Source organism: Argopecten irradians, chromosome 9, assembly GCF_041381155.1.
Source record: "Argopecten irradians isolate NY chromosome 9, Ai_NY, whole genome shotgun sequence".
In the NCBI taxonomy this organism is placed as follows: domain Eukaryota; kingdom Metazoa; phylum Mollusca; class Bivalvia; order Pectinida; family Pectinidae; genus Argopecten; species Argopecten irradians.
In genome coordinates this window covers 11,389,551-11,503,421 of record NC_091142.1, presented here as the reverse complement: position 1 = coordinate 11,503,421, position 113,871 = coordinate 11,389,551, and the positions used below count along the sequence as shown (strand labels likewise).

The 113,871-nt window shown below is 34.4% G+C and overlaps 10 protein-coding genes across 12 annotated transcripts; 4 read left to right on the top strand and 6 right to left on the bottom strand.

Moving 5' to 3' along the window:
* Positions 1 to 1,093: 1,093 nt before the first annotated feature.
* On the top strand, positions 1,094 to 9,027 carry LOC138331451 (putative universal stress protein SAUSA300_1656). Its single transcript, XM_069279095.1, has 4 exons — positions 1,094 to 1,425; positions 3,766 to 3,861; positions 6,042 to 6,139; positions 8,098 to 9,027. Exons 1-4 carry the CDS (start codon positions 1,359 to 1,361, stop codon positions 8,323 to 8,325), a joined length of 489 nt encoding a protein of 162 aa, XP_069135196.1. The 5' UTR covers positions 1,094 to 1,358; the 3' UTR covers positions 8,326 to 9,027.
* A 426-nt stretch (positions 9,028 to 9,453) lies between these two features.
* Positions 9,454 to 10,660, bottom strand: LOC138331449 (kelch-like protein 29). The gene has a single exon (XM_069279093.1). The coding sequence runs from the start codon at positions 10,657 to 10,659 to the stop codon at positions 9,454 to 9,456; it is 1,206 nt and encodes a 401-aa protein (XP_069135194.1). The 5' UTR covers position 10,660.
* On the bottom strand, positions 10,656 to 12,157 carry LOC138331450 (kelch-like protein 2). The gene is made up of 2 exons (XM_069279094.1): positions 12,032 to 12,157; positions 10,656 to 11,457 (listed from the first exon to the last, which is right to left on the bottom strand). Exon 2 carries the CDS (start codon positions 11,424 to 11,426, stop codon positions 10,656 to 10,658), a length of 771 nt encoding a protein of 256 aa, XP_069135195.1. The 5' UTR covers positions 11,427 to 11,457; positions 12,032 to 12,157.
* A 229-nt stretch (positions 12,158 to 12,386) lies between these two features.
* LOC138331447 (Golgi SNAP receptor complex member 1-like) lies at positions 12,387 to 30,990 on the top strand. 2 transcript variants are annotated; one of them, XM_069279089.1, is made up of 8 exons: positions 12,388 to 12,447; positions 14,737 to 14,839; positions 16,232 to 16,267; positions 19,395 to 19,479; positions 19,913 to 20,112; positions 24,017 to 24,088; positions 25,579 to 25,691; positions 26,650 to 30,990. In XM_069279089.1, the coding sequence occupies exons 1-8, from the start codon at positions 12,420 to 12,422 to the stop codon at positions 26,772 to 26,774; spliced, it is 762 nt and encodes a 253-aa protein (XP_069135190.1). In that variant the 5' UTR covers positions 12,388 to 12,419; the 3' UTR covers positions 26,775 to 30,990. The 2 variants fall into 2 exon arrangements, with proteins under 2 accessions (XP_069135191.1, XP_069135190.1); XM_069279090.1 differs by lacking the exon at positions 16,232 to 16,267 and having other exon boundaries at positions 12,387 to 12,447.
* On the bottom strand, positions 25,246 to 36,308 carry LOC138331448 (centromere protein V-like). 2 transcript variants are annotated; one of them, XM_069279092.1, is made up of 6 exons: positions 36,301 to 36,308; positions 35,005 to 35,103; positions 34,428 to 34,497; positions 33,265 to 33,379; positions 32,334 to 32,466; positions 25,246 to 25,379 (listed from the first exon to the last, which is right to left on the bottom strand). In XM_069279092.1, the coding sequence occupies exons 2-5, from the start codon at positions 35,097 to 35,099 to the stop codon at positions 32,336 to 32,338; spliced, it is 411 nt and encodes a 136-aa protein (XP_069135193.1). In that variant the 5' UTR covers positions 35,100 to 35,103; positions 36,301 to 36,308; the 3' UTR covers positions 25,246 to 25,379; positions 32,334 to 32,335. The 2 variants fall into 2 exon arrangements, with proteins under 2 accessions (XP_069135193.1, XP_069135192.1); XM_069279091.1 differs by lacking the exon at positions 25,246 to 25,379 and having other exon boundaries at positions 32,234 to 32,466.
* Positions 36,309 to 62,664: 26,356 nt separating this feature from the next.
* LOC138330830 (uncharacterized) lies at positions 62,665 to 63,621 on the top strand. Its single transcript, XM_069278337.1, has one exon. The coding sequence runs from the start codon at positions 62,668 to 62,670 to the stop codon at positions 63,604 to 63,606; it is 939 nt and encodes a 312-aa protein (XP_069134438.1). The 5' UTR covers positions 62,665 to 62,667; the 3' UTR covers positions 63,607 to 63,621.
* Positions 63,622 to 70,850: 7,229 nt separating this feature from the next.
* Positions 70,851 to 96,243, bottom strand: LOC138330522 (uncharacterized). The gene is made up of 13 exons (XM_069278091.1): positions 96,137 to 96,243; positions 94,676 to 94,788; positions 93,949 to 94,078; positions 92,664 to 92,769; positions 83,073 to 83,297; positions 82,072 to 82,184; positions 81,115 to 81,241; positions 80,225 to 80,315; positions 79,018 to 79,144; positions 77,733 to 78,187; positions 77,042 to 77,584; positions 75,751 to 75,855; positions 70,851 to 75,483 (listed from the first exon to the last, which is right to left on the bottom strand). The coding sequence occupies exons 1-13, from the start codon at positions 96,220 to 96,222 to the stop codon at positions 75,296 to 75,298; spliced, it is 2,409 nt and encodes an 802-aa protein (XP_069134192.1). The 5' UTR covers positions 96,223 to 96,243; the 3' UTR covers positions 70,851 to 75,295.
* A 427-nt stretch (positions 96,244 to 96,670) lies between these two features.
* Positions 96,671 to 102,633, top strand: LOC138331445 (uncharacterized). The gene is made up of 3 exons (XM_069279086.1): positions 96,671 to 97,079; positions 99,586 to 99,786; positions 101,208 to 102,633. Exons 1-3 carry the CDS (start codon positions 96,695 to 96,697, stop codon positions 101,846 to 101,848), a joined length of 1,227 nt encoding a protein of 408 aa, XP_069135187.1. The 5' UTR covers positions 96,671 to 96,694; the 3' UTR covers positions 101,849 to 102,633.
* A 965-nt stretch (positions 102,634 to 103,598) lies between these two features.
* LOC138331446 (uncharacterized) lies at positions 103,599 to 106,268 on the bottom strand. Its single transcript, XM_069279087.1, has 3 exons — positions 106,016 to 106,268; positions 105,249 to 105,323; positions 103,599 to 104,136 (listed from the first exon to the last, which is right to left on the bottom strand). The coding sequence occupies exons 1-3, from the start codon at positions 106,266 to 106,268 to the stop codon at positions 103,649 to 103,651; spliced, it is 816 nt and encodes a 271-aa protein (XP_069135188.1). The 3' UTR covers positions 103,599 to 103,648.
* Positions 106,269 to 107,661: 1,393 nt separating this feature from the next.
* On the bottom strand, positions 107,662 to 112,846 carry LOC138330829 (uncharacterized). The gene is made up of 3 exons (XM_069278336.1): positions 112,394 to 112,846; positions 108,612 to 108,660; positions 107,662 to 108,149 (listed from the first exon to the last, which is right to left on the bottom strand). The coding sequence occupies exons 1-3, from the start codon at positions 112,760 to 112,762 to the stop codon at positions 107,662 to 107,664; spliced, it is 906 nt and encodes a 301-aa protein (XP_069134437.1). The 5' UTR covers positions 112,763 to 112,846.
* Positions 112,847 to 113,871: the final 1,025 nt, after the last annotated feature.

Genomic DNA, 113,871 nt, shown 5'->3' with positions numbered 1-113,871 from the left:
CTATTTTAAATGGTGGTCTGAATCATAGCTTCTAATGCTGTTTTGAACAAAACATTATAAAAAACACCATATATAGAAGAAAAAAAAACATGGATTAAAGGAATAAAATGGATCCTTCCATATAATCGGTGCTTATGTTGGATATTAAACATTGAATTAAAGAAAGGAAATCTCTTCATGTTTGCCTGTACTATACCGTTCATTATGTATTGATATAAACGCCGGGATCAGAATTCGCACTTTGAAAATCCCGTGAAATAAAAGCACTTAGTAACAGTATTATGCTGTTGCCAAGAACATATATGCTATCGAGGAGAAAAACAACGTGATTCAGCTGTCCTCTGTACCATCTCCTTTGCTTTACCTAACACACGCATATGAGCTGACAATTGTGAAACGAATGGCAACCAAATGTTCCTCCATAAGTTTCCATAGTAACCGTTATTGAAACATTTGATGTGTCAAATTATAGACATCAATATTGTACGATAATTATCATTGAATTATATTGGTATAAAAGATGATGTGCTATTGGCCATTTTATAGGAAATATAAAGTGACCTGGTTATTATGCCAACCCACCTGTTCGAAAATTCAAGGTTTTATACACATCTACACATGGTCCTCAACATTGCCAAGTTTCATTGAAATTGATCCAGTAGTTTAGGAGGGGTTGTCCGGATATATTTCATGTTGATAGAGAGACCGACGACCGATAGACAGACACACAGATAGACATATACAGACAGACAGGCTGATTCAAGTATACCCATCTAACTTTGTTGTGGTGGTGGTGGGTATGGCAATAAGCAGTCATTTCTGTCCAATGGCTTTACATGCGACATGTCATAGGACAATTTACAAACTTCTGTTTGATAATGAGCAACAGCAATGTATTAAAATGTCATATACATGCTCTAGACACATATCAATTTACACACCAGTATTCCCCAAAGTGACATCTAGGTATACACATGTACCTGTACCATCACTATTACATCCCTAAACTGCTCTTGGCCTGACACCAGGCCTTGACATTGCTAACAATATAGAGATTAAATTACTATATACAATAATAGTGTGCAGGTAAACATCCATTTGTCTGAATGTCTAATCCAGGTGGGTCGGACCAGAGGGAAACTATATACAAAAACATCTCCCAGACACAAGCAGTGCAGACGAAAGTATACTAATGTACTAACAGTCTCGTGTACATGGGTTTATAGTAGTGGAACAACGATAACAGTCTGGGTTACTTATCTAGCTAAGGTTTGAGTGGTACACATCCAGTCATCCAGTCGACGGTGGAGGAGAAACGTTTCACCGCAGTCAACTAATTACATCTAAGTGTTAACATCATGGAGGATACACAGAATGTTGTTATAGCTATGGACGGAAGTGAACATGCTAAATTCGCATTCAAATGTAAGTTATTATTTATGTGGAAAAGTTAAATAGTTAATTATGCATATACAATAGTTAACTTTAGATGGAAATGTAGTTTATTATGCTTATACAATATGTAACTTTAGATGGAAATGTAGTTTATTATGCATATACAATATGTAACTTTAGATGGAAATGTAGTTTATTATGCTTATACAATATGTAACTTTAGATGGAAATGTAGTTTATTATGCTTATACAATATGTAACTTTAGATGGAAATGTAGTTTATTATGCTTATACAATATGTAACTTTAGATGGAAATGTAGTTTATTATGCATATACAATATGTAACTTTCGATGGAAATGTTATAATTTCCATTGTTGTAACACATCTTGATTTATCATATGATATGTCCACGCATTTGAACCAGATTTAGACATTTTGAAAGGGATATTTTCTCATGTACCAGACCTGCATTATATACATGTATACATGTTAAAAACACCTAACCGCTCTCGGGTAAATAAGGACTGAGTTTAAATGTGTATATATATACTTTCATAAATTCATTTTACAGCTCTGAAAGTTTATTGATAGAATCATAAATTGTTTCTGTCATGAAAACTAGTATATCAGAATTCACCACTGTACAGAAAGCTAGAGAACGCAAATGCTATTTGTCTTTAGTGCAACACATATTTATAGACGAGTGCAATAGATAATATTATACTTGTGTCACAGACAGTCTGCTTTGGTACCAATATCGATGAGTTATATGGTCCACAAAACATAAATAATAAAACGACCTTTTACGCTATATATACCAAGCTAGAGAGCAAGACTAGCTTTATAGATCATTCTCACATTGCACTGATATTCAATGCTGTGCAATCTGAAGGCATTTGATATGCATCCCAGCACATATTGCTTATTGTCATTAGTCAGTAACCCTATAGTTACACGTATTCTGGGTTATTTTTTCAATTCCCTGAGAATGTCCCAATCCGACTAGTTTTTTTCTCATTTTAAGGTCAAAAGTGTCTATAAAGGACATCAAACTGGCATAGCAAATCCGTCCTTCATATACAGCTGTCCTTTACAGAGGTAAATTTTATAGTAATTTACACCGAATGGTGTTGTCGAGTCTGTCCTTTATAGAGAGGTGTCCTTTATATAGAGGTCAGTTATATAATAACTTGAACCAAATGGAATTGCTGATTCTGTCCTTTCTATACAGGTGTCCTTTATAAAGAGGAGTCCTTTCTAGAAGCTTTGACTGTATATCTATAGATATGTCACAATGCCAAGGTATTTCAAAGGATTCCTGTACGTGAATAATTAGATTAAGGTCCTTTAGACTCCGGATGCTATCAATCTCAAACATGAAAATTGTGGTATGCGTCGAGAACATATATGCACAACAACATGTTTAATTATTTGAACCTCGTTTACTAAATGCTAACGTGTCAGCAAGATAATTGCCACATACGAGCATGCTTCAGTAATTACATACAATATATATATATGTCATGGTTATCGCATCATTTCAAATATGTGCACAGCAGTACAATATAACATGGCGGAAAGTGTTATAATTAATTCTCTTATCAAGTGCCTGCCACGCATATTGAAAACCTTGATATTATTACAAAGTACCATATACTATTAACTTGTGATATGATTAATAACATAAATCACATTATCTCCTTATATGGCCATATATCCTTATCACGAGACTAAAAGGTAACCTATATTAAATTTTGTAATCAACTTTAAACAATGGCGAATATATCATTCTCTCTCAATATCCCTTATAGATCGGTAGTATGGTCATATCGAACGCAAACATCTACCAGGCTCGCAAATCTTAAACAATGGTGAATATATCATTCTCTCTCAATACCCCTTATAGTTCGGTAGTATGGTCATATTGACCTTAAACATCTACCAGGCTCGTAAACCTTAAACAATGATGAATATACTATTCTAGCTAAATATCTCTTATAGATCGGTAGTATGGTCATATTAAACGCAAACATCTACCAGGCTCGTAAACCTTAAACAATGATGAATATACTATTCTAGCTGAATATCTCTTATAGATCGGTAGTATGGTCATATTAAACGCAAACATCTACCAGGCTCGCAAATCAGCTTTACTGCTATACATTACACAAGAAAACACATATCATGGATACTTCATAAATGAAACCCACGTGCAAAAAAACATTTACTAACAGAAATATGCAGAGGTTCTAAAGCAATATGAATTAACATACTTGTGCTTCGTAAAAAACTACCCATTAAAGACAATGCTATAACATAACAATGCCACTAATATAATGCAGATGGTTCTAATTATTTTTTATTATAGATTATGTAAAGGAAATCCACAACCCTAAGTTTCATATAGTGATGGTTCATGTGGTGGGTCCGCCAGAGTCTTTACACAAGACGGAATGGTACAAAGGTAAGTCGGTATTGCATAAATGATATTTAGCTAAATACTTACCTATAAAGTTAAATAAATTTGTACTAAAATGCCTATACTTATTATAGGTATTGTTGTGACATCTTATGAATGATTTCATGTTAATTATTAGCTCAAGGTTTTTATATTTAAAGTTAATTATACTATTCTAGCAACGTAAGAATGGTTTTATGGCGATATTCAGCCCTAACGTTTATAATAAAGTTGCATACACTCGCAGAATAAGTTACCTACTAATATGCTAGGATGTATTAGCTATGTGCATAACTGTCAGAAATTTCTGAACTTATGCAAGCTATTTTAAAATATACAAAACATGCATTTTAAGTGGTTTATAATTGACCTTTAACTAGTGTCGGTGGTCTAAATTTAGTACAACTGACTACTACAACAACAACGAATAGATATGACTGCTGCAACGTTGATCCTACGAGAATTGAGACGCGGCCATTCATTATTCATAACATAGAAAGAGTCGTACTGTCAACATAATGTTATCTGGACACGGATATTTAGAATGTAATTCTAAGTCGTTTGTTGCAAGGCTAGAAAGTACTGGTTAACTTGTTATTGTTACCAGCATAAGAAGAGCGAGTGAGTAAGTTTCGCAGCAACTTGTTTTTCACGTTTTCATGCCTTTCAAAATCTTTTTCATGACCATTTAATTTCGCGATTTATCTATCAACTTCGCGACGATTTATTTTCGCGATGTCCCATTGCCGGCGAAATACGTGAGATTAAATCGAACGCGAAAAGAAGTTAATTTTCAGTATATGGTTAATAGGAGAGCGTTACGGGAAGAAAATTACCGCGAACGAATCTACAGGATGATAAAGGCGATAGAGTTGGACAATTACATACAAAACATAAAGGAAATTAATTACATTTACGTAAATTGAATTCGCACTAACTAGTTTCCAAAGTGACAACAGAGAAAAAACAAGTACATTGGGGACATTAATAAGGAAATCCACACAATCTAGTGCACATTCAGAAGGCAATTACCAAATTAGCCACTCGAAATACAATGACTGATGATGTAGGGGAGACATTAACAAACGAATCGGCGCGAGTAATTAGTCCGGATTGAGAGTGGTCCCGCGAAATTTAACGGCACTCAGTATCGAAGGGACATCGATTAGGAAAATCCGTGCAAACTAGTAGATATGAAGACGACCATTAGGAAATAAACCCCATGAAATGTAACAGATTGCAGTATAGGGAGACATCAATTCGGATTTCACCCCTGGCATAATGAGTAGAGTAATGATATGGTAGTAATTACCTATGTACAACAGAGGATCGTACGTGTACGTGATATTGATCAACAAGTTCCCACCCAGAGAACCCGCATTACACGTGTATCAGTGCCCGGATACGCCAGAAATTGTTGACACAACCCAGTCAACAGAATACAGAACAAAAATATTCATCAACAACATTGTTGTGATTCTGCAGCGTCCTTGGTATATTTGTAGGGAAAGCGATATACACAGAAATCTACGACATGCATTTTCCATTGATCTGAACGAAAGAAAAAGTGATACGGTTACCGTTTATTCATAGGCTGATAATGATACAAAATGGCCTACGTGCTGTCTTAGACAACAGTTCTGACTGATATTTGGGAACCATGATATTTGATAATGTCTTTTCACATATTCCATATATTATTATCCGTGGTCTGTTCCCAATTGCGTTTTAGTTGAATCATTTGATACGTATTCGGCGGAAAATGTGTATCATTATATATCTTATTTTCATTGATTTCACTTTGCTTTCAGATAAATTGAAAATATCAAGTAGATGGGTTCATATTTCTTTTAAATCTGAAACTCAATAAGGTCCGTTTTTATCAGAATTCCTACTAATATATTGTGTTACAAAATTGTCTAAAGGAAAAAAACCCATTACATATATCATGGAGGGTTTACACCTTAACGTATTAAGCTTTTCCCTTAAATTCTGCAACGATTTCCTTTGTGGAAGATAACTTTAGGAATTATCTAAGTAAAGGATGTTGATAAAACTGATGCGAGGCAATATAAAATAAAAAAAAAAATGAAATAAAATAAAACGTACATAGAATTTCAATAATCGACATTTTCCTGAGCTGGTATAAACTGTATATTAATTTGTTGTCATTATTATTTTTAAAGCCCACGATTCCGAAACCATTCACAAAATTCTGGAAGAAGAGAAAGCTCGACTTAAAGAAACGTTGGAAGGGTACAGTCAGCTTCTTAAAGAAGCGGAAGTAAGTTAAGAATGATTTTCAATTATTATCATAATCATTATCATAGAGGGGTATATACTTGTAGGTATACATGTTATGTCTACGTACTGTCATCCTCGATAATCCAGGGGTTCCGATCACTTACGATCTCTACACCCTTGAACTATCTCAAGGTCAAAGCTCAGAGGAAAAATTCTGAACCAATCACAGGCCAGTAAATATCTATTTTAAAGACTACAGAGAGAGCGACCCTCAACATCAAAGCCACACAGTCAACCATAGTGTACAGTTATATGGCTCTTTTGGTGTGCATCAAACTAAAGTACCTGCATCAATGTTTCAATCACATGTGTATTTGAGTCTAGATCGCGCAGTTAAATTTCGTTAAAAATCATTTCGAATGAAACTTCAAAGTCGACCCAGAAATAAATTGTTTTACAGTATCGATGACTGTATCGACCTACCTGTACCAAATTACCATATCATTGCTACATATCCTCTATGTTGTAATCAATGATTAATGTTGTTTTATCTACAATGCGGTATTAAAGTCAATGTACAATTAATGTATAATTAATGCTTCATTACCATTTAGATATGCGTGTTTGGATCAGTGTTTAGTTTCCGTATCATCTTTCAATGATAGTCATCAACCTGCGCGTCAGCTCGAATATTTGTTTGTGTTTGGCAGATAAAAATTTGTTATATATGATTACATACTTTATGAATTTTTCACAAGTCGCGTTGTTTTCATGCAGCATTAACATCAATGTGATTTCAAAACTTCAACTTGCATCCATTGGCCCTGATAGCTATGTTTACTTTAATTTTGGTCAGCTTCTCTGTCGTATAAAATCTTGCATATAAATAACGTGTATATGTCAACTCAAATGAAACATCTCGGTCATGGCAAAAATCTTCTGCTAACACTATTCTATTAATTGACGAATTCCTTCTAACAGTGACCGTACATTTGTATATAAAATGTAGTAGTTATATTGATTATTTTATCTTCATCATTCATATCTCAAAAGCATGGGACTAAACGACGGTTATATTTATATGTTTCATAAAGAATTACAGTTTCATTATACATGATATTCATTCTGGGATGTTCAATTGCATTATATTAATGAAAGGTTTTTATCTGTTAAAACATGAGCAGACGAATTAGAAGTTTTCGTCACTAACAAAATTTACTAAGTTATACTAATACCAACATAGAACAGTTTGAGCTTTTTATTTTACTTCAGAATTAAATTATAAGAAGAATAAATTGCATTCTCCATGCACCATGCATTATGCCCTATGTGGAATGAGGTACTGACTACATGTACGTAGACAATGAAGACAAAACAAATATGTTATATGTGTTTTTGTGTTAATTAGACATATACACACACGATTAAAAATTTATTTCCAAATGATATATAGTGTTTATGCCTTGTTGGCAGTGGAGCATCTTTGAATTATGCAGCTGTCAGATTACTAAGTCGTTAGTGGAAAGATTGGTGACAAATATCTTGCTTAACGTGTAAAAATTATCATCAAATTCCCAGACCTGTCAGATATTACATGAAATTTCGCTATGAGTATTTATCATTTTTTCAATGGTTTCTTGATCTTTCGCATAATTATTTCCGAGATTACCAGATATTTAAATGATGATATATATCTTTGAGATTACTGAGCTAGATTTGCAGGTAGCTATAATACTGATATGGTAATGAGTCAAAATCGCTTGTATAAAACATTACGGAAAAACTTGGCATTTGAATACGAAATGAAGTAAACTGAAACCATTTCTATCAGTAGTATACTTTTGTTGTATTTGATAAAAAGCGTTGCTCCAAGATTACATTGCGTAATTATCCTTTTCATATGCGGTGTAACTCGAAAGATGCCTTGCATTCATTCAAAACCATGCTTGATAATTTGCCAAAACTTAATTACGATGCAATTTAATTTCTGGTCAACAGGTACAAGGTACAGTGCAAAGTATCCATGCATCCCAACCTGGCCGTGGGATTATCCAAGCAGCGGAAGACTGCAATGCGCAGATGATTGTGACTGGATGTCGAGGACTTGGCAAAGTACGCAGGACAATCATGGGCAGCGTCAGTGACTATGTGGTCCATCATGCAACAATGCCCACCCTAGTGTGTCGTCATCCTCGTGATCACCATGGCCACGGTCATCACAAATAAGTGACATGACATATATATGGTGATGACATTAGAAAGTGTCTTGGGACATCAAATGGCCGTTTTGAAATATTTTTGGCGTAAGGATACTACGATCGATGTTCGACACGTATATAATCAACATGAAACATCAAATATTCCATATTTATCAAAATATCTGTTGTTTATGAACATTTATATATAGGCATGTGTATTATATTGTTTTACATATACATCAAATAGTATAACAAAGACTTAGGAAGTTTTTTTTATGGATTTTTGTTATAAAACATGTGGACGAACACTGGGATTTCGCCTATTTGCTTGTTTCACAATGAATTTATGTTGCTTTTTTGTTGTGCGTAGCCTTTGTGGGTTATAAGGTGAATACTCGTTATTTATTTGTACATTTTTGTACGTTCCTCTCGGTTTTGCAAAATAAGAAACAATATAACCCATGAATATAGTGTATTTAAGTGATAAACCAACACCCTCTCACATCGCTAGACTCTTCAAACTATAATCGAATATATTAAATCATTAATTATTATGTCGTATACTGTTTATTTTAAAAATTTGCACATTACAGAATTCACCAAACATCAAATCATTCGCACTGATTAAAACTGAGTTGAATACAATAACTACAATATATTGTACACAATTTACTAAGGTGGAACCATACTGCTATTTCTTTATTAACATAATAAACTTATAATTCGGAAACTATTGTTTGCGTGTTTTTATTATCAGCACAAACAGTTACGATTCAGTAGAATGAACACTCCAAATTTTGAATTACTCTAGATATCTAATACTGTAAATCATCTTATTTTCACGGCGACCTAAGTTCGCGATTTCATATCCCATATCCATCGACATTAATTTTTCACGGAGACCTAAGTTCGCGTTTTCATACCCCCATAATTTTCACTAGATATAAATTCGCAATTTACAGGTAAAACCATCTACTGTACATGAATTTGAATCTTTTTCACAACGACTTATTTTGCTAACTTTAAATAGCCCGCGAAATAGCGAAATACGCAGAAATAAATCGCACGCGAAACTACGTTGGTTTTCAGTATATAGATTATTTTCTATGTCTCCATTTCACAAATAGAACAGATTTTTCTAATATCTTATAACAAATCATTTGGAATTTAATTGAACAACAGATTTGTCCTGCAATACAGATTTCCCTACAACCAACGTATACATGGAAACGCTTGACTTTAAAAACTGGATATTCTCAGAGGCATTTTCTATCTCTCTGGTTTCGATATCGTATCTACGAAGATCCCAAGAGGTCTCGTCATACATTGCAATTCGAGTAGAGAAACATTCCTTCAAGAAGAAAAGATAATTGCCATCACTCGCCATTGCGGAAGAAAGACTTCGGTAGTTTTGACAATCAAACTTATCCTTTAGAGTCTGTACATAGTTATATCCCGATTCGTCTTTGCAATTACTTTGAAATAGTTCACTGTTGGTTAGGATGTAGGTAACACCCTTGACACTGACAGACTTAAGATTTCCATACCTGAATGGCAGATGATTTGCAAGGTATCCACACGTGTTTGTTTTTGTATCGAAAAATTGTGCCGTGTCTGACGGTTCCTTGTCATTTTTGTCGATATATCCTCCGTAAATGAGAATCAAACTTCCAGAAGCACAAGCCGTAGCTCCAGACACAGCGGACATGATGTGACCGCATTGTTGCCACTGGGATTCAAATGACCTCCATTGTTCAACACTTTCAAATCTGTCTTCCACAAGACATGCCTGTTCTTTATCATACTGGAAGCCAGTGCCACCAAGAACATATATTGCATCACCAACACATACCATACAGTGGCTCATTCGGGCTGCAGGCATTTGTGTACACGGCAATATCGTATCTGTCAATCCGTCGAATTTCAGAAAAGTTCTCTTACCCTGACCTCCACAGAAGAACACTTCACTCTTCCCGTATCGACATGTGGCATACCCATCCCCCAACTTGGCTGGAGATGAATTCAGTGTGTACCACTGCCCAAGACCAAAACGCCAGACCCACATGCATGGATCAGTACAAGTAATTCGTTGTTTATATCCGATGACTAAAATCACCTTTTCCATATCGTAATGTTGACGAAGTCTTGTTCTCGATGATAATTCTTCCATTTGGCAGCTTGGATAATTTTTATAACTTTCCGCTTCTTCAACGAATGGCTTAACATCGGGTTCTTCGTGGAAGTCACAGCGATCCATAAATTCAGAGTATATGTTTTTTGATACATATGGAAGCCTAACGTGTTGGAATATCTCGGCAAGATACTGATATCGTTTCTGCGTGTCGTGTTTAAACCATATCATTGCGGCCTGAAAAATTTATCTTCATTTGATACCTTCAATGCTTTATTAGACAATAGAAACACCATCTCATTTTTGCTTAAGTTGCATATTTCCTTTTCCGGAAGAGTATCAAAATGCAGTAGCATGTAGTCTTCACATGATTTGCGTAGAATATTACATTCTGGAAAACGTTTGGTAGTCCTCCAAAACACATTCACGTTTATGACATCTAGCACCAAAGACAATACCTTTTCGCACATGTGCCTCAAGGATTCGACTTTGAAAAATATTGAAGCCTCTAACAATTCTCTTGCATCAGCTGCAGTAAATCCAGCATAGCCTTCGTACATTAAAGTGATCATCTTTTGAATAGTTTTACATTCAAATTCTGTCAACTGGATTTCGTTCTGATCCGTCTCTTCCATTTCCCTTGTGAACATTGCACGGAAATATTCCGAAAATATCGCTAGAATCACTTTATGGCATTTAATTTTCACACCATCTACAACTAAATTGACGTCACACAATGCGTCTTCTTTCTTAAGAATGTTCAACCCTCCTAGTGTCGCATCTAGGTATGTTTTATCCGATTCTTTCTCGTCAATGGTAACGCCAAGTCTCTCCTTCTGTATTGGGACGTTGAGAATTTTGGACACTTCAGTGTTCGTATCCTGTTGTGGACTGGTGGAAAAGTCATCCCGAATCAATGTCGAAGTGGCTTTTGTCTCCAGGTCCTGACTTGAATTCCCCGATTCCAGAGCAGGGTCACTATCGCCATCCTTATCCATCTTGGACCGAGGATGGTTCTTCAATCCATGACTTGTTAGGTTCAAACATAAAAAAGATACAATTTACATTTGACTAGCTTTTCACTTAGAACGACCAAAACTGACAAGAAACAGTAACAGTAACCAGTTATGTTCAAATGATTTTATAAAAGCATGTGTAAGACATCGATCAACTTTGTATCATGTCAGTTGTGAAAGTTAGTTCTTTGATATAAATGTTACAAATGTAAGTCTAACGTAAATATTTCACGAAGATACTGTTTCTGACTCTGAATGAACTTTTTAAATAATAAAGATGGTAAAATGCATCAAGGAGGAAACTTCCAAGACAATATACAGTAACATACAAATATACAAGACAAGATGACCACCAGTCAGATTTGTTGCTTGTCCTTAACTTCTTATCGTACAAAAGATTACCAAAGCTATCATGGAGTTTTAAATTTCAACATGTAATTCTCAATATAAGCATTATACAAGTGCAACTACGGATTAAATGCTCCGATTTTTATCAGCCTTTTTTGCTTTATTTTTCTCCAATAGCTAACATATATACAGTCTGTAACATTAATTAAGTTAGGCCTATAATCCGGTGCATAACTTACGTCAAATCGATTCCTGACTGCTGTAAGACTTCCGTGTGTAGACATTACCAAATATTTCAACGTGTGCATTAAACCTGAAATTTGTTTACATTCCTGGTGCAATAAACAAACATTTAATCCCCTTGATCCCAGTTACCATAAGCCTTAAGGGGGATAACTCTTTCGTGCTGCCGAGTAGACTGTTAAACGAGTCTATCGAACGCACCTCTAGTTTTTTACAAGTTGAATTTTTCAAAATAAGTACAAATTAATATATTCATTGATAAATACTTTGTTTTTAAATATCATTTCATGAAACATTGTCATAAATTGATTTGTTCAAATCAATTGTATTTATTTTCCGTAATGGATAAATGTTCTCGCGAGAGTCCGACACCGTGGAACTAACATGGCCGACATGGGGAACTTTTGGGAAGGTACGCACTTATGTCACAAAGTTTATTTTGATTTACACATTGGTTAGGCTCTCGACAAGCTTAACAGCGATTTATTAGACAAAGTATAGGTCCATTGTCATGTTTCTCCATATATTTAATAGATTTTTTAACGTTAAAGTAAGTAAAACACAATTATCTCACCAATGACACATCGGGGCGATTTGACGCAGGAAACTGGCTAGTCCAAAACAAAAAGAACGTGATGTCATTTCTGTATATTTTCCGGAGTAATGTATTTCATATCCCTTAAATAATTTGATAACTTGAGATTGATTTTTTATTTCTGCTAATAATTACACATCCATACGCGATGAGACCATCCGAATTTAAACAAATGAGCCAGATGAATGCAGGCCGATAAAAAACATGTGCCAATACACAAACACAATTCACAGTGTTAAGGAGATCTTCGTGATATGGTCAGATGGGGCCGCGATTGCCGAGTGGTTACTGTATCTCGACACATTACCATAACCCCTACACAACTTGGTCACGAGTTCAAATCCCATGTGTTACTGACTGCTGGTCGGTGGTTCTTTACCAGAGGTACTCCAGCTTTCCTCCATTAACAAATTAAACCTGGCACATCCTAACATGACCCTGGCTGTTAATAGGACGTTCAACTAACAAAACTCAATCATATATGATGAGGCCGTCTATATATACAGGTCCGGTAGCACGCTAAATCTGGCTATATAGCTAGATTTGACTATATAGCCAAATCTGACAACACGTAAAGTGGACAAATATAAACAAAAGTGACATACCTGGTCACTAAATCAGCGAGCACATCGAAAATTGAATGACGAATCTTGAGAATCGGCAAAACAAAATATTTTTGTCATCCAAAATAATTTCTGGTGAATTTTTAAAAATCCGTCGTTTGCATTTTTTGGTACTCGCATCCATTCATCCTCATGTTCTGATGAAAAAGATATAAAATCCAAATTTCCCATTTGAAATATGCAACATATCTTTTTGTTTACGAGCTGACTATGGCACTTAATTTTTGCACATGGTCAATTTGCACGGGATCTGCATACTCCAAGTGCACCTGTGGCCCGAATCTTCATCGGATGGATGCTTATCTGCAGACGACACAATGACGCCATATTGGTTCGCCTCGCTATAGTATAGTTTTGTTACCGGGGAATAGTGATAATGGATACTAAATAATTGCGACGATGGAATTTTAAAAAGTTGCCTGCAAATGAACAAGTAGTCAAACATTATTCATATCACCGACTTACATGTTTCGTCATCCATGCTTTCATACTCCACGAGAAAAATGTGACCAGACCTCACCTGTTAGTTTACGTTTGTTCAATATAATGTGTTGTCAGATTTGGCTATATAGTCAAATCTAGCTATATAGCCAGATTTAGCGTGCTACCACACCTGATATATATATATTTATGTAGGATTAAAACCTGCTACTCTACTCCCTCCTTTAAAATGTGTCCTCCCTCGAACACAAACCAACCCATTTTCTATCTCCAACAAAGCCTGTCAGTCTCCTATAGCTTTCACTTGGAGTGGTCTACAGCACTAAATGTACCAGGGTGAGAGTATAGTGTACATGTGCTGCCAGCTGGACTCGAACCTGTGACCCAGGACTTACTGGCCTGGTCAGTTGCTCTAGATCTACTGAGTTAAAGGGAAATTGACCCTAGCCTGACCTGTTTTCACTGTGCATGACTTGATACGACATTTGTATTATTTGTGAAAAAGCAGTCAGTCTGTGTGTGTGGCCTGTATATATATACTGACAAATTTGGTCTCGGTCTCTTAGTCTTCGCTGATGTATGTCTATGAACCATGTCACTTTGGCTCATGTTATAGACATTGGTTTATCACATACTTGAAGCATAGCATGAGAGCCACTGGTCGTCATTTTGTTGAATGTCATTATGGAGACACAATGTGTCCTGTTTTGCTATACTTCTAACATTATTGGAGTAATCACATACTGGAGCTTGAGATCCTTATTCAATTCTTGGTCATGAAACGTAACCAAATGTATAAAGGGGAGGAAAATAATTAACCAGACCACTGAGTTTGAATCTGTAACCTTGATTGAAATATATACTAGCTAGATGCTGTACTAGTGTACCTGATTGACCTGTTGCTGGCATGCATCCAGAACAGTTATAAAGTAGCAGTGTCTGAAGTTGAACATGCATTATACTGTAGCATTTACACTGTAGCATTTACTCTCAAAGTACAATTTGAATATTTTTTTATATATTTCTTCTGTTTTCATTGCAGATCTTCGTAAGCAGGCCCGGCAGTTGGAAAATGAAATTGATTTGAAGTTGGTTTCATTCAGTAAATTAGGAACAAACTATTCTTCTCACAAAGAATTTGGAAGGTAATTCACTTGGCCATGTTGATCTCTATTCACATTTAACTGATCTGCATATTAAGATAATAATGTTTGTTAGGTAATTATAAACATTGTGTTCAGAACCTCCCAACTTTATGCATGTTCTACTAGCTATAGTTATAACAACAAAATAATATATATCAAACCAGTATATATAGATTCCCATCAATCTCTATTGGTTCAGAAAAAATGTGCCAGATTCTGCTACTGATTTGAAATTTGGTCCAAATTAAAGATTATAATCGATCATCTGGACAACACTAATAATTACACATTGTTGGTCAAAGTAAAGATATGTTTACAATTATAAAATCAAAGGACTATTGAAAAAGAGATCATTATTTCAGTATTTAAAGTAAACCAGGGAGATTTGGAATCTCTCTGGTTTCCTTATTCTCACTTTATAAACCTTTTAATTTTAAAAACTTACACCAGGTATATAGAGTGAACCAACAAATCAGTGATACATATGCATGTAATACAAACACCGATGGTCTAGAAAAAAAAATCCAGATAGAAATCCCAGGGAATAGATTTGATTATTGACTATCAATTAAATAATTATCAATTAAGTTAACCGTAATCCGTCTGTCTGCAAAATTCAAAATCTGGATAGATTGAGGCTGAGCTGGGGACTGAAAGTATTTGCCAAATTATCATGCAATCTCATTCTGATGTCCTATGAATATAAAATGTATATACCTTAAACATCCTGGTCTGTCCCGTCCTGTCCTAGCTGTTACGTTAATTGTGCCTCACCCTGTTCTGATTTCTGATGGCAGTTTATAATTAATTTCTATTTGTTTTCATACCAAATCCGACTTTCCGATTGGCAGATTCTTTTACTTCATATACTATGAAGAAAAACTCCGAGACTGGCGGGAAAACCCGACGTTATCATGACGTAACAATAGATACGTCAAAGTTGCGTAGTGATTTAGAAAAAATAATCCATTGGAAAATCAATGAAATCGTAATTTTAAACGTATTTCATGTTATCAAGCGGACTCACACAGTTTGCAAACAAAATTTCTTTCATACCCTAATGAAGTTAAAAAATATTGACATCAATGCTAAAATGAATTGGTTATTTTTGTCTTACAGGCACATATACATTTCAATTAACAAACATTATTATTTAGGATAATAAAACTTAAACAAAATCCCTGTACTTCTATTTGACTTTTTTCTAACAGCATGTTATTTTACTAATCCAACTTTTTTTTTGATTGCTATGAACAAGTAATTTGGTTGTTACATCCAGCTTACTCATTAATATGTGCAATTTGATGATTTGCTAAACTGTAAGAATGTGTAAGATTAGAAAACGTTAAATACAGGATCATGAAGTTTGATTTGTTGTTTGATAATTGCAAGCGTGCCTGGTGAAGGAGGTCAGAGTCCGAGCTCGAGGTAGGCTGGATTTCTATAACTATGAGGAATGCTAACGAGGTCATCTCATATAGAATATTTGAGCTTGTATCCCTGCTTGCAATTGCATTGTCTCCCCTGCGGTTATGTTACATTTTCATGAAAAAATTTGGTGATGGTCTGATGGATAATCTATAAAGTGTATTTATGTGTGACAAAAGTCAATGAACGCCAAATTCAAAGAGAATCAAGTAGAATTTGAAAGAGATATAAGGATATTTAAGAAAATAATCATTTAGTAGTAATGATAATTATATACATGTATGATACACATGTGAAGTTTTTTAAAAAGAAAAAGGAAAAATATGAAATGCTTGTTTAAATAATGAATTGCAATAAGTTGATTTATAGAATGCATTTCAATTGTAAATATGTACATTGTATACTTATTTGCTTCTGCAACATTTTAGATAGATATATTTATACTTTTAAAAACATGTTAGATAATAAAAATTCATTATATACTTTTATGAAGATTATATATTGTGAAACTACATGAAATTCCAGAAATTCCTAAAAGAATGAGTTGATAGATAACTGATTTAATTTATGAAAAAGATGAAATAATTCAAAAGTCTGTGTAAATAATACATTTCACTGACACCACACTATACCATTACAAGCAACAATATCCTCCTTCTCCTTTGGTCACATGATGTGCATGTGTTACAAACTTTCTTTACACAATTAAGATGTTTCGAACTATTTTGATGAAACATACTTACCAAACATATCCTCCACATATCACATGCACATGTAAACCTACATGTAGTTGTATTAGTGTTGGCAGCTATGATAATGCATGTATAGCTTCAATATTGAAATAAAAAAAAAAATTAAAAAAAAAAAGTTTCATGACATGTAAATTTGTCAACTGCTGCATTTATAATACAGGGGTTTTGAGATATCAAAACAATTTAGGAAATGCTTATTAGTTCCACCATCTGATGATTTTGACTTGATAAAAATTACTTCAAAATGTAACGTCACAATAACAGGAAGGTGGGACTAATCGACGGTACATCATACTTCACACAAAACGTAGTTGTATCTCGTAATTGACTTATTACATAAAAGTGGCCAATATCTGCAACATATTCTTTTAAAAAGTTCTAGTAATATATAACTTAAATGGTGAATATTTTAGAGGTTTTTGATAGCAGTTCATTTACTGTTACAGTATAAAAAAGCTTGTATGTTTCTAGTAAAATTGTTCAAATAAATTTAAACGGCTCACTGTGAATAAAATATAATCAATGACATAGAAATATAAGCTAAAAAGCTACTAATTACAGAATTTTGTGTATTGATGAACAATAATTTTGTTCTAGCTGACTGCATGCATGTTTGGTGTAGCGACAGTACCGCATGTTTGGAATTTTTCTGGTTCTATATAATTATGTTTGATAAAGAATTATGTTTGGGTGTAGTGTAGGAGGAAATGTTTAATTTAGGATGGTTGTTGTCTTGCAATATTGCATATTTTATTAACAATATAATGGGAAACGTAGTAACATAATTTTGTTTATTTGACTTAGAAATCTGTTCTCAATATCTAATTAAACTGGCTGTTTTGTCATAATTTATGGAGGTAATAAAACTCTTGTTTATTTTGGATATTTTGTAGCCTAAGACATTTTGATTTCCAGTTGTATTCTTTATTGCATTACCTATATAGTTCAAGTGAATAGTCGGGCAAAGAAAACCAGTCTAAATGCGTTCATTGGCCTTTCAAAAGTTCTCACATATTAATACGACGGTCAAGTTCTGCTTAGTTTCCCAGTTCTGACCGTTAAAGTAAAGAAAAGTTGAAAACATTGAAAGCGAGGCTGCGTGGAAATGTAACCACGGACATAGTGAGCCGGGAGGACGTTTTAGAATTTCCATACTTCAAATTAATTTCTTTGTACGCAGACAGATTTTGACGAGAGATTTTATTTTTCCATTTCATAAGAAATTATACTGGATACATTCACACCATTTTTACCGACTTTAGCCATCCTTGCCCGACTGTTCACTTTAACTCTAATTCAGATTACAGTCCAGGAATCCTGTAAATCGCCCTCATTCATTACCGTTTGTTTCCTTGAAGACTGACAAAAAATGTTCTCAAACAGTCTGTAACTTTTTCATTTTACAATATGGTTGATGATATAGGAATGAATCATTTAAGAAATATTGCAACTTTTATAGTAAAATATATTTATACTGAACACGCTTACAACAAATTTAATATTATAACGTACCATAATATTTTCATTCCACTTCAAGGTTCCTATAAGATGTCTGTAACATATAATGAACTATGCTTTAATTATATGAAGTGATTTCGTTGGTCACCAAGTATTCATTTTTGTAACTCTGTTTACGGTATACATATAATTTTTTATATTCCCTTGTTATTTGAGTGTGAGATTCTGGTTCAAGAGTTTAAAAAAAATGTAATTGTTGAATTTTACTCTACATCAGGTTCATATAAGACCAAAAAAACCATGTCTGTTAAAGATGCTCCATCGCTCACAGAGCATAAATGATATTCATCCCTTGAACAATAATTGGTGTTTAGTAATCGTGTATATATATGTCTAATTAACACAAAAAATTGCATAAAATAATATATTTTGCCTCTGGTGCATGCACAATCAGTACTTCATTCCATATAGGATACAGTGCCACGGATTTTTTTCAGGATGCAATTAATTATTTTTTGTAATTTTAACTTAAAGTAAAATTAGAAGCTCAAACTTTTCAATGGTGGTAATGGTGTAAAGTAAGTAACTTTTGTAACTGAATGAAAATACTAAATCGTCTTCTCCTGTTTTTGATAGTGAAAAAATACCATTTGTCAGCGGTGGAGCATCTTTAAGGGTTACATTGGCAAAAAAAATAGGGTTGGTAGGTTGGGAGGATTTTTTTTAGTGTCTTTCACTCTAAAGATCGAAATCCTGACTTTAAAAATTTCTCGTAGAAAAGTGGGAAAAAAATAGGGTCTGGGATAAAAAATTAGGGTCTGTCGGGTAACCCTAAACAGACATATTATTTTTTTTTGCCTAATAAGATTTTAGATATTTCCATCAAGATTATAATTTCAATGTGTTCTTACTTCCAGTGAGTCAGCACCCCTCCTCAATAAGACGAGTAGTGAACATATGTTTGAAACGATGGCAATGGAGATTGAACAACTGGTATCTAAGGTAGGTTGTGTTCATTTACGTATGGCTGCAGTATCAAAGAATTTACAAGACTGTAAAGTAGCAGCTAGGCTGTCATAAGTTTGTGGACTGCGGTTGCCAATCGGTCAACATTTGGTGTAAGATACATAAGCCACAGACTTTTAGACATCATACTTGCACCACCTTGGAACTATCGCATAGTTGGCTATTAGTGTTGGTCAATATGTTCCCGATTTTAGCTAAAAGAAAATTGAATTTCAGCTGTGTTAAATTTACGAGCCAACTTATCTCAATATTTTACAGATGACATATTTTCTGATCATAGTAAGACAAGTGAAATCATGAAAATATCATTTCTGTGAAAATATAGGATTTACCTAAACTTATCAGTACTTAGTGCTCAAACAATTTGTTCAAGTATCATTTTTGTTTTCAATATCATCCTTTTTTAAAGCTTCAAGAAGTGAATGACAGAATGGCAGACTATACCCAGAACATCAGCGTGAGTTCACCGAGTGCAGCTCTGTTACATACACTACAGAGACATAGGGACATATTACAGGACTACACTCACGAATTCCAGAAAACAAAGGCCAACATTACCGCCATACGGGAGCGAGAAGACCTCATGGGGTCTGTACAGAGGGATATCAGGTATTGTTATATATAGTCAAACTTTGTGAATTCAATGTCGGTGGGATCATGCATGTTGACACATTCAGTTACTGTAAACTTATTTTAGTGGTACTAGTTAGATGTTAAATTTCACAGATGTAAAGGTTGAAGACTTTTGTAATACCGTTTGGAACTTATTCACAGGGGTTTATTTCCGCAAATCACCCTGTAGCCTGTGTGACAGCATGTGCTACGTAAATCCCTGACTGTAGACAAAATGTGCGACTTATTACCTTTCGCAAATATATTCAAACTACACAATATATTCATATTTTAGCGCTCTTAATTTTTTGCGCTGAAATAAATACCGTATTCAACCCGTGCTCTAAAATAAGTACCATATTCAACCCGAGCTCTGAAATAAGTACCGTTTTCGATCCAATAAGTGCCTATATATATGCATATGGTACTTAAAAATTAAAACAAATAAGAGGGCAGAAAATAGAACCAAGGATGGAATAACCTTTCATAAAGTTATTGTACATTGTAAATTATATATAAAGTTATTGTATAATGTAAATTACATGTGAAGTTATTGTTGAATGTAAATTACATGTAAAGTTATTGTATAATGTAAATTACATGTAAAGTTATTGTATAATGTAAATTACATGTAAAGTTATTGTACAATGTAAATTACATGTAAAGTTATTGTACAATGTAAATTACATGTAAAGTTATTGTACAATGTAAATTACATGTAAAGTTATTGTACAATGTAAATTACATGTAAAGTTATTGTACAATGTAAATTACATGTAAAGTTATTGTACAATGTAAATTACATGTAAAGTTATTGTACAATGTAAATTACATGTAAAGTTATTGTACAATGTAAATTACATGTAAAGTTATTGTACAATGTAAATTACATGTAAAGTTATTGTACAATGTAAATTACATGTAAGTTATTGTACAATGTAAATTACACGTAAAGTTATTGTACAATGTAAATTACATGTAAAGTTATTGTACAATGTAAATTACATGTAAAGTTATTGTACAGTGTAAATTACATGTAAAGTTATTGTACAATGTAAATTACATGTAAAGTTATTGTACAATGTAAATTACATGTAAAGTTATTGTACAATGTAAATTACATGTAAAGTTATTGTACAATGTAAATTACATGTAAAGTATTGTACAATGTAAATTACATGTAAAGTTATTGTACAATGTAAATTACATGTAAAGTTATTGTACAATGTAAATTACATGTAAAGTTATTGTACAATGTAAATTACATGTAAAGTTATTGTACAATGTAAATTACATGTAAAGTTATTGTACAATGTAAATTACATGTAAAGTTATTGTACAATGTAAATTACATGTAAAGTTATTGTACAATGTAAATTACATGTAAAGTTATTGTACAATGTAAATTACATGTAAAGTTATTGTACAATGTAAATTACATGTAAAGTTATTGTACAATGTAAATTACATGTAAAGTTATTGTACAATGTAAATTACATGTAAAGTTATTGTACAATGTAAATTACATGTAAAGTTATTGTACAATGTAAATTACATGTAAATTATTGTACAATGTAAATTACATGTAAAGTTATTGTACAATGTAAATTACATGTAAAGTTATTGTACAATGTAAATTACATGTAATTGTAGTTATTTACAGTAAAGTATTGTAAATGTAAATTACATGTAAAGTTATTGTACAATGTAAATTACATGTAAAGTTATTGTACAATGTAAATTACATGTAAAGTTATTGTACAATGTAAATTACATGTAAAAGTTATTATTGTACAATGTAAATTACATGTAAAGTTATTGTACAATGTAAATTACATGTAAAGTTATTGTACAATGTAAATTACATGTAAAGTTATTGTACAATGTAAATTACATGTAATATTGTACAATGTAAATTACATGTAAAGTTATTGTACAATGTAAATTACATGTAAAGTTATTGTACAATGTAAATTACATGTAAAGTTATTGTACAATGTAAATTACATGTAAAGTTATTGTACAATGTAAATTACATGTAAAGTTATTGTACAATGTAAATTACATGTAAAGTTATTGTACAATGTAAATTACATGTAAAGTTATTGTACAATGTAAATTACATGTAAAGTTATTGTACAATGTAAATTACATGTACAAGTAATTATTGTACAATGTAAATTACATGTAAAGTTATTGTACAATGTAAATTACATGTAAAGTTATTGTACAATGTAAATTACATGTAAAGTTATTGTACAATGTAAATTACATGTAAAGTTAATGTAATGTAAAGTTATTGTACAATGTAAATTACATGTAAAGTAAATGTAAATTACATGAAAGTTATTGTACAATGTAAATTACATGTAAAGTTATTGTACAATGTAAATTACATGTAAAGTTATTGTACAATGTAAATTACATGTAAAGTTATTGTACAATGTAAATTACATGTAAAGTTATTGTACAATGTAAATTACATGTAAAGTTATTGTACAATGTAAATTACATGTAAAGTTATTGTACAATGTAAATTACATGTAAAGTTATTGTACAATGTAAATTACATGTAAAGTTATTGTACAATATAAATTACACGTAAAGTTATTGTACAATGTAAATTACACGTAAAGTTATCGTAAAGTTATTGTACAATGTAAATTACATGTAAAGTTATTGTACAATGTAAATTACATGTAAAGTTATTGTACAATGTAAATTACACGTAAAGTTATTGTACAATGTAAATTACATGTAAAGTTATTGTACAATGTAAATTACATGTAAAGTTAATATTGTACAATGTAAATTACATGTAAAGTTATTGTACAATGTAAATTACATTGTTATGTCAATGTAAATTACATGTAAAGTTATTGTACAATGTAAATTACATGTAAAGTTATTGTACAATGTAAATTACATGTAAAGTTATTGTACAATGTAAATTACAGAAAGTTATTGTACATGTAAATTATGTAAGTTATTGTACAATGTAAATTACATGTAAAGTTATTGTACAATGTAAATTACATGTAAAGTTATTTACATATGTAAATTACATGTAAAGTTATTGTACAATGTAAATTACATGTAAAGTTATGTACATGTATTAGTATTGTACAATGTAAATTACAGTAAAGTTATTGTACAATGTAAATTACATGTAAAGTTATTGTACAATGTAAAGTTACATGTAAAGTTATTGTACAATGTAAATTACATGTAAAGTTATTGTACAATGTAAATTACATGTAAAGTTATTGTACAATGTAAATTACACGTAAAGTTATTGTACACAATGTAAATTACATGTAAAGTTATTGTACAATGTAAATTACATGTAAAGTTATTGTACAATGTAAATTACATGTAAAGTTATTGTACAATGTAAATTACATGTAAAGTTATTGTACAATGTAAATTACATGTAAAGTTATTGTACAATGTAAATTACATGTAAAGTTATTGTACAATGTAAATTACATGTATGTAAACCATAAATCACCCACATAGTTTTCTTAGTAGTGAATGTGAGGCCTCAAAAAGGGGGAGGGGAACTTACAGGTAGGAAGGGCACTTATTGGGTTAAATACGGTAAGTTTAAAGTATTCGAGTTTAATCGTATTTCAGATCTTAAATGAGTGTTTGTTTTATATTAAGATTTCATGAAAGATTAAAGTTTTAGAAGATTTTATTTTGATGAGCTTTGAAAGACAATTTTATAAAACCTTGTATTATAAATGGACTCAAATAGAAATTCTCAAGGATTTCAAAGTCAAAATATATAGAGAAAATTCCATTGGAAGCTGCAGCTAATTTGAATTTTATGTTTGTATGGATGGTGTTACATTTTATATATTTCATATTGTGAATTCTTGTAATTCTTCATTTACAGTGCATACAAAAATTCATCCGGTTTAAATAGAAGGTCAGAACTATATCTTAAAGAACATGACCACATACGCAAGTAAGTAAATAACACAGCTTTAGTTGTAATGAGTTGATTATTGCCAATGTAGTCAGTATATCAGTAACTGTTATAGACACACATTGGCAGACCTATTACTTCTTTAATTATTTATTAGAGTCACTTAAAGTTGTATAGTCTATGACTTGTACTTTTGGCATAGAAAAAGTATTTAAAGTGTTCTACATATTTTTCTCTGCACCTTTAAGTTTTAAACTTTCGATACTTACCGACTTTTGTAAAGTTCGTATTCGCAAAGTTATTAGATAATTAAATTAAGATATTGATTTTTAAAGTGTACATGTTTAAAGTAGATTGGATCTGAACTCTGCCGATCTATTAAGATCTGTACGGATATTGTCGATATTTACCACATGATACGGCTCGTGAGGTTCCGATATATATCGCTGATATCGGTCACGCGATGTTACTAGATGTTACTCGGTTTTCCGATATTATCCAAAAGTTTGAAACATGGCGTTGACTGTGGCGGTTCTTTCAAAACGTGTGATATTTCATGCGACATTTACCGCTATGTCAATAGTATGTTGGTGCTTTCATGGATCTGAACCATCATATATAAGCATCCATATTCACACACTGTATGTTTTATGACAGTTTGTGATGGTGGAAATTACAAGAAATACAACTTTAACTTTGGCATGCGTCATACATGTAACACATGCATGTCGTTGAATTCTTCATATTTTGCAATTTATATCTATACTATGGATTACAAATGTCTACATTATAATGTGATCTTAATTACTGATTTGTTTAAAAGTATGGTTAAAATCAACCATGTATACAAACTAGCTACCATCCAATTATGGTCTAAGGGAAGTAACTCCTATCTAGATCACCAAGATGACCTCGGACCATCAATGTAACTATTCCTAGTGCTGACCGTATTTATGAGTGTACAACAAATTAGCTCATTTTTGTTAGTGGAAAATTTCAACTCTATGTTATCTCATTGAGATTTTAGAAAGTGACCTTTATAACATAAATTGCTTTTTTCTTTGTATGTGTTTGTACTAAGAGTACATCAACTTATTTGATTGAATTGAAAACTCTTTCAACAAAGGAATCAATTATGCACTTTAAGTTTAATATAGATAGAAGAACTTATTGTACTAAATCTATAGTGTATTCAGTCTCCTGTATCATGCTTGTATAAGCCCTCCACCTCTGGGGTACTAGTTTGAACCCTATGTGGACAGTTGCCAGGTATTTGACCACTGGTCGGTGGTTGTTCTCCTGGTACTCAGACTTTCCTCCACCAACAAACCTAAAAAAAATTCTGGCTGTTAATAGGACTTTTAACTTATAAAACCAAAGTATTATGCGAGTGTCTAAGTATGAAAATTCTCTCACTTTAAGATTTTTGCTTCATAAAAGCATAACCGGCGTATTCCAAACAGTGTATTTTGTAGAATTACTGGTATTTCATTAATGATTTGAACGTGATGTTTGTTTTTCATTAACAGCTCAGAAAGGATGATTGATGAACAAATCAGTGTAGCCATGATGACTAAAGATAATATGGAATCACAGAAGAAAATGTTGTCAACTATTTCACAAAAAATGAATTCAGTAGCAAGTATCCTTTTTGATAAAATATCCATGTAATGAAGGTATGAGTTCGGTCTCATAGTGGGGACACATCAGTGTTTGGCTGTGTAAAATTGATTGTGTTAGCTCTATCATGTAATCTAATTAAAACTAGACTTGTAATTCTGCTGCACTACAATAGACTCCAGTACAAGATCTAACAACATCCCATTCGGGGTCACCTCAGCGTGACCTCTGACCTAGAATCAGAACATCTTGGCATTAACTGTTAGCTCTTTACACTTCCTAGAGAATCAACAACACCAGAAACTCTGTAGACAACTTTCTGATTGCAATTGGCTAACCGGAGGGGTCATGGTGAGGTGACTCTAAACAGGGTGTTGTTAGATCTTGTATTGGATAGGAATTATAAGTATAATTTTAATTAAATTGCCCTTCTATGGTATTTATAGTTATAGCTTTTGTCTATGAGAGAAGGATAAAAAGGGAGCACCTTTCAAAGTCTTAGAGATAGAATTACATGATATAGAAATTAAAATTTTAGCCAACATAAAGGTACAAAAGAAAGAAAGAAAGAAAGAAAGAGCAATATACATCATGCATTCAAGCCCATTCAAACTTTACTGGTTTGCAAAAAATACTGTTCTGTCATGGTGTAACACTGGCCACCTGTCTCTAGAAATTTGAAAAAATCACCAACATTTGGCTTGATTATTTTTATCTCTACTGCGTTCATGTCTGATTCTAGATTTTAAGTTTCAAACTAGGGGAAGATACTCTACAGCTGAGAAAGACTTTAATATCAACAACTTAGATCTGGTAGCAAGTCTCTCATTGTATTTTATGAATTTAATCTAATTTTAAAATTATTCATCTCTCATACATATATACAATGTATCTGTTATCAAGATAATAATGTTATCTTGAAAAATAGATTTGAGCTTTAATTTCTCATTGACAATTGTTTTACCTTAACCATTGATCAGATCGTTTTCCACTGATTAATTCACTGATGCAGAAAGTAAACCTACGTAAGAGGAGAGATACAATAATCATAGCAAGTGTGATAGCCACATGTACAATTATATTATTGTTGTATGCTTTTCACTGATTCATATTTAATAATTCTTATTGTAAATTCCATAGAAGACTTTAAACATGTGTTGTGGAGTCCTTGTGGTGGTGATGTACAAGGAAACGCCAAAGGATTTCGGATGTGATATACAGCGCAGGACGGAGACATTCTTATCATACATGATGAGACATTGAATTAATGAGCTTAAGTTACAAAAAGTATAATGAAGTTTAATTCACTATTTGCAATATTCTTTTACTAGGAAGTATTCGATTATTAGATTGACTTTTAACTATTTAATTCATCCCTATATTTTCAGAATGAAGTGCTCCAGATCTACATGTAGAAGAGTTCAAATGTATATTTAGGGGTGAATTGGGTTAAGGAAGTGCTAGTAATATCAAATATTCATGGGAGTTAGATGAATGTTTATTAAATAGTTTGGATTCTTTCAATCAAATCAAAGATTTTGTTTAGATTTAGTTTTAGATATGGAGATTGTTTGCATAAAATTCACATTCATAATTGAATTAGCTTAGTTTATATCTGGTCATCTTGAATACTTTGTGGTGTTATGAAGTCAATATCTGTTCCTTAAATAGACAAAATTCAATAAATCAATATCATATTAAAGTGAATAGTCGGGCAAAGAAAACCAGTCTAAATGCGTTAATTGGCCTTCCAAAAGTTCTCACATATTAATACGACGGTCAAGGTCTACTCACGTTTCCCAGTTCTGACCATCGAAATAAAGAAAAGTTGAAAGCATTGAAAGCGAGGCTGCTTGGAAATGTAACCACAGACATAGTCAGCCGGGAGGACGTTTTAGGATTCCTATACTTTAAATCAATTTCTACATACGCAGACAGATATTGACGAGAAAGTTTATTTTTCTATTCCATAAGAAATTATACTGGATACATTCACATCATTTTTACAGACTTTAGCCATCCTTGCCCGACTGTTCACTTTAACGTCCATATTTGACCAAGTTTTAGCAGATAGGAAATGAGAAAGCAAAATGTTTTCTTTTGAAATAATTTGACCTTCAATGTTAGCTTGCTGATGTTTATCAGAAATAGATATTCATGCAGTTCTTAAAAATGAATTATAAACCTCACAACTACCAGGTACATTTAAAATGTGATTATTTGTCTCATTGTTATAATTGTAAAAGAGTAGAAAGGAATACATCATTATCTTTTAGTATGAAAAAGGACTATATTTTTGCATTAATGCTTGTAAAATAAGGCTTATGACTATTTATAAATATAGTATGAAACTAACCTCTTTACAAATATATAATAGTTCTGTGTAATCCAACAGATTCCACAAAGCTTGTAAAATATGGCTTATGAATGTAAATATCAATGTGAAACAGACTATTCCGTACAAATGGCAAACATTACTGAAGCTTTGTTCTTTTTTAAAAACATTTAAATGACCTTTGATCTTTGTCAGATTCAAACAATATCTCCAGTGATGAGTTTGATTAAACAGGTTTGATAGTCAGGTTTGGGAAGGCAAAAAATTGGTGAAAATATCCAATAACTTGTGAAAAATTGTTCAAAGTTTTTAATATCAATTTTATGATTACTCTTCTGGTTGAACCAAGAATCTGTGTGACTGATTTTATTTTCTGTATATATTGTATGGTTGTTAACAAGGGTATCTGTTTATGTCTTTGTTATTCATTTTTTTGTTTATAGATAATTCATGTACAGTACATATATTGAATAATATATTAACTTAAAGAAATCTAGTAGGAACATTTGAGTACCGTTGGACATATTTACGGTATGCTTTCTACATGTACATATGGATGTGAAATTTTTCATGCCTTATGTGTACTTCTGTTTGACAGAAGTTCAATTAATTTTCACGATCGTTTTAAAATTGGTGGAGAAGGGACGCCAGAAACGTTAACAGTGTTTATTCATAACTGTATTAATTTGTAGATTAATATAAGTGATGCACGGGATCTTTTTTCATCAAATACACTTATTAATATTTATCGATGCCCATTGTGAGAGACTAAAACATGTGATTCGGGCTACAATTGTTGCTTTAATTATTAATGATTATCCTCTTTTAATTAGTTCAGCATTCTGATCTCTGAGAGTTACTTCCCTTAAGCTTGTTTTTCCTCAACACTGATAAATCATTAAAAATATGAGTTCTCAGTGTAATAGTGCTATCTTGGCCCAGGACTGGTAATATTCTTGGGGAGTTATCTACCTTAGTCTTGGTAACTAACTTAGCTGTACATTATTAATGTTTGTTTTTGTGTCTTTAATTTTGATAATAATGTACCACAGAGGTTTTGGTGCAATTTTAAATACATCCATCTATATGTACTTTGTGCCAATCCCTGTGATATTGTGCATGTTTTGTTGTTTCATAAGAATTTTGTTTTCTTTTATTTTACTTGTATCTGATCGAAACTTCCATTCAATAGCACTAGGCATTCTCAGTATTCCAGGGGTTTCTATCACTGCCATTATCACTGATAATTATCCCTGGAGTATAGATGATACCGCTCTGGGTTAACAAAGCTTGAATGGAAATGAAATTAATTGTGTTTGATATTGTGATATTAAGTAAGACTTTGTAAAGTGTCATAATTAGCTTCTTTAGACAGAATCTAAATTAATCTGTTATCTAAAAACAAAACACGGGGTCTTGAAACATTTCTGTGTGTTGTACAAAATACATTAAAAATTAGAAGGAAAAGCATTAAATGAATCTGCTCAAACTGCCGTTGATTCAAACTATTCAGTAAAGCTCAGATGTTGGTGATAGAAGAAAACTATTAAAAACAAGCTTCCGAATTGCTCAGTGAGATTTCTGAGTCATAAAAAGTGTCAATGTCCTGTGACATCATTTACCAGAGTTACCTCCCTTAGTACTGACAGAGTGAAGGAAGGGAAGTAACTCTTGATATAAGATAACACTCATCTGTCTTCCTTTTAGGATTTGTCCATCAAGTAATACTACATGAGAAAGTGACTAAACTCTGTAGGAAAATAGAGGAATATAATTATATTAAATGACATATATTCCTAGGTGATTTTATTGCAAGCTTCATGTAACATTATTCTTGTGACATTTTTTTTTTGTTTCTTTCATTTTTGTGTCTGTGTTGCTGTTAAGAGAATAGTTGCAAGCTATACAGGTGTCCATCATTCATTGGTATCGTTATCCTTACCATAGTAGGTTTGGAAACATGCCAGCCTCCTTTAACTATTTGACTGTGTATATTTTTAAGTACATATCGTGTGTGTAATTAGCCTTATATTAGTGGTTCTGATGTTCAATCATCCACATAAATAAGAATCTGATTTGGGACAAAGACCCAATACCAGAGTTTGTACAAAGGCTGATTCAGCACTAGAACTGTTTAGATTATCTTAGGATTAGTTCATTGAGGGTAGAAAATATGTGAGAAATGCAAAAGCTAAGAAACTGGTTATTGAGAAGATGGAAGTGAGAGGAAATTAGAAAAAGGTTATCAAGATCATATAATGAAAAATTCATTTATGCCAGATGCTTGTATTAAATTGTGGTTAGGAGATGATGTCTTGAGAATGTAGACCAGTTTGCTCTCATAGATGTGTGTAACTGAGATTGATATTGATATTTATTTAGTTCATTATTTCTAGCATATGTGTATGGTTATTGTCAATATATTGAAGAAGCAATCCATGTGTTGAAGGCATGCTAGGCTATTATATCCCTAATTTAACAATTGTTTCTTGGGTTTGAATGTGCATACACATAGAAGATTGTGATGACTTACCGGTATTTTACACATGAAGACTAGATATGTATGTGTGTAATGTATGTCTGTATGTGACATATATGTGTGTCTGTTTTGTGTAATGTATGTGTGTAGATTGATTCATGATCATGTCTTCAGAACATTCCTTATGCTTTATCAGTTGCTTATAATTATAAGTATTAATATTTACTGGGAATTTTCCTAATGACATAATTTGCTGGAGTGGAAAAAAAACCACCAAAAAATCAGCAAGCATCTCTATAATAAAGGTATGTACTTGGGCCTCTTATTCGAACTAAATGTGTCCTTTTGTAATACCCATGATGAAGTTTTTAAAAAAAATCATCTTTAAAATCGGTAATCATGATTGTTTTATGGGTTTTGTGTTGTCACCATATAAGGGCATATCATATAGTTACCCTATATAAATGAATGATATGCTTTAAATTTGCGGTTCAGTTTTTCGGTGACTTTTGTCATTATGATAGCAAGGTCTATATATATATATCTTATTATAGGACATGGAGAACTTATAAAAAATGCACAATTACCTATTTACTTTAATTAAAAAGGCTAGGACAGTGTTGTTTTCTCAAAAAAATAGATATTTATAAAGAAAGTATATAAATTATCTGAGAGGAAAAGTCCAAGATTTGTACCTTACTGTCACAACATGATTGTAGATAATATTATTATCAATCAAACCGCACGTGACTTTGTATTTTGTATTGTGTGTGCTACGATGTTTGCTCCGACATTGAATAGAAACACGTGCGTTTGTGAGCACGAGGCGTGGCTATATTACACCTGGCGATCGGTTACTGTCACAACATGATTGTAGATAATATTATTATAATTTATTGGATTGATTATTTTGTTTCCTTTAGTCATTTGTATTTCTTGAAATAATCTATGCTATTAAGCACCGTGCAGTAAACTGAAATGGGGGAGGGAGAGTCTGGCCTAGTGTTATTCAAATGGAAGCGGGCTGGGACATTATTTAAGGTTCAGTCCATTGTTTCAAATTAAATGTCTGTTTAAATGAGTTTGTGTAAAAACGAATATGTGTTGAGCACACTGTACATGTACATCATTGTGTGAAAGTAAGTTATATGAAAAGTGTTTAGTAGGAAACTACTAATTTAAAGGAGAAAAATATGTTTGTTTCCCCCCCAAAAATGTCTATGGAAGTGAGTGTAGACGAGTATGATAAATTTTAAATAAATGATTGTAAATAGTGTGTACATGACTACAAAGTAGCTGTAAATAATATGTACAAAAAGGGATATATATGATAATTGTAAAATAAATAAAATGTGAAGTACACTAATGCGAGTTGTCTTCGTTTTGTTTATGCTTCTGTTCACAGGGACTTGGCACGGATTTCCAACCAAAGTTCAATACCTATGCATACATACATGTACACTAACCGTTGGTTGGAAATTCGTACCAAGTCCCTGTGCTTCCATTCTGAAGTTTCTAAATTGATGCATGGAGTTTGATATGTACATGTAAATCACATTTTTTAAATTTAGAGATTTCTTCTTTGATAGAATTGGCGGCGAGAAATGCATTTCCATTTCCCCTTGTTTTCTTAAGAAAAAGTGAAAACTTCATTTTTTTGCTGCAATTCCTCTCATATTTCAAAGTGTACTAGTTTGTCTTCAATGGCCACTGGTGATAAATGTCATAATAAATGTAATCAAAGTGAAACATATTAAATCACCTTTATTGTATATTAGATATACATGTACAGGCACTATACTGACTATATAAACGTTTTTTTTTATACATTTGAAGTGAAATACAATCACTTTTATTTAGGCGCGTCTTCAGACCATTTATGGATGTCAGTAGTCCCAATGTGTGATTCCCAGTTCTGTCCATCAAATGTCTCTTCAGTCGAGCTCTCAATCGTCCCGGCGTCTATACAGTGTGGGCAGACTCCTGATAATAAATAGGGGGAAAAAACAAACGTAAAATTTAAAACTTCAAATTATCTCGTATCGTTACGTAGTTTCAACCGATATACAGTTAAATCGATTTGTCACTGTGATCATGCCAGTTATATATGCATTGACATTGGGTATTCAGTCCCATAATACTTCACCTGCAGAAACAATACCCTTTGCTAGCGAAGTAAATGCACTGAAAGGGCTTGGGTATGTTTGTCATTATCGTTAGCGTGGTCGAGCTGATGCCAATCCTCACTTAGGCAGAGAACCATTGGCACGATTTTTTTCAATTTATACTATAATATATATACATGTATACTGTTGGTTAAAAATTTCGTGGGTCCTGTGGTTGTGGATAGTCCACAAATACGGCGAAGACGGCGACTCATTGATGAGGTCACGTCTATATAAGTGACCCGTTTATAAGAGACACAAAGTGGTGCACGGGGTAAGAGAAAAAGAATCATTCACCTTCTTTGGGGTGAGACAGGAGATCTCAACCCTCGGGATAAGATTCTTAAGCTGTCAAACACTCGACAAAGCCTCTTGTTTGACAACTTAAAAATCTTACCCCTTCGGATGAGATTCTCCTGTGTCACCCCAATGGGGTGAAAGATTCCATTAATCTCCCACTATGCGCAAATTGTGCGACAATATTATTTGAAATGCTGCATAACACAAAGAAGAAGAAAAGACTGGTCTGTTTATATTTAGTCTGCCTCGGGGTGTGAATGCCTGAATCCATGACTGTTGAAGTCTGGTGTGATGGTCAAAGGAAACTCGGACTCACCGTATCCGTCTGGATTAGACCTTGGTTTGTAGAAGCTTTGGACTCCACATACCCTACAGAACATGTGTTTGGCCTGGTGTGTGTTAAACGTGTACGTTGTTATACAGTCGGCACCCTGTTAACAACATTAATAAGTCGTTGTATTTCACACTAGATATACCAAGAAAACACATCCTCGATACTCCAGGGGTTTCGATCACTTACAATCTCTACACCCCTGGACTACCTTATAGTGAAACTGAAGGCAGCTCCGAAGAAAACTCTGAATCAATCACAGAGCAGTAAAAATTTCCCTGGAAGACTACAAAGAGGTCACGCCCAACTTCAAAGCCACACAGTCAACCACAGTGTACCTTTATACAGCTCTTTTGATGTCCATCAAAGAACTAAATTACCTGTTCTGTTATCTTGCCTCCAGTTTTACTATAAGCTAGTCGAAGGTTGTAGAGATCGTAAGTGATCGGAGCCCCTGGAGTATCGAAGATGGACGACCACTAAACCGTTGGGTTAACAGTCATCTTCGATATTTCAGGGGTTACTATCACTGTCGTAATATCCACTCCTGGAATATATCACAACAAAATCGAAGGCTTTGTGTGCAACAATTTAAAGATGAGACAGGTAGATTGGTCCTTTGATGTACATCGGAAGATTAAATAACGGCACACTTTAAGGCTTCGACGTAGGGTCGCCCCGTCTGTCATCTTCAAAAGAAGTCTCTGCAGACCTTTGATTGGTCATTTATTTCTCCTGAACTTCCTACAGTTTTACTACAATATAGTCCAGGGGTGGATGACGTCAGTGATTGTAACCCCTAGGATACCACGAATGCCAGTTGACCATATCCTGATAGTATTGTACAAAGGTTCTGTTTTTTGTCAACGTCTCTCATATTCTTCAATAAATGATATAATAAGTCGTAAGTTACTTTTACGTTACATCAGAAATTAATTCCTTTCTCTTATCTATAAGCACATCCGATGTTGTCTCAAGAATAAATCCCTCCAGTCTTTTATTTTTAAATTAACTACTTTGTAACTGGAAAAGACGTTTTACCTTGACCATACAAAATTAGGTCGCACAATCTTAAATTTAAGAAATTATCGGAATTAAACAAAGTACGAAGTTTTTATGTAAAGTAAAATTGCAAAAGTAAATTTTACCTGCAGAAGCTTGAACTTTGACTCGGGAACGATAAAATGTTTGTTCTGCTTCTTAAAGCAAATGGAACAGCTGTAAATTACATGAAATACAGTTTATACAGACATATACGTAAAACGCTAATTCGTGAATATTTTAAATAACACCAAATTAACATATTTTCGTTCACAGAATGAAATTTAATTGGAACATGCATCAAGCTTAAACAGTTACAGTTTGCATTGTTATTGACTCAAAAACCATACTGGCAGGCGACCAGTTCTCGCCGAGTACAAGTTCTCGCCATCGCATCTGTATCTATACGATTTCCACGCAAATCTAGTCAATAAAAGCCTTCTTCTTAAAGTTTGCACTGACATTGACTTAAAAACCATACTTTTGAAAACTACATATGTATCATTTGGCGGATGATACAAATGACGCCACGTCGATATTGGTGTATTAGTGTTTGGTTCGACTTACAGTGATCAAAACACCTCGATCTTCTTGAGCCATTAGAATTTGACAATGAAGAAAAGCAATGAAGAACAAAATATTTTGCGGAAAAAAAAAAAAAAAAAAAAAAATCACGATATTTACTTGCAGTCATACACGTGGACTTTCCTTGGCGCCATGACCTCAAACCTGATGGCCCCACAATGGCACCCGCCGGTATGTTTAATGTAGTCTGTCATGTCACTATAAATAAAAACTCAAGATGACAGTCACATCCTTTACGATAGAAATAATTTACAATTGAAATTTTAACATCAAAATAATCAGAATTTATCATTAAAGAGCCAAATACTTTACCCAGATTAAGATTATTAGTTAAGCATAATTACTGTATGTGTTCAGAAGAACACAAATTAACGGAGATCTTGTCATAAGGTCTTTTTCGATAGTTCTTGTTTTATTATTTCTGCTAAATCTTTGCTTTAGTTTCCTGATCCAAAACTATTTATAGCTATTATATATGCGAGAGGAAAGGGCCCGGGGCGGGGAATGATGATATTGGGGTGGGGGAATTTTTTGGTTTTCATGATAAAGTGATACGTACAGTTTTGGCATGAGGATGTTAAGTGTTAAAATAAATGAAAAAAAAATATGCAAACACTAATTTAATGCTAATATGGAACGGGATAAATGCATGTAGAGTCCAATTAGAAAATGCATATAATCAGGTAAAAAAAGCGGACACATAACGTGGGATCAACGTTGATTATTAGCTGAATTTATATTACGACGTCAATTACCATACAAACATCTAAAATCTTACGTCGTGATTCTGAGTAGCATAAAACTTCTATCAGATGTAAAAAAAAAATCTCGTAAACGTTGAATTTAAGTTGGATTCTGACAAAAACAACTCCATATCTATGTTCCAGTTTAAATAAATACATGTTCACATAATATTTAATTTATATATACTGTAATCTTCATTTTTTTGCATGCAAGTGCATTTGTTTTATCGAGTCACAGAGCCTTTAAGTTCTGACTGTGAACTACTTTTTTTTACAAGTTTATTACATTGTATCGATAAAACAAAATAAAAAAGAAAGAAGATTGAATCCTATGATATATATAATCTATATCATAGAGGTTGACACTATTATTTCATGCATTCCATTTCGACGGACTTCAGGTTTAAAATGTTGTATTTTAACAAGAAGTTTAGTGCTTCATTTGTGTTGTCGCTAAATATAGCTACAGTTGTAGGTGACATGTATGTGCTATTTTTAACCTGTATATACGATACCTCTCAACCGTGATCATACACATTTATTCTCCACGAACTTCATTTTATACAAGTGTAATTACCATGTACAAAATCAGTGTGAATTTCAAATGTTAATGTAAGGTATTTGTAAAATAAACTGTCACGAACTACTTTACCTTGTAATACGGTTGATATATTTGTACTAGGTACCTACAATCAATCGTCCCTCGTTTCCGGATATTCGGAAATATATTTAGAAGATTCAAAATAGGACATGGCCTACAATGTACACATGTAGTTAGTTGATCGTCTTAGAGGGAGACCACTCTATGTATCATACATGGTGTCCAACCTACAATTGCCTCAGTTACAATTGGGCATCGCTCTCTGTAATCTTCAAAGACAGTCTCTGTAAGTCTGTAATTGACCAGGATCACATACGCTATGTAGTTGTCATACTTCGTCCGTCGTGGTACGTTAACATTCCATTCAAACGACTCCTCAATAACCAAAAGGGCAATGATACTGAAATTGGACCTAAAGTTGTATACTGAAAATCGATGAATGGCTAACAAATTTGTTCAAATGAACGACCTTAACCACCATTCAAGGTCACATGAGTCAAACAGGCTAAAACCTTTATAATACGACTTCTTAGCGATAGCTGAGAGGCCTATTACAGTATAAGAAGTCGACTTCTTGGTGTCTTCGGCGGCATGCTTCAGTGATATAGCACTATAAAAAGGACAAAAGTGGGAGGCCGTCCTTACATGACCATAGCTGTTAATAGGACGTTAATTAATCAAACAAACAAACAAACAAATTGAAGACTCAAGACGGCTTCCCTACATTCATGGTCACAAAGAAAAATGCACTCTCGGAAAGTACAGTGTAGGATTTCAGACCGACAGTAACCTGTAGGCTGATTATGAAAAAACCTTCACACAACTTAAAGAACTCAGATATTGGGCCTATAGCATGATGGATAAAGACGTTTAAAGTTTGTTTACTAGAATGACTTACTTTGAAGGTCACAGTGGTCAAATATATCACAAACTAACAATATCTTCTGAAGAGTTATTATTAGTGTGCAGTTTAGAAAAGGTGATTTAATTCTTTAATTTTGTGTTTTTGTACCTTTATTTGTACCAAAATTTGTTTTACTATTGTAAACCATTGAGTGATAGTAACCCCTGGAGTATCGAGGATGCCGCACCTTGTAATTGCATGATACCACGATGTGCGAGTGGTTAATATGTTTTGCAAGTCATAGGCCCTTCCCCTCTGGGTCGCCAGTTCGAATCCCATGTGAAAGAGTTGCCATGAACTGAACGCTGTTTTTTTTTTTTTTTTTTTTTTTTTTTAGATATTCTGGCTTTCTCCAATCTTGGCATGTCCTTACACGACCATAGCTGTTGGTATGACGTGAAGTCAAACAAGCAAAATAGATTCTTATTAAAGGTGACATCCTTTCCACAAGCCTTTTATATAAACATATAATAACAACAAAGAAAATAGGTCTACATTCACTGTTTTATTGGTTGCCCCTATTAACAATTGTTTAGATTTGAAGCTGTGTATAATAAAAACATTTCAAGCCGTGTATGATAAATACAAAGAAAATTTACATTTCCTTTCTTTAATAAAAATTATCTATATTCCATAACTGGATCTAAAATGGACATTATACATATATATGCTTATTGCAGATTGTACTATGATCAATACAAAAAAAAAGTATATATAAATCATTTTCATTTTATTTTAACTATAATTACAAATGTTGACTTTACCCTTACTGCAAGCAGCGCTAATACAATTACAAGAAAACAGCTAGCGTAGTACAACATGAGTTTATGATAATAGGGGTTTCGTTCCCTGGTATATTTTACATTAAATATTGCACTTATTGAATATTAAATCAAGATGGTTCTAACATTTCACTGCGACAAAATGACAAAAAGAGCATCTCATTTGACAAAAGCAATAATTACGCTTCCTACTAGAAAAAAATTCTTAATTTAATCTTAATTATCATATGTCACATACAAATATATACACTACACGAGATGTGGCTTTCATAAAATGATTGAATTGACGAGAAGGAAAATTAGAAAATGATAGTAAGTGTTAGAAAATAAACATTTAAGGTTACCTATTGACATGATAGATATTTTGTATGTTATCCCAAAACATTTTTAGGGGAGCAAACACCAATAAATGCATATCAAGGTATCAAAAAAATTAAAGAAACATTCCATTATACTTTAAAATACATTTATATATATAAAAAACGATAATATTTAAAATGTTACCAGATAGGTTCTTAGAATTATCCTTATCGTTATAAGCTATTTTACACAGTAAGAAGGTGCAAGTACTCATAAAACAAAAAGAAAAGAATTGTAAACATAATAATGAAAAGAATTAAGTTTGACTGTCATAATCCGCTTCATGTTTTCGTGATTGACAATTTTATCCCGTAAATTTACAAACAATGATTAGCTTTAATCCGGTTACATGTGAACCAAAATCACAATTTCCAATTTATAAGAAATATGTTCCAAAATTTAAAAGACATCTCATTTTAATGAATTCATTTTTCGTTGAATTCATTTTTCGACATTTAACGTAACAAAATTTCACAATATTAATTACAGATGTACTAGTAACTTTATAAAAAATATCTACATAACTTTAAATTATTCTTCGAAAGGAAAAACATTACAGCAAACTTCCGATATGAGAACTTTTTTTTAGATTCTAAAGATACAGAGTGAAGGCAGCTCTTCTTTCACAGTGTGATACATATTTTCAAAAAATGAATATAGCCAAAATCGAACATTTCTGTTCTTGAGATTTTTTTATAACTTATAAAGCAAAAAGTGAAGGCAGTTCTTCTTTCACAGAAACGATTGATCTGTATGATCAGTGATATACCATGAACAACAATTAAAGCATTAATTCCATCCAAACGTGAGCTACAAATAACATTCAAAGTTGAAGTAGTCTGGAGGCCAAATCCAATAATGTTCAAGGAATTTTCCAATGTTACCAAATAACAAGAGATTCCAGAGGGATCTCGGCGCCCACCAAAGATCGATCTACGTTTAATAATAGAAAGAGGGATCTTTTCTCTGCTTTTAAAACTTTGACTACATACTGCAAATTAACTTTGAGACAGATCGCTTCAGTACTTTCTGAGATATTGCAGTAACAAACTTCAACTATCAAAAATAAGATGGCGGCCTGTCGACCATCTTGTTCACCGATCGATCCCAAAATGCAATATGCACAACTGCGTTCCTAGGGAAACCTGCACATGCAATTTGAGACAAATCACTTCAGTAATTTCTGAGATATAGCAGTAACAAACTCCAACTATCAAAATCACAGATGGCTGCCTTTCGGCCACCTTGTTGACCGGTTAGTCTCAAAATGCAATATGAACAACTATGATCTTTAGGGAGCCTACATATGCAATTTTAGATAAATCCCTTATTTACTTTCTAAGAAATAGCGGTAACAAACTTCAATTATCAAAATTAAAGATTGCTCTTGTATGCTGATTGGTCATATAATACAATATGCACAACTAAGGTTCTAGAGGAACCTACATTTAAAATTTGAGATAGAAACCTTCAGTACTTTCTAAGATATAGCGGTAACAAACTTCAATAATCAAAAATGGCAGCCTGTAGCCATCTTGTTTACCGATCGGTCCCAAAATGCAATATGCACAACTAGGGCCCTAGGGGAACTTGCACAAGCAATTTTTAGATATACACCTTCAGTACTTTCTGAGAAATAGCGGTAACAAACTTCAATTATCAAAATCAAAGATGGCCTCCTGTCAGCCATTTTGTTCACCGGTCGGTCTCAAAATGCAATATGCACAAAAAGTTACCTAAGGGAACCTACATAAAAAATTTGAGACAGATAGTTTCAGTCCTTTCAGATATAGCGGTAACAAACTGCAATGATCAAAATCAAAGAGCAAAGAGTCTGGAGCCATCTTGTTCACCGATCGGTCCCAAAATACAATATACACAACTAGGGGGACCTGCATGTAAAATTGGAGACAGATCCCTTAAGTGTTTTCTGAGAAATAGTGGCAACAAGCATTGTTATCGAACGGAAGGACGGACGAAAGGCGATTTGATGATGGAGGACTAAAAATAAACGTTCCTCCTCCACTATAGCATTGCATGATTTACTTATCTAATGCTAGAACGGTTTCTCACAATATTAGTGTGTGTTTCTCTTTGTTTCATTCTTGTTCCTTTTTTGTGTTTTTTTTTTTTCTATTTTGCTTTTTTTTTTTTTTTTGCTTTTTTTTTTTTTTTTTTTTTTTCTTTTTCTTTCTTTTTCTCCCCTTGTAACAACAATATATGACCTACCCGATCTGAAATATACATTTTCTGTTGTTAGGTTCGCTTCAAATATAACTAGATGAAAATGATCAATTATTCACTATTAAGCTGTACAAAATTTTACATTTAATTCTTATGGTTCAAACAAATATTTTAAATTCGATTTAAAAGTTAATCAGACTGGTCGATGTTAACATTTTGGATATAGCTTTTTGATAAGAAGTTTTCATAAAAAATAGAACCATGATTTCATATTATCTTTTGAAAAATAATAATTTTACACAAATTTAAAATAATTCCCTTTTATGAATTTATTATACGAAATTAAGCTTAACACAATTTTACATTTTATTTTTAAGGTTCATATGAATTTTTTTAAAGGTTCATATCAGTATTTTAGATTACATTCAAGAGTTTACCAGACTGGTCGATATTAACATTTTGGATATTTTTATTATTTTGAAATAAAATTTCCATCCAAACCTGAGATGCAAATAACATTCAAAGTTGTAGTAGTCTGGAGGCCAAATCCAATAGTGTTCAAGGATTTAGCATGTGCTCAAATCTAAGGACATATTTTCCAATGTTACCAAATAACAAGAGATCCCAGAGGGATTTTGGCACCCACGAAATCATGATCTACGTGTGACAATAGAAAGAGGGATCTTTTCTCTGCATTTCTGAGTTAATGCAGTAACAAACTTTAATTATCAAAATTATAGATGGCGGCCTGTCGACCATCTTGTTCACCGATCGGCCCCAAATTGCAATATGCACAACTACGTTCCTAGGGAAACCTGCACACGAAATTTGAGACAGATCACTTCAGTAATTTCTGAGATATAGCAGTAACAAACTTCAAATATCAAAATCCGAGATGGCTGTCTTTCGGTCACCTTGTTGACCGGTTCATCTCAAAATGCAATATGAACAACAAAGATCTATGGGGAGCCTACGTATACAATTTGAGATAGATTCCTTAATTACTTTCTAAGAAATAGCGGTAACAAACTTCAATTATCAAAATCAAAGATTGCTCTTGTAGATTGATCGGTCATATAATACAATATGCACAACTAGGGTTCTAGGGGAACATACATATAAAATCTGAGATAGAAACCTTCAGTACTTTCTAAGATATAGCGGTAACAAACTTCAATTATCAAAATCAAAGATGGCGGCCTGTAGCCATCTTGTTTACCGATCGGTCCCAAAATGCAATATGCAGAACTAGGGCCCTAGGGGAACTTGCACAAGAAATTTGAGACATATACCTTCAGTACTTTCTGAGAAATAGCGGTAACAAACTTCAATTATCATAATCAAAGAGGGCCTCCTGTCGGCCATCTTGTTCACCGGTCGGTCCCAACATGCAATAAGCACAAACAGTTTCCTAGGGGAACCTACATACAAAATTTGAGACAGATAACTTCAGTCCTTTCTAAGATATAGCTGTAACAAACTTCAATGATCAAAATCAAAGATGGCGGCCTGGAGCCATCTTGTTCAACGATCGGCCCCAAAATATTATATATATACAACTAGGGGGACCTGTATGTAAAATTTGAAACAGAGCCCTTAAGTGCTTTCTGAGAAATAGTGGTAACAAGCATTGTTATCGAACGGAAGGACGGACGAAAGGCGATTTGATGATGGAGGACTAAAAATAAACGTTCCTCCTCCACTATAGCATTGCATGATTTACTTATCTAATGCTAGAACGATTTCTCACAATATTAGTGTGTGTTTCTCTTTGTTTCATTCTTGTTCCTTTTTTGTGTTTTTTTTCTTCTATTTTGCTTTTTTTTTGCTTTTTTTTCTTTTTCTTTCTTTTTCTCCCCTTGTAACAACAATATATGACCTACCCGATCTGAAATATACATTTTCTGTTGTTAGGTTTGCTTCAAATATAACTAGATGAAAATGATCAATTATTCACTATTAAGCTGTACAAAATTTTACATTTAATTCTTATGGTTCAAACAAATATTTTAAATTCGATTTAAAAGTTTATCAGACTGGTCGATGTTAACATTTTGGATATAGCTTTTTGATAAGAAGTTTTCATAAAAAATAGAACCATGATTTCACGTTATCTTTTGAAAGATAATAATTTTACACAAATTTAAGATACATTCCCTTTTATAAATTTATCATACGAAATTAAGCTTAACGCAATTTTACATTTTATTTTTAAGGTTCATATGAATTTTTTTTAAAGGTTCATATAAATATTTTAGATTACATTCAAGAGTTTACCAGACTGGTCGATGTTAACATTTTGGATATATTTATTATTTTGAAATTATATTTCCATCCAAACCTGAGATACAAATAACATTCAAAGTTGTAGTAGCCTGGAGGCCAAATCCAATAGTGTTCAAGGATTTAGCATGTGCTAAAATCTAAGGACATATTTTCCAATGTTACCAAATAAAAAGAGATCCCAGAGGGATTTTGGCACCCACCAAAGAATGATCTACGTGTGACAATAGAAAGAGGGATCTTTTCTCTGCATTTCTGAGATAATGCAGTAACAAACTTTAATTATCAAAATTAAAGATGGCGGCCTGTCGACCATCTTGTTCACCGATCGGCCCCAAATTGCAATATGCACAACTACGTTCCTAGGGAAACCTGCACACGAAATTTGAGACAGATCACTTCAGTAATTTCTGAGATATAGCAGTAACAAACTTCAAATATCAAAATTCGAGATGGCTGTCTTTCGGTCACCTTGTTGACCGGTTCATCTCAAAATGCAATATGAACAACAAAGATCTATGGGGAGCCTACGTATACAATTTGAGATAGATTCCTTAATTACTTTCTAAGAAATAGCGGTAACAAACTTCAATTATCAAAATCAAAGATTGCTCTTGTAGATTGATCGGTCATATAATACAATATGCACAACTAGGGTTCTAGGGGAACATACATATAAAATCTGAGATAGAAACCTTCAGTACTTTCTAAGATATAGCGGTAACAAACTTCAATTATCAAAATCAAAGATGGCGGCCTGTAGCCATCTTGTTTACCGATCGGTCCCAAAATGCAATATGCAGAACTAGGGCCCTAAGGGAACTTGCACAAGAAATTTGAGACATATTTGAGGCACATTTCTCAGTACTTTCTGAGAAATAGCGGTAACAAACTTCAATTATCATAATCAAAGAGGGCCTCCTGTCGGCCATCTTGTTCACCGGTCGGTCCCAACATGCAATAAGCACAAACAGTTTCCTAGGGGAACCTACATACAAAATTTGAGACAGATAACTTCAGTCCTTTCAAAGATATAGCTGTAACAAACTTCAATGATCAAAATCAAAGATGGCGGCCTGGAGCCATCTTGTTCAACGATCGGTCCCAAAATATAATATATACAACTAGGGGGACATGTATGTAAAATTTGAGACAGAGCCCTTAAGTGCTTTCTGAGAAATAGTGGTAAAAAGCATTGTTATCGAACGGAAGGACGGACGAAAGGCGATTTGATGATGGAGGACTAAAAATAAACGTTCCTCCTCCACTATAGCATTGCATGATTTACTTATCTAATGCTAGAACGGTTTCTCACAATATTAGTGTGTGTTTCTCTTTGTTTCATTCTTGTTCCTTTTTTGTGTTTTTTTTTTCCATTTTGCTTTTTTTTTTTTTTTTTTTTTTTTTGCTTTTTTTTTCTTTTTCTTTCTTTTTCTCCCCTTGTAACAACAATATATGACCTACCCGATCTGAAATATACATTTTCTGTTGTTAGGTTCGCTTCAAATATAACTAGATGAAAATGATCAATTATTCACTATTAAGCTGTACAAAATTTTACATTTAATTCTTATGGTTCAAACAAATATTTTAAATTCGATTTAAAAGTTTATCAGACTGGTCGATGTTAACATTTTGGATATAGCTTTTTGATAAGAAGTTTTCATAAAAAATAGAACCATGATTTCATGTTTTCTTTTGAAAGATAATAATTTTACACAAATTTAAAATACATTCCCTTTTATAAATTTATCATACGAAATTAAGCTTAACGCAATTTTACATTTTATTTTTAAGGTTCATATGAATTTTTTTAAAGGTTCATATAAATATTTTAGATTACATTCAAGAGTTTACCAGACTGGTCGATGTTAACATTTTGGATATATTTATTATTTTGAAATTATATTTCCATCCAAACCTGAGATACAAATAACATTCAAAGTTGTAGTAGCCTGGAGGCCAAATCCAATAGTGTTCAAGAATTTAGCATGTGCTAAAATCTAAGGACATATTTTCCAATGTTACCAAATAAAAAGAGATCCCAGAGGGATTTTGGCACCCACCAAAGAATGATCTACGTGTGACAATAGAAAGAGGGATCTTTTCTCTGCATTTCTGAGATAATGCAGTAACAAACTTTAATTATCAAAATTAAAGATGGCGGCCTGTCGACCATCTTGTTCACCGATCGGCCCCAAATTGCAATATGCACAACTACGTTCCTAGGGAAACCTGCACACGAAATTTGAGACAGATCACTTCAGTAATTTCTGAGATATAGCAGTAACAAACTTCAAATATCAAAATCCGAGATGGCTGTCTTTCGGTCACCTTGTTGACCGGTTCATCTCAAAATGCAATATGAACAACAAAGATCTATGGGGAGCCTACGTATACAATTTGAGATAGATTCCTTAATTACTTTCTAAGAAATAGCGGTAACAAACTTCAATTATCAAAATCAAAGATTGCTCTTGTAGATTGATCGGTCATATAATACAATATGCACAACTAGGGTTCTAGGGGAACATACATATAAAATCTGAGATATAAACCTTCAGTACTTTCAAAGATATAGCGGTAACAAACTTCAATTATCAAAATCAAAGATGGCGGCCTGTAGCCATCTTGTTTACCGATCGGTCTCAAAATGCAATATGCAGAACTAGGGCCCTAGGGGAACTTGCACAAGAAATTTGAGACATATACCTTCAGTACTTTCTGAGAAATAGCGGTAACAAACTTCAATTATCATAATCAAAGAGGGCCTCCTGTCGGCCATCATGTTCACCGGTCGGTCCCAACATGCAATATGCACAAACAGTTTCCTAGGGGAACCTACATACAAAATTTGAGACAGATAACTTCAGATCTTTCAAAGATTTAGCGGTAACAAATTTCAATGATCAAAATCAAAGATGGCGGCCTGGAGACATCTTGTTCAACGATCGGTCCCAAAATACAATATACACAACTAGGGGGACCTGTATGTAAAATTTGAGACAGATCCCTTAAGTGTTTTCTGAGAAATAGCGGCAACAAGCATTGTTATCGAACGGAAGGACGGACGAAAGGCGATTTGATGATGGAGGACTAAAAATAAACGTTCCTCCTCCACTATAGCATTGCATGATTTACTTATCTAATGCTAGAACGATTTCTCACAATATTAGTGTGTGTTTCTCTTTGTTTCATTCTTGTTCCTTTTTTTGTGTTTTTGTTTCTATTTTGCTTTTTTTTTTTTTTTTTTTTTTTGTTTTTTTTTTTTTTTTTTGCTTTTTTTTTTTTCTTTTTCTTTCTTTTTCTCCCCTTGTAACAACAACATATGACCTACCCGATCTGAAATATACATTTTCTGTTGTTAGGTTCGCTTTAAATATAAATATAACTAGATCGTAAAATGATTTAATTATTCACTATAAAGCTGTACACAATTTTACATTTTTATGGTTCAAACAAATATTTTAAATTCGATTCAAAAGTTTACCTCGATATTAACATTTTGGATATAGCTTTTTGATAGGAAATTTTCATAAAATATAGAACCATGATTTCACGTTATCTTTTGAAAGATAATAATTTTACACAAATTTAAATTACATTCCCTTTTATGAATTTATTATTCGCAATTAAGCTTAACACAATTTTACGTTTAATTTTTAAGGTTCATATGAATGGTTTTTTTTTATTTTAAAGGTTCATATAAATGTTTAAGATTACATTCAAGAGTTTACCAGACTGGTCGATGTTAACATTTTGGATATCTTTATTATTTTGAAATTATTAAATTAGATTTGAAAATACGTTCTAATTTCAATTTCTTATTGATGGTAATCGAATTATTCTATTACTTATTACAAAAATATATTTTGATCTAAGAACTTGTTTTTCAATGCAACCAAATGAAATTAAAGTTCCTCCCTCACTAAATCTTATATTATAAGACAAACGAAAATATTTTGTTTACAAAATGTGTTCAAATCTAAATTTAAAGGGAGTTAGATTTCTCACAATATTACAATGATGGTTTTCTTTTGTTTCATACATGTTCCCTTTTTTTGTTTTTGTTTTTATTGTTTTTCCTTTTTTTTTCTTCTTTTTTTTCTTTCTATGTTCTTTTTTTCTCTTGTAATAACTACCACGATATATATATATATAACATGCCCGATCCTAAATTTACATTTTCTCTTATTTTTTCAAAAATAAGTAGATCGCAAAATCTAAAATGCTAAAATTTAACAATTGTTTTTAAATCTGAATCCCAAAAATGTTAACCCACAACATTACCATCTATACTGTACCAAAAGTGCTACACCGCCCACAAATATATTTTTTTTATCAATTTTAACATCAAAAACAAGAAACCACTAAAAATATTTTTTTTAAATGTAATTATTTACATTTTTTTCCGTCATACAAAAAGCTCCTTACTTTTTTAGGACCACAGGTGTAAATGCTTCCTGAAAAAAATCTTGGAGGCATTGTTCAAAATGGAACAAATTACTTCGTGTATTTGAGACGAAACAAAGACAGTTAAATTACGTATTTGTAGGTGTTAATTAAGACTAAGCAATTAGCCAATGACAATTATTTCACAAACGGTAATTATCGATTAAGCTTCTATGTCGGCGGTGTAGCATATTTAAATTAATGATAATTTGATCATCAAAATTATTCGAATTAAGAAAGAATAACTATCCCACAGTTTGAAGTATTAACAATTTGGTGAATGCGATTTTGATAAAACTTCCTTAAAATGATGTGATTAATTTTGCTCTTTTCCCCTTCAATTACATCTTGATTCTTCCTTTATCCTCTTTCTTTTCACCCTTTTCTCCAATTTTCAGATGAAATTGGGTTTTTTTTCCATACATTTGAAAAATAACAAGTTAAATACAACTTTACACAAATGTTGTGTTTTCCCTTACAACATATTTAAATCAAAGATAATGCAGCCATCAAAATCACAGAAATTTACGAACAATGATAGCTTTGATCCGGTTATATGTGAACCAAGTTCAAATTTTTTTTAATTCCAAAATTTTAAAAACACCCCTTTTTAATTAATTTATTATTCGCTTTAAAGCTTAACAAATTTAATTTTCATGGTTCATACGAACATTTTAAATTAGATTCAAGAGTTTAACAGACTGGTTTATGTTAACATTTTGGATATAGATCTAGTTGTTAATTTATAAATATCGTTTACAAAGTGAACTAAAATTCTTGTTTATTATTAAACAAATGAATTTATATATATATATACATCTTGTTTACCAATTGTGGCCAAATCTAATGCTGGAAAGATTTCTTACAAGTGTAGTTTCTGTTTTTTAGTTTCATTCATGTTCCTTTTTTTTTTTTCTTAAATTCTATTTTTCTTTTTTTTTGTCTTTTTTTCTGTGTGTTTGTTTTATTCTTGTAACAATAATATGTCAAATATCCCATCCTAAAGTTATTTTTTTAAAATCCAATCATATCGCAAAATCTTAAATTTAACCGTTCTTTTTAAACCTTAATCTCGAAAATGTTGACACTTAAATACTGCATCAAAAGTGCTACACCGCCGACAAATAGAAATTTTTATACATCTAACACCAAAAACAATATACCAATATATTTTCATCGCTATTAAAAGCTACTTTCTTGTTTTACGTAAATATGTAAACGTGTCCCGAAGAATTTCTTTGGAGTTTTGTCCAAAATGAAACAAACTACTCAATGCATTGAAGACGAAACACGGACAAGTAAATTGTGTATTTGTAGGTGTAGATTAAGCCAAAATAAAAATCAGCCTATGATTGGCTGATAACTATTTTTCAAATGATTGTTATTGATTATGCTGTGTCGGCGGGGTAGCACATTTAAATTATAATGATTATTCAACTATCTTCTAGTTTTAAATATACCCATTTAATTAATACGTTTTTGCAAATTTTCCTTAAAAACATATATCTAATTTTGCTCTTTTTTTCCATTAATTCATTCTTGGGTTTTTTTTCTGCCTTTCTTTCCCCCATTTATTTCTTTTGATATAACTCATTTTGTTGCCTTCTTTACTTTTGACAAATAACGAGTTAAAGAATAAATACTTAACTTTATACAAATATTGTGTATTTCTTTACAGCTAATTTGATTTAATAATAATTCAATCATCAAAATACATTCGATAAATGATTGTATATATTTTGCTTATTTTTTTTCATGAATTATTTTTTTATTTTCTCTCTTTCTATTTTTCTCTTTTGATTTCATTTATCGAAGTTTTAGATATAACTGGTTTTGATGACTTTCTCTTTACCTTTGGCAAGTAACGAGTAATTATTAAACTTTACACAAATATTGTGTATTTTCTTACAACACATGTAAATCAATTATAATTCAATCACCAAAAAACTTTCGATTAAAAAAGAAAAACTTTCTTCCAATTTAGATATAACTCCTTTTGATGAATAATATGTTCTTGGAAAGAAATTTTCAGAAGGATTTGTTTTTTCTCATTAAATAATTCTCATTTTTATCTCTTTTGTTCTTCTTTTTCCCGTTTCTAACCATTTGTTCTCTTATCAAGAAACCGTTCCCCCCAATATGAATTTACATTTTTTATGTATATGAATAAGTACAATTATTCAGTACAAGAGGAACTGCCTTCATTTAGTTGCCTTTTATGAATACTCTTTTGCATAAAGTTTTCGTGAAAAAAATAATAGTTTAACCAACTTCATCGAGACATTCCTTCATTTTGGCTTATGACAAGTGTTGAAAGTGAAGCAAGAAAATTTAATAATAGAAATGGAACGTTATTGATAGTTACTGACTTGTACATCTAATAATAGTTAAAGTTATAGAATAATTCCAGATGGATGTAGCAAAAAAACAAACTTTCTCATTTTTGATATTTCGGAGCTAATTAATATTTATCAATATGTATTAAATTGTTATCTATGAAATGAATATACTTTTCACTGATCCGAATAAATACGTATTTCACATTCAATCGCACTTGCAATCCAAAGTTGTTTCAATTGAAGGAATGTACCGTACAGTATATATTAATCCTAAAAATGGTTATTCACAATAAAAGTATGAAAAATAATGTAAATTACTTACCTTCCAATGTATCTTATATATAAATTGGCTAGAAAAGGCTAAAATTTTGTTATATGCATATCTGAATATTGTGATTGATTTAATATTTGTCCGGATCAAAATGATCAAATTTCGTAATTTACAGAATAATTATCAATCTCAACTACATTATGCACACTGATAATGACAGCAAAACTTATTTTTTCGTAAATATTATTCTTGTACACTTAAAAAAATGTTTTGAGAACCTTTGCGTTTTTGTGCTATTCAATTGAAATTAATATGATTTCAAATGAAGCATCAAATTACCTTAAAAATTCTGCAATCAATAACGATCATATGTTAAACTATAAGAAAAAACTACAAAGAATATCACGCTAGATATGCGCAAGTTTAAACTTTCCATATTTTTTCTCCGCCTTTTCAAATAACATCTATCGTGTTGTGTAATGGTTTTATCAATTACACGCAAAATAGTTTATCACCTGAGACGTTTTGAATATTATCTTATTTTACAATTAGTTTTAACACTTTTAGCTAAAAAAATACCACATGTGTTTTTTTAATTTTTAAGCATTATCAATGGTATAGATTTTCTCTCTCACAATTCCTAAAGAGGTTTTCAATCATTTTATGAATACCAATTCTACCTCGGGTATATTTTATCAAATATTTACCCTAATTTTTATAAGATATATGTCCTTAAATTCCCTGATAAATAGAAATATACAAATAGCTCCACAACCGTTCTCCCTTAACAGTTCCATTAGTTTTCATGCTTCGGATGTTTTTGAAGCAATGAAAATTGCAATCAAGACGTTTTAGCGCTTTTTGAAAAATCCGTTGATGTTTTTGCGGATGCTTCTGTGGCGTTCTTCGATTTTGCGAATGACGAGTTCTTCGGGGAAAAGTCCATACTGCCTCGAGTGCATTCGGTCAGCACGAATATACCCAAAAGCCATTCCCTTACTGTTAGCTGGGAAAAGCAACTTCACTGTTTGGCCTGCAATGAAACATATTTGAAAGCTGATTCCACTTGTAATCACACAATACAAAATCCTGATGTACTTTTTCTTTAAAAGCCACATTATTAACATGCGATTTTCACAACATTTACATAGGGAATAGATTTTACAATAAATGTCAATTTGGATATTTTTTGATTAGCTGTTTTTTTTAATAAAATTAAGCAAACTATTACAACTTTTGCTTTGATAAATTCATACGGACACTTACAATGTAACAAAGCTTTAATTTCCTTTAGTTTTCTTCGTTACATTGACAATGTTATATTACTTACCTGCAGTGAAGCTGATTTCATCCTCATCTCTTGCCTCGTAGGTAGCGACACTGTATGTTTTGATGGGTGTAACGGAGTGTCGTTTAGCCATCAGTGTTAGAATATCTACAATTAAACAAAATACAATATCACACAAAATATTTATAACGTATCACCATTTTTATTTTCGTTGGTTACCTAACCGGAACTTTGGGACACATATCAGGATAAATCTAATTTGCGTTTCAACTTAACCATTAACAATTAAAATTAATGGGGTATCATTACCTCCAACGGTAAGTAACAAAGCGATGCACAAAAAATTATATACGATTTTTTTTTAAAATCCTAGGTTCGTGCAACAGCAAGGACAAAAAAATAAGGTAATGGTTTTGATAATATCTCATCAATGGGATTTCTGGAATCTTCCAGATCTCTGTAATCTGTCCATGCAGATTAGGCCAGAAATCCATCCAACGTGACACTTTTTCGATTCTAGTCAATCTATTTCGCTCTTTATATGTCTAGGCTAGTCCAGATACTGGTTTTAATATAAGCTATCTGAGTGAAGAAACTAAGCCGTGCGTGACGGTAGGAAATTATATAGTTTGGTTAACCTTCATACATTTCTACAGGCATTTGCTGTTCAGTTAAAACGAATGTTATGATATCTAACATCACCTAGCTCTTATACATACACATACGATAAAATAAGAACTGTGAGGCAATAATTAAAATAACGTAGTAAAGTGTACCTAGCGTGTGTCGTCTGCTTTCCGGGTGAGGTAAAATCCGCCGAGAGGAATATGGGGATAAGTTAGGTCAACGATGGGTTTACTACACAACTCACACAGTAACACATCCAATAGAGGTCGTCTGTGGTCTAATAAAATCGTATGTGCTATAACTGGGCCAATGATTTTGACATGTCTTGAATTAAGCTGTGAAAATCATTCACATATTTATGCACTGTAATAGCTCCTGTTTTCAATGATTTATGAAAACATCTAATTGAAGAACTGATGAAATCACTAATTTCTGATACCGCTGTAAAATGTGAAATGAAATTGTAGACCACATCTCGATCTGCTTCTCGGTTTGTGTGTAGACTGTATTTCACTACATTTTAGATAATTAAATATGATGATCTTGTCAAAATCCATTTTGAGCTCGATCTTTGCACAGTTTAACCCAATGCATTGTAAGTTTTTCTGAAAATGTTGGTAACTTGTAGTGGTAAATAACATAACAAAAGCTCTTCTGAATTCGTGAGTATGACATTTACTTGAATTGCTATTTTGTCCCGCCGTAGTTGACATCCTTGGGGCCGCGGTGGCCGAGTGGTTAAGATGTACCGACATATTACCATATGCCCTCCACCTCTGGGTCGCGAGTTCGAATCCCATGTGGGGCAGTTGCCAGGTACTGACCGCTGGTCGGTGGTCTTTCTCCTCGTACTCCGGCTTTCCTACACCAACAAACCTGACACGTCTTTAAAGATGCTCCATCGCCGACAAATCATAAATGATATTCATTATTTGAACAATAATTGGTGTTTAATCGTGTATGTATATGTCTAATTAACACAAAAAATAATATATTATAATTTATTTCGCCATTGGTGCATACGCCATCATTACTTCATTCCATATAGGATATAGTGACACGGAATTTTTTCGGGATGCAATTAATTCTTTTTCATATTTTTAACTTAAAGTAAAATTAGAAGCTCAAACTTTTCAATGGTGGTAATGGTGTAAAGAAAGTAACTTTTGCAACTGAAGAAAAATACTAAATCGTCTGCTCCTGTTTTTGATAGTGAAAAATACTATTTGTCAGCGGTGGAGCATCTTTAAATGACCCTGGCTGTTAATAGGACGTTAAACTAATCAAACCAAACCAAAACCCGAAATCCTGATGCCAAGTTTGAGGTCACGTCATTTTTCCTTACATCAATATTGGGGCAGAAAAATAGAAAATTTTCCATTGCGCGGCGCGTTTCCTAAAACGTTCAATCACGTAATGTTCAAACCTTTGATAATGAAAATTCAATACACCCGAACTAGTCTTAAAATGTCCATCAAGGGATTATACTATTTCAAAAAATGTTTCTTAAAAAGATTAATTTGTTTATATGTCTTTATAAGACAATTAATTCATTATTATTTTGAGTTACACAACAATGTGCCGATGTTGTGAATCCGGTATGTTCAGATCGCGCTGGGTTGTATAATGATAGGACGACACTCAAAATTATCATTTCTAAATGCAGGTAACATTACCGTGTTAAGAACCCTTAAAAATCATCAAGATACAAAATCGTAAATTTTTTTCCCGGGGGAGAACCCAGGACTTCCCAAACACGAAAATCTCACGCCTTAGGTGCTCGCAAATTCAACAAAATACATCGTAAAACTCATCTCAGCCATTCTAAATCGTATTTTTTTTCCAGGGGATACCCCGGACCCCCAAAACTCGCACGCGAATTTTCGTATTCATTAATATCCTGGCAGCGACGCCACTGTCAATAGAATGTTTACAAGGATTATATGTAATGATATATGAAAAAAGTATATCAAGTACATGTATTTCCTGTGGGTGCGGGGCGCGCGAGGGGGGGGGGGGGGTGTTACGAAATATTGAGGACCTTTGGCCCCCCCCCCTAACGTTTCATCTTCCTACGCCACTGGCAGGTCATATTTACGGGGCGCCAAATGGGACACGTGTGATTTTGTACACGAAATCCAATTTTGTGTATAGAAAAAATGAATTTTGTTAGAAAAAATTGAGCCCAGATTAACAAAATTTATAATTATTTCGTGTTACAAATGATGTTTTTTTTAATAATAACTTCAATTCCGTTATAACAAAAATAAATTTTGTTAAACAAAATCATCTCTCAGTGGACAAAAATAATTTTTGTTATGACAAATTTCAATTTTGTGGACAGAATTCATTTTCGTCTCGACGAAATTCAATTTAGTCTCGATGGAATTCAGTTTCGTCTCGACAGAATTCATTTTCGTCAGTTAAGTATGCAAATGAGTCTATGTTTGACCTTTACTTGTAAGCTGCTAATTATATAACCGATTGGTTGAAACGCTTACAGTTCGCTCAATCTTTGGCGAATTGTCTTTTGTCAATTCATATGCATTTCCTTGAAAAATTATTTTCCATAGCATATTATCATATAATACATGTATATGCGAAATACATTTAGTAATATATAATAGTAATATATACTCTCTTCTTTGCCCGCTACAAGTTGTCGAATGAACGGCAGTATAAAATCGAACATTGAATAAAACGATTCAAAATTCATAAAAGTATCTTCTATTTCACCTGTTAGCCTAGTAAATGGATGAAAAAACATACGATCGAAATTTGAACATACATGTATCACTGACGTTTCAGCACACTGAGGACGACACGTGCAGTGAAAAACTTACCTTATGCTGCACACATGGAATACAAAATGTGATTTTAAAATTTATTTAGTTTAGTAAATGAACTTTTTAATTGAAATTATAATAAACAATATTTCAGATCAATTTTTAAATCAAATAGCTTTACAAAACGAAAAAGCAGTTACAAACAATGAACGTATATCCGCTGCCGATGACCAACATTACAGGTAAATTTTGAGCCTTTAGCGATGACACTCGAGGTCTGCGCATGCGTCAAGGTGGACGAACTGATTTGCAATAGCTCCGTTAGTTTTCTCGCATTTCTGCCATTATTTGCACATTTGGAACCAGTTGAGGAAAGAAATATTTATTGGTGTATGAACACTTTACAATCTATTTTCCATTAATTGGATTTTTAGGGTAGAAACGTGGAATTCTCCATATTCCGAGGCCTGACCACGGTCAAGTGCTAACAGGTGAACTGTTTTCACGACTGTAATTTTCACGTACTTATTTCCATGCATAACTTCATGTAACTCAACCTCCTATATTCAGTTCGGCAAGGTACTTTGCCAGCTGGCCGAGGTATTGTAATTATTATGGCACGTCGTTTTGTCAAGGTCAAATCTTTTTATCTTAAGGTTAAATCTTTTGACCTTAAGTGCTAAAACGTTGAAACTGTATATAATGGCAAAAACTTTTGCCCTTAAGGTCAAAAGATTTGCCCTTAAGGTTAAAAAATCGGATAGGTAACATAATGGCAAAAACGTTTATTTGACGTTATGTCCATATTTTTTAACCTTACATGTAAGTTGTTATAATCAAATCTTTAGATAATGGCAAATCTTTTGATCTTAACGTCAAATCTTTTGACCTTAAGGGCAAAAAATATGTTTTGTCATTATGTGTGATGTCATAAATGTTGACATACCACTTGCTGGGAGAATCATCCAATTGTTTGTTGGTCAGATTTATTATTCATTTCATTAAGGGGAAGGAGGAGTCATTTTTAGATCAGGTGTTTCTTCGATTTACAATTTTTTTCATAGTCTAAAGTATAAAATAGTCCGAACAGTTATTTAATCTTACGGTTAAAAAGGTTTTTTGACCTTAAGGGCAAAAGATTTATTTACCTTAAGATTAAAAAAGTTTTTTACCTTAAGGGCAAAAGATTTATTTACCTTAAGGGCAAAAAATTCACTTACCTTATGGTTAAACGATTTATTTACTTTAAGGTTAAAAAAAGTTTTTTGATTTTAAGGGCAAACGATTTATTAACATTATTATTGGACATTTGCCCTTAAAACGATTTGTTAACATTATTATTGGACATTAGTGCGTGGGGCCGCGGTGGCCGAGTGGTGAAGATGTCCCGACATATTACCACAAGCCCTCCACCTCTGGGAAGCGGGTTCGAATCCCATTTGGGGCAGTTGCCAGGTACTGACCGCTGGTCGGTGGTTTTTCTCCGGTTACTCCGGCTTTCCTCCACCAACAAACCTGGCACGTCCTTACATGACCCTGGCTGTTAATAGGACGTAAAAATAAACAAACCAAACATTAGTGCGTTTGACTTCGATGAACTATATACGCGAATGTATCATTGCTGTCCTCTTTTGTCTCAAAACTTTGGGTGTAAAATGGATCAACAGGACATTTCTGCAGACCCTTTAAACAATCAAGTCGCGGTAGTGTATGTCAGTGAGGTAATGGCGGTCGGTAATATTACCCCAGTCACTCATAACGACAACGGACACGATGAGAAAGCGCAAACATGACGGCGATAATGAAACGGGGATTGACGGTGAAAATTAAAAAAAAATTCCCTACCACCCCCGCAACGCACACCGATAAGAACTTACTATTTTGAACACTATTCATGGAAGCCTGAATGCCAAAATGACAGCACTAGAATTTAATTTAACTGGAAAATTTGAAAGAATGATCGACGGGAAAATAGACAAAAAACTCAAAACAACAGAAAAGAATTTTACATCGTACGTGAACACCGAGATAAACAAGGTCAAACGGAACATAGACGAAACATTGGTTGATATTCAAACTGAGGTTCGCGGAACACTTGCTAATTTCAACTCAGCAACAGATACTGATAATGTCAATCGAAAGAACAATATTATGATTAGAAATCTGCAAGAAATCAAACAAGAAAAAGGTGATGGTGGGTCGGAATTCACAAAACAATAAGTGAATGTTATGATCAGAGATGGCCTCCGACAACCATGTATAAACATTGTACAAGCAGAACGTAAACAACGTAGAGGTGACAAACCAGGAGTAGTGATTGCTACCGTCGAGACACTGCCTCAAAAACATAGTGTAATGAAGAAAAAGAACACATTGAAACAGTCTCGCGATTACTTTAACGTATACATCGATAATGACATGTCCAAGCGAGAATTGGATACACAGCGTTCTCTACAAACTGTATTGTGCGAAATTAGTAAACAACACGATTACAAGGTGTACGGTAACCGAATAGTTAAGGTAAAGGAATCGGAGCGGAACGACACGTGTAACGCGCACAGGGACTCGGACAGATGGAGTATAGTTCAGCGCAGGCATTCAACGCCTAATCGTGACGGACGACGCGACAACCGAAATCATGGTTTTGCAAACGATGGACGGCACGCGTACGATCAACGCCAGGATCGACGTCTCAGCAACTGGACGACCAACATAGATCTTCTCAAAACCACGGTCGCTTTGAACGTCGCTAGGCCAGTCTTCACTAGGTGGTTGGAACGTGAACGGTTGGTACAGGCATGATAATGACAACTCAAAATTTAGAAATAAAGTTTCCCAACATTTTGATTTTGACGTTCTTGCTGTATGTGAAACCTTTTTGACAAACAATGAACAGATATGTGTTGATGGATATAACTTTTTTTGGAAACAATAGATCGAATATACATGCTCGCGCTAAGCGAGGTTCGGGTGGTGTAGGTTTCCTTCTTAAAACCTCTTTAATAGACATTTTTGATGTGACAGTTCTAGATAATGTGAAAGATGACGTTTATTGGATAAAAATAAAGTCTAAATCAAACGATCTCGCAATTTGCCTCTGTGCATGTTATTTTCCACCAGAACACTCGAGTCATTCGGCTGATCCGTACATTGCATATTCTGAGCTTCTACATCAAGTACATCTATACCAAAATGAAGGCCGTGTGATCATATTCGGAGACTTTAATGCACGCACGGGCGATTTATCAGATTATATTGAGGGAGTCGACAATGTTTCTCAACGTCGTGTCATCGATACCGTGGTAAACTCTTACGGAGACCGCCTCATAGACGTTTGTATTGATTCTAACACATGTACATTTTATTCTTAATGGGCGCTATAGTGATGATGACAATAACTTTACATGCGTGTCTACGTGTGACTGGTCAGTATTCGACTACATAATAGTACCCCATGATCAGCTACGATTTATTCAGAATTTTAAAGTTACGACAATGTCGTCTATCATTGAAAATATCAACGATCTTGTACCAATGTCATACCCTGATCATTCGATATTGCAGTGTACCGTGCAATTTCCTGAAAGTGTTGACGTTTATAACAATGAAATCGGGAAGGAATGTATTGTTGACACCGAATCTTACACTCGCTTTAACGCTAAAGAAAGTCCCAAATGACTTTCTTCATCAACCTCATCATTTACCTATCATCAATGCAACCATTGAACGACTGCAAAATCATCTGAACAATAGAATGGATGTCAATGCCGCATATGACAATTTTGTAGACCTTCTGCATCATAATATGGATACCGCAGGTATGAAAGTTAACGCAAAAATCAACGTACGGGCTTCTGTAAAATCATCTTCTAAGCCTTATTGGAACGATGAGCTGAAACGTAAGTGGAACTCTGATCTGTAGTCAAAAAGGAGCGCGATTGGTTACGATGTATGGATCAGCAAAAGTCGCAAAAACGTCAATTAAAAAATTCATATTGTATAGAGCGTAAAGAGTTCGATAAGTTAGATAGGAAAGTCAAACGACAATTTCAGGCTCAGCGATTGAACGATTTGCATGATAAGTTAGAACAACCAAACTCCAAGGAATTCTGGAAGGATATCGGTCAAATAGGAATCGCAAACGATAAGCCAACGCAAATCCCGCTTCAAATCAAAGATAGCACCGGTAACATTATTAACGACACTCGCCATGTTCTCGAACGGTGGCGGTCAGACTACGCGAGTTTGTATGCGACTAACGGCGTCGAGTCAACAGAGTACGACGACGAACAACTTAAAATGATACAAGAGCGAATTGCAAACAATACAGTGCCTTTGAATCATAATTATGACATATTGGATCTTAATATGCCAATCCAACGTCAGGAAGTGGTTGACGCAATACATGTACATCGCGCAAAAATAAGAAAAGCGGCCGGTATCGATAGCATACAAGCGGAAGTATTGAAAAACGACGCTTGTGTGGACACCATGTTTTCCCTAATCAGCCACTGTTTTATTCACGGAGTCGTTCCTGATAAATGGAAGCAAGGAATCATCAACCCCATCGTTCAACCGAACAGCACCGACCCAATGAATCCATTGACTTACCGGGGTATTACCCTATTGTCTGTTCCATGCAAGATTTACTTTGATATTCTTAACCGCCGTCTTTCATCTTGGCTTGAGGAACACGATATTCTACATGATGCGCAGAACGGTTTCAGAAGGGAGAGAAGTTGTCAAGACCACGTGTATTCGCTTTACAGCATCGTGAAGAAATCGTATCAACGCTAATAAGCAGTCTACTTATTCGTGCTTCATCGGATCTTCGTAAGGCTTTTGACACGGTCGACAGAGACTGTATTTGGTATAAACTGCTACAGTCTGGTATAAAAGGTGCTATTTACAACGCAGTTTTTGCTCTTACAATGGTGTCACCTATTGCGTGCGCATTAACAATCTGCATACCGATTGGCTACCCGTATCACGTGGAGTAAAACAAGGATGTTTGGCCTCTCCAACGTTATTTGCTATCTATATCAATGACTTAATTGATGAACTTAACGCTTCAAATCTTGGTATTGATATTGACGACATTAGCCTTAGTCGTTTATTTTATGCTAATGACATTGTGTTGATGACGTCATCAGAAGACAGTCTACAGTCGCTTTTGAATATAGTCTCGTCATGGTGTTCCCGCTGGCGCCTCTCGGTAAATACTGGGAAGACTAAAGTGGTTCATTTTAGACACTGATCTGTACCATCAACTCAACATGCATTCGTATGTAATGGACAATCTCTCGAACGCACGGACCGTTATAAGTATTTAGGATTGTGGTTTGATGAGTATGCTGAAATGGTCCAAATCAGCTGGTCGAGCTCTCGGTCTTCTCATTTCAAAATTTTAAAGCGTTGGCGGAATGTCCTACTCAGTATTTACAAAGTTATATGAAAGCCTTGTACAGCCCGTTCTCCTATATTGTTCAGCTTCAGAAATGAATAAAGTGCTAAACAGAGCGATGAGAGTTTTCATTGGTGCTGCAAAACACGCATATAATGTCGGCGTCATTGGTAACATGGGATGGTTATCTACCCTTAGCAAACAGCGTCTGGAGGTATTTCGTTTTTACTGTCGTGTCAATTCCGTAGACGATGGGAGACTACTTCATAAGATCCATGTCTGGTCAAAGCGTAGACAAAATTCATGGGACGTGAGAGCAATGAGACTGGGTGATCAGTATGGAATTCGTTTGATTTTGGAATCCGGGTATAAGCCCACGCAACATGTCATGCATGAAATCAAATCCAAAATTTGGCAGAAAAACAAAAGTGAATGGTTTGGGCAATTGTGGAACGATCGTAGGAATCCTAACGGGAACAAGTTAAGAACATATAGAAAGTTTAAGAAGGACCTAAGACCAGAACATTATATGAAAACATACATGCCTGGAGCTTACCGTAGTGCTCTAACCAAACTGCGATGTGGTAGTACGCCTCTAAAGATAGAGACTGGTCGATATAGCAGACCTCCGATTCCTCTAAATGAAAGATTATGTCCTTTTTGTTCAAATGAAGTAGAAATTGAAGTTACATTTTCTTTGTGTCTGTCCAACATATAGTGACTTGCGAATGAATCTTTTTCTTCCAATGAGTAACTGTGATAATTTTAAAAACTGCGATAATGATGCCAAATTTAATCTTTTAATGGAAAATCCTGATATTCAGTTTTTATTAGCCAAGACAGTGTTTTTAATGTTACGCAGACGAAGATTACTTATTAGCTAATTTTACTGATATTGTCTTAAAACTACGTAATGCGTTTGTATTTTATGAAATAATTTGTATGAAGTTTATACTTATAACTGTAACCTTATATCTTAAACTTATGTAGGACACGTAATATTGCCAATATTTTTATAGTGCTTCAATTATTATTTTAATGTAATAACCAACTTTCGTATTTTTTATTCCAAGACTAGGGATGGTGTGAATTGTCGGTATAGTGATCGTCTCAACCACATTTATACTTTTCCCGCCAATCTATTACGACTATTTTATGTTAAGTAATTTTTATCGTGATAATATTTAAATATTTATATTTTTGATAGAATCAGTTTTATGCTTAATAATGTCTCATGTGACACTTAGATAAAATATTATTGATTGATTTGATTGATCGTTATACCGACCGTTGCGATCGCAGGGGTTCGCGATGGCCATGACGGAACCCCGGTGATACATGGGCATAATTAGCCCATCGCGGTGAACCATCGCAATCCTTTGATGGTGACGACGCGTCGAGCTAAATCACCGCGATGGGAGGATCGCTTAGGATTTTAATGGTCCGATCTGTACTACAAGATAAAATATTACATGACGATTATTTTAATCACCACTATCATACACCTAGCCTTATAGACACTGACTATATCTTGATACTGAAGCAAACACCACTCTGATCATATATAATCTTAAAGGAAGGGAAGGGAACTGAATTTTTTTTTTCTAAAGTTTAAAGCGAATAGTCGGACAAACAAAGGCTAAAGTCGGTAAAAATGGTGTTAATATATCCAGTATAAATTCTTATGAAATAGAAAAATAAAATCTCCCATCAAAATCGCTCTGAATGCGAAGAAATTGATATATATTATAGGAATCCTAATACGTCTTCCCGACCGCGGGCTTTCAGTGCAGTTCACTCTTAACGTCCGTGTTGACATATCCAGGCAGCCTCGTTTTCAAAAAGTTAGACGAATTTATATTTAGAACTGTGCTAAATTTACACGGGCTTCCCCATAATTTCAATGGTCAAAACTGGACACCGTAAGCAGATCTTGACCATCATTATGGTATACAAGGACTTTTTGGAAGGTCAAAGAACGCATTTAGACTAGTTTCCTTTGCCCGACTATTCGCTTTAATTTTATGTTCCTATTGTGTAATAAATATATCTATCACATAACTGACTACTACGCCATGTTATACATATCGTAAGACAGACGTGTGATAATACTATTTTGACTAGCCTGATTTCGCCAGTAATCATTGATAAATATAATCTAACATTCGTGGCTACGTAATATGAAATGTATTGCACACGTAAAATATTAATTATAAAAGCTGGTTGCATATAGGGTAATTAAACTCGTTTATTAATTTCATATTACATAGCCACACATGTAAGATCCTCTATATATTGATGACGGAATCAACAGTTTCAAACCTATTTAAAGCAATTGCTTACAAAATTAAGAACATTAAGAAGTTACCTAATTGTACAATGTAGTGCATATGGTTTCATGTGGAAAATATTTCCACTTTATTAGGGCTCGATTTCCGTTGATAAACGATGGGGTTTATAATCACGTGATCTCTCGGTTTATACCAACCAAAACATTGGTTGTTTACTGGTAAATATTAGACGCCTATAGTTTTGTTTGTTTCTAAAAGAATGGTTTAACGTTGCCAATGGTCTAATCTAAAGAGTACTACAATTAAATGCCCAATGGCAAGTACGGAAAATTATGAGATCTATCATTTAGTCCTTTGACGGTTCTCTGAAAGTTTTATGAAATAAATTGTTCATTACGACTTTTCTATTCTAATAACGATTCTGTTGCTTTTCTTTCAGATCATAGTATGAAACCGATGAAGCAAGTTAAGATTTGCGTATGTGTCGCATGCATATGTGCTCTATTGTTTCACATCGGTTCCAACATGGAGTCTATCACTCATATGGTACGTGATCAGCTAACATCAAGATATGTTGAACCTATCAGAAATGAAGCACCGCTGATCACATTGTTCACATCCTGGAGAACATTCCCGGACAGGTATAAGGTCTACAACAACACCTTACGTAACTGGCTGACGCTACAACCTCATGTAAGACTCCTACTATTTAGCGATGAACACATTCCGAATAAGTATAAACAGTTAGGGTGGACTGTTATACCTTTAAAACATCAGATTAAAGGACATGCCGTTTTAAAATATATGTTCTTAGAAGCTATGGAATTGGTACAAAATTCGCAACTGTACGGATTTTCTAATGGGGATTTACTGTTCACAAGATCCTTGATCGATAGTTTACTGGCTATAACTACGTCACCCTTACTTAACAATAGGACGTACATGGTAGTGGGCCGCCGGATGAACACCCCCAATGTCACACGTGAAGAAGCAAGCTCATGGGAAAATATTGTAAAGGCATCGAAACGAGGTCAACTGATGCCAGCTACTTATGGCATTGACTATTTCTTCACTACTCCCAAGTACAATTGGCAGTCTGTACCCGATGTTCAAATAGGAAGATATTACTACGACAATTGGGTAGTTTACGACGCTCGGAGAAGGGGCTACAAAGTGATTGACGCCACTGGCAGCCTTTTGGCCGTCCACCAAAATGCACCTTATCCGAAAGATCGGGTAGCGGGAGATAACAACATCGGCTTTATCAACAATACAAAGATGCTGATGAAGGGGGTTGTTCCGTGTTGCGATTTCCATACCATATACATTAACCGAACAGCTCAACTCGAAAAGAGTAAAAGCATACCCATGTATTGTGCCCTTTGATTTACTCAGAATCGTCCAAAGCTATGTTATCATTATTGTTTTAAGAATAAATAAATTTACATTTTAATGACTGTAAAACAATATTACTGCATTAAGTTGATTAGTAAATCGACGCTATGTAACGTACATGTTAAGATGTTTCAAATCTTGTTCGTAAGACAAGAACATTCTATATCTCGAGATCGTGACATCACATTGCTAATAACGTCTCAATTGAAAGTCTTTTAATTAACGTGTCACTTACGATGAAGTAGCTAACCGTAATAAAAATCATAAAAAGTGATGAAATATATTTATAACTAGGAACAGCTAATTTTCAGCGCGATGTCAATTTTGAATATTTTTCGCACACTGAATTCACGTGGTCATCATTGTAGATATACAGAAGTGCAGTCGAATGAAAGTCTTTTGATAATGGGATACACGTCATTTAAATATGTCGCACGACAAAACTCTTTTGATACAATGCTTTCTGGCTCATCGCTATAATTATCTTCCTTCCAGGTCAACTTTGTATGAATTTTTCCATATATACTTGTTATCACCGTTTTGTTGAACTTTTTCGTTAGCTTTTTTACATTCTGAAGTGTTTCTGCCTTTTCACCTTCCCGTGCTAATCGCCCCATCCTCAAGTTTTCAAGTTTTTAATTTCGGTAACGGACGGGATACAAAATCATGTTAGTATACCTAGCTATGGATACGATTTTGCAGCAGGGATAAATCAAAGGAATGATGCCCAATCGTCTTAACGGCCTGACAACCTTGGCAAGAATGAACAGGAAAAGAATAAGTAGGTTTTTAAATATGATGACTTTTGCATCCATCTTTGACAGACAGGCAAATGGTTTCTGGAGGGTATAAAAAACTACACTTTATAGGAAGATTCTCTTTCTTAAAATTCTTGCAACAGTTAAGTGTACAAGACCTTTTGAGGCCATTTTAGATTTAGGATCAACAATCAAAAATGACACTTGGTCAGGATCATTTCTGGCAAGTTTGAACTACATGTAAATCGCACTGGTAGAACTTGAACTTAAGAAGTTAACATTGTGTGTTCAAGATGGCGGCCAAAGCCCCCGTCCTGGATTTCAGATCTAATCAGCTAAATTTCAATTGTAGAACTTGAGAAGTTCAAAATGTGTTGTCAGGACAGCCGCCATGGCAGTCATCTTGAATTTCAGATCCACTCTAAATCAGGATTACTTTATGCAAGTTTCATCTAAATCGCAATGGTAGAACTTGAAATGTGTTCTCAAGATGGCTGCAATCTTGGTTTATAATATATCATAAAATTTTTGAATAGAGCCGAAAAATAATAAGTCGTTATCGGAACCAAGTCTGGAGTTTCGAAGGATAATTGCTGGCAAGTGTCAGACATTCAAAATGTGTTTTCAAGGTGGCAGCCATCTTGGATTTTATCGACTACTAGGTAGAGACTATACACTGTATTTTTAAAAAAAGCGATACATAAGAAAACGGTTTATCAACAATTTCAAAACAAAACAATGTTGTTGGTTTTTTTTCAAATATTGTATTTTCATTTCATAAATTAAAATATACAAAGAGGAATTCATGATTTACAATACTGTATTTACTTCTAAAAAATATCAAGCAAATATTATTATCTTACAATATTGAAAACATAAGTACAATATATGTTATTATCTTACAATATGGAAAACAAAAGTACAATACAATCACTATTTCTCTGGAATTTCTATATTGGCAAGCGTTTGTTTAGGTGTTTTACCAAAAACAACAAAATAACAGTAATGTATATTCACAATCACATTACTAAAACCAACTGCCACCAACATATCAGAATGCACCAAACCATCAAAGGTATCAATAAATAAATGAATTATGTATGTATGAAGTTCAAAATTATTTAAACAGATATTTATCGTTCATGTAATTTTTGAAAAATGCACATGATACATATGTTTGTATTCAAAATCAAGATATAATTTCAATTTTGAAAGAAAAAAATCATACTTGATGGTCATCATGATTTTTATCAAACAATAAAAAGGTTCAAGTGATTATAAAAACAAAAAGTAAAAATAAGAAAAATCCTGAGAAAGACTATTTTGCAATAGATATATATTATATTAACTTATATTGAAATTTACAAAAAAAAAATATGGCTATCTATGTATAAGCGAAGTAGATACGGTATCCTGGGACAATGCAGCCGTTACAGCTGTTATTTTAGACAAATTGATTTCACCTTGAGTAAGACAAATTGACTTCACCTTGAGTAAGAGCTCTAAAACTCAACCTCGTAATTATACGAGTATATAGTGATAATCAATGGAGATATATCCTCCATTTGAACTATTATGTAATTTGTATGTGATTGTTTTTTTTTTTTTTTTTTTTTTTGGTTTTTTTTTTTTTGGGGGGGGGGGGGGTGTTCCAATAAAAAGTTAGTGACTTTGTTTTGACTCTATAATACTTAAGTCAAACTTAAATTGAACATCGTTTTGTTAATATTATATATATTTTCTAACAACACGTTAGCGACTTTTTACTTGAAAATGAACGCAATCGTGTCCATAATCAATGAGAGATAGCCATCCAAACGCTGACCATGTGTTTTTATAATCTAATTTCTAACAATTAGTAAGAGATTTTTTAAACTTTGACCAAATAACACTGAATAAATACTTAGTCCATAATCAATGGAAATATATAGCCATTCAAATGCCATATTTTGTTGTTGTTTTTATTATTATTATCATATCCATTTTCTAAGAAAAAGCTAGCGATTTTTAAATTTGGTCCGAAAATGGACTCAAACTTGTCCATAATCCAAGGAAAGATAACCATTTAATGATATTGATAAATGATATTTTTCCATTTTCTTTCAAAAATCTTAAAAATTGTCACCCGATAATACAGAACGTGTCTCTATTACCCTAGTACTGTATACTTGTACTAAGTACTAAGTTGGACGATAATCATCAAAAACACAAAACTAACACGAGTTCTATCTAATATTGTTATCATAGGCACATTGACCTTATATCTGATTGTCTATACGTTTGTGACGTTTGCCAATCAAAAGTACGACACAAATGGAATTAAAGTCTTAAGAGTCCTGATACATGTAGCCTTCAGGCTGACAGATAACGGACAAACAGTTGGACGGACGAATAGAGACTGAAATATCAAAATAATTGTTTTAGTTCAAAACATTAGTTTAAGTATTACTGTAGTACCATAGGACATGCAAAAAAATCAGTTCTGTATTAATTATATCGAGGGTTCGACAAAACTTCCCGCGTGCTCAATTAAGTTTCTCAAGCGCTAAACAAAACTTCTCGTGCGCTCAAAAGAAACACCTCGAACACTCGACATGGCATATCGAGCATCCGACATGACTTTTTTTTCTTGAGCATTCAACAGGACTTCACATGCACCCGCCAAGACTTCTGCTGAGTGATCGACATTTCACCTCGAGTCATTGGGATAACCCCGCATATGATTGACATATCATTTCAAGTACGTGATAACCCCTTGAATGCACGAAATATTGCATCAACGCTCAACATATAATATGCCGAAACACCACACCGAACCCTAACTCTAATCAGTTCCTACTTAACATCACGTCTTTGGCACTTCACATAGTATCACAAACACCCGGGATATCATCTTTAAAGCTCGACAGAACTTCTTGTGTGCTTGACATATCATCTCTTGCTAGAAACAATATGTTGAGCATTCAAGAAGCAGAATATGTCATGGGCTCCAGAAAATATATCAAAATATAATCTAGAGAACACAACATAAATGATAAATAAATAACATCTTCGATGCCAGATATGGTAATTCTGTGCTTGAAATTATATATCAGGCACTTAAGATGTTATGTTGAGGGCTCCAGATATATCGAGGTTCGACTACTAATATTCTACTATTATATCTCGCATAGTTATCGCTAAAGCTTTTCGCGAAATGCAATGAGTATCAAAACCTAACAAGAGGGCATGTATTGCTCACCTAACACCCCCCCCCCCCCCCCCACACAAAGCTTCTAGAAAATTTTGGTAACAAACTTACAATCTATGAAAAGTTCTCGGACAAGTATCGATCTAAATATGATTTATCTCTGCGTACCTCTTAGTATTAGGCCCCGCACTTACTGTCCCATGGTTTCAGATCCAAGATTAATGCAATCGTTGATATTCCCTTCCCCAATGATGTTTCTGGCCAATTTTAGTTACAAATTTACAATCCTTGCAGAACTCTATAACTAGTAACGATTTAAAGAATTTGTCTACCCCTTTTTGGTCCCGCCCCTCCTATACCAGAGAGTCAGAGCCAATATTTTTACAAACTGTATATTCCTGCTTCCTTCTCTTCCCCCTCCCGAAATCCCCCATCCCAAAAATATTACCTCTATGCAAAATTATATGACGATTTACCTATGATTACACCTATTGTTTCCTATCACTGCCCCAGAGGACTCAGACCCAAGATGTATAGAAACTCTCTTTGTCTACTTCAGCGAAATTTTATCATAATCCATTCAGAACTAGCAGCGATTTATAGGAAATGTTGACGGGCGGACAGACGGACATACACCGCGCAAGGGTATAAGCTTAGCGACCATTCGGGGGAGATTAGCTAAAACCCTTTGCATTTACTAAAATATTCTGGCGTGGATATAGAGAATGCGAAATAAGTAAACATCGCAACGTCACAAATAATTATATTCTTACAGAGTAATTATCTGGAGCGCTCAATAACATATTCTTGAACACTGCGTATAATGTCGAGAACATTCAACAGTATATAATATGTTGAACGCTCAAAACAATAAGTTGAGTGCTCAAGATTTAAAAGTCGAATATAACAAAACACTCCAGACAGTTGTCAAGCTCTCGAGATAAAATGTCAAAATGACTTTTCGAGCGCCAAACACAATATCTGGAGTGCTTGAAAATTATGTGGAGCGCAGGACATTATTTCTCCGCCATTAGACATCACTTCTTTAGCGCTCGGCATGTAGTGTCTAGCACTGAAGCAGTTATGCCAAATGACCGAGGGTAATGTCAAAAACTGGAAAACAAATACAAGAAGTACGGCTGGAGAATAATTTAATCTTACATGGGTCTGTCAAGTAGACAGGGATATCTTAATCCGAGTGAAAGAAGGTTGAGATATCTCTGTCAATCTGACAGACACATGTTATATCTTTTTTTGTCCCATACTCTAACGAAATATAAAAAAATATTCAGAAACATTTTCAAAGCGCCACTTTTATAGGAACGTCGCAATGTGTCAAAATAAATGACGTCGTTGATAATAGTCGACTCGTGTATTAATGACGTCACGTCATTGTCTACCGCGTGTGAGTTATCTTTTCTCTAGAAACTGCGTGATTAATAGAATATCACACAGGTCTGTCAAGTGGACAGGGATATCTCAACCCGAGATTTTGGCTTGTCAACCCAAGGTTTGCCGGCCAACATCTTTCACAAATATTGAGATATCACTGTCTACTAGACAGGTCCATGCTAGATTCTTTTTCTCCCATACTATAAAGAAGAAAAAAAAATGTAATTTCTATTGCTTTCCAGTTTTTTCGCTGCACCATTACCACAAGGACGTCATTATGCGTCAAAATTGATGACGACATCGACAATGCACGCCGCATATATTGAGGACGTCACGTAATTACCTTGCATGTGTGAGCTGTCTTGCATCTTATTCCTCTTTAAGATAAAATTTCCATTCACACCCCCCAATAATATTATAAGATAGAATGTCACTATAAATCACGGGATATCCATGTAAAGTGTAAAAGAAAACCCTGTCAAATAAGGGTGAAATAAGCATCCCTTGCTGATTCCTGTGACATAACGATTTCTAAAACATTTCAGAGAAAGAAAAAAACTGCGATTGCTTTTATTTTATCCTTATTGATAATAAAATAGCAAATGTTGAAAAGGGTTTTCTCGAGACCTTGACCTTTATTATTTGACTTGAAAATGAAAAGATATATGATGATTATGTCTACATGTACATGTTACATGTGAAAATATATGAGGACATTTAGATGTCAAGTGTTGATTGCAATTTTCTGTAAACAGTTATTGTGATATTATAATAGATACCCACTCATCCATCCTCTCTTAAGGGGATAATCTGTGGAAAAAAACGACGTATTATGTTCATGAGACTGCACGGTCACCCGAATTCTGATATACTTAAAGGTAATTCATTTTCCCCAATAAGGTACCAACACTGTATTGTCAGTCAATATGTGTATACTATATATTTCTATTTCAAATAATGATGAAAGTCATACTCAAAAATATTTTTTTTTTTAAATCTTATCTGAACACTTCAGGCCCATTCCTTCGATCCCTTGGGCTTGGTATGACCCAATTAGTTGATATACTGTCATTTGTTAATGATAATCCAAACATTGTTTGACTAAATCCATAGTCAATAAACAAAAGAATAACAAACTTTGGTAAACTTAACCTCTCACACGCTTGCCTAGCGGTTACATGTAGATATCCTGACTTAATACTACAAACCGTTAACCTCTGTCAAGTTCGAATCCCGTGTGGGGTAGTTACCAGATACTGACCGCTGGTTTTCATTGGGTATTCAGATTTCCCTCCGCCACATAAACCTGGCATATCCTTAAATAACCCCGACTGTTTCGCCGTTAAACTACCAAAAACCATAACAAAACCCTCCCCATGTGAAAATATTGAGTATCAAGGGAGCATGCAATTCACATTTCAGTTCAAGATTTAAAACTAAAATCAGTTTGTTTCTTTTGGTTGTGACCGACAAGCCATATTTACAATTTCGATTGATCTTAGGTAAATGCAAGTTTCTATGAATTTGGTTGAGTAACTTGAATTCATTTTTTTTTCCAATTATGAACAATTGAAGAAACGAGCAAATGACGACTATGTGCAAATGTCAATCAGAATAGGTGATGTAGTAAAAGTACGACTATGTGCAAATGTCGATTAGAATAGGTAATGTAGTAAAAGTACGACTATGGGCAAATGTCGATTAGAATAGGTAATGTAGTAAAAGTACGACTATGGGCAAATGTCGATTAGAATATGTATTGTAGTAAAAGTACGACTATGGGCAAATGTCGATTAGAATAGGTATTGTAGTAAAAGTACGACTATGGGCAAATGTCGATTAGAATTTTATGTATTTTCATAGCAATAAAAACATGGAGTGTCCCTATAGTCCCTATAGCAAATAGGTGCATACAGAAAGTATCACCGAAAATGTTTATAGTAATTTATCCCAGAAACCAACTTTAACTTGTAGTTTTTACCGAGCTTCCATAGTAATAGAAAATATATTGAAAAATAAAAGGAGGCACAAGATCTCTAATATTGACGTACGGACGAACGCAGAAACGCTCCACTAGATATCACAGACAGACGGGCGGACGCGGAAATGTCACTCTGATCTTACGGGCGGACGGACGTGGAAATGTCACTTTCGATTTGACGCACAGACGAACGCAGAAAGGCAACTCTAGATCTGACGTACGGACCTGGAAACGTCACTCTAGATCTGACGCACGGACGAACGCAAAAACGCCACTAAATATCTAACGGACGCGGAAATGTCACTCTTGTCTTACGGACGTACGCGGAAACGTCACTTTCGATCTGACGGACGTACGCGGAAATACCACTCTAGATCTGACGGAAGGACGCGGAAACGCAACTCTAAATCTGACACGAAAAGGCGGTCGGACGGGCCGAGCACAAATCAATATCTCCTGCAAAACGCATTTTGCAGAAGATACAGATCTGTAGACGAATGAAAATATGTCAAGTATTCGATGTAATATATAAGCCATCGAGACTATTATGTCAACATAAAGTCTCCATTGCGTTATATATTACATCATGTGTTTTACATAAGCTACCGAGTGCTCTACATATTATCTATAATAACACAATAGTTAATATATGGAGCATTGGAGAACTTATGTCAAACACAAACCTGTCAAATATTAAAGATAATATGTCGAGTATTTGTAATAATACGTAAAGGACTAAAGAAGCAATGTTGAGCACGAACGGACTAAAGTTAGAGTTAGATGTGTAGCTCCGACATAAGATATGTTGATTGTTGATAACAATATGTCGAGAATTCAAGAACCTATCAAGTACTTGAAATGATAATATCAAGCATATGAGAAGCTATGCCCTCTGATCGAGATGATATGTAGATCACCCGCGAAGTGCATGGCAAGTGCACATTAGAAGCCGTGTTGAGCGCCCAAGAGCCATGTCAAACGCTCGATATGTCATTCATGTCCAGCGTTCGAGATGTTTTGTAGGGCGCACGAGAGGTTCTGTAGGGCGCTCGAGATTACGGGTACTTCGAGATCCCAAAGCGACGCAGGTAAAGTACAATTTAACGTCAATTATTTCCATCTTCAGTTGATTATGACATCACCAAACACACGTTAAATGATGACGTCATAATCATAGAATGGTGGGATTAATAGACTAAAGTGTACTTAACTCACGTTGTTTTTGGATCTCAAAACCCCCGTATTATTTTTAGAACGCTCGGAAAGTTTTGTAGAACCCTTGAGATAATCAATAGAGAAAACATTAGTTTGCATGTCATTGATCGAGGTACCACAGTAATAGTAAAAACTTTTGAACCAAAACAATTATCTGATAACTAAATACCGTATAGCCGGTTATTTTCAGGGGGATGATATTTATAAGATTTCGCGGTACACTTTTATGATCGTGAAAATTTTATCCGCGAAATATTATCATTAAATTTCCCCACTAATTTTTTTTTTTTTTTTTTTTTTACATATTTTTTTATGTATTTGTTTTAATATCTTGATATGCTTAAATAACCAGCTATACGGTCAATAAAATACATCCCAAAATTATTAAAAAAGTTTTAACCATAAATACATTTCTGATAAGACTGTAGTGTTACTTTCATTTTATCTCCTTTTTTTCTTTATTTCATCAATTAAGTCCTCTATTTTCTCATAATTTTCCACAAACGATTTTTAACAAATTTAATATATTTTGTTCTAGAATGTATGAGGCGAAGCTCTTGATAAAAAGCCATCATTTATGCATTAAATGACAGCTAGAGCTGCAATAGACCATTACAATACCACCAATTATATAAATGATATATTCGCTCAAAAAATAACAAATTTGAGAGCTAATTAATCATGCATACCGTACATATTTATTTGCCCTGGAAATAGTATATAATTGATTGCCACTAAAACATGTTTAGGTATTTGCCAAAAATTGGTTTAAAACATTTAAGTTTCACTGTAAGATTTGTAGCTTCAGGCAACTCAGTATCTTGGATTAATTAAAATAAAGATTAAAAATCCACTTCAACTATTAAAAGCTAAACTATGTTACCAAACGCCAGGGTTGTTTTTCTTCTTCAATTTTGAAGAAGTTTGCTATGTTCAAGAACCCTTTTGATATTCATTTAAGGTTCGAATAAAACGTAAATTCTATGAATGTTTACGATTCCATACATTTAAGGAATCACTTAAAAGCCGATTTTTTTTGCCCACGCAAATACCGTGCTGGGTTTTTTTCTCTTGTTTGCATCATCTTTTAACAAAATATCTTAACAGTATCACGATTATTAGTACTGCTCTACTAAATTTCGTTTCAATGGCAAATTGCATAATTTCAATTTTTTCACAAATTAGGATTTTCCCGCATAACATATATTTTTCAACACTACATGACCCCATTTGCCTATTCAATGTTATTTGAATGACAAGAAGGACAGTGCTGACTATTAAAACAAATACCAACTGCATTGCTTATGAGTTACTAGAACAAAGTTCACCCATTTAAAGTATCATTGATTCATTTTGATAAATAAACCTTTTATCAATTGTTAAATTCATGTTTCAATATCTTGCAATTCTCATCCAAAAACGTATTTAACCCGAATACATAATTTTACTCATCTTGCCTAATGCCTAATGTATTCTCTATAACAATACATTATTTACCCCATTTTAAAGTTACTTGTTGACGAAAATTATAGTTTTATATATGTGAATCTATTGAGATGAAACCTGACTTATTTATATCATTTTTATTTAATTATTTTTCGAATATTTCATACTTATTTTGCCAAATATATTCTGTAAACCTTACCCTCGCAATAACCACAACCAATTTATAGTACATGAGCAACCTAAAAGAGTTCAAAACTTCTATATTGATCCAATTAAAATTTCTAAATTGATCCTTTTGCAAATGAAATCCCTAAAATTGCTTTAAATCCATCTGCAATCATTTTTCTCAAGTTTATTTTATTTAGCAAAAGACATATTTTAGCAAAAAAATGAACCGGTAAGTGTTCCTTACGAATCGATTATTGAATTTGTTAATATATACATATCAAATTTATCCAAAAACCAAAGTAGGGAAAAAAATAAATAAGAATAAATATTCCAAAACGAATAACATCTTCATCTAAAATAGTTCAAGAACTCTTAAGTGACCAAACAAAAAACATTTGACTTTAAGTCCAAATCATAGCACACTCAAATGCCAGGACAAACGTAATTTAACATTTTAAAGGAAACAAATTGAATACAAATTTTCCAAAAATTGCTAGATTCACTTGTTCCTTTTGTGATGTTTGATTCAAATCTTGATGTTAGACGTGTAAGATTTTTCTTTCTTAATATCCACTAAAATTCTTCGATATTGAATATTGCTTTTCATGCCATATGCATTTTTCAGTAATTACCAGATAAATATCTAACTATAACAGTTAGCAAAATATTTGTTGATAAATTAACAGAAATCTATTCTATAACTTTTGAATATTGTAAAATTGCCAAACAATTTTCTTGATAGCAATTACACAAAGACGACAACTTCCTATTAGAAGAATAAATGGTATGCTTAAAACTATAAATAGCAATTAACTATCTTCTAAATCAAACGGCAAATTAAAAAATCAAAACACAAATTTGAATTAAATGTGACATGATGACAAAAATCTTCCATCACACTCTTAAGTTAAAAACTTAAAATCTGGAAGAGTTTTTCTTAAATGTTGGTGGCAGTTGGTATGAAATTACATATTTTAGATATCAAATCAATATGCTATCTTTCCTAAAAATTATCAGATTTCCTCAAACAAGGAAGTATCTTATTTCTAGAGAAATATAATTTGTTAAATTTGCGACAATATGAAAAAAATTGAAAAACATTGATAAGATGATGAAGTTTACATCAGTGGATATATGCTTGCCAATAGAGAAAATGGTAATTCCTTTAAAGAATAAAAGGACGATTATGTACAATTGAATCAATATGTTATAGTTATCTACGTGTAGTAAAGCTTTACTACTCTGTGAAATTTGTATAAAAAACAATTTTACGATCTCTGATAACAATTATAAGTTAAATTAAAAAATATCAGATTACAATAAATATAAGTTAAATTAAAAAAATATCAGATGATAAGAATAGATAAATTGCTTAATTTGATAGGTTAACAAGCTGTAAATTTGATGACATGTTACCAAACAGACATGAAAATACAATATTTTTTTTAATTACTATAAAAACTAATTGTTAGGTAAGGTTCTTTCTTCTGCTTCTGGTGTTATGCAGGGATACTCATTACCTAAAACATTCTATCGCTTCTTGAAAAATCCATTAAGGTTTCTTCGGATGCTCCTGTCCTTGTACCGTTCTTGGATGGTGTCAACGACGAGCTCTTCGGGAAAGAAACCGTAATGACGTGATTCCATTCTGCTGGAACGAGTATAGCCGAAAGCCATTCCCTTGGCGTTTGCTGGGTAAATCAGTTTCACTGTTTGGCCTGAAGACAAAAGTCACATGTATATGTGTATTTCATTATTCTTTTTGCATGCTCTCGATGAAAATCATATTCATGTATCATTTTTCGAAATACTCGACTATTGTATTTTATTTTAACTTAGAAATGAAAATTAGCATTCGGAAATGTTTGAATGGACAAGCTACCTTATAAAATGCAATTTGGTTTATTTATGCTTTGCTTTAGCAATTCATTTTTCTTTATTAGTGAAGTAATATTTTCATGTCTTTTCAGTGTAATCTTGATTACCTGCCACAAAGCTGATTTCATTGTCCCTTTTGGCTTCATAGGCAGCAACACTGTAGGTTTTGATTTTATCTTCAGCATAGGATTTTGCTTTCAGTGTTTCGACATCTACAATTGGAATAATAAAAAAAATTACAATATTATATAAATTTGACTTATCATTGGGTTTTTTTATTTTGCTTCCAGTTTTTCTTTTAACAATATGTAATGAAAGACACAGGAATATCAGTATGAAGCCGATACATCCAGTCTGTACATATAACATCACAAAAACTGCAAATAAATGTAATTTTAATCAATTTGTTGAAAAGACAGGAATGAAACTTTTTTATCACCCTGTATACACTAAAACGTTGCTTAGTAATTATGCTGACAGCCAAGACAAAAGATAGCCATAATTTGGTTACACTTATCCATCAAACTCAAAGACCATCAAACACCAAAGGAAGACAATTCTAGCACATGATTTTTTCTAACAGTTTAGCAAACAATTATGAAATGTTTGGCTTTATGTGCTATTTTAAACATGACTCTAGTATCCTTCCAAGAAAGATGTACAAAATAAATTAGGTGTATTGATTGTTTTTGTTTGCCTTGGTATAACCACTCTTTCTTCACTGAAATGCATGGTATTATAACTAATCTGACAATTCAGAATAAATACACGCGGTGTTTTGCAGAAAGATATATGGGTCATTCTGCAGAAATTGCTATATTCTTGTCCGCTGTGGTCCATGAAGAAAGGGACCAGCTAGAGAAATGTAGTTTGGTGTTAATAACAGCAGATCATAGTCTTCTTCAATGGTAAATCAAGACATATGTGATTTTTGTTGAAATTTTTCATTTTACAGCAATTTTAACACCTATAAATGACCAATTTCTAATGTCCGTAATGCTATATAACTTTTTAAAGCTATAAAAAAGTATTTATAAGACAATCTACAAATAGGTAACACATTTGAATAAGTGTAGTTTTGTTTTTTAATTATTAAGCTGAATCAAAGCCAACGTTTCAGGTAAATGATCTTTACAAGTTTGACCTGTGAACATGTTAAGCAGTTCTCTAACAAAAGAAAGCTGATAGGCATGTAGACAAAAGTTGCACGTAAATCAGGGAATATATCTGTATCTCTACAATGATTCATTTACCGCACTGCAACTAGTACATCACACATAGTTACAACAAACTTGGGTCAACTAATAATAAACTGTATAGACATAGGCAATCAGGATGTAAATATCACAAGACAAATGATCCCAGTGCTTGATAAAAGTATCTAAACAGATTACCCACCAAGACAACTTGATTCAGATCCGCTTGGTCCAACTCTCTGCTGTTCTTCCTCTGATTCGCTGGGTTTTGGAGCTGGTGCAGCTTTTTTTGTTTTCTTCACAGACTTACTAGGGCCTGGAGTAGCAGGTGGAGCTTTGTCCCCCTTGCTCTTTCTACCAGATGGGGGAGGACTGAAGGCGGTAACCTCATCTACAGCATCACATCCATATTCGACAGGAACAGTCTCAGTGTCTTCAATCTCTGGACTGGCTGGTTTCTTCGATTTCTTGGATGGCCTGAACAACTTAGCTTTGGTTTTTGCTACGAACTGATTCAGCCTGTTTGGTGAAGATCCAGACTTTTTGGGATCTACCCAGTTATTGATCATTGGTTCAAATGGGGCCTGCAACAAGGAAAAATCACAGAAATTATTTGAAAGCAAATACTCAAGAAACTTTTTTTTTGAAAATCTGAAAATGAAACTTCTGTAACAACATGAAGCCAGTGCCAGATATAATATGTTACTCAGCTGATGGAGGGTTGTTCTGTTACTCAGTTGGCAGACTATGAGTTACCCTGGTGAATACCAGACTTTAAATACTGGTCTGAATGTGTGTTTCTCAGTTGCTCCCCATTGGAGCTAAATAAGTGACTTGTCTGTTGCATGAAAATATATACTTTCTATACATATTATTTCAATGTTTATTGTTACGTGCCGGTGTTTCAAGGTCCTCTGGATCTCCCTCAGCATAATACGGCTGATCACAGCCAGTGTAGGGGATCCAATCTTTTGTTCCCTGTGTGGGTGAGGTTATTGTGTCTCTTGGAATCAAGTCCCTGCCTGACTGGACGTGTTCCAGTTCTTTCTCAGAGTCTGTGTCTTCACTTGTTGAACCACGGCTTTTAGGTTTTGCCTTGACATCACGTCTATCTGAAGACTTTGCTGGTGTTGGCTTTGGCCTAACTTGTCTGCGGTTGGCCTTGCATGGAACAATTGATGAAGGATGCACTTCTTCAGGAGCAGGACCGCACATTACAACCCTTACTTTAGGTCTAGCACCCATGCCATGATCCTGGCTTAGAACTTCAACAGGAGTGCTCTCTTCGGCAACTTGGAAATGATCCTGGTTGAGAATCTCAACAACGGTAGTCTCGTTGGATGCAGACCTTAAACAAAAAAGAACATTCAAACATGCAGAATAACAGTACCACTTTCAAACTTACAAGTGTCCGTTTTGTAAATAAAAGTAATTCTGGTTTTCCACTTAGGTTGTTTTGCAATTAGTTTACAAAATGTTTTAAAGTAATTAATGCAATTTTTTTTTTCTGTTTCAAATCAATCCTATGAAACAATACCCTTAAATTAATTCAATATAACAAGTAGTGTACAAATTTGATGTATGGTGCCAGAGTTATATTAAAAATCTATCTGATATTGACATACTGCCATTAAATCACTGACTCATCAATAAGAAAACGGAAAACATCAGCAACTGTACAATGAACATCTATATTAATATTATCACAATTTAATAATATATTTTTTTTATGATATAATGCTATACAAGCTAAGCACTTTCTCTGAAATTGATATATAGCTTCAATATCAATAACATTAATATGTTCAAGACATGCGTAGCAAAGACACATGCAATTACATTTATGTTATATCAAATCTAACAATCTTTAAAATCAAAATCAAATCTTGTATGTCGGGAAGAACCTCATGGGCAATAACTTTATATTAACTGTGCCATGTCAAATTATGTACAGAGATCTTTACATAAAGAAAGTAAAAAGTAAACATCAAAACTGTTTTGATGCATTAGTCTTTCATGAACACAAATAATATAAAACAGCATTAAATGTGCCATTTAATGTAAATATTGGAATAAATTATTAAAGAAGTTAATTTTGATTTTGAAAAAAAAATTAAAAAAATAAAATAATTTTAACATATTCAAAGAAAAGAAATAATGTCATAAGAGGTAGCTTACTGTGGCTGTTCTGCTTCCTGACCGTCTGGTTTGGTGGCCTGCTGATCAGCGGCATCAGCCTTCTCAATAGGAGAGGAAGGGGCATCATTGTAGGAGCTTTGGCTATCTACAGCTTCATTGCTGGATGCTGTGTGAAAAAATGTATCAATTATCCTTACATATAGATGTATACAGTAAAAAGGGGCCATGGTGATACTTTTCATATTCATTATTTATGTAAGAATATCAGCGAGATAAAGGGATCTTGCTTGAAGAAGAAAAGTAAACATAATTATCATCTTTGCATTTAGATATCAACGAGATAAATTGGTCTTAGTGTTACATGGAACACATTGTAAATCAAATTATATTTGCAGCAACTAAATTTCACATTTTCATGTCTAACAACCTTTTGCCAGCAAATTTTATTTTGCTATTTACAGTAAAGTCATATGGTTCCACTTTACCTGAGCTAGAAACATTTTTGTGTTGCTTAATTTTTGTAATTTCTAATCAAAATTGTTTACGAAAATGGTTAAATGAAGTTTAATCACACAGGAAAATACTTTGGTTTACAGTATTCAGTGCTGAGATCAGTATACCAAAGACACACACCTATTACTTGGTATCTTTATACAGATATAATTAAACATTTAGATATCAACAAAAGAAAGGGTCATTGATTGTGCTTGGAATTTCGCCAGTACTGGATTATGTAGAAAGGAAAACACAAAATCAAAATTTATACAAGACTAATTTGTGTTGCTGAACATGAAATATCTTTGATTTAGTATTAAGATCAGTATCAAAGCATAGTCTATTTTCTTTACCATTAGAAATCATCAAAACAAAAAGAGCCTTTCATTTGCTGTTTGGAAGCACTATTAGAAATGGGTTATAATTTCAACGAGATAACTTTGACACCAAAGCATCAATTTGATCATATAAGCTAGATACTAATGTTTAGAATAAATGAATTTGAATTTTCAATTAATATATTCTGTATATGCATATTACAGAGTTGTGTGTCCTTGCGGGTAGGTATAATTTGTGGCATTATGTGTTTGTGAGTGTAACATCATACAACGCGAAAACAATGTGAATTGCGCTCACAAAATAATGACGTTACAATTAGATACCTATCCGCAAGGCAGATAACTCTGTAATATGTAAAAATGGAATAATTCTCTCTCCATTAATATCTGTTCAAATTAATTAAGATACTTACGTGGCTCAGATGGCGGCTGTAAGTTATCTGGTATTTCTATATCTGGTATATCATTGGTGACAATGCCCAATCCATACAGAGTCCAGTTAATCTGAAAAACAGTACTGTTTCTTTCCAACAAATCTTATATGTACAATTTTCTATTTCACAATTACAAATTCTGATAAGGTATAATGATGTTTGTATATCAGAATTTATTAACATTATTATCAAGTTAAAACATTAACCACTCAGGAGCCTTTATAAGTTCATTACAATACCATGGATTTCAACAAAGTCATTAACATTACCGGGTAGACAAATCAATTAATAACCATTATATTTCTGCTATAGAATTTTGTAGCATATTAACCTATGTTTGGTTCATAGCTAGTAATAATTACTCTTTATTTCCCAGCTTCAATTTAATAGCAATTTAAATTAATGGCAATAACTCGACTTAAATATTTCATGGGATCAATACATTAAGAGTGTTTGTAATTAATGGCGTTTTTCCATGCTTTCTAATGGTGCATTAATGAGCGGTTTAACCTGTGGAAAAACTATATTACCATATTCGACCCAATAAGCAATCTTCCTTCTTTGGAGACCTCAATTTCAATTGCCGGGGCATAAATAACAACTAAACTATCAAAACTGTATAGGTTTGCACTTTGCTTTACAATGATTTTGTCTTAATATTAATTATATAAGCCTTTTCATTTTATCAATTTTTAAACACCCTGGGTGCTTATTGGGTTGAATACAGTATTTAATATTTGACCAATTAGAAGCTCTAAGATTGCATAGACCAACATTTGAAAGGTTATACACCGTAACGGCCATAATGGAAACATTGAGTCAATTCCTTAAAATGCAGGTAAATCCAACAATAAAGACTGAACACCTACCGTGAACAACTGAAATTTGTAGAGTTTTGTTTTCTCTTTCACCCACTTGTTAAACCTTATCATGTTCACATCTTTAAAGGATGCTGCCATGCCTCTCATATGTTTGATAACAGCTTCTCTTTTATCACTGAAAAATTAAAAAACACAGTCTCTCATTCAACCAAGAGTTTCTGATACATGTAGCAGTTACATGATCTATAATACTCCACATGTTACTATTCTCCAATCCTAGATTATTTCATAGCAAAACTAAAGGCATGTTTCATATTTTTTCAAACTGAACAATCAGGGCTGCAGAAACGTTTTTTAAGGTTCAATTAATTTCTTTTGATGTACATCAAAGGATTAAATTTCTATTTTCCTTCTTTGACAAAGTTGACAGAGCTTTTAGTTCATATTATGGCATAGTCCAGAGAATGAGAAATGGATGTAATGATAGTGATAGTAACCCCAGAAGTCTGAGGATGCAAACACACTAGCTAAATGCAATGAAATCAGAGAGACTATTTGATAAATGATTAACATATAGAAAAGGTACCCCTTGTTGCTCTATACTATTCTAAGCTTATTTGTGGAATTTCTTGGATTAAGTTGAAGATATGTATGATGAAGGTATATAAATGATGTATGATCTTATCTTTGTAAGCATTCTTCAAATAAATTGACAAGCAAATATGACTGAAAGCAAACCATATTTTATCTCATGGAAGAAATATCAAATAAAATCTGCAAAAAGTGACAATTAAAAGCTTTCAGACAAAGCAGAAAACCAAAAACAATTTGCAGAGATTATAGCCGTTAAGATGTCCCTACAGGACATTTCTGTAGAACCAAGAACCAATGAATTTGACCTGACCATATGTTTACCAACAATCTGAAGGAGAGCATCCCATATCAAATTACATCATCAAAAATTTTTTCAGCTTTCTTTTTTTTTTTTTTTTTTTAAATATTTACTTCATTGCCTCTGCTGCTTCAACAATATCAATGTAGCGATTGTATGCCTTGGCAATGACACTTAGGCGCTTCCTTTCCAGGGCCTCTGCCTGCTCGCGGATTGCACTAAAGGTCTGAAATATAAAAGAAATTATAAGTGCTCTTGTGATTTAAAGTCAAATAGAAAAACAATGCCTGTAAGATATTTCAGTTAGCATTATAATAAAATGGCTTTTTTTGGTAAATCCCCCCCCCTTTTTTTTTTAGAAATACAAGCACAGTAATTATATATCAATTAAAGTGAACAGTTGGGCAAGGATGGCTAAAGTCGGTAAAAATGGTGTGAATGTATCCAGTATAATTTCTTATGAAATAGAAAAATAAAATCTCTCGTCAAAATCTGTCTGCGTACAAAGAAATTTATTTAAACTATAGCAATCCTAATACGTCCCCCCGGCTGACTATGCCCGTGGTTACATTTCCACCCAGCCTCGCTTTCAATGCTTTCAACTTTCTTTATTTCAATGGTCAGAACTGGGAAACGTAAGCAGAACTTGACCGTCGTATTAATATGCGAGAACTTTTGGAAGGCCAATGAATGCATTAAGACTGGTTTTCTTTGCCCGGCTATTCACTTTGATAAAGAAGAATGTGATTTTTTCCACATAGGTCTATATCAGTTTATTTCATAAAAGATGTTTCTTGCCTTTGGTTAAATTCCATTCAATTTTTTATAATTTGTGGTGAATGAAAGTTTTACTAATTTATTTCTAATTATCCCCTATAACGCACCACCCCTACTGTCCCATGAGTCACATCCAATGATTTATACAAAGTCTTCTTTCTCTTGTTCCAAAAATGTTTTTGGCCAAAGTTGGTTTAATTCCAATCACAACTTTATGATTAGTAGCGATTTAAAGGAAATGTTGATGCCGTCACCAATGAATGGAAGATCGTCATTAATATGACAATTTATGCTGCCAAACCATGGCAACCCAAAATACAGCAATTGTTTTACAAACCTTCATGAAGCTTATTCGTGCATTGATTTCATTTTCGATCAATAAATGGTATTTCTTTATAGCCTTGTCGATACCAAATCTCAACCTCTCTTCCTGAGATTCAAGTTGGAGCCTCCTTTTCTTGGATTTTGTAGTCTCCATCCTCTCAAGTCCTTGAAGGGAGCCGCCATGTTTCCCTTGGAGGGTCTGGTTAAGGTCGAGCTCTTCAAGTTTATTCTCAAGGACCTTGTATAAATTTGTACAAATATCATCATTAGAAATGTGATTTTACAGAAAAAAACAACAATTGTCTGGCACACAAATACATAGATCAAGTCACTTTGATTTTTTTGTACTGTAAATATGTATCTTATTTTAATGACTATTTTACATGTTACTCAAATACAGTACATGTCCCTCCATACACAAGTCTATGACTATTGGACAATTATTGCATTATCTTGCAAGAAATGTAATATTTCTACATAGTTTTGGCTTAAAGATGCTTCCATTCTGACAGAGCATAATTAATTATTTTTTATTTTTATTTTATCTTGAATTAAAATCAGAAGCCCAGACTTTCCAATGGTGGTAATGGTGTAAAGTAAGTAACTTTTTAACCCAGTTTTGTTTTCTCTTTCACCCACTTGTTAAACCTTATCATGTTCACAGATCTTTAAAGGATGCTGCCATGCCTCTCATATGTTTGATAACAGCTTCTCTTTTATCACTGAAAAATAAAAAAAACACATGCAGTCTCTCATTCAACCAAGAGTTTTTGATACATGTAGCAGTTACATGATCTATAATATCCAACATGTTACATTTCTTCAATCATGCTAGATTATTAAGTCAAATAGGTCACATATAGCAAAACTAAAGGCATTTTTCATAAAATTTTTTCAAACTGAACAATCAGAATAAAGGCTGCAGAAAGTTTTGTTTGAAAAACATTAAGGTTCAATTACTAGCACTATTTCTTTTGATGTACATCAAAGGATTAAATTTCTGTTTTCCATCTTTGACAAAGTTGACAGAGCTTTTAGTTTCATATTATGGCATAGTCCAGAGAATGAGAAAAGTGGATGTAAAACAGAGAAAAGGTAGTGATAGTAACCCCAGAAGTCTGAGGATGCAAACACACTATAAATGCAAATGAAAATAGAAATCAGAGAGACTATTTGATAAATGATTAACATATAGAGAAAGGTGACCCCTTATAGTTGCTCATATAGAGGTTCAAAGCTTATTTGTGGAAAGGTTCTTGGATTAAGAGAATTGAAGATATGTATGATGAAGGTATATATAAATGAAAAGGTATGATATAGAGATCTTTGACAAGCATTCTTCAAATAAAAGTTGACAAGCAAATATGACTAAAGCAAACCATATTTTATAGATATAAGAAATATGAAATAAAATCTGCAAAAAGTGACATATTAAAAGCTTTCAGACAAAGCAGAAAACCAGAATAGAGATAAAGGGGTGACAGAGATTATAGCCGTTAAGACAGTCCCTAAAGGACATTTCTGTAGAACCAAGAACCAATTAAGGGTAAGAGGTAAGACAGTACATAGAGATAAGGGTGACAGTACAGAGAGATAAGGGTGACAGTACATAGAGATAAGGGTGACAGTACATAGAGATAAGGGAGATAAGACAGTACATAGAGATAAGGGTGACAGTACATAGAGATAAGGGTGACAGTACATAGAGATAAGGGTGACAGTACATAGGAAGATAGGCTGACAGTACATAGAGATAAGGCTGACAGTACATAGAGATAAGGCTGACAGTACATAGAGATAAGGGTGACAGTACATAGAGATAAGGGTGACAGTACATAGATAGATAAGGGTGACAGTACATAGAGATAAGGCTGACAGTACATAGAGATAAGGGTGACAGTACATAGAGATAAGGGTACATAGAGATAAGGGTGACAGTACATAGAGATAAGGCTGACAGTACATAGAGATAAGGCTGACAGTACATAGAGATAAGGGTGACAGTACATAGAGATAAGGGTGACAGTACATAGAGATAAGGGTGACAGTACATAGAGATAAGGGTGACAGTACATAGAGATAAGGGTGACAGTACATAGAGATAAGGGTGACAGTACATAGAGATAAGGGTGACAGTACATAGAGATAAGGGTGACAGTACATAGAGATAAGGGTGACAGTACATAGAGATAAAGGAATGACAGTACATAGAGATAAGGGTGACAGTACATAGAGATAAGGCTGACAGTACATAGAGATAAGGGTGACAGTACATAGAGATAAGGTGACAGTACATAGAGATAAGGGTGACAGTATATAGAGATAAGGGTGACAGTACATAGAGATAAGGGTGACAGTACATAGAGATAAGGGTGACAGTACATAGAGATAAGGCTGACAGTACATAGAGATAAGGGTGACAGTACATAGAGATAACGGGTGACAGTACATAGAGGTACAGTACATAGGGATAACAGTACATAGAGATAAGGGTGACAGTACATAGAGATAAGGGTGACAGTACATAGAGATAAGGGTGACAGTACATAGAGATAAGGGTGACAGTACATAGAGATAAGGGTGACAGTATATAGAGATAAGGGTGACAGTACATAGAGATAAGGGTGACAGTACATAGATAAGGGTGACAGTACATAGAGATAAGGGTGACAGTACATAGAGATAAGGGTGACAGTACAGAGATAAGGTGACAGTACATATAGAGATAAGGGTGACAGTACATAGAGATAAGGGTGACAGTACATAGAGATAAGGGTGACAGTACATAGAGATAAGGGTGACAGTACATAGAGATAAGGGTGACAGTACATAGAGATAAGGGTGACAGTACATAGAGATAAGGGTGACAGTACATAGAGATAAGGTGACAGTACATAGAGATAAGGGTGACAGTACAGAGATAAGGGTGACAGTACATAGAGATAAGGGTGACAGTACATAGAGATAAGGGTGACAGTACATAGAGATAAGGGTGACAGTACATAGAGATAAGGGTGACAGTACATAGAGATAAGGGTGACAGTACATAGAGATAAGGGTGACAGTACATAGAGATAAGGGTGACAGTACATAGAGATAAGGGTGACAGTACATAGAGATAAGGGTGACAGTACATAGAGATAAGGGTGACAGTACATAGATACACAGTACATAGATAAGGGTGACAGTACATAGAGATAAGGGTGACAGTACATAGAGATAAGGTGACAGTACATAGAGATAAGGGTGACAGTACATAGAGAAGGGTGACAGTACAAGAGATAAGGTGACAGTACATAGAGATAAGGGTGACAGTACATAGAGATAAGGGTGACAGTACATAGAGATAAGGGTGACAGTACATAGAGATAAGGGTACAGTACATAGAGTACAGTAATAAGATAGGTGACAGTACATAGAGATAAGGGTGACAGTACATAGAGATAAGGTGACAGTACATAGAGATAAGGGTGACAGTACAGAGATAAGGTGACAGTACATAGAGATAAGGTGACAGTACATAGAGATAAGGGTGACAGTACATAGAGATAAGGGTGACAGTACATAGAGATAAGGTGACAGTAATAGAGATAAGGGTGACAGTACATAGAGATAAGGGTGACAGTATATAGAGATAAGGGTGACAGTACATAGAGATAAGGGTGACAGTACATAGAGATAAGGGTGACAGTACATAGAGATAAGGGTGACAGTATATAGAGATAAGGGTGACAGTACATAGAGATAAGGGTGACAGTACATAGAGATAAGGGTGACAGTACATAGAGATAAGGGTGACAGTACATAGAGATAAGGGTGACAGTACATAGAGATAAGGGTGACAGTACATAGAGATAAGGGTGACAGTACATAGAGATAAGGTGACAGTACATAGAGATAAGGGTGACAGTACATAGAGATAAGGGTGACAGTACATAGAGATAAGGGTGACAGTACATAGAGATAAGGTGACAGTACATAGAGATAAGGGTGACAGTACATAGAGATAAGGTGACAGTACATAGAGATAAGGGTGACAGTACATAGAGATAAGGGTGACAGTACATAGAATAAGGGACAGTAATAGAGATAAGGGTGACAGTACATAGAGATAAGGGTGACAGTACATAGAAGATAAGGGTGACAGTACATAGAGATAAGGGTGACAGTACATAGAGATAAGGTGACAGTACATAGAGATAAGGGTACAGTACATAGAGATAAGGGTGACAGTACATAGAGATAAGGGTGACAGTACATAGAGATAAGGGTGACAGTACATAGAGATAAGGGTGACAGTACATAGAGATAAGGGTGACAGTACATAGAGATAAGGGTGACAGTACATAGAGATAAGGGTGACAGTACATAGAGATAAGGGTGACAGTACATAAGATAAGGGTGACAGTACATAGAGATAAGGGTGACAGTACATAGATAAGGGTGACAGGTAGAGATAAGGGTACAGTACAGAGAATAAGGTGACAGTACATAGAGATAAGGTGACAGTACATAGAGATAAGGGTGACAGTACATAGAGATAAGGGTGACAGTACATAGAGATAAGGGTGACAGTACATGAGATAAGGGTGACAGTACATAGAGATAAGGGTGACAGTACATAGAGATAAGGGTGACAGTACATAGAGATAAGGGTGACAGTACATAGAGATAAGGGTGACAGTACATAGAGATAAGGGTGACAGTACATAGAGATAAGGGTGACAGTACATAGAGATAAGGGTGACAGTACATAGAGATAAGGGTGACAGTACATAGAGATAAGGGTGACAGTACATAGAGATAAGGGTGACAGTACATAGAGATAAGGGTGACAGTACATAGAGATAAGGGTGACAGTACATAGAGATAAGGGTGACAGTACATAGAGATAAGGGTGACAGTACATAGAGATAAGGGTGACAGTACATAGAGATAAGGGTGACAGTACATAGAGATAAGGGTGACAGTACATAGAGATAAGGCTGACAGTACATAGAGATAAGGGTGACAGTACATAGAGATAAGGGTGACAGTACATAGAGATAAGGGTGACAGTACATAGAGATAAGGGTGACAGTACATAGAGATAAGGGTGACAGTACATAGAGATAAGGTGACAGTACATAGAGATAAGGGTGACAGTACATAGAGATAAGGGTGACAGTACATAGAGATAAGGGTGACAGTACATAGAGATAAGGGTGACAGTACATAGAGATAAGGGTGACATTACATAGAGATAAGGGTGACAGTACATAGAGATAAGGGTGACAGTACATAGAGATAAGGGTGACAGTACATAGAGATAAGGGTGACAGTACATAGAGATAAGGGTGACAGTACATAGAGATAAGGGTGACAGTACATAGAGATAAGGGTGACAGTACATAGAGATAAGGGTGACAGTACATAGAGATAAGGTGACAGTACATAGAGATAAGGGTGACAGTACATAGAGATAAGGCTGACAGTACATAGAGATAAGGGTGACAGTACATAGAGATAAGGGTGACAGTACATAGAGAGATAAGGGTGACATTACATAGAGATAAGGTGACAGTACATAGAGATAAGGGTGACAGTACATAGAGATAAGGGTGACAGATAAGGTGACAGTACATAGAGATAAGGGTGACAGTACATAGAGATAAGGGTGAATAAGAGATAAGGTGACAGTACATAGAGATAAGGGTGACAGTACATAGAGATAAGGGTGACAGTACATAGAGATAAGGGTGACAGTACATAGAGATAAGGGTGACAGTACATAGAGATAAGGGTGACAGTACATAGAGATAAGGGTGACAGTACATAGAGATAAGGGTGACAGTACATAGAGATAAGGGTGACAGTACATAGAGATAAGGGTGACAGTACATAGAGATAAGGGTGACAGTACATAGAGATAAGGGTGACAGTACATATAGATAAGGCTGACAGTACATAGAGATAAGGGTGACAGTACATAGAGATAAGGGTGACAGTACATAGAGATAAGGGTGACAGTACATAGAGATAAGGGTGACAGTACATAGAGATAAGGGTGACAGTACATAGAGATAAGGGTGACAGTATATAGAGATAAGGGTGACAGTACATAGAGATAAGGGTGACAGTACATAGAGATAAGGGTGACAGTACATAGAGATAAGGGTGACAGTACATAGAGATGGATAAGGGTGACAGTACATAGAGATAAGGGTGACAGTACATAGAGATAAGGGTGACAGTACATAGAGATAAGGGTGACAGTACATAGAGATAAGGGTGACAGTACATAGAGATAAGGGTGACAGTACATAGAGATAAGGGTGACAGTACATAGAGATAAGGGTGACAGTACATAGAGATAAGGGTGACAGTACATAGAGATAAGGGTGACAGTACATAGAGATAAGGGTGACAGTACATAGAGATAAGGGTGACAGTACATAGAGATAAGGGTGACAGTACATAGAGATAAGGGTGACAGTACATAGAGATAAGGGTGACAGTACATAGAGATAAGGGTGACAGTACATAGAGATAAGGGTGACAGTACATAGAGATAAGGGTGACAGTACATAGAGATAAGGGTGACAGTACATAGAGAAAGGGTGACAGTACATAGAGATAAGGGTGACAGTACATAGAGATAAGGGTGACAGTACATAGAGATAAGGGTGACAGTACATAGAGATAAGGGTGACAGTACATAGAGATAAGGGTGACAGTACATAGAGATAAGGGTGACAGTACATAGAGATAAGGGTGACAGTACATAGAGATAAGGGTGACAGTACATAGAGATAAGGCTGACAGTACATAGAGATAAGGGTGACAGTACATAGAGATAAGGGTGACAGTACATAGAGATAAGGGTGACAGTACATAGAGATAAGGGTGACAGTACATAGAGATAAGGGTGACAGTACATAGAGATAAGGGTGACAGTATATAGAGATAAGGGTGACAGTACATAGAGATAAGGGTGACAGTACATAGAGATAAGGGTGACAGTACATAGAGATAAGGGTGACAGTACATAGAGATAAGGGTGACAGTATATAGAGATAAGGGTGACAGTACATAGAGATAAGGGTGACAGTATATAGAGATAAGGGTGACAGTACATAGAGATAAGGGTGACAGTACATAGAGATAAGGGTGACAGTACATAGAGATAAGGGTGACAGTACATAGAGATAAGGGTGACAGTACATAGAGATAAGGGTGACAGTACATAGAGATAAGGGTGACAGTACATAGATAAGGGTGACAGTACATAGAGATAAGGGTGACAGTACATAGAGATAAGGGTGACAGTACATAGAGATAAGGGTGACAGTATAGAGATAAGGGTGACAGTACATAGAGATAAGGGTGACAGTACATAGAGATAAGGGTGACAGTACATAGAGATAAGGGTGAAAAAGACAGTACATAGAGATAAGGTGACAGTACATAGATAAGGGTGACAGTACATAGAGATAAGGTGACAGTACAGATAAGGTGACAGTACATAGAGATAAGGGTGACAGTACATAGAGATAAGGGTGACAGTACATAGAGATAAGGGTGACAGTACATAGAGATAAGGGTGACAGTACATAGAGATAAGGGTGACAGTACATAGAGATAAGGGTGACAGTATATAGAGATAAGGGTGACAGTACATAGAGATAAGGGTGACAGTACATAGAGATAAGGTGACAGTACATAGAGATAAGGGTAATAGAGATAAGGTGACAGTACATAGAGATAAGGGTGACAGTACATAGAGATAAGGGTGACAGTACATAGAGATAAGGGTGACAGTACATAGAGATAAGGGTGACAGTACATAGAGATAAGGGTGACAGTATATAGAGATAAGGGTGACAGTACATAGAGATAAGGGTGACAGTATATAGAGATAAGGGTGACAGTACATAGAGATAAGGGTGACAGTACATAGAGATAAGGGTGACAGTACATAGAGATAAGGGTGACAGTACATAGAGATAAGGGTGACAGTACATAGAGATAAGGGTGACAGTACATAGAGATAAGGGTGACAGTACATAGAGATAAGGGTGACAGTACATAGAGATAAGGGTGACAGTACATAGAGATAAGGGTGACAGTATATAGAGATAAGGGTGACAGTACATAGAGATAAGGGTGACAGTACATAGAGATAAGGGTGACAGTACATAGAGATAAGGCTGACAGTACATAGAGATAAGGCTGACAGTACATAGAGATAAGGGTGACAGTACATAGAGATAAGGGTGACAGTACATAGAGATAAGGGTGACATTACATAGAGATAAGAATGACAGTACATAGAGATAAGGTGACAGTACATAGAGATAAGGTACAGTATATAGAGATAAGGATGACAGTACATAGAGATAAGGGTGACAGTACATAGAGATAAGGGTGACATTATATAGATAAGGGTGACAGTACAGAGATAAGGGTGGCAGTATAGAGACAAGGGTAACAGTACATAGAGATAAGGGTGACAGTACATAGAGATAAGCGTTAATGCTATAGACATGATGCTAATTAAGATAATGCAGAAGGAAAGGAAATGTAAAGTGTTAGCGATAGAAGTTTACTTAACAAAAGTAGTTGGAATTTATGAAAAAAAATCCCCAAGTGTTAACATAGTAGTAATTCATGCTATTGATATGAAGTAAGCGCTAAATGTATGTCTGTTTTTCTCCCTGTCTCTCTATTTTCTTACCAGTGAACTCAAATTTATGACAAGTGTCTCTATCTTACATAATTTAGTTCAGGTGTTTTTCCTGTTTCTGACTTTACATACTGCTACAGATTCTGTCAAGTATATTGGAAACACATATTTGTGAAGGAACCGAGATCAAATACACTATGCCCCATTTAAGTATATGTACAGCTGAGCATTATTTAATGATGCACGCACAAACAGTTGTATAACTACCAACCAGTGCGTAAGTGTGCAAGTTGACAAAGACTGATCTCAAAATGCATATTCATTATACATGTACAATGTTTTATGTAATATAACCATTATTAGATCATTTCTCCTTCAGAATTCATTTAATGGATTTGTTCTTTTACATTGCTTGCTCCCAAACAGACAGTATCATTTAGCCCTGGCAAATGACAATAAAGCATGCAGTGAATGGTGCAGTATAATAACAGCTTTGTTAAACTAAATAAAGGCAAGCCTTTAATGGTTAATTCAAACACCAATAGCTGTTACCTTTCTTTCTTTAAGTGAAAATCTGTACAAATTAATGAAAATTACATCAACACTCATATAAATGTCATAACAGATATAGGTAGATGGAACCTAAAAGTACAAGAGAAAATACAATTCTGTGTGCAAATGAATATATCTCCCATTATGATTTGAATGCAAGGGTTTCCAAAAAAAACCTAGACCTCTTTTTTAAATTTTTTGGCTTTAAATTTGAAAGACGCATGGGAATACTTGAACTAGGTCTATATAATACAATAACATGTATGTCAATTACATGATAAACACACATTTATGCATAAAATTAATTATGACCAAACCTTAGCTTTTTGATCCTCACACTTTCCAATAATCAATAATGAATTTTAAACAAAACTTGTCAATGTTTACCTTTCTAGCAGGAGCAAGCAGGTCTCTGATTGCTTCATACTTCTTAAGAGTTTTTTTGCTCAAATGATAGAGGTTTCGTCCTTCATTACCATACTTGTCATTCCAACTGCAAAAGGAAAGTTACCAAAATTAAATTCAAAAAATGAGATACACAGAGATTGATATGCTTCAACTGATTTCTTCTACACAAGACAACCTTATTTTATATTTAGACTCGAGCTCAAGGTTTAAAACCAAGTATCAATTTAGGTTTTGGGGTTACCGTATTCGACCCAATAAGCGCCCATGTCCCTAAAAGCGCCCCTCCCCTTTTTGAGGCCTCAATTTTAATTTCCCAGGCATAAATAAAGACCAAAACTACATAAAAACTGTATAGATTTGCAATAATTTTGAATTAATAGCACCTTTTCATTTTTATCATTTTTCAAACGCCCTGGGCGCTTATTGGGTCGAATACGGTAATAACCTTATTCATGGGTTTAGAGATATTACGAACCACAACGATGTGGGTAAAGTACAGCTCTATGTGGTAAGACTAAAGGCTGCAATATAGTTTTAGAAAAAATATTTCAAGTGGTGGTTTATTGTTGCCCATCTTGGATTTCCAGCCAATCCAAAAATAACAATATGTTCTCTTAGTTAGAATCAGTCATGATCAACTATTGAAGCATTATTGAATATTCTAGGCAATTTGCATCTCAATCACACTGATGTAACTTTACCTGAGAATTAGATGACCTTAAGATGTGAAGTTTTTAATGGTTATAGCTACACAATGAATAAGTATAACATTTGATGGATATGATCAGTTTAGAAAGTGTCAAGCATCACTGCATACATGAATCATATACCCTTTCATAGGGCAAGGAAGTAATCCTAACTTTGTAGTCAAATTAAATTGTTGAATTTTCGAGGCCCATTTATCAAGACACACATAACAAACACTGTCATATGCTACAGAATTAACAATATAAATCCACGAAGACAATTAAAGGAAACAAATATTATAACAACAGGTTCAACACAATACACCCTTCTTCAACTTGCGGAGGTCAAATAATACAAAAATGCAAAACGAATCATATGACAGGGGTTTCATTATCTTTCAGGAGAGGCGGTACAATTGCAATTTAAGGGGGTACTTTTCTATACCATCTGTATGCTATATAATGTAATTTAGCCAAAATGAGGTGGTACCACAGCATAGTTCAACCAGCAAAAAGTACCGGGTACCGCCTGATATTGAAACCCCTGATATGATATACATGTCGGTAAATATACTTACTCCTGGATTATCTTTCCTGGGCTATCCTGAGCAGAAAATGCATTGGAAATATCTTTCCTGTGCTCAAAGGGAAACATGAGTTCTTCTCTCAGGGATGAGTTCATCATCTTGAGATGGGAAGAATGGGTTTCTGAAAAAGAGAATTCTATTTTTTTATCCATAGACTCTACTGACTTTGTCTTGTAACTGCAGTTTATAAACTTCATTCATTTAAATACACATTACAAAAGCCACATGTATGGATATTAATATTACAGAATCAGTTCAATATGATGAGTGACACGAATACTAATTATATATTTAAATAAACCAAATTACCATATTCGCAAGGATTAGTGCCCCTTCCTCTTATAAGTTCCCCTTAGGGGAGGGATGCTTATTACGGCAAATACAGTATATAATATGCCCCGGCCTGTCCATTTTAAGACAAATTTCAATATCTAGAAGGAATTTATCTTGACTATCTATGCAGTTAAGGTCATCTAGGCCATTATAATGGGTCAAAAATGATATACTGTAAATGTGGATATTTACATGAGGGGGACATTTCCGCTAAATTATGCAAAAGTCACTTCATTGCAAAAATAACGACATAGTAAAAATAGTTTTATGTATGCAAATCGCGAAATTAAGCACTCGTAAAAAACCTCACACATTTACAGTAATTACCAACAAGTCTCCAGAATATAAAAATAATTTGAATTATCTATCAAATAATTCTACGTACTTCCAGCCTCAAAAAGGGCCCTACTCTTCGTCTGATATTCTTCGAGTTTTTCAGATGCAGCATTCTCCTGGTCTGCTCTGAGTTCGAAAACTTTTGTGAAAAATTCAGTCTCTCTGAAAAACAAATTTTAATACAAAATGGTAAGCTTAGCTCACTTGATCATTTCAATTCCTGATATCAGCTCCCAATGTGCAAATATATATTTCATCTTATTTTAAATGACCGTTAACTTCACTGTATGAAGTCTTAGAAATTTGTAATTTGTGTAAGCTATTTTTTTTTTGGTACATTGACTTTTTGTTTTCTTGATTATACACCTACATTAAGAGATCCAATAAGGAAGTGAGCATTAAGATATCTTTGAAAAATACCTTATGGCTTGGCCAGTTATTCATAAAAGTACTGTATATATTTCCTTTGCAAAACAGAACAGATATTACAGAAGTTTAAGTCTTTTTTCTGACTACTGGTTTTCAAGAGAAATAAAAGCCTATCAAAATTCATATAGAGCTGACAAGAGAAATTTAATATTTAGATATCGTCAACTAAATTTAGCTTTCTATAATATAATAAAATACTTGTTAACAGAACAATGTTTTTTTTTAAATCAAGATGATAATTTTCTGAAATCGTTTTAACATACAATGTATGTTATTATAGATTATACCATTCATTTAAATTCTCCAATAATAATGAGACAAAACACATATTGATTGCATTGAAAGAAAAGTAGATAATTTAATTAAATAGTATGTGGAACAAGGTCCTTTTTAAAGGTCATATCAAATCAAATTATTGAATTTTTTTAATAACATAGCATGTAATGATAAATACTTAAAGAAAAATCACATAATCCGCCTGCTATCAAGTAACTTCTATCATGTAATGATTGCTTTTCAGTGACACGGGCATAGCATGACAGGAACTCCATGCTGTGACGTCATAGATAAACAATAACGTTACGTCATGGTTAAAGTCTGTGGTCACAAGATGTCTGCCACATCTCAAACTTCCAACACACTGTAAATTTAAAATACTTCAAAAGACAGTTTCTTGTATTAATTTGATAAATAAAATCGTGTGTTCACATCCCGAGATGTTGTCACAAACCTGTCTCGCCAAGACCAGCATTGGCAGCAAGAATAAATGTTGTTTTATAAAATTTCGCGTGAAAAGAGGAAAACATGATCCCATATAGTCGAGGCCCAGATACTTTGGATAGGCATTCTAGTAATCAAATGTAATGATGTATCGTACATGTAGGACCCCTATATTCTATTAACAAAAAAATATAATCCTGACCGCTCTGGATTCATCTGTTAGGCCTTAGGCTACTTTCATTTCTTCTGTAACACACGCGACCCGACATGATATTGATGATGACCGCCTAGGCTAAAACTTATTAAAAATGTTTTGTATTTTCCTGTTTCCGTAAAGTTCTTAATGTTAGAGAATACTTACTGCGACGTCACTTTAAAAAAGTTGTAAAATGATCTTGATAATGTGGAAATCTCCACATTCCTCGTGTTGGTGCGTATCAATGCCATCTTGACGGCGCGCGCCCAACAACTAAATCTGGTCACGTGATTGACACAATCAATACTCTCGAAGGTAGCCTATAAACCCAAAACTCTCGAATTGTGTAAATTAACAAGTAGAAAGATTATACAAAAGCTAAACAATAACAAACAAAATCAAATTCAATTAAATTTGATTTGTCAAATCAGTGACGTCAACTATATAAATATATATTTTTTGTTTAGAGAATATGAAGTAAAAAAGTACGAGTTGCCTCCCTTTAAATATAAAAAAACCTCTAATAGCCAACATATATACTTTTGGACAAGAAATGAGAATTCACTGTTATATGTGTTTGTTGAAACCCTTCAATGGGTCCTGAACCAGAAGATAAGTTAGCAAAAAGTAAGTAGAATCTAATTCAAATATAGATATACTTTCACTTTCGATTTACCAATTTTCCGACGAGAGCGCATGCGTATCACCTTATAAAAACAAAACATGTCGGAATATACGGACGCAGACCTTGATGTTCCACATAAGAAACGTTGTGAAGCTAAGGATAATCTTGATCCGATATTTAAAGATTTTCCAGGGTATTTGAAGAAGAAGTTGGCGCTACATTTGTTTGATTTGTGTGACGTTTATCGAGGTCCCGTTTTAAATGCTCTCCGTTTTTACAACTGTAATGCGGCTGATGCTAATGGCGGAGTCTCATTCTGTAACGCATATTGTAGTGTAAAACCGATCAAAAAGAAAGTGTTCGGAACAGTTTTTGTGGCAGGATTAACCACTGTGTCAAAGTTTCTGAAAGAGGGGGAAATTCCTGACAGTATTCCCGAAAGATTCGTGCTTAGTAAATTGTTGCACTACATGGCTGATGAAGGTACGTGTACATATACAATATGGTTTAATTTGATATTGTGGCAATTTGCTTTGGAAATTTGAGTTAATTTTCTCGTCTAATTTATCAGATATAAACAAAATTATTTCACAAACATAAACTTGACAGATTTTGAGAAAATTTGGTACACAGATAGAACCAGCGATTTAAATAGTATAATAATATAAATCTCTGACAGAACCCTATAAAATATATAGTGTTCTGCTATGTCCCCTATTAATGGAGTTATTACTAAATTTGTTCAGCAGGGCCAGGTATTAGTGTCCACTTTGGTGACAGTTCTAGTTGTGTTTAATGCAGTCATTCTTATGTATATGTAATAGGGGTTATCAGATTCACAGTTTACTGTTAATTGTTGTGCAGCAGGGGCGAGAGTAGTGCCGCCAGCTGTGCTCGAACCCGCGACCCCGGACCTACTGGTCTTCCGCTCTACCGACTGAGCTAAAGGGAAATTCCCCCTAGCGTGAAGCTAGAAGGCGAACGTATCACTATGTACAATTAAAACCTACTACAGGTGTATTTTTGATCAGCCAATGGCCAAAATTGTTTTCACAAAGGGATTGAATGTATTTTTCTAATTTTCATAGCGGCTATGAATAGCAGAAGCTATCTACATATCCCATGGAGCGAGTTAGCGCTCCTCGGAAGATATGTAGATAGCTTCTGCTATTCAAAGCCGTTATGGAAATTAGAAAAATTATTGAAAATTTTATTACGATTAGTTATCTAAAACGTCAGGAAAACGAGGGGAATACCTACCTCAAAAATGATAAAAATAGACCGTCATATTCTATTTTTGGAACACAAAACGAAAGCTTGCCGAAAGCGAGGTTATAATGAACAACAAACTTGCTGACGTGACAAGGAATATTAGTTTTCCACATTTCAAAATTATTTTCTTATTACGATGGTTGACAAATGAGTTTAAGCCATATTTGTTATAAACAATTTGTATTTAGCATAAGAATGATAAGTCAAAACTCAAACGAGACTTTTCATTCGTCAGGGCACCGCGAAGGGAGGTTCCTGACTTATTGCACATATGTACATCATGCAAGTACAAAGTGGGAAGTTGCTCCCGTCTCTTGCATTTCAGCGATACATTTATATTTACCTAATTTCCCAATCGCGCACGTTACTGACTCTTGACGTACACTGTTTTCTATTGGAATTCGTTCCTGTTCGCTTCACCCACGTTTTTGACCCACCATTTTGTTTACATGGATTTAACTTGTGCAGTGCATTGTGGGAGGTCACTAAAGTTCAACACTACTATACACTATCATTACAAAATTCGACCGGGCCGGTTCAAAATACAGAAAGATGGAATTTCCATTATAATTATTTAATTTGACACATTTGCACAATAACTGATATATATTACTTAGTAAGGTATCTGACACGTCTTAAATATGTATTTTACTCAAATTTACATGGTTTATTTAGGTTCATGTCCCTTTAAGGCTTACTTGATACAATAATTTTGTGAAAGGTAAGCCCAAATTGGATCCTTTTAAATGTCCATGAAGATATACATTTTGAAAATCGCAATATTTTCCCTGCGATATCTCTGGTAACTCTAAATAAGAAAACACCTTAGCAAAAGTTGCTAAAACCTTGCTTTTTTCTTTAGCAAAAAAGAAAATATTTTCAGCAGAAAACACCTAGTGCTCCACAAAGTCAATTTTTTGTCCTTTAAAAATTACTAAAAATATGAGTGATATCTACAATAGCGCATAGGGCAAAATTTGCAATGCTTTAAATTGCTAAAAGTAAACTAAGAAAATAATAAAAGAACATGATATTTTCATACTCCTCCACATATCCCTCCCTATTACTCAAGGCCATAACCAGGCCATTATTTTTTTCAGTGTAACACTTGGAATGACAAATGTTCAGGCACTTAAATTCCATCTTGAATCATGAATTTGATAGCTCAGCTATTTAGAATGAAAAAAAAAATGAAATAACAAATTTATTTTCTTTCTTCAGCTAAAAAAATGGCTTAGCAAAAATTGCTAAAATGATAATTTTTATTTTAGCAATTAGTGTCTACCATTAGCAAAATGCCCAAAATGCTATCCATATCTAGTGAGCACAGGATATTATGATATGATACATACCATTTTTGATGCAATATAAGCTGCCTTGCATTCTGCTTCAGTTTCAAGCTAGTGATTTTCTTAGTGAGGCCTTTGTATTTTGAATTGGGAAAAACTACATTTCACATGTCTTGAAACATATATATTTTTGTTTATTTGGGAAAAAATTTATATAAAATTGGGAAAATACAGCAAAATTTTTCGAGAGATAGGGGCCTGTATTCTGTTTCAAATGTATCAAAAAAAGTCACTGCAAGCATGCTGAAATATTATATCATAGGTCAGAAAAATATCGCAATTCAAAATGTATATTTTGAAATGCTTTACACATAAAATTATAAAGACAATTCATGTGAAATTTTAATTCGCCTTTTATCTTTCAACAGAAACACAAGCCATCCTGTTGAATTTGGAACAATATGATGAAACAGATCTTCCAATAGTCCTAGCCAATCACTTAACAGGAAAATTAGCAACATCATCACGATACGTCATTAACAAACATCTTGTGAAGAAAAAAGAAAAAGTCAGATGCCCCTGTTCTCCTGACTGTGATTTCACTGGAGTGTTAGGAGATACCAGTATAGGTCAGTATTGGAGTTGTGGAAATCCAATATAGGTCAGTATTGGAGTTGTGGAGATACCAGTATAGGTCAGTATTGGAGTTGTGGAGATACCAATAAAGGTCAGTATTGGAGTTGTAGAGATACAAGCATAGGTCAGTATCGGAGTTGTGAAGATACCAGTATAGGCCAGTATTGGAATTGTGGAGATACCAATATAGGTCAGTATTGGAGTTGTGGAGATACCAATATAGGTCAGTATTGGAGTTGTGGAGATACCAATATAGGTCAGTATTGAAGTTGTGGAGATACCAGTATAGGTCAGTATTGGAGTTGTAGAGATACCAGTATAGGTCAGTATTGGAGTTGTGGAGATATCAATATAGGTCAGTATTGGAGTTGTGGAGATACCAGTATAGGTCAGTATTGGAGTTGTAGAGATACCAATATATGTCATTATTGGAGTTGTGGGGATACCAGTATAGGCCAGTATTGGAGTTGTGGAGATACCAGTATAGGTCAGTAATGGAGTTGTGGAGATACTAGTACAAAAAGTCAGTATTGTAGTTGTGGAAATACCAGTATATGTCAGTATTGGAGTTGTGGAGATACCTACTTATAAGTCAGTATTGGAGTTGTGGAGATACCAGTATAGGTCAGTATTGGAGTTGTGGAGATACCAGTATACATGTAGGTCGGTATTGGAGTTGAAGAGATACCAATATAGGTCAGTATAGGTCAGTCATGTAATTATATATATGAATAGAAATTTACATTAATTAAAATCTGAGGTGTGAATTGATAATGCATAATAATGTTGAATGGATTCTTGAATAATAAAAATACCTGGTAGACATGACACATAATAAGTGTTCAGCATCATGCAAGTAATTTTAAGCAAATAATTTATTGTTTTAATATTTTGCAATTCACATTGCGAAACTTCTAGAAATCATAATAATTTGGATGGTTGTGCCAAAGAGGGTGGAGGGGAATTTACTATAACCTATTTATATCAAAGCCTAGTAACAGTTACCGAAAGGAAATCTTCAGACCTTATATATATAGTAGCAGTCCAGAGAAGGTTATTTGTGGGCTTCAAGAATCACCCCCTAACTTAATCATTAAAATTTTCAGGTTTCCTTAATTTACACTCATGATACCCCCCTCCCCCTATGGAATTTGGAAACTCACAAAATAATGCTCTGGATCTGCTTGTGGACCTAAAGAACGATTTTGCTTTACCAATAGTTTATTTAGCATTATATCTATTCAGTGCATCTGTGTCCACTTGTGTGAAATATCTTAAAGTAAATGTAAGTGTTAAGCAAAGTATTGAAATATCATTTTAATTGTTGGAAAAATAGAAAGTTTAGGAAATCTGTGAAGTTTTATTAAAGTTAACATAACATTGTACGTATCTAGTAATCATGTTTTCAATACAGGTAATGAAGAAGTATGGAGTGGTCCTTTAGATATCATTGTGAACCAAAACGTTGGAGTAGGTGTTATGGAAGAAGATGAGGAAAATCCCAGCAATCAAGGATTAATGATCCAGAACTGTTCCGGCTTGGTAAAAAGTGACAAACTCATTGCCCAGACTGTGGTTTTTTCTTTTCTGCAAAAACAGATTCATCCTTTGAGTAAACACAATTTAGTTCCATGTTTTGGAGTATCCAGTTCTGGTCTAGTGATTTATTTCTACGAATCGGAACATGATGTTCTCTTGGAATCCTCATATATTCCTTTTCTCGCACCAACTAAAAGTCACTCAGGCGTGAAGGTCAACCTAACCGCTGTACTAGCATCATGGTTTGCCATTAACTGCAAGTATCTCTGTAGTGGATTGCCAGATTCTCTCAAATCTGAAGACAAAAAGGCGGACTTTTTTACTCAAGCTAATGAAAAAATTGGAATTTACAGAAATAAGTTAAAATTAGGAGACGTTGGACTTCCAGTGCAATCATCTTTAGTAGGAGATACTGTTGATTCAGGCGAGGACTCACCTGATGAATTGGACAATATCAGGTTTAAACTTTACAAAGTTGCTTACAGGGACAAGAAATGTGGTGAGAAGTGTAAGTGAGATTACAGCCAGGTAACTAATCACTGTAAACCAACTTTTTTTTCAAGTATGATTAAAGGTCTACATTGTATGTATGGTTTGGGCTGTATTTGGCCCCAAAATCCATCAAATTTTCGAAAGTGTTGTTAAAAGATTAAGTTGATGTATTTTAAATATTTAATACATCCCTTATTTAGCTATAATTACTGCTTTCTAATTTTTCAGCTGTAGTTGCTATGGTAACCATCCAAAATAATTTTTAAAATTTTAAAACTTTGGCCATTATCTGCTGACAAAAGATTTTATCTATGATACCATAGAGCGCATCTTTTGAAGAAAAAAAAGGCTCAAACCATACATAGTCCTACGGTATCACTGTTGAGATATCAGCAATGCTGACTTCTTGTTTTTTATTATGAGACCTAGAAACCAGATGTTTGGCCTGTCTTAATGGGATGAAGGGTTACAAATTAATGAAATACCTTGGCTTTCATTTTAAGTGAATAGTCAGGCAAAGATTCATTGGCCTTCCAAAAGTCAACAACAGTCAAGTTCTGCTTTTGTTGTCCAGTTTTAATCATTGAAAATATGGAAAAGCCCCATGTAAATTTAGCAAAGTTATCAACATTAATTCTTTGAAAGTGGGACTGTGTCGAAATGTTAACAAGGACATGACCAGCAGGGAGGACATTTTACGATTCCTTTAATAGATTAAATTTCTTCGCATAGCTACAGAGCGATTTCGACAGGAATTTTTATTTTTCTATTTCATTAGAAATATACTATTAAACACTATTTTTACCGTATTTAGCCTTCCTTTACTGAATATTAACTTTAAGGTCACAGGGGTCAAATAAGCATATTTTTTTAAAGATATATTGTCGGTGACTAAAAGGCCTGATATTCTTCCTAAACCATGCTTAGATTAAGCTCTACCTATTTGTTCAAATGAAAAACTTTGACTGTCATCCAAGGTACAGTTTCACATGGATCAAAAAGGATTAAATATTTGAAAAGAGTTCATGTTAGTGACTACGCAGTCGAGACCGCGTAAGCACTGACTTTACACTTGTCACATGCTGGAATATAGGATTTCCAAGTTCGGAATTTCTCTGAAAAATGACCTTGACCTTTATATGAGATCACAAGTGTCAAAAAGTCATTCAAGGTCACAGGGATCAGGTAGACTAAACATCTTGACTATAACTAAGAGACTTGGTGATATGATATTGGGCCTCTGACTTGCTAAGTTGAGCTTAAGTCATGTCACAGTATCTGTCATCTTTTAACATTTACATGTATTTGAAAGCGCTACTATAGCCACAGAAAAAGTTCTGCATGGATTGTATCAAATCCTTTGCTCAGAAATATCTTTTGGGGAATGTAACATGGTTTGTATAAATCTTGCCTGACATCCATTGGGCATGAAATATTATTCCTAGAATATATTGAATAAATATTAATCCTAGAATTCTGCATGGACTGTAACTTAATTTGGCCAGAAGCAGCCATGACGATATTATAATAGAATTTGAGTACATCATGGTTCTGATTCCCCTTGGGCAGGAGGTGCAGGACCCATTAAACAGAAATATAGATAGGGCACTTAGGACAACAATAGTCTCTGTTATTGCAATTTTTCAAAATTGTATGTAATCACTGAAAATGTTTTGATGATGAGCTTAAATTGAGGGAGACATACTGTCATGGACGTCACAACTGGCATCTTCAAATTCACCATTCATATTAAATACAAACCAACACTAATATATAACTGAATGAAGTGCTTTATTTATAAAAAAAAATCAATGAAAAGATTTATCATTTCAAGCACACGACACACGAAAGATATTTATTCTGCTCGTATGGTGGACATCTGAGCGAGCCACACTGAGCTCTTACAGCGAAGAACAACTTCCCATCATGGTTGGCGTCACCTCCTCCATCTAAATCTTGTGCTTGTCCATCTACACAAACGTATTGCGATGCCGCTTTATGAGCGTATTCACCTGCCGCCAGTGACCCGCTGTACGCCTTCGTCCAGCCGCTGTAGCATGTTGTCTTTGCCGGTATCATCAAAGAAGAGACAAAAGATTTAGGTCTACAGACCGCACAGGGGACTTCTTTGTTGTGAGAATTAGGGCCAAATGGCGTGTGGCCGTTGACTGACTCGTACTCGGCGCCATACATTAATGCCGAATAATCATCATTGGGCAGATTTTGTAGCGGTCCTAAATCTGGATCTCGTGGCAAACAAACGTATTCTGCTGCTGCTCCAGTATGGTCCCACCAAGATCCACCGGCGTAGCCTACAAAGTCAGATGCTTTTGTAATCTCTTGTTAACTATTTATTCATTCATTTGAATTACGATATCGTTTGTATTCACAGCCAGTTAACTAAAAAATAGTTGTGTTGTAATTTTCTACTTAGATTATTTTAGATTCTAACCCCACCCATACCCCGACACCCTACTCCCCATAACAATAACATAAACATATAAAATCAAGTAGTGAAATGTATTATAATTGCAGTCTTTCCTATCTTTATATTTCGACATTCTTATTTGTGAGTTCAGTGCGGATTTTTATTGGTGGGAATTCGAAAAGTCGAACTCATATTGACTATATCCTTTGCCAACTGAAGAACATACATGTTATCCTTTCATATTGTAAAAACAAGATGAACACACGACAGTAAAACACTCTGGAACAAGATTACGATTTGAACTGCTTCCTAAAAATCAAAACTAAAAAATGAAAGAAAGATTTTGACATCATAAATTTGGACATGCTAGATATGTATAAGTACCTGTTTGAATTTTATAATCTATGGAAATAACCATGTGGTATTCTCGTAATCGATACTCCAGGATCCGGAGTTACCAACAGTCGCTATATCCACCCCTATTCTGTATAAAATTTTGCATATTACAGAGTTATCTGCACTTACGGATAGGTATTGATGATTGTGACGTCATGTGTTGGCGAGCGTAACGTCATCATTTTCGGAGAAAACGACGTGAATTGCGCTTACAAAATAATGACATCACAATCAATACCTATCCGCAAGGTAGCTAACTCTGTAATATGCAAAGACGGGATACGTCATAAACAAAAGCTGAAGGAGCATCAATATGGTATCAAATCGTTATTAATTTCAAATCAAGTATGAGAAATGGGCGTAATTTAGTATTACGATTATGCATAAGATAAAGTCTTACCAATCGCATACCTTAAAGCTTGAGAGAAACTTGAAAATTTTAGATGTTCAACAGGACCAATATATTATGTCTCATTGTATACACACTTTATGGCACACAGAGCCTCAAGATTTACAATGATATATTCCAGTGGTGGATGCATCAATAGTGATAGTAACCCCTAGATATTGGGAATACTGTGGTTGATTAATTCGACTTACCTGAATATACTAACTCCGTCAAGTTGGCTGGACAGTCGGTCCTTCCCCAGCGGACAAAGGTAGCACCGCCTCCATCTGTAGTTAAATATGAAATGGAACTAAACGAATGGAAAAGTATTGGCTAACAAAAACGTCATGAATTTGTAATTTATAGTTTTTCATTTTATTTTTGTTTTCATTGAACCACATCATGCTCAATAAGATTAAACATAATTGAAAGATTGTCAGCTTATATTCCATGACGATGGCACAGTCATGCACAGAACATGTAAATTGCTCTTGTTATCCATGCAAAATACAACAATTGATGTCAGGTTTAATTGAATACAAGGTATGTATACCATTGTGAGTACCAGTTTTTAATATCCTAAAAATGCATAGATCACTTTTTCGTGATAGCATTACTATGTAATTTGAAATTCGAATGTGGAAAAAGCTTTTCTATTCGCTTCAAACATTTTATTATGTAATAAGTTCCCAAGTTGTTTAAATATGGAAACCAAATTTTGAATACAATGCAAATTAAATTTTCTTATTGTTTTGATAATTTTGAAAGAATACAAAATGAAATTATAGTGTCGTGGTGGTTTACTTAGATCACCGTTCTACTGTAGTAAATTATTCTACTATTAAAAAGCTAATCTAAAAGTACAATTGAAATTAGAATACGCTCAGGTAAGCAAATTAATTTGTCGATGTCAGCGATTTAGAAAATTAATAAAATAAAATTTGAAACCTTGAAATACATTGTGTAAATGTTTACTTACCTTGATTCGCATGTGACAGACGTTGTTCCAGTGACGATATCTTTCCATCTTGTGTCTGAAGTTTGACGTTCTGTGCCTGTACCGTCGCCTGTAGGGTCTGTAGTTCGCTCTGTAGGTGAGTCATCTGTTGCTGAACATATTCGGGGTCGGACAAGAGAATTCTCTTCTCTTTGTCACCATGACAATGAAGACAACATAATAACATATATAGAACTGTAACTACCAAATTGGAAGTTTGCCAACCTTTCGCCATTTTATGACGGAACATTCTGCTAGACTGATAAACGTTCAGATGACCTTACTAATGTTATCAATTTATAAGGGTTAAGTCACTATGGCACTTTATGTGGGGCATGGATGAACTACTATCATATCTGGTTCACATTTAGTAAAGTTTTCTCAAACAATATGAAAGGCGTCAAGTGAAACAAACAAACTATGAAGATAAGGGGTTCATGTTCATTTATATTTTTCTGTATAAGTTCAGATAGTATCCCCACTTAATCTCTAGTGATATTTTTCATGCTATAAACAGTGATAAGATTATTCCAATTTTTATAGGATTTCCTTTGATTCAACAAAATTTAACAATCCTCTTATAAACGTAAACCAGCGAGCGAACGTGGTGGGAATAGAACGTTCAGCTTATACTAGTAAGTTTTATTAGTTTTCATGATTTTAGTCTCTCTTCGTCGTTCAACAATATCGACAAAGATTTTCTAACCAAAATTTGTTATAGTCATCACAACCCAACACATACATGCGGTCATGCCTCCTCTTCTCTTTTGCGATACCTCATAACTATACTCCAAAGTTTGAAAGAGACATAAGAAAGATCAGTACTGAACCTAATTCTACTAAACTCTGATCATGTATTCGTTTTGAATTGTAACACTTTTCTGATCTGTTGGATTGATAATTATGCAACCTGGTCGAATAGTTGATAATGGTTGATATATTTGAAAGGTCAAGTAGGTTTAATTAAGGATCTTGATGAGGTTTCTGTCTCGTTAAAGTCACGTTTTAACCTTGAACAAACAATTTTTGTGATTGTCTAAATCTCTACTTTTGGAAGGTGTCAAAAGAAACATTCGTTAAAGAATAAAACTACTATTGTAGATTGTTTATACAAGGCTCAGTTTTCTGGGGATGTGGATGTGGCGCAGTGTTAGAAGGCGCAGATATGTTTGGCTCGGCGATCGGGTGCCGTAGATAGTGAGTTCGAGGCCCGGATAGTCAATCAATTGTCATGCTTTGTTAAATTGTGTTTCTTTGATATTAAATATCTTATACATGTATACATAAATAAGATATCTCATTTAATTTCAATATGAGATATCATATATACTATATAAACTATCTTATATATTATATGAGATATCTTACTATATCAGATATCTTATATACTATATCAGATATCTTATATACTATATCAGATATCTTATAACAATATGAAATATCTCATATTTATATATGATATCTTATATAATTCAATAAAATACGGGATAGACATTGCTCCTTCAATAAATGTAAAATTAGCTTGCCATAGAATTGATATTTTCCAAAGATCTTTACAAAACACAGCAACTGATACTTATCGCTTGTCAAATTTTATTTTTTTATTTCTAAGAGAAGACAGGGAAAACCTATTTCATACACACAACGCACGAAAGATATTTATTCTGTTCGTATGGAGGACATCGAAGAGAGCCACATTGGGCTTTTACAGCTAAGAACAATTTCCCATTATCGTTGGTGGTTGCGCCTCCGTCTAAAGGTTGAGCGTGTTCATCTACACAAACGTACTGTGATGCCGCGGCGTGATTATAGTAACCCGCTGCCAATGACCCGCCGTACGCCTTCGTCCAGCCGATGTAGCAGTTGGTTCTCGCCGGTATCATCACAGAGGAGGCAAAAGATTTCGGTCTACAGACCGCACAGGGTACTTCTTCGTCGTGAGATTTCGGCCCGAATGGCGTGGTCGCGGTGTATGCTTCATATTCAGCTCCATACATATTCGCTGAGTAGTCATCGCTTGGCAAGTTACTGTATGGTCCCCAAGTAGGGTCCCTTGGCAAACATACATATTCTGCTGCCGCTCCTTTATTAGAATACCAAGACCCACCCGCGTAGCCTGCACATAAACCATATAACTTGTTATTTTTCTTTTTTGACATCACCATTGTTATTTAACTTACATTTAAGTAAAACAATTCATCTGTCACGATAATTATTGCAATAGCATGTCCATGATAATGATTTCGGACATGACAAACGAAATATAAATGACATCAAATTCAGATTACGTAAAATGGAATCAAGATCATGTGGAAAGAAAGTGTGGAATAAGTTAAAATGGCATCTTTTAAAATTGCCAAATGAGTAATCATAGATAGAACGCAATACAAATATTATAAATATAAGCAGTATGACTTTTCAGCCATTGTGGATTGTTAATCCCTATTTCTAGTAGAATGTTATGATGCATAACTATCTAAATTCTTTTGGGTTGCTAAGCATTCACCACCACTGTAAGATATTCATCGCAAATGATATATTACAATTATTTAAGTTTAAAATAAATGATTCCGCTTACCAGAATACACTATTTCAGTCAGGTTGGCCAGCGGACAAACGTAGAGCCGCTTCGATCTGTAAAGTTAAAAACGAAGTGTTTTCTCTTTTAAAATCATTCATTTTTTATTCATTATTTTCCTATATGTCTTTATTTTTCTTTGATGTGCAATGTACATTCTAGTTTTAGTTTTAGTCACCTCCAATTATTAGCCCACCATCATCATAACATTCAAACCGCATGCATGTTCCCCTTGGAACCATATTGTACATATTGCATTTTTGGGGACAGATCGGTCTAAAGCATTGCCGAAAGGCAGCCATTTTGAATTTTGATAGATAAAGTTTGTAACCATTATTTTCGCAGAAAGTATAAAAATGATCTCTCAAATTCCATATATAGGACTCTAGTTGTCTAGTTTTAGGACCGATCGGTCAAAAGGAAAGGATGACAGCTGGTGGCTATTTCTATCTATAAATAACAATTGATACCTAATATAAGTGAATACCTTAGTTTGCCTGTGATATTTGCTGTTCAAGTGATGAAATAATTCCATTTTGCGCATGTACCGTGGCTTGTAAGGTTTGTATCTCTCCATTTTTGGACTGCATCGTAGCCTGAAGGGTCTGTAGTTCTCCAGTTTGAGACTGCACCGTAGCCTGAAGGGTCTGTAGTTCTCCAGTTTGAGACTGCACCGTAGCCTGAAGGGTTTGTAGTTCTCCAGTTTGAGACTGCACCGTAGCCTGAAGGGTCTGTAGTTCTCCAGTTTGAGACTGCACCGTAGCCTGAAGGGTTTGTAGTTCTCAAGTTTGAGACTGCACCGTAGCCTGAAGGGTTTGTAGTTCTCCAGTTTGAGACTGCACCGTAGCCTGGAAAGTATGTAGTTCTCCAGTTTGAGACTGCACCGTAGCCTGAAGGGTTTGTAGTTCTCCAGTTTGAGACTGTACCGTAGACTGAAGGGTTTGTAGTTCTCCAGTTTGAGACTGCACCGTAGCCTGGAAAGTATGTAGTTCTCCAGTTTGAGACTGCACCGTAGCCTGAAGGGTTTGTAGTTCTCCAGTTTGAGACTGTACCGTAGACTGAAGGGTTTGTAGTTCTCCAGTTTGAGACTGCATCGTAGACTGAAGGGTTTGTAGTTCTCCAGTTTGAGACTGCATCGTAGCCTGAAGGGTTTGTAGTTCTCCAGTTTGAGACTGTACCGTAGACTGAAGGGTTTGTAGTTCTCCAGTTTGAGACTGTACCGTAGACTGAAGGGTTTGTAGTTCTCCAGTTTGAGACTGCATCGTAGCCTGAAGGGTTTGTAGTTCTCCAGTTTGAGACTGCACCGTAGACTGAAGGGTTTGTAGTTCTCCAGTTTGAGACTGCATCGTAGCCTGAAGGGTTTGTAGTTCTCCAGTTTGAGACTGCACCGTAGCCTGAAGGGTTTGTAGTTCTCCAGTTTGAGACTGCACCGTAGCCTGAAGGGTTTGTAGTTCTCCAGTTTGAGACTGCACCGTAGCCTGAAGGGTTTGTAGTTCTCCAGTTTGAGACTGCACCGTAGCCTGAAGGGTTTGTAGTTCTCCAGTTTGAGACTGCACCGTAGCCTGAAGGGTTTGTAGTTCTCCAGTTTGAGACTGCACCGTAGCCTGGAAAGTATGTAGTTCTCCAGTTTGAGACTGCACCGTAGCCTGAAGGGTTTGTAGTTCTCCAGTTTGAGACTGCACCGTAGCCTGAAGGGTCTGTAGTTCTCCAGTTTGAGACTGCACCGTAGCCTGAAGGTTTTGTAGTTCTCAAGTTTGAGACTGCACCGTAGCCTGAAGGGTTTGTAGTTCTCCAGTTTGAGACTGCACCGTAGCCTGGAAAGTATGTAGTTCTCCAGTTTGAGACTGCACCGTAGCCTGAAGGGTTTGTAGTTCTCCAGTTTGAGACTGCACCGTAGCCTGAAGGGTCTGTAGTTCTCCAGTTTGAGACTGCACCGTAGCCTGAAGGTTTTGTAGTTCTCAAGTTTGAGACTGCACCGTAGCCTGAAGGGTTTGTAGTTCTCCAGTTTGAGACTGCACCGTAGCCTGGAAAGTATGTAGTTCTCCAGTTTGAGACTGCACCGTAGCCTGAAGGGTTTGTAGTTCTCCAGTTTGAGACTGTACCGTAGACTGAAGGGTTTGTAGTTCTCCAGTTTGAGACTGCACCGTAGCCTGGAAAGTATGTAGTTCTCCAGTTTGAGACTGCACCGTAGCCTGAAGGGTTTGTAGTTCTCCAGTTTGAGACTGTACCGTAGACTGAAGGGTTTGTAGTTCTCCAGTTTGAGACTGCATCGTAGACTGAAGGGTTTGTAGTTCTCCAGTTTGAGACTGCACCGTAGCCTGAAGGGTTTGTAGTTCTCCAGTTTGAGACTGCACCGTAGCCTGAAGGGTTTGTAGTTCTCCAGTTTGAGACTGTACCGTAGCCTGAAGGGTTTGTAGTTCTCCAGTTTGAGACTGCATCGTAGCCTGAAGGGTTTGTAGTTCTCCAGTTTGAGACTGCACCGTAGACTGAAGGGTTTGTAGTTCTCCAGTTTGAGACTGCATCGTAGCCTGAAGGGTTTGTAGTTCTCCAGTTTGAGACTGCATCGTAGCCTGAAGGGTTTGTAGTTCTCCAGTTTGAGACTGCTCCGTAGCCTGAAGGGTTTGTAGTTCTCCAGTTTGAGACTGCACCGTAGCCTGAAGGGTCTGTAGTTCTCCAGTTTGAGACTGCACCGTAGCCTGAAGGTTTTGTAGTTCTCAAGTTTGAGACAGCACCGTAGCCTGAAGGGTTTGTAGTTCTCCAGTTTGAGACTGCACCGTAGCCTGGAAAGTATGTAGTTCTCCAGTTTGAGACTGCACCGTAGCCTGAAGGGTTTGTAGTTCTCCAGTTTGAGACTGCACCGTAGCCTGAAGGGTCTGTAGTTCTCCAGTTTGAGACTGCACCGTAGCCTGAAGGTTTTGTAGTTCTCAAGTTTGAGACTGCACCGTAGCCTGAAGGGTTTGTAGTTCTCCAGTTTGAGACTGCACCGTAGCCTTGAAAGTATGTAGTTCTCCAGTTTGAGACTGCACCGTAGCCTGAAGGGTTTGTAGTTCTCCAGTTTGAGACTGCACCGTAGCCTGAAGGGTCTGTAGTTCTCCAGTTTGAGACTGCACCGTAGCCTGAAGGGTTTGTAGTTCTCCAGTTTGAGACTGCACCGTAGCCTGAAGGGTTTGTAGTTCTCCAGTTTGAGACTGCACCGTAGCCTGGAAAGTATGTAGTTCTCCAGTTTGAGACTGCACCGTAGCCTGAAGGGTTTGTAGTTCTCCAGTTTGAGACTGTACCGTAGCCTGAAGGGTTTGTAGTTCTCCAGTTTGAGACTGCACCGTAGCCTGGAAAGTATGTAGTTCTCCAGTTTGAGACTGCACCGTAGCCTGAAGGGTTTGTAGTTCTCCAGTTTGAGACTGTACCGTAGACTGAAGGGTTTGTAGTTCTCCAGTTTGAGACTGCATCGTAGACTGAAGGGTTTGTAGTTCTCCAGTTTGAGACTGCATCGTAGCCTGAAGGGTTTGTAGTTCTCCAGTTTGAGACTGTACCGTAGACTGAAGGGTTTGTAGTTCTCCAGTTTGAGACTGTACCGTAGACTGAAGGGTTTGTAGTTCTCCAGTTTGAGACTGCATCGTAGCCTGAAGGGTTTGTAGTTCTCCAGTTTGAGACTGCACCGTAGACTGAAGGGTTTGTAGTTCTCCAGTTTGAGACTGCATCGTAGCCTGAAGGGTTTGTAGTTCTCCAGTTTGAGACTGCATCGTAGCCTGAAGGGTTTGTAGTTCTCCAGTTTGAGACTGCACCGTAGCCTGAAGGGTTTGTAGTTCTCCAGTTTGAGACTGTACCGTAGACTGAAGGGTTTGTAGTTCTCCAGTTTGAGACTGCATCGTAGCCTGAAGGGTTTGTAGTTCTCCAGTTTGAGACTGCACCGTAGCCTGAAGGGTTTGTAGTTCTCCAGTTTGAGACTGCACCGTAGCCTGAAGGGTTTGTAGTTCTCCAGTTTGAGACTGCACCGTAGCCTGAAGGGTTTGTAACTCGCTAAGTAGACGGGTCATCTGTTGCCGGACGTAGTCAGGATCACTTAGTAATATCCTCTTCTCTTTAATATAATTACAATGGACAAAGCAGAGTAACACGTACACAATGGTTACTGACAAACTACCGTTAGCCATTTTGTGAAGCTCAAATAGTTTGGATCTCAAAAGGTTATCAATTTAACTTTACAGATAGACCGAAATTAAAAAAAATATCAAATTTAGGCCAGCCTAGCGTGTTTGAGAAAGCTTAAAATAGTCGAAAAAAATAACGAATACAAATAATATTGGCAAATTGATTTATAGACTTCAGAATGTTTGTTCTAAAAAATCCCTGGTTTTCCTGAGGCTTTATTTGTAGTCTAGTGTCGCAAGAAGTATTCGAAGTCTTTCATGACAGCTAATGATTCGCCCGACCTAGACACATTCTGTATTTGCATGTAACAGAGTTATCTGCGTTTGCTAGTAGGTAGTAATTATTACGTCATATGTTCATGAGTGTAGCATTTAAACAGCTTCATTTTTGCAGACAAACCAAGGACGTCATAATTAATACGTACTCTTAAAATACTAAAGATACCGCGCAAATGCAAATAATAGGAAATATAATCCTCAAGCTTGGAATGTCACTGTAATGTGCTGTATATTAAAAGATTTAGAGTATAGAAAATCTTACATAATTGGCTATGTGACATGAAATTTATCGAACGAGTTCGAAAATTAAATATGTTACGAGCCTTATGCAAGTGGCATATATCAATTTATTTAGCTAGATTGATAAATTCCTTATAACATAGTCACAACTTTAATATTCTAATTTGACTGAAGGCAAGGACTTAAGGGCGCAGCCAGATGTTTTAATATGAATCATGTACGGCATAGGAAGAGCGAAGCTCTACTTGTTTATTTTTATATTCTATTTCTTGTAGAAGACATATTTTAGAAATAAAAGGACGCACTTTAAACTATAGAAGTATATGATGTAATAATTTTCTAGCATAAACTCAAAGAAATGAACTCAAAGATTCGGATTTCTCTGTGTCCATTCAAGGCCTGGAGTGCCGCGTATGCGAATCCTATGATTTCGCGCCATTTGTTGACGATATGTGACGTCATGATTCCTTGTGCTCATCTTCGCCTTTGTGGATATTTTGACTGCATAATAATAACAAAGTGTTATTGTTATTATTTAAAGAATAATAAAAAAAAGTTTAATTACCCCTGTTATGCATTTGCATTAGTTAAAG

Bases quoted from the DNA above. Each gene is read 5' to 3' on its own strand.
- LOC138331446 (XM_069279087.1), bottom strand. From the start codon at position 106,268: ATGGCGAAAGGTTGGCAAACTTCCAATTTGGTAGTTACAGTTCTATAT. The intron at 105,324-106,015 runs GTAAGTAAACAT...ATTTAACTACAG, and splicing joins TCTGTCACATGCGAATCAAG to ATGGAGGCGGTGCTACCTTT. The intron at 104,137-105,248 runs GTAAGTCGAATT...CTGACTTTGTAG, and splicing joins GACGGAGTTAGTATATTCAG to GCTACGCCGGTGGATCTTGG.
- LOC138331449 (XM_069279093.1), bottom strand. From the start codon at position 10,659: ATGATATGGTTTAAACACGACACGCAGAAACGATATCAGTATCTTGCC.
- LOC138331450 (XM_069279094.1), bottom strand. From the start codon at position 11,426: ATGGATAAGGATGGCGATAGTGACCCTGCTCTGGAATCGGGGAATTCA.
- LOC138331445 (XM_069279086.1), top strand. From the start codon at position 96,695: ATGTCGGAATATACGGACGCAGACCTTGATGTTCCACATAAGAAACGT. The intron at 97,080-99,585 runs GTACGTGTACAT...ATCTTTCAACAG, and splicing joins GCACTACATGGCTGATGAAG to AAACACAAGCCATCCTGTTG. The intron at 99,787-101,207 runs GTCAGTATTGGA...TTTTCAATACAG, and splicing joins GTTAGGAGATACCAGTATAG to GTAATGAAGAAGTATGGAGT.
- LOC138331451 (XM_069279095.1), top strand. From the start codon at position 1,359: ATGGAGGATACACAGAATGTTGTTATAGCTATGGACGGAAGTGAACAT. The intron at 3,862-6,041 runs GTAAGTCGGTAT...TTATTTTTAAAG, and splicing joins CAAGACGGAATGGTACAAAG to CCCACGATTCCGAAACCATT. The intron at 6,140-8,097 runs GTAAGTTAAGAA...TCTGGTCAACAG, and splicing joins AGCTTCTTAAAGAAGCGGAA to GTACAAGGTACAGTGCAAAG.
- LOC138331447 (XM_069279089.1), top strand. From the start codon at position 12,420: ATGGCCGACATGGGGAACTTTTGGGAAG. The intron at 14,840-16,231 runs GTAATTCACTTG...GATAATTGCAAG, and splicing joins TCTCACAAAGAATTTGGAAG to CGTGCCTGGTGAAGGAGGTC. The intron at 19,480-19,912 runs GTAGGTTGTGTT...CCTTTTTTAAAG, and splicing joins TTGAACAACTGGTATCTAAG to CTTCAAGAAGTGAATGACAG.
- LOC138330829 (XM_069278336.1), bottom strand. From the start codon at position 112,762: ATGGCTAACGGTAGTTTGTCAGTAACCATTGTGTACGTGTTACTCTGC. The intron at 108,661-112,393 runs GTGCAGTCTCAA...TACAGATCGAAG, and splicing joins TACAAACCCTTCAGGCTACG to CGGCTCTACGTTTGTCCGCT. The intron at 108,150-108,611 runs GTAAGCGGAATC...GTTTATGTGCAG, and splicing joins GACTGAAATAGTGTATTCTG to GCTACGCGGGTGGGTCTTGG.
- LOC138331448 (XM_069279092.1), bottom strand. From the start codon at position 35,099: ATGACAGACTACATTAAACATACCGGCGGGTGCCATTGTGGGGCCATC. The intron at 34,498-35,004 runs GTAAATATCGTG...TGTAATTTACAG, and splicing joins GTCCACGTGTATGACTGCAA to CTGTTCCATTTGCTTTAAGA. The intron at 32,467-33,264 runs GTGAGTCCGAGT...ATTTATTATCAG, and splicing joins GTCTAATCCAGACGGATACG to GAGTCTGCCCACACTGTATA.
- LOC138330522 (XM_069278091.1), bottom strand. From the start codon at position 96,222: ATGGCATTGATACGCACCAACACGAGGAATGTGGAGATTTCCACATTA. The intron at 94,079-94,675 runs GTACGTAGAATT...TCTCTTTTTCAG, and splicing joins GGCCCTTTTTGAGGCTGGAA to AAACCCATTCTTCCCATCTC. The intron at 92,770-93,948 runs GTAAGTATATTT...TTCCTTTTGCAG, and splicing joins CCAGGAAAGATAATCCAGGA to TTGGAATGACAAGTATGGTA.
- LOC138330830 (XM_069278337.1), top strand. From the start codon at position 62,668: ATGAAACCGATGAAGCAAGTTAAGATTTGCGTATGTGTCGCATGCATA.